Source organism: Maylandia zebra, linkage group LG3 (assembly GCF_041146795.1).
Source record: "Maylandia zebra isolate NMK-2024a linkage group LG3, Mzebra_GT3a, whole genome shotgun sequence".
Classification (NCBI taxonomy): domain Eukaryota; kingdom Metazoa; phylum Chordata; class Actinopteri; order Cichliformes; family Cichlidae; genus Maylandia; species Maylandia zebra.
Genome location: NC_135169.1, coordinates 26946894 through 27091072, shown reverse-complemented (window position 1 = coordinate 27091072; position 144179 = coordinate 26946894). Strand labels below are relative to the sequence as shown.

General features: G+C 40.4%; 3 protein-coding genes across 4 annotated transcripts; 2 read left to right on the top strand and 1 right to left on the bottom strand.

Moving 5' to 3' along the window:
- Positions 1-3829: 3829 nt before the first annotated feature.
- ccnb3 (cyclin B3) lies at positions 3830-13333 on the bottom strand. 2 transcript variants are annotated; one of them, XM_004573752.5, is made up of 12 exons: positions 12990-13333; positions 12609-12754; positions 12324-12407; positions 9431-9543; positions 9137-9314; positions 8948-9046; positions 8728-8820; positions 8504-8641; positions 6963-7118; positions 6698-6847; positions 4673-4803; positions 3830-4585 (listed from the first exon to the last, which is right to left on the bottom strand). In XM_004573752.5, exons 2-12 carry the CDS (start codon positions 12690-12692, stop codon positions 4516-4518), a joined length of 1296 nt encoding a protein of 431 aa, XP_004573809.1. In that variant the 5' UTR covers positions 12693-12754; positions 12990-13333; the 3' UTR covers positions 3830-4515. The 2 variants fall into 2 exon arrangements, with proteins under 2 accessions (XP_004573809.1, XP_023010769.1); XM_023155001.2 differs by having other exon boundaries at positions 12609-12751.
- Positions 13334-26890: 13557 nt separating this feature from the next.
- si:dkey-171c9.3 (uncharacterized) lies at positions 26891-35289 on the top strand. Its single transcript, XM_004573753.4, has 2 exons — positions 26891-26932; positions 32616-35289. The coding sequence occupies exon 2, from the start codon at positions 32622-32624 to the stop codon at positions 33483-33485; it is 864 nt and encodes a 287-aa protein (XP_004573810.1). The 5' UTR covers positions 26891-26932; positions 32616-32621; the 3' UTR covers positions 33486-35289.
- Positions 35290-50731: 15442 nt separating this feature from the next.
- tnfsf10l (TNF superfamily member 10, like) lies at positions 50732-127229 on the top strand. The gene is made up of 7 exons (XM_004573754.4): positions 50732-51231; positions 80374-80523; positions 114684-114720; positions 114820-114927; positions 118152-118315; positions 118643-118753; positions 118865-127229. The coding sequence occupies exons 1-7, from the start codon at positions 50989-50991 to the stop codon at positions 119048-119050; spliced, it is 999 nt and encodes a 332-aa protein (XP_004573811.1). The 5' UTR covers positions 50732-50988; the 3' UTR covers positions 119051-127229.
- The last annotated feature ends 16950 nt before the right edge of the window (positions 127230-144179 follow it).

Sequence of the window (144179 nt, the reverse complement as noted above, 5' to 3'; positions counted from 1 at the left end):
ATGAGGACATGCCCAGGTGGTTGAAAGTGGAGAGCTGTAGCTCGAGAGCCAACCTGCAACATGTGAGCTGCTGTAAATAGAATGAAGGCATGTAGCATGTTTGCTCTCAGGAGAACAGAAAAATGAAAAAGTACACTTTGCTACGGTCAAAAGTGGCACTCAGTCTGTCCCAGCTCCATCTGAAGACACAAAATCAATTTCCACACCTCTGCCCCCTGTTGCAGGCTGTCACTCGGCCACTGAAGGTGTCTGTAGGACGAAACCGAGCAGGAGGATTTTTCTTTTTTAGAAGCAGAGCACTGAACTTATTGATCTGGACAAATCTCCAGAGCTCAACTGCTACACTGATGACCGCCATCTGAGGATTTTAGGGGAGAAAAGCCGCAAGAGGCTTCTGGGAGTAGAAGTCAGGGACGCAAACTTCAAATTAAGGTTAAGATGCTGCATTCTTCACCAGTGGCTCGCATCTCAGTCATATGCAATTAACCCCTTAAACCCCAGGAGGCTGTTTGACTTTTCAAACTGTGCAAAAAGGTTTCGCTCTGTGGAGGAAGAGAATTTTGAAACACACTAAGTCTTCTTATCTCGACCTTCAAGACAGAGAGAGAATCGACAAATTCCTCCAAGTAGTGACAACCAACTTTCTCTTAATGAAAACTGTAACAGTGAGGCGATGACACTGATGTTATTGAACCAGTGCTAAAAAGCTGTCAAGAAATGACACGTTTGATGCAATAATCGAGGCACTAACTCCACACTATGTTATTTACAACTTCCAATAATGTTCCCTAAAGCAAGCTTGTGGTACAAAAGGCGCACCTGGATAAACAGGAAAACAAAAGCCTAAGGAGAACCTGGCTGTGTGTTTGATTATGTGGCATGGAGTGACCCTTGTTTCCAGAAATGGGAAATTTGACACGGAAGCCAGAGGCTAATTTCAATCCATCCATCCATGTGTGCTCTATGGCAGAGTTTCCCAACCTTTTGGAGCCACATATTTCACATTAGAAAAATCACAGGGCACACTACCAAACAAAAATGTCACAAAAAGCATATTGATCATTTTACCCGTGCACCAGGCATAACAGAATTGGTTCAGTTTGTCCTGGTATACCTTTTTTGCTTTCTTCTGACCAATACTCATGTTAGGGCCTTCATCTGGGTCGTAATTTTCTCCAGGACCATATTTATCTATTGCTATTACACGCTGCGTTTTCTCGCAGCATGACTATTATGTAATTTCTTTTTCATCTTCTTCTGTTTTACTGGCAGTTGGCAACCCATTTAATTAGAGTAGGTAGTTATGTCTCTGGTAGAAGACAATGCAATTATTCTGTCCGTTACTCACACCGATCGCTTACTCACTACTCTTTTTTTGGGTGGGGGGGGGGGGGGGGGGGGGGGGATTGCATAGGTAATGACTGAAGTGTGCTTTGCTCAGGTCACAAAGGATGTGTCTCCTCAGGGACAGGAGTGCCTTACCACAGTGGAAGAAGTCTGTAATAAGAGTAATAAAGGCGGGGTCTAGTGATTTCAGCCACAGATCCTTAGGTTTTGGAAGTAATCTCAAACTCTGACCTCGGACAATGTGGACTGAACAACTGATGGACACTGTTGATTGTGAGAAGATGTTGGAGAGGCTTAATTATAAAAATGAGATGGTTAAAGAGCAGTGGGACAGATTCTGTGAGTTCTTATCTAAAGACGAAGCAAAAGCTTAATTTGACGTAAGTCCGATAGCGTCGAATGGATGTTTAGTCAAAATGTTTTTCTTGTCTTTTCTTTTATTGTGTAGTGTTTTGATGGTTTAGCAATTAATTCAATAAAAATCCTTTAATAAAAAAGGCAGATGCAATAACACTTAAGGTAAAAAATGCAGAGGTTTGCTGTGACATGATGATCCACAGTGGTGACTCCTAAAGGCAGCAGCTGGAAAAAGAAGATGATGATATTTTACTGTCATATGCTTTGTTGTTTTTTGATGTTCTTATTTCAGTTTTTTGTAGCTCTTGCACATTTAAAGTTGTGCTTGATTTCTGAAAAGAACCTAAGCAAAATAACTAGAAGTTATTAAAGTATAAAACCCATAATATTTATGCAGAGATTTACTGGTTGCAGTTTTAACTGCTTCAAAGCTTTGCTCATCCCGAGGCTGCCGGCTTGCAGTTGTCTCCGAACTTTGGATAGCTTTAGCTTTAGCCACAGTCCTTTTTGTTTCGACTCTTCTCAATATTACATGCAATAGATACTTCACATAACTATAAAGAAGCATAAAAATGACAGCCATCAGCGTTAAACACACTCTGAATCATACTCTGACTAGACAGAATGCAAACACTAAATATAATTAGTCCATAAATATTGGCTCAGACTATGACACCACCACCATCTCCTCCCTAAATTCTCATTCGGTACTCCAATCTTTGAGAACGACCGATCTAAATCTTCACTTTTTTCTTTTCTAAATGCTACCAAAGCGCCCTGTGGTCAGCCTGGACGCATCCTGTCTAGACTTTAAACATCTGCTGCTCTCCGTTTCTGAACATTAATCCTTAACTCAAGGTCTGCTGAATTAAATCACACTAGAGATTAGAGGAGTGGATGAATTATTAATTATATTTGTTTATATTACAACCACAGCATCAATCAAAAGTCACTGTTTGGCCCACGGGCAAAACAGGGTCGCAGTGGACTAAAAGAAACATTTGCAATAAATCAAATGTTTGTTTCATGAAGACAAACCCAGCAACTCTTATTTTAATTTATAAACAGTCTGAAGCATCATCCCTGAAGGAAGAGTGGGGCCCCTCATGGCGCACTACTGGCCTCTAGTGGTAGTAACACAAAATCCCATCCTGCACGTCACAGCAAGGATTTCAAACTCCGTTTGATCTCAAGTAGGCTGGAGCAATAACATGTAATATCAACCTAATTTTCTTTTAAAAATAAGCCCAATTTCAACAGCGTGTCTCATTTCGTGAGCATTACAGATCAGAGCAGATCTACACTCAACTCAGTCTCCACATGAACTTGTATGAGCCGGATAATTTCTCGAGACTTAAAAATACTTTTCCCAGATAGATGCACTCATGTGGAGTATGGCTGCGATGATCTACTTTAAATGATCCATAAAGACTTTCAGTGTTTGTAGGCTTTTAATAATTATCCTTTTATTTTTAAACAAATAACTGAAATAATTGTATAACAGACCTTCCTAAGAGGGTGTATGTGATAATGTGGGTTGCTCTTGGTCTTGCATCACCATAATTAATGTCAAGCCCAGGTTCAATATTGCACGTGACCAATCAAATTATTGTGATGTCATAGTTTTTTTGATGTAAAAAAAAAAAAAAAAAAATTTCAACGTCCATTCAGGGAAAAAAAAAAAAAATTCGAAAACAGGGGCGGTTAGGGTTGGGACTTTCTGTTAGGTGTATGTGATGGTGCTTTCACATCACAAAACTTGACATCAGAATGAGATTAGTCACTTGAGGTGCTGAACCTGGACCAACACTACCTTTCATGATCCAGGAACACCAACACGGGGATATTAGATTGTGTCTTCAAGGCGTCAGCAGTTCGCTCATTGTGCATTGCGACAGTTAATCACTATCACACATTTCAGTCTCTCTTTTTTAACACTCTCATTAGTAATCACTTTCCTGGCTATCCTCAAAGTTGACTGGTTGATTGACTTCCTATTGCTTTTCCAGTAGTGCCTCAAGCATTTGTGTCCTGGACGAGCATCAGTAAAAAGAGGTTTCTTCCTGTCAAAATGGAGTTTTTCTTTCCCACAGTCGCACTTCGTTTAAGGAAGAAACAAGCTGCATATAGTAAAGAGCGTTTTTATTAAACATAAAAGCAAAACAGAAACACTTCTTTATTTTAAGAGTACGCATGACAGCCACTTAAAAGTAGTACGGCATCGTCTGATCGTCTTTTATACAAATAATTTGCATAGCAATAGTAACATGATGAACACTGTACAATGCATGAACACGCAAACACACGCATACTTTAACTTGAAGAACATGGTAACATACAGAACTTGTGGGCCTGTGCATAATACGTCTTGGAAAGTAAGATTTACAAACACATTTTAAATCCAGTAAAACACACACACACACACACACACACACACACACACACACACACACACACACACACACACACACACACACACACACACACACACACACACACACACACACGTTGACAAGTTAATAATCAGTATGTTTTTTTTCCCCCTAATCTTTAAAAATGTATAAAATACATGCTATAGTTTTCTCAAAGGTAATTAACGTCTTGCAAACAAACGCCCACATTAAAAACGCCTTTACATCAAATGGGAATTATTGTCTTATTATAATATTATGGTATAAAGGACAGACTACACAACACATAAATATTAAACATATTCACATTTTATATACATGTTTCCTCTTGAGGGAAATTTGAAAAATACTTTCACTCATCTTAAGCTTCATTTTCCCAACTTCTGAACCAGACACGTCACTAAGAGCTCAAGGCTTTCTCCAAAATGTCGATACTGAGCAATGGCAGAGACGCAACTTCAAAAAACACCCTGAAAACATATTAAAAGAACCGATCGTTAGCCAAAAACAACATTTTGAAATTATTCTAGCGCCTGTAATCTTTCATGAAGACTTACTTATGTGAGTATTTGTTCTTGATGGCTCTCAGTTTATCATCAGGAGGTGCTGAGAGCATCGAGTAGATTCTCCTGACAACGGGCGCCAAATCTGACGCCTGATAGCCCGAGTGAAACTGCAGGATGGGAGACTGCAAGGAAAAAAGAGCAGCACTCATTTAAAAAAAGAAAAAGAAAAGCCAGCCATGTTGAACCCCTTTAAAGTTATTAAAATCCAATACAACATTACACAAAGATAATATTACTTCTAAATTGCCAAAAGCTTACAGGAGATGATTCTGGAAGCCGGCGCAGGCAAGAAATGAAATTACCCACCACCCCTAACAGCAAAATGGAAGCAATAAGGGCTCAATTTTACATACAAAAAACAATTTATATTTAAATTGGGAGGACTGTTCAGGAGACAGAGCTGCAAATGAGAGGCTGGTAATGTCGCACGAACTGACACCGCATCAGATTTAACAAAGTCTACATTTAATGGAAAGGATGGAAATAACACGAGGAAGAGAAGCTTCTTCAGTGCTGCAAACATTACACATGTTAGAACAGATCAAGTAACGTCATTAGATGGTGTTTACTGTAGAAAAGAGTGCTTTGTATAAATCATTCTGAGAAAAAAGGTTAAAAGTTGCCAGCAACCAAACCCTTCTCCTGCTTCATAGTCAGCTATAATAATGCAAGTTGTTTGTATTGCTCAAAACTTTGACAAACAAAAAGCAGTCCAGGTGTCTTTATTTCAAATGCCTTATGTTACCTTTACCAGGGTGACCAAGAACATGTAGACAAAACACATGTTCACATGTCAGATTTCATCCACATTTTCCAGTCATGTGACCGACTCACTACCCTGAATGGGCAAAACTTTCCTCCATAATAACGGGCAATAGTGGACAGTCTGTAGTACTGCAGGACAAAAGCATTAAGCTTATTTTTCCACCTGACTGGAGCCAAGACTACTTGGATCATCCATCCGTGGAGGAAAACAAATATATGAAGTGAAACTATGGGTTTTTGGGGACTTGGGATCCATTTTTATATTTAAATCCCTGAAAGTGGTTGAGTGACATCTACATGCATCTTCTACAGATTCCCTCACCTTACCTTGCTGCTAGGATGAAAGCATGTACTTTTGATCTGGATGGGTTAATAATGCCGGCACGTGACAGGTGAAGAGCAAGAAATTGTTCATTGTTACAGCAAAAGCAAACGCTACATAGCTAGCTTAAAAAAAAAAAAAATTCAATTCCATATTAATAATCTAGTACCAAATCACAACAAATGTTTCCTCAAACTGCTTGACATTATAGGAAAAAGACCCTACAGTAATACAGAGAAAACACCCCCAAAATGACCCCTTATGAACAATCAAAAGGTGATAGAAGAAAAAGTCCCTTTTAACAGGAAGCAACCTTTGGTAAAACCAAAGCTCAGGGACGGGCAGCCATCTGTGAGTGGGGGTGAGGGGAAGAAGAAAGCACAAGAGACAAGTGCAAGTATGGGACTATTAATTTGTCACATTAATGTGGTGTCATAACAGTAAAGCTGACAGAATTTTTCCAATGTTGGGTAAATAGTGTTTACGGTGTAAATGCCACTGACAGCCTTGGTCGCTGTTGACAGCAGGGATTGGTGCAATTTGGCTTGAAAGGGAGGAATAGGACAGGTGTGTTCAGATGTTGGTGCTGTACTCATTTCTGTAAAGAAATCTGATAGTCCAGCAAGCTTTGGCCAAGTTAGACTCAAAGACTTCCAAGGACTGGGCTGGAGGGCGCCGTGTGGGTATATCCCAGTAGCTCTGACATCGTGTGAAAACTGTGGATTGTGGTCTTCTATTTATAACTTGAGTATCTGGGTATTGAGAAATGGCCTTAGTAAAAACTCAAAAAGAAAGAAAACCTAACTTGCCAAAAATCAACTTAGGAGAGCGAAAACACTAAAGATCAGTGTCAGACTTTAGGGAAGTATTTTAGACTGGTCCGTTAGTCTAATGCAAGCAAGACAAGGAACAATATGGAGGTAACCTACCCATCCTCCCAGGTCTTTGGTGACCAGCGCCATCAGCAGGCAGGCCGAGGCCACCAACGAGCCTCTCGCTGGAACAAGGTCCATCTCCATGAGACTCATCTCGCAGTAGTAGCGAGCCAGAGTCAGCGTGTCCATGCTGGCGCTCACGCACTGCAGACACAGCCACAACAAACATTCTCGTGAGATGTGAACGCAGGTCGAGTCACACAAAAACAAACAGAGAGCTGCAGTCAGTGGTGGAGTAACCTCTCCTGGTCATGCACACCTTGGCATAGCGTCTGAGGAATCGATACGGGATGGGGATGTTGATGTCAAAAGACAGCGTCTGCAGGATGCTCTCCTCCATGGAGATGAGCTCCTCCCTTTTGTATGCGTCGTCACAAATGTACAAGAAGTCGTCGACGCAAGGCGGGCTGTGCTCCTGCGGGATGGTTAAAAAACACGAATAAGCATTAGGTTGAAACCTGATTGCAATTCGACCGTCCCCTTTAATGCATTTTCGAGTCCTGCAGTCATTTCACTGCGTATGCACAAGGTCAGGTCTCACAGTCCGTTTGATCTCATTTCTGTTTCATGTTTTGAGCCTCTGGATAGTTGCTCCCCTTCAGTTTTCACTACGTGCACTTCAAAATAAAAGCCCTAGGCTGTAACAACTTTTACATGCTTGATCTAAAGCTGGAAAAGCTCATGCCAACTGTGCCCGACATCAGAGGAGGCTGAACTTCTACTCTGGCCGCGGTTACGACAGAATAAATAACACTTTTCACCCATTTCTAAAGACGTACAGAGCTTGAAAGCACCGAATGTCAAAAGTTTATGTTTTTTCTGAAATTCAGTACGTCCTCTGACAACCTTTCTTCTCTGGCTGGTCTTCTATATGTACACTCTGGCCACTTCATTAGATAGGGCTTTCGCTCCTTACTTAGACCCCCAAAATGGCGGATCGGGCCAAAATCCTTTCCACGCCCACCCCCGTGACATCACGCTCCAAAGCCCTATACACCTGTTCAACTGTTTGTTAATGCAAATATCTAAAGTGTGGGCTTGGGGGGCCCCTGGTGGGCCGCAAAGATACTGCAGAGGGGCCGCAGTTTAAAATTAATTAAAAACTGTGTACAGCTACATAGTTTACAGATGTATTTTCTTATGTAAAAAGGGAACTTAAACTGGTAATAGTAGGTGGTTAGTTTGAGAGATAACTCATTATGACCTAAACTCACTGCCCTTGTATTTAAGTTTGCATTTTTTGTAATAACATTTTCAAGGAAATCCATCACTGTCTCATGTTTTTTGATTAGATGGTATTTTATGTTTTTTTTAAAGCACTCAGCTTTGTAAATGGCTGATGGCATGTAAATAATGGTCAAGACGATATGCTGAGAGTCAAAACCGAGGATCGGAGTGGAATTAGAAAACCTGCAGCCACGCTGTAAAGAAGTGTGCACTGAGTGTGTGTCTCTGTTACATCGAGGAGCCCTGATAGGTGCAGTTAATCAACCTGGGATTGAGACTCCGTGACTTGCCTCCCAGGAGCACTTAAGAGCTGAATATCTCCGTTCACGTGTGCTTTTTATCCTCACAGCCTTGTTTTTTTTACTTTTCACCATTTAAAAACAAAAAACAAAACAAAAAAAAAAAAAAACTTTTTTTAGAAACACATTCACCTTACAAGCAAATGATTGCGCTCTGTTCCCATTAATAGACTTGTATACTAGTTTAATACCTTTCTTTACCATTACTTACCATAGCTTGTGAGACATCCTATGAGAAATTTCAGACTCCCATGTGCCACAGTTGGGTTCTCACCTCAAATTTGGAGGCTACGAGCATGGCGGTAGAGCCAACGAGCTGCAGCATCTCCCTGTGGACCGGGGTTTTAGCCAAGTAGTGGTCCGTCATCTTTACCGCCAGGTAGAGGGTCTCATGGTACAGCTCGAAATTCTCCTAAATAAAGGGAGAAACAAAGTGTCACTCAGAGCAAGCAAGTGTTTCTAACACAGCAGGAATGCGACGTTTAACTAACACCTCACCTGTACTTCGACCAGCCAGTCAATCAGGATGGCCCTCATCTCTGAGTTGAGGCTGGGCTGCGTGGGCATGTAGTTACAGAGGACAAACTTCTCCTGCGGACGATAAAATTAAAGAGAAAGGAAATGTAAACAAAACCTGTGTATATTTAAATTTATTTAACTCACAAAAAAAGAAAAGAAAAAAAGTCCAGTGCGATAAAGGCTTTACAATTTGTCTCACCTCTCTGTTTTTAAGGTAGTCAAAAATATCCTTTGCATACTCTGGACACATGTAGCAGTCCTCAGAGTTCTCAGAGTCAATGTCAAACTCCTTTGGGATCTGCATGGATGGGTGAAAAGAAAAGGAAACAACTCAGGAAAAGCTTTTCACAGCGTCTCTAGCTTTCTATAAATCTATAATTTCCCTTACTTCTTGTCTCCGAAGGTGTGCCGGCACTTCACGGGCAGCAGGAGACGTAGCAGCAGCAGCCTGCTCTTCTACAGGAGCTGCCACATCGACCAACGTGTCCCCTTCCTTCTCCTCCTCCTCCGTATCGGTCCTCTCTCGCTCGGATATCGTTCCCTCTGAGCTCACAGACGACGACGACCTGCACGGAGGGAGAGAAGAGGGGAATTAAAGAAGTCTGCCACCGACTGGCGCAAGGCATGAAAGGGGAACAAGAAATTTAACCTGAGGGTTATTAGAACAGTTAAATGGACCTACTTTTTCAGGTTAGCTAGGTTGCTTGCAGACGCTGAGGTGGAGCTGGTTTTCTTTGCAGTCTTCTTCCCTGGTTCCTTCTTCTTCCCAGGAAAGCTGATCTGTACCTTATGAGCCTGGGAACATGACGAGAATTAGTTTTAAACATGGATCCAGTTTGTGATACATTTTACTTCAGACTCTTACAATTTGTCCTTTTATGCATGAAACAATTTCAAAATGTGACTCGAGTCCAGACAAATATTCCACACAATCGTTCTCTGACACACCGCTGGTTTGACAGCAAGCGTTCAGGTGATTGTGAGGTGAAAAAAAACAAGCAAAATGTTTGTTTCACACCCCCGCCAGGCAGCCGAGGACACATTCACACCACAGTGCAGATCCATCACACACTGACGCACTAAAATGTAGGATTAGAGTGTCGCACAGGCTTCAGACACCACCCTGACGGAGGTGGGATCGGTGAAAATGTTTAAAGTGGATTTTGTTTGAAACTTCAAATTGCCCAGCTTTATTAAAACATGTTTTGTTAAGTGACACACTTTCTCATTTAAGAGTTTGCCATTTCTTTTTATAAGAATTTTTCTTTATTAAGAAACCACGCATGTTTCAGTTTAAGCGTCGTTTTCAATAAATTGCATGCTCAAAAAAAAAGTTTTCTCACTCCTATTTCTTCATCATGTTGAAGCTCTACTTTGAACCTTATTAAGATCCAACCATGCAAAATGTGATTTTTTTTTGCCATTTTTCAAGTGATCGTAAACATTAAATGGAACTGTATCAATACGCCCTGTGATATCTGGGATAGGCTACAGTCCCCCAAAGACCTGAATTAAATAAGTGGAGAAAAATAAATTCAAAAAGTCCTCGTACATGAGAACAGAGCTAGTAGCTGTCTGTAGAATACACCAAGCAAAGACTGAACACTCGAGCCAGGCTGGACTAGGCTGGAAATGGAGTATTTGAATTAGTGACACCACGTCTCCTACTGCTACTGTGTGCTAACTGTGCTCAGACCACTTTGATGGAATCCGTATCTGACGACTGTACCTTGTGCAAACCGTATGTGCAGCTGTAAGTTTTGATGGCAGCAGTAATGTCAGCCTTACATCAAAAGCAGAATAAAGTCCGATTTAAATGTTAAGAAGTCGACGTCGTAGCTGGCATTTATGCTCGCGATGGTGCATTACATGTTTGTTACCATATGGTTGTCATGGTGTTTTATATGCAGTGCCAGCCAACGGCGGGAAATGGTTTTATCCGATACCGGTGCCAAATCGGTACTTTTGAAACGGTGCCGGTGCTTAAACGGTGCTCGAACCGGTGCTTAAAGAATGGAGAACACAAACTTTGTCCAAAAACCTCTCATGTTCAGCTGTTTTTTTGTAAAAAGGTAACAATGTTAGCCTTTTCTGCAGCTATAGGGCATATATGGTATGGTATGGCTGGAAGCAGCGCTTAAACAATGGAAAAAACACAAACTTTGTCCTAAACCTCTCATGTTTAACTGTTTTCCACTTTTTCTTTGGTCATTTTAGCCTTTTTGGCCAGGGTAAAGGGAGTATCTGCCATCAAACAAGAAGACAGCCGCATGTAACTACGACGGTGTTTGCTAGTTCACCTTACATGCATTAATTTAATAACGTGGATAGCCTACTCAACGTAAATTACACACGAACAACATTAAGCTACTCGCCCAGAGAAGAACGGCTGCTGCTGCCATCATCATCCTCATCATTTCTGCTACACTGGCAGGGCTAGGGGCCAGGACTCTCCTCTTCGGGTTCTTGGGGAATGTTGCTAACTCCGGGACCGATAACAGGCACCACGCCCGTAGTAGGTACGGTGCATTTCTCGGCTTTAAAAAAACGCTACGTTGCCGGGTGTTTCATCAGATTCGAGGTGTTACCTCCTTTGCACAGTATCACCTTAAAGTACTTGTTGCAGGCTGCTGAGTTTGCATCTTTGGCTGTGAAGTACAGCCAGACTTTTGACAGCTTAGCCTCCTTTGGGCATTTTTAATCTGTAGCTAAAAGAACGTACGTACCTGGGCCCACCTACTATGCTTGCAAAGGTAAAATGATTGGCTAGAATCTGAAGTGTATGACATCTGAGGAAATAAAGCACCAAAATGTGCGCTGCGTTTTGGTCTGGTTACTACCGTTTACGTCAGAACCGGTGCTATAATGGCACCGGATACCGGTACCCATCCCTAGCCAGGAGTTTCATCCCTCTTCTGAGTCCTCGCTCATTGTGATCTGATGTTTTGGGTTGTAATATATTTGTCCCTCAAGTTTTTTCCCCTCCATCTTCTTGTACAAACGCTCACATCACTCTCAATAAATTTTCTCAGTCTCTCTCCCTCTCCGTGAGTTTGACATTTGTGAGTCTTTACATGGATGCTGTGATTATTATTCATTGTACTGAGAAACTGTTTTTCTCTCACTGATAAATTCAAAAACTGTGGCAGAATGAAACAGGAGGAATCAATGCTGAACAAGCTGATCACAATGGTTGGGCCATACCACACATTTGTGTCGAGAGGAAAAGAAGTCAAGGATCATTTTATATTTGACGTTAGCGTGAAAACTGAACTAGGCAAAACAAACAAACAGTCCCACTGAAGCAGGACTTATAACTTTCTTATATGTCAACACAATCAAATGGTTAAATGTTGACAACTTTAACCTTTCACATACAAAAAAGCACACAAACTAGGAGCCCATGAAATCCTACGAAAGGTGACATCAACTGTCAGGAAGTTCAATCCCGACTCTTGATGAACCATCTTTGCGATAAATATGTCTCTTTGTGTGCTTATTGAAGCTCTGATCCTGCTGTTAAAGCCCAAGTCACAACCTTTAAAAAAAAAAAAAAGAAAGAAAAAAGTACTTACATTGGTGATATCGATGAAAGCAGTCCTCTTCTTGGGAGCTCCACGAGGAGGGGAGGAGGACCTCTTAACCTGTGTCGCGTCCTCCTGTATGCACAAACAGAAAACACACCACATATATAAAGTTTTGCACAGTGAATGGGCAAAAGAAGCCTCGTTGCGTTGCATTGCAAAGCAGGCATCATCATCATCTCCATCCTTCCCATGCAGCCTTCAGGTGCAGCACTACCTGCTGTGTTTACATCAGAGCGAGCCACCAGAAGACACATGAATGCACGTGCATTTTACCTGGTTCTCGAACGCTGTTGCATTCAGTTTGGGTATTTTGCTGCCAGCGGCCGCTGTGGGTTTCCTTCCCCTTGGAAAAGGCATGGCTCACTCCCTGACGGTTTCTTCCTAAAAACAAAGCTCTGCAGCCGCTGCTCCGTGTTCTGCTACAGCAAAGAAAAGCACGCAAAAATAGCGGGATGATTAAAAGGAAACAGTAAAAGAAAAACAAACAGATTTAAAATTGTTTTGAGATAACGTATATGGCTAAACATCACATGCAGAAACCCTGGTATTAAAGCTTTACGCTAAGAGGGCGGAGTTTCTCAGGTGAATCGGTTGTGTACTAAAATTTTAAAAAATAGAACGCCAAAATGGCGCAGATAAATTTGTTTATCCTACCTTATGGTATAAAACTTTCTTCTTTAGTCCGGTGACTTGTTTTAGAGAAGCAAAAATGCATATAGTTTGGGTTACTAATCCGATTCAACTGTGTTGTTACTAAGACGAGAGCTCAAACAAAAGTGGTTCAGCCGAGGATCAAATCTGCTGCGCTTCGCTCTCATTGGATAGAATTTGAGTCTGGCGGACCAATCAGGACGTCGCTAAGGATGCAGGTTGCCAAGGAGCGCTGGTTTTATGTTAACAGCTACGCCCGGTGCGTCGACGGATACAATTTCAAAATAAAAGAGTTAAAAAGATCATTGATTGTTTAAAAAGAAAAGGCTCTATTTTATAATTTAACTAAGGTTTATTTTTAAAATTGGTATTTTCCTATTTAATTAAGGAAGCAAAACTTACGGTTAGCAGTTTAAACAACTACAGCTTCTGTGCCGCCCAAATCTTTTTGACAATATCAAGCAAACTCCAAAGGAGGAGCTTTCGCTATTTTCAAACCACCAAGCAACCAATAGGAGTTTTAAGCATCGAGGCTTGTATTTTATTGACATTCATATGGTTGAAACACGCTTTTGATCTTGAATTTGTACGCTAGTGCATATACTCAACACACATATATACACACATACCATTTAATATTCAATATTTGTTTTAATTCAAAACATCTTTCTACTATAATACTGCTGGGGTAGCTGTGAATCAGGAAGTATACTGAACACCATGTTGCTCTTTGATCCCTTCATTGGAATATGAATGTGTATAACTATTAGAGAGAAAGCACTTAAGCAGAAGAATAATTTGTATGAATGGGTGTAAATGAGTAAATGAGGCATGTTGAATAAAGTGCTTTGAAAGTATGATAACCTGTATCCGGTTGTTCAGTGATGACGCGACGAATCCTACTTCCGGGTCTAAAGTAGTCTGCGTTTAATATGGCTTTTGTGTTGTTAACATGTTTAATGTTATGTATTTTCTTCTATTTGATCTCAAAAAGCTCCTAAAACAGTCAGCGATCACTGTTGACCTCCCTCGGCTTTTATTACCGCTAATCATTTATTTAAGCTCAGTTTTTAAAACCTTAGAATGTAACTACAGCCCAGCCCATGCAGCAGTATATGAATGACTAACCTCGTATTGTGGATGGATTATCTCAGTTGTTCTCCTGGCTGAAGTTTGGTCCTTTTACAGCATCCTGCCATGCGATTACATTTGTTCCTGACCACCCAGAACACTCACGTTAGCTTTTATCGAGTGGAAAAAAAGTGAGCTTGTTTATATTATGCTAACATAGCTGTGTCGCTAGCGGTCACGTAGCACATCATTATATACCAGCTAGCCCAAGTTCAGTAACCCTACAAACGTCACTGCTGTTTAGTTTTCTGTCTTCATTTATGTTGGAAGTGATAAGAAAGCTGTACGTTTTAATTTGTTTCCAAAACCCCGCAGTCAGGGACATGCTATATTGTATTTAGATAGAAGCTAGCGAGCTAACATCCTGCTAACTTCTAACTCCGTTAAATGTCATAAATTCCGTTTTCATGGATGCCTGGATGTTAAACTCAGTTGTTACACCTGGTAGAGCAGAACGCTGATCATTTTATTAAAGATGAAAGACTTTAGACAGTTTTTCAACTCTCAGTAATGCCATAGTGATCGTTTGATATATGGACCCGCAGCGGAGTTTAGACCCAGACACTGCTAGTGACGTCAGACTGAACAACCGGATAAGAACCAGTCCATTTACCATAACAGATTAAGGCCAGTGTTATGCATTTATGTCATGTAGCTGAGCAAAGGATGCTGAGCACATTTATATTTCAACTTTAAGTGCTCAAATTTTGATGTGTTGGAAGGCAAACATGAAATCTAAACTTACAAATAAACTAAGCCATGAAAGAAAAGTAGAAAGAAAAGTAGAAGTGTTATTAAATAAGTAGAAACCTATAAATCTTTATTGCCTATGAATGATGTGTGGGTGGGCAAGCTGGAGGTAGTAGTGCTAAATATGTTAAGATTTAAACTGGGAGTTACCAGAATGGACAAGATTTGAAATAACTATGTCAGAGTGACAGCTCAGGATGGAGACTAGAGGCTAGGCTGAAATGGTTTGGACATGTGCAGAGGGGGGCAGTGGATATACTGGCCAAAGGATGTTGAAAATGGAGCTGCCAGGCACGAGAAAAAGAGGAAGACCACAGAGGAGATTAATGGATGGAGAGAAGGAGGAAATGCAGAGGACTGGTGTGACAGAGGAGCATGCTATTGATAGGGTGAGATGAATACAGATGATCTGTTGTGGTGACCCCTAAAGAAAGCTGCTGGAAAAAAAAGAAGAAGAAGATTGGTTTAGTTTTAGTACAAAAATAGTTTTAGTTTAAAACTCGACAGCTGTCTGAATTTGCATCGTGTGAGAGATAAGCTTTGAACTGACTGCATTATAGAGTCACTGACATTGTGTTCCACATAGTCTGGCCCGGTGCTCTTCAGGAATCTGTTTCTGTGTGTGGCACACCCAAAATGCATGGCCACTTTTGTGTTAATCATTTAATTTAATTTATTTAATTTGTTTATCAGTTATTTTCTGTGGCTATTAATATCCAAAATGACTTTGACAACATGACCAACCTAACCAGTGCATTATTTTGTCACATAAACTGTATAGAAGGTACAAAGAAATGGAGCAACACCCCAGGTTGAACTATTATTCCAAGACAGGTGCAACCCGGTTTCTTTAGGGGGATGGACTTCCGCCCACGAGTCAGATGCAATCTGAGAGGCAAACCGAGTGCACTGTCTTCATTGCTCCTGAACTTTACCTGTGTTTGCAGGTTGGTACCTGGTAAAGAAATACTACTACTGTTTGTACATAACAATGTTTTATCTCCATGTTAACTTGTGAAGAAGTAGAACAGTACCTGTAACACTTATGGGTACTGCCGCGCGGTCGACTCGCATCAGTGTGAGACAGCGGTGTCAGGCTGCGCAGGCCGCTAGCAGAAACGGCGCGGTAATGTTTTGTATTGTGGGTCGTGGGCGCCCAGAGCATTGTCTTGTAGGAAGGTCATTCATATCGATTTATTTTCTTTTCATTATGAAGGTTGGTACTCCCGCACACTTTACTATTTTATATAAAGCTTATGATACAAAGATGTTTTATTGTTAAGTGTCATTGAGGTTTGAAAAGTATATAGCTGTTTAATATGTGAGTGTTAATGACATGTGAAGTAGAAAGAAGTTGTCCATGTTATGCAAAAGTGAATTTCATCCTCAGTGTGCTGTAAATGTGTGTCTAATTCTGCTCAATTTCAGTATTCAGAATCTGTACAGTCGTATATTGCTGTAAATTCATTGTAGATTACAGTGGCTTCCAACTACTTAAGTAAGAGCAGGTGTGTACTTTTGTTTTGCTTAGACTGAGCGATCGCATGAAGTACATGTAAAATAGTGGAACGTGTAGAGTGTGAATTCATTTATTTTTCTACTTGTGACTTTGGGGAAATGGACAGATATGGACACTGGGACTGAAAAAGTCATGCACACGTGGATATTGTTAATGCTGTTCATGTTTGTTGAAACTTGAATAAGAGATGCAATCTGAGAGGCAAACCGAGTGCACTGTCTTCATTGCTCCTGAACTTTACCTGTGTTTGCAGGGATTTCTTCTTTGTTATTGTGGCACCATTCCTGGGGCCCGTAACAAATTGTGGGGGCTCGTCCGGGATCCACTTCCTGTTGAGTCTTCTAAGGAAGAGGGTCCAGAGATACTAGAACCAGAAAGTCAACGTGAGATGGCATCGCTGTAGCCGAGACGACAGCTGGTGGGTGTCCACAAAGAGAAGTCAAGATCTGTACGAGGGTCTTCACTCCACCAACGGAACTGCACCTCTGTGTCTCATTAGTCGAAGCTCATCATGGCAGCAGCGCGCAAGGAGCTGGTTTGGAGCATCAAAAAGAACTTGTATAAGCTTTCAGGTGCAGAAGCCTATCAGCTCGCAAGGGACCTGGTCACAGACAGCCAGAGTAGTGAATTAGAGTCCACTGATGAAGAAGGTTGTGTGGATTGCATTATCAACTATATGCAGTCAGATGCTTTGTTAAATTCTGAGGATGAGGGAATGAGTCAGTTGCTGGTGCTAAATGATCTTGTATGTTCCTTAAAGGACCTCTCTTACCTCCAACGGAGGGAATTTAAGGTACATGGTGGCCAGATTGGGGACCACAATGCTGACATAACTTATAGCAGCATGTGTAAACAGATAGATGAAGGCATTAGAGAGGGTTTCACAGAGACTGAGGTTATCCGGGGTGTATTGAGAATTGTAAAGCCAGGTGTCTTCAAGGATATGCTCATCAACAAAGATGAAATCACTGTGAATGAACTCAAGGGCTTTCTCAGATCACACCTGGGTGAAAAGGCCAGCACTGAATTGTTCCAAGAGCTTATGTGTGCAAGACAGAGTGAACAAGAAACCCCACAACAGTTCTTGTACCGCATGATTGGACTCAAACAGAAGATCCTGTTCCAATCAAAACAGGTCAGTACAGACATTCGTTATGAACCCAAAACTATTCAGGAAGTCTTTCTTCACAGTATCCACCAAGGCCTGGGCACAAAACATACTGACATCAGACAGCAACTAAGGCCACTCCTTTCAAACAGCAACGTCACTGATGAGGAGATTCTCAGACAGGTTATGAAGATGATTAGCGATGAAAATGAACACCAGCGTAGGTTAGGTCATTCCCCCCTGTCAAAAAACAACACATACACATAGTGTCCAGGTGGAAGGAGGGGATGTGAGTGCAAACAGTGGGGATAATGATGCGATCCAACAGCTTAGTGCACAAGTAGAGGCTTTGACTAACATGGTTGCGACTTTAATGGGCCAACAAGCGGCAGCTATTCATACAACCCAATCAAAGACTGCACCTTTCCAAACGCCAGGCCAGGACCAATTCCATGGCACCCAACCTCTTGTTAACCAGGCACTCACTCCTCCACCAAGTCAACCTTCAGCTGCAAGGAGAGGTAAAATACCCAGCTGCACCAAATGTATGCAGCAAGGCTCAGAAAACTGTAATCACTGCTTTGTGTGTGGGGATGCCGGGCATAGGGCAATTGGCTGTTTAAAACGAACCAACCAGCCGGGAAACTGGAGCCGGTCTCTGTTGAGGGACAGACAGAGACCATCCCAAATCCCCAGTCCCACTCAGTAATGCCCACTAGCAAACTGAGACGTCTGAAGGGAAAGGGAAAAAAACGCTGCAAAGAAGAAAGCCAGCCCTCCCCACTGAAAAGCCAAGCAGTTACTGACAGTACAGCCCGAACAGTGCCATTGATTGGTAAAAAGAGCCTACTAAATTGTTTTGTCAACGGCTATGCTGTGACAGTACTATTTGATACTGGCTCACAAGTGAGCATCATTGATAGATCCTGGAAGGAGACGTTCATTCCCCAATATGCAGTGAGGCCCTTACAAGAACTTCTTGATCCTGGGGAAAGCCTTGACCTGTGTGCAGCAAATGGACAGCCAATCCCATATGATGGGTGGGTGGAGCTAACAGTTAATCTCCCGGGGAACACCGATCCCAACCTTACAATGGAAGTACCCTTCCTAATCAGCCAGCTCCCCCTCCCCCAGCCACTACTGGGAGCCAATGTCCTCCAAGGGATGATTAATAGTCATAAGTGTGATGCAGATGCACACACTATGATCCTCAGCCTTCTCCGCAAAGCCCTAGGAGTGGAGGAAGAACAGGCAAGAGCCATGGTCAACTTTATCAATCTGCAGAAAGAGTCAAACCACAGTATAACCACCATTAGGGTAGGGAAGGAAAATGTTTATGTTCCACCTGGTAAAACGGTAAATGTGCGATGTAAAGTACCATCTACCTTTGACATTTCCAACCCTGTTGTCCTGTATGAGCCACTAGAGGATAGCGCCACGCTAGAGCAGCTGAGTGTGGGGGAAGGATTGTTGGAAATCAGTAACACCAAACAACCATTTGTTAGTGCCAATTTCCAACCACACAAACCAAGTAATCACTCTGCCAAAGAGGTCCCAACTTGGCTCCATCCAACATGTTGCCAAAGTTCTGGAGCCAGGCGAACAGGACGTTGGAGATGGGGGTCCAACACAAGCTTGTGTATTGAAGGCTGAAGTTAATGTGGCCTCTCCTGGCACTCCCCCTGCTGACCTGTGGCGACCACCGGTTGACCTCAGTCACCTTAGTTCAGAACAGCAGAGAATAGTCGAGAAAATGTTGAATGAGGAATCAGCTGCTTTTGCACGGGACGGCAGTGACATTGGATATATACCCTCTCTCCAAATGTCAGTTAGACTCAAAGATGACACCCCAGTCCAAAAGGCTTATGCGTCAGTCCCAAAGCCATTGTACAGGGAGGTTAAAGAATATATACAGGAGCTGCTTTTGAAGGGGTGGATTGTAAAATCACACTCGCCATATGCTGCCCCTATTGTTTGTGTGAGAAAGAAAGCCGGATCATTGCGCCTGTGCATTGATTACCGGCTTCTCAACAAAAAGACTGTGCCAGATCGGCACCCCCTCCCCCGCATACAGGACCTGATTGACTCACTCGGAGGCTACAGGTGGTTTTCCATCCTAGATCAGGGCAAGGCTTACCACCAAGGCTTTATCGCGGAGGGGTCCAGGCACCTGACTGCATTCACCACCCCATGGGGCTTATATGAGTGGGTCAGGATCCCGTTTGGCCTTTCTAATGCACCAGCAGCCTTCCAAAGAAGCATGGAGGAAATGTTGGACACACTCAGGGATGAGTGTTGCATCCCTTATCTGGATGATGTGCTATGTTTCTCCAGGTCCTTTGAGGAACATGTTGAGGTCTTGCGGCGTGTACTTCAAGCTCTGCAACGCCATGGAGTTAAGCTCCGCCCTGAGAAATGTGAGCTACTTCGCAAAGAGGTCAGGTATGTAGGCCGCCTGGTGTCGGCAGATGGAGTGAGGATAGACCCAAAGGACCTAGAGGCAGTACAGGCGCTAAAGCAAAAAGCCCCTCAAACAGTCGGTGATGTCAGGCGGCTACTGGGTTTTCTGAGCTACTACCGGGCTTATGTGCAGGACTTCTCCCGCATAGCCAGGCCGCTTTATGAATTGCTCAAGACAAACCCCAGCCCACCTCTAACTAACCTTGTAAGAGAAAAGGGGAAGGGGCCGCAGTTATCTTCACGGACTCCAGTAGAGTGGGGCAGCCAACACCAACAGATTCTTGAGCGTCTCATAGACATTCTAACAAGCCCACCAGTGCTAGCCTACCCAGACTTTGATCACCCTTTCATACTGCACACAGACGCGTCCCAACAGGGCCTGGGGGCGGTCCTGTACCAGAAACAAGATGATAAGATGAGGGTGATAGGTTATGGGTCACGCACACTGACCCCAGCAGAACAGAATTACCACCTCCATAGTGGGAAACTGGAGTTTCTGGCCTTGAAATGGGCAGTATGTGAAAAATTTGTCTACTACCTGTACTATGCGCCCCATTTCACGGTCTTCACGGACAACAACCCCCTGACCTACATTATGAGCACAGCCAAGCTCAATGCTGTGGGTCATCGCTGGGTGGGGCAGCTTGCCGATTTCCATTTTGAAATCAGGTATCGGCCAGGCAAACAGAACATTGATGCAGACACGCTTTCGCGCTGTCCACTTGATATCAGTGTTTTTATGGATCAGTGCTCAGAAAGACTACCAGAAGAGGCAGTGTGTGCCACCTGGGAGGGAACTAGGACTGCAGAAAAAGGGGATGTAGCATGGGTGGCAGCCCTCAACATAACATCACAACACCAGACACATGCAGACACTGGAACATTTCCAGTCATCAGCTGCAAAGAGCTCTCAGATGAGCAGCGGAAAGATCCTGTTATCAGCAAAATGTTAGAGTTAAAGGAGAATAACAGAGATCTAACTGATGAGGTTCGTAGAACATTGGACAAGTCCACAAGGAAATTGTCACGAGAATGGAGTAGGCTGCAGGTGGAAAATGGCTTACTCTATAGGAAGACTCCCAGCCGAAAGCAGTTAGTCCTGCCTGCCATCTACAAACAAACTGTCCTCTCACACCTCCATGACAACATGGGACATGTTGGTGTGGAAAGAGTCCTTAGCCTAGTAAGAGATCGCTTTTATTGGCCCTTTATGAAGAGAGAGGTTGAGGAATATATCACCAGACGATGTCGTTGCATTAAGCAAAAAAAGCCAGCCTTACCTGACAGGGCACCTATGGGGAGCCTTACATCGAGCTCGCCCCTAGAGCTCGTATGCATTGACTTTCTGCACCTTGAGACCAGCCGGGGTGGGTACGAATACATACTGGTTGTAGTCGACCACTTCACCAGATTCGCACAAGCATACCCCACTAAAAACAAGGCTGGAAAGACAGCTGCAGAGCGAATCTTCGGTGACTTCATCCTACGGTTTGGCTATCCAGCTAAGCTTCACCATGATCAGGGCCGGGAGTTTGAGAATGAGTTGTTTAGGGCTCTCAGACAACTGGCCGGTGTAAACCATTCTAGGACTTCCCCATACCATCCACAGGGCAACCCTGCAGAGAGGTTCAATCGGACTCTGCTACAAATGCTCAGGACGTTGGGCGAGAAAGAGAGAGAGAACTGGAAAGATCACCTGTCTCACGTTGTGCACGCATACAACTGCACCAAACATGAGTCCACTGGGTTTTCTCCATATTACCTCCTTTATGGTCGCCATCCACGTCTCCCCGTCGATCTCCTCTTTGGGTTGGTAGCTGAGGACGAGGCAGACACTCCAAGTGGATATGCAAAACGATGGAAAGAGAAAATGATCGAAGCGTACAAGATAGCCAGCACGAACAGCCAACATTCGAGTGCCAAAGGCAAGCACTATTATGACAAACGGAACAGGGGTGTAACCCTACAACCAGGTGACAGGGTTCTTGTTCGCAACGTTGCAGAAAGGGGAGGTCCATGCAAACTGAAACCCTATTGGGAGAAAACTATCTACATTGTCAGAGAGCAGGTTGGTGACAACCCAGTTTATAAGGTCAGCCCTGAAAACAGAGGTCACCATACTCGCACCCTCCACAGAAATTTGTTGCTTCAAGTTAATGATCTACCAGCAGACATTACAGATGATCGCATGCCTGATAGACCACCAAGGGCAAAAGGAAAGTCAAATCAGCCACGGGAAACGGTCGACCAAATAGAGGCTGGTGATGTAAGTGGATCTGAAACGGATGAGGAGGCACCTTGTTACTGGCTGCGGGTACCCAGAGAATCATTAAGGACCAATCGGGACATTCCTAATCAGGTCCCAGTGAGCGGGTCATTGGTTAGTCCTGAGACACCTGGTGACATGCAGGGTGGCGATGTTCCTATGGGATCAGAGTTTGACCGAGTGAGTGTAGGAGAGATGGAGCAGGAGAGAGAGAATGACATTTCGCCCCCTGTGGAGGAACCAGAGTTTGGCGAAGAGCAGCTGGCGCCCCAGACCAATGACTCCAGTGAAAACACTCAAGGGTCTCAACCTGGACCTCAGCCCGTACTAAGGAGATCTACAAGGCAGAGGAGACCTGGCCAGATACTGACCTATTCTTCCCTTGGCCAGCCAACGTATCAGCCACGTCTTGCTGTTAGTTCTGTGGGTGTAGAGCCAGTGTTCTATATGCACCAGTGTCCACAATCGTACTGGCATTCAGTCCAACCCATCCATATTATGCCTGGTGTACACTCCGCTGTCACTTACCCGATCTGCTGCTGAGTTTAAGACGAGCATAGGACCTTGGGTACATATAGTGTTGGGTATTCAGAAAATGTAGAAAATCATTGCACACCCATATGTATTTGTAATTTGTGAGTATATTGAGTGAAGAGTTAAAGTTTGATTCAGAGTTAATGGAAGTTTACACTGTTAATTGCAAGTGTCGGGAGCCACTTTTGGTTTGTAGGGGAGTGTGTGGCACACCCAAAATGCATGGCCACTTTTGTGTTAATCATTTAATTTAATTTATTTAATTTGTTTATCAGTTATTTTCTGTGGCTATTAATATCCAAAATGACTTTGACAACATGACCAACCTAACCAGTGCATTATTTTGTCACATAAACTGTATAGAAGGTACAAAGAAATGGAGCAACACCCCAGGTTGAACTATTATTCCAAGACAGGTGCAACCCGGTTTCTTTAGGGGGATGGACTTCCGCCCACGAGTCAGATGCAATCTGAGAGGCAAACCGAGTGCACTGTCTTCATTGCTCCTGAACTTTACCTGTGTTTGCAGGTTGGTACCTGGTAAAGAAATACTACTACTGTTTGTACATAACAATGTTTTATCTCCATGTTAACTTGTGAAGAAGTAGAACAGTACCTGTAACACTTATGGGTACTGCCGCGCGGTCGACTCGCATCAGTGTGAGACAGCGGTGTCAGGCTGCGCAGGCCGCTAGCAGAAACGGCGCGGTAATGTTTTGTATTGTGGGTCGTTAGCGCCCAGAGCATTGTCTTGTAGGAAGGTCATTCATATCGATTTCTTTTCATTATGAAGGTTGGTACTCCCGCACACTTTACTATTTTATATAAAGCTTATGATACAAAGATGTTTTATTGTTAAGTGTCATTGAGGTTTGAAAAGTATATAGCTGTTTAATATGTGAGTGTTAATGACATGTGAAGTAGAAAGAAGTTGTCCATGTTATGCAAAAGTGAATTTCATCCTCAGTGTGCTGTAAATGTGTGTCTAATTCTGCTCAATTTCAGTATTCAGAATCTGTACAGTCGTATATTGCTGTAAATTCATTGTAGATTACAGTGGCTTCCAACTACTTAAGTAAGAGCAGGTGTGTACTTTTGTTTTGCTTAGACTGAGCGATCGCATGAAGTACATGTAAAATAGTGGAACGTGTAGAGTGTGAATTCATTTATTTTTCTACTTGTGACTTTGGGGAAATGGACAGATATGGACACTGGGACTGAAAAAGTCATGCACACGTGGATATTGTTAATGCTGTTCATGTTTGTTGAAACTTGAATAAGAGATGCAATCTGAGAGGCAAACCGAGTGCACTGTCTTCATTGCTCCTGAACTTTACCTGTGTTTGCAGGGATTTCTTCTTTGTTATTGTGGCACCATTCCTGGGGCCCGTAACATGTGGTTTAAAAGATGCTCACAGACAAACATGAACTTGTTCAGAAACATTGTGCAAAATTGTGACATTTCTGTATCTAACTAAAACTGGTTGTGTAACACTAACAGGTTTTGGCAGCTCATAGCTACACAGCAGTCCTATAAATGTTCTTTTCCCGGCTTATATTTTTCAGGTTTTCAGATTTTTTGTGTGTCAGACACCTCTGGCATTTGTATGATTTTTAAAATGGGCAGCCACACAAGATCGAAACGACCCTTTAAATTTATTTAAATCATCGTGTTGAGCAATGACCTCACTGACGCAGAGAAAAGTATTTCCTGGATTGGAGGGGAAAGAGCACAGAGGGCCTTCTCGGGCTCACAACACAGCGTTACTGCAGTAACAGCATGGGTAATAGAGTCACAGGACTGTGGATTAAATGGGTTCAGGATGGACAGTGGGAGTAGCTGGCAGCTAACATCCACCCACACGCCAGGAGTTGGGAGGGTGTCATCTATGATTCTTTTCTGAATAATGGGAATTGAGGCCATAAAGTGTATCTAAGAGAACAAAATAAACTCATTTCTAACCAGGGGACCTCAGCCTCAGCCACGTCATCCTCAAATCCACCCTCTGATCACATCATTACATATCTCCGGACACCCTCATCACCACCAAACTGAACAAACATTCCTCGGTTTTCATTTCAACGCCAAAGCCAAGCACACAAGAGAGCAGATTCAACAAAATTTTTAAAAAGGCCAAACAAGTCCCTCGGCTTCACCCGTTTAAACATTTCCCCCCATGCTTTCAGTTTATTTGAACAGGACACACTAAAGCAGCTACAAGACCTGCAGTTCAAACATGGAATTTGGTGTCTAATGAAGTCAACAGAGATATCATCTCACGACACAGTTTTTATTTCATCTCCTCTCCATGCTGTCCTCCTTCCAAGACGAAAAGTCTTCCAGATTGCTTCCATCGGAGCTTGGAGGAGTAGTTTGTATGATTCTGAGGATTTGGTTAGAGCTGCAAAGAAAAGAGTGGAGTTTCAATGTTAAATTCAGGGTCATGGAGGTAGTATATCACGTAATATTATTCAAAAGTGATCAGACTGTGGGCTCAGTTCCAGTGGTTGGATGTACAAATTCAGGCACTTGGACCCTCTTTTTATGATTTGTCATGTTCTTTCTATGCAATGGAAAATATTGCAGTGCTTATTGCTCATTAAAAAATGGATGGTTTCCTCACGTCTCCAACTAATATTTATCATATACACAACACATTTATTAGACTACCCCCCAATGTAATGTTCATACATTAAAAATTAACAGCATTTATATGTTTCTCTAATAGGTAATTCACCAGTATGTGCAAGCTATTTAATCAAAGTGATATTTTTAAGGCTAAAGTGTCTGGATTTTTACTTGTTACAGATTAGCTTCACATAAAGGCTCTGAATTTTTCCATCACCAGTAAAATCATCTGTGTCTTTTATCTGCTGTTTGCCCAGACCAGGGGTGCCCAATCCCGGTCCTCGAGAGCTACCGTCCTGCAGCTTTTAGATGCATCCTTGTTCCCACACACCAGAATCAAATGAATGGCTTGTTATCAGGCCTTTGCCAAACATGATGGCATGCTGAAGAGGTAATCAAACCATTTGATTCAGCTGTGTTGGAGTAGGGATGCATCTAAAAGCTGCAGGATAGTAGCTCTTGAGGACTGGGATTGGGCAGCCCTGGCCCAGACTTTTCCTTATCTTCTTTTTTCAAGGTAGATGTAAGTCAGGCGGTCGAGAAGCTAGCTTATCAATCAGAAGGTTGGTGGATCAATTTCTGACTCCTTTAGTGCACATGCTAAAGCATCCTTGGGCAAGATGCTGAACCCTAAGTTGCCCTGATGCATCCACCACAGTGTGTCCATGTTAGAAAGCACTCAGACATAGATTGTATAGTATTGTGTGATTGGGTGAATAACACTTGTAGTAAAAACTGCTTTGAGTGTTTTAGAACTAGTCCACTTACGTCTATAAGACCAAAAGTGCTGTTGTAACCACAGCCATTGCTCCCTTTGAGGCCATTGAAAAGAATGCAGGCACTTTTGTTTTGGCTACACGTTTCAGACCCATCTATAATTATTAATAAAGGTTTTTATTTATTTTTTTAAACAAAGGTTTAAGCAAAGTCATCAACATTTGTAAGCATTGTAAACAAAAGATTAAAAAAAAGGTATTGCAGCAATGTAATGTGTTTTCTGAACATGCGACTGTGTAAACCTTCTAGACAAAGCACAAAATAAATACAAGCCTGCAAATGAGCACAACATGGTGAGTTTTCCTTTCATACATAAAATTGTTTGACCGTTGCGGTGCACCAAACTGTAAATAAGAGTACTGTATTTTTAAAAGAGTAAATGGTGAGCATCTGGAATGCTTTACCTCCTTCATAACCTCTCCTCCTCTGCCCTTCATCTGATCCTCTTCTGTTTTAACTCATGGACAAAGGAAGACGATTAAGCTGACAGAACCGTTTTATATCAGACCCAAATAGGTTCATCTAATGCCCATGAATGTGTCATTTTTTGTTGTGTCAGTGAGTTATATTTATGCACAATGGCTGATCATCTCTCTCTCTCACTCTCTCTCTCTCTCACACACACACACACACACACACACACACACACACACACACACACACACACACAGGAAGTGAGTAAAACTTCTGAACTTCTTTGTCAAACCACTTCCTTGTACACTCATTTGCACTGGCTGCATTAAAGCGTCAACTGTCACTCTTCTCCCAGCTGGTAAGTTTCTCTAAATGTAGGCAGTTTAAGTTGCCTGATATTTACTGCATCTTGTTTATTTTTATTTTTATACAGTTCTGTAGTACGTAACTTTTGAGGCATGTAACTTTTACTTTTAATCGTATCCAAATGGCCTTCAAGATTCCTCCTGAGTCTTGCCATATACCTTTAAAAATCAGAAGCTGGCCATTTTGAGCTGCCGTACTTCATACATTGTACACTGTGAGTTGATTCTGGTTCTGTTTGGGCAGAAGTCTAGTTGCATGAGTAAATTTGTAAATCCTTATTTGTACGGATGTTCTTGAGCTTTCAAAGACTCAACCTAATTCAAGATAGGTTGAGACAAGATACAAAGCAAAAGAAAAAACTTTGGATTGTAACACTGAAACTGGAAGAGGAAGAAATAAAGGTTAAACAGAAGGTCATTGTAGGCATCGGCTCTTTTTTTTAACCAGTAATTTGCATCTCTGACCTGCCTTTGTGCTGTTAGCGTGGGCGCTAGAGAGAGTAGGCGAGGTGTGTTAGTGTAATCAAATTAGGGACTCACAGGATTGTGTAACACAGCAATCACAGGCCCAAATGTTCCTGTCTCCATGTGGAGGTCCAAGTCATATTGCCAAGAGAAAAACATTTTTTGTTTTAGCTGCAATTTACTCCACATCTGCACTTCATTCCCAGTCTCAACCTCATCTTTGGGCTCTGTCCATTTTGAACAGAGGATGGTGGTCAAATTAATGGGTAATGACAGGATAATGGTGTGACACACCATATTAAATGTGCAATATGTATGCCAGTAAAGTAAAAATCATTTTACATTGTGGCTACATGAGGAAAACAATGGGAAGGAGAAAATTATTGTTTTTAATTTATATTTACATTCAAGAGGTAAACGATCCTCTAAAAGCTGCAACTGAACCAGCCAGCCTAGAAGGCCAATAATGCCAATTCTGACATTCACAGCCAGATTCAGAGACCGTAAGCTAATAATAACACAATAACTGTGATGAAACTAAAGTTAAGGAAGTCGTTCACGGTACTAATTTTAGTTCCACATTTCTGACTCATTATTACAATTCAACTAGAACCGAGGATTGGTTCAAAATTCTTATTTTTATTAGTTTAGAAAATACAGTTTTATGCCATTAATGCATTTCTGTACTAGCAAAGTAAAGCTGTGTTGAGAGGAGTAACTATATCGTTAGCCCCCTCTCTTTATTTTTGTCTTCCATCTTGCCTAATCTGTTTTGTAGTTCCTCATTCAGAAAGCAAACTAAAACAACAACAAAGTCTCTGCCAAAAAACACCAGAATTGGTACTTCGTGAGGAATGGTTGCAAGGTATTATTTTCAGTAGTTTAGATGAGAACATTTGATTGCAATTATGTTAGCAAGTGCTAACAAATTCAGTAACACACTGTGGGCTTTGCGAGAGAGAAGACATACTTAAAATACAGGTCTATAGATCTGTTGGTTACCATCTGAAAACAACCATTTGAAAAAAAGAAATAAGTATTCAACAGGTCTGTAAACACTTGCAAACTATTCCCAAAGCTGTAGTTAAACAGTAAAAAGTAAGACATGAACCAGAAACTTTTCATATTTTGAAATGTGATTGTTACACTGGTAAGGCACAAATGTTATTTTCAAGGTGAATGTTCATCATGTCTGGTTTCCATTGCGCTTTTTCAAGTTTCAGTACAGCTCACAGAGCTAGTTTCCAAGTCTGTCTTGTGTTTGCAGAAAAGTCATCTTACGTGTAAACTGCAGAAACTTTCGAGCTACCAAAGCAAACAAAAGCAGGTGTCAAGTGCAGCACCCTCTTTACAGTCGATGTCATCCAGAGACTCCCATTAACAATTTGCCAACTGAGATTACACATTTTCCCATAGCAACCATAGGTTGCCACAGACTTACGAACCAGTCTCCAGGGGCCCGTTCTTCGTACCTCGCTAAGTAGGTTAGCCGGATGAGATTGTTGACGATTTCGCGTGATCCTGGATCAGTCGGTTCCCCGAAGCTCATCCGGGACTTGCTGTCATAGCAACAGAGCCGTAAGCGTAAACCTGCTCGGGAGCAGGTTTACTTTATGTAAACAGGATTAGATCGCGGCCACGCAGGTATGTCCGCTTCATTCATACGAAAGCAACAGCGATATTTTTCCACTGTTTCACCATAAATAAATATTATCAATGTAACTAAAGATAATGCAGCACTTGATCCTTTTATTGATTTCACACAGATACATACAGGTCATTCCCTATAAAAGGGAAATGTACTATTAACATTCTATTACATGTATGTGATTATTACAGATGTAATTCATATTTCAGAGTAGTAATTGTAAATTACTTCGTGTAATCAAGATGGGAGACCACAGCTATAAAAGCGAAGGTGGATTTGGGAAGCCTGTCGCAGCCATGTCCTGTCCGTATACGCGACCAACCCATTGCGGAAGGTGCAAGATTGATAAGGAGAGTCCTCAGAATTCAGCGTATATTGCGGGACAGACAGGATCCTTTAGCTCAGCGCGACAGTGTGCTCATAGAGAGATATCGATTTTCCCGTGAGGGTATTATTTACTTAACCAACTTGTTGATGAGGGGGTGCAGGACCACCACCTGTCTTTTTTTCCTCTGCCCTTTTCTTGGTTGCTGTTATGAACAAACTAACAGAGTATTACAGGCCAGTATTACCTTGCCAAGAGACGCAAAGCAATCTAAGAGATAAATATTACCATTCTGTAGAATACTCCTGTATTCCACTTTTACTTGTTCCCATGTTCTTGTGGGTCCTGTTGTGGCTCTAATGTGAAAGGGGATATAATATAACATATTATAATATAATATAATGCCATATGATATTGGACAATATAGTGTCATATGATAGATCTACCCTACCGCCTACTGGTGTTGGCCAGAGGGGCCGATGGCGCGATATGGCAGCCTGGCTACAACCGTAGCTGCCTCCACCAGTGTGTGAATGTGGGAGTGAATGAATAGTGGTATCGTAAAGCGCTTTGGGTGCCTTGGAAAGCGCTATATAAACCCAATCCATTATTATTATTATTATTAAATTACCTACGAGTTTGATTTGTCAGCAACTTTCTGCCAGCCCTCTCTCCTTGCTTTTGCAGCCTTTGCAGTGTTCTCTTGCGTTTTAATTAAACTCTGAAACTCCTGAAATCCCTCACTCAAGAGTTCTTGCTCTGCTGCCGGAAAATACCGAGCACGCCCCTTGGACATTTTCGCCGACCAATCAGCGGGTTGCCGATCAATGTTTCTACTATCGATGCGTAGCCCCTTTTACGACACCCAGTGATGTCACATTACTTCATCCAGCTGTACTAATCGTCAACAGCAGGTGTGTTCGGGGAACCGGATTAGCGAGCTCACGGTTAGCGCGATGATTTGATCTTGGATGTGTCATTTGATCTTGGATGTAGTAAGCGACGTACGAAGAACGGGCCCCAGGCCTACAACTGAGACCTTAAATAAGCTAATCTCATCTGCTTTCTAATCCCAATAAACAACCAAATTAACACAGAGCAAGGACTGATAGAAGATATTATTTTCAGCGGCTATAACTGCTGTTTGAAGGTATTAATGTCTTTGTAATCTAGTTAGATCAAGCTATACCGAAAGCAGTTTAATCTGCTTTGTAATTTCTGAGTCAAAAGGAATACTTAGCAACTATCCATCCATCCATCCATCCATTTGCTTCCGCTTATCCTTTTCAGGGTCGCGCGGGATGCTGGAGCCTATCCCAGCTGTCATAGGGCGAGAGGCGGGGTACACCCTGGACAGGTCGCCAGTCTGTCGCAGGGCAACTAGGAAGTATTAAAATAAGATGCATTTTAAATAAGTGTCTTTTTATCTTTCTATGCCAGCCTAAACATACCTTGAAACACAACCTAACTAGTACTCAGTGATAAGTAGTTAAAAGGTGTTATCCCCCCAGTATTTTAGATGAAATAATTTGATGGAAGTAATTAATTAGTCAGCCAAAGTTACACTAATACTAATAAAGCACAGGGAGCAATTCGCACATCTCACATCCCTTTGAAGCTCACAGGTTGTTGTTAGTGGTCATTTCAAGCTTCACTTCAGTTCAGTGTATTTACTGTCCAATCATAGGCCAGTCACCAGTGTCCTATGCTCCTGTTGGTAATTGCTTCAATCGCTCGTCTTGAAGTTAAAAAAGTGTATCTCCACCTACTTCACATTGTCAGCAGTTTTTTTCACCCATAAGTACTGAAATTCATTGACTTTCTCTGGTGTCTGGTCACAACGTTGCTGTGGTTGCTCCCTATATGGATGCAGCTTAACGCCTATTAAGTTAACCAGAATTTCACACCATGTGGTCATAGGCCTACTACACTAAGTGACACACTGTGGTGACACACATCTCACAATGTGTCACATTGTTTTTGTAGTTTCTGAGTCAAGAAGCATACTAATAGTAAGGTATGTTTAAAATAAGATGTAACTTTAACAATAAGGGCAAATCCCATTACACAAGCCTGTTTGTGCTCTCAAATGTCATGAGTAATGTTTATGTAAAAGGCCACATTTTGCCAAGAATTACATCAGAAGATCAATAGCTCATCTGCTCGCAGCCAGACAAATAAGAAAGAAAAACATTCCCCTATAACCCCCATAAAAAATAAAACATGCTGTTCTTAATTGTCATATTTTGAGAGATTTAAACAAATAACACATAAAGTTAATGATAAGCTTTAGAGATGGTGCCAGGCAGACTTTTATTACCACCACAGTGTTTGGATGTTGTTGGATGTTGTTGGTAATTATCTTCTTTGAACTCTCAAAAAGAGGAAATAAAGAAAGGCTTAGTGTCTTTTACAATATTAAACTATTAATTTAACATAAGAGGAATTAGTAAAACAAAACAGGCTGCCTGAAATTTATTCAATCTGACTCTTTAGAACAGTGGCAGCTGCAGGACATTTTATGCTATTTAATCTCAATAATGCACACTCGGAGCCTCGAAATGAAGCTGGACTTGAAAAACAAAGACCTTCTAGAAAATTATTACGCCTGTCAAAAGCTATCATCATTTGCTCTCCGGGTAACAAACCTTTCTCCATTTCTGTACAAATTGTGCATCAGCTGTCGGGCGAGTTGGTGCTACTTGAGACCAACAGAGTGTTTCGTGCTAATCTAATAGCAAACCGAACTTCCTGGTTGTCACATCCTGGCTGGCTGACAGCTCATATGGTGACAGGCTGTGGTTGAGGCCTTAATCTTACTTTCCATCTCATTCTGCAAGGGGACTTCCTCTATTATTTCTGTCTCGTTATTCTTTCTCTATGCTCTCCTTGCTAGACTTTCTTGTTTGATTTTTCTTGTACTTGTAGCATTCTTGTAATCTCATTTTATTTCTTGTCTAATCTGAAACAGCTGAGGGATAAGAAAAATGTTTCTTTGGGGGATGAAAGGAGAAAGCATACACCAAGGGAAATATTGACATCGTACTTAGCTTACACTGAGCACGCTGGCAAGTAATATTCAAATAAAAGTGCAAAAATAAACTAATTTTCCAAACAAGCAGTCCAAACCAGAGGTTATTTTTCTTTGCTTTCCATTACCTTCTGTAGCTGAAAAGAAGCTGCAGGAAAATCAATATCCCCTGCACTTTCACGGAGATTATTGTTTTTATCCACACAGGATCCAATGAAGACAGAAAGTGCAGATTCGAGGATGCCAGAGCCCCCTCCACAAGACCCTGGTATTCCCGAAGGCCTCAAAACAAGCCCCCTAAACACAGAGGCTCTCGGGGAGTTTGCCCAAAACATGTCAGAGCACATACTTCGATCAGTTTTTAGCCAAAAGGAAACAGTAGAACCTGAGGAGTCCATTTATAACCAAGAGCACGAAATGCTAGCTGAGGCGCTAGCATCCGCAGTGATTGAGATCGCTCTGAGTGAAGTGTGTAGAGGAAGAAACTTAAAGGACCACATGGAGGGTGCTGAAATAGAGATGGAGAACAACAAGGGTGAACACCAGTGTTTTGAGGATAAATCTAGAAGAGACCAAGAACACCAGACTTCTACCCAGCCTTGCCATCCACCTCTATCCCAGTCAGGGCTTCCCGCTGTGGGATCCCTCGACTACCCCGACGCCCCACCGACCACGCCTCTTCTCCCAGAGCTGGAGAGGAGCAGAAGCAGCTTTGCCCGTAAGCTAAAAGGAGGCCTGGCAAAGGTTTTCCTACCCTCGCCTCCTCCACCAACGCCAAAGGACAAGGAGGACAACGGAGACGCTTTGATCAGCGACCCTCATGTGGAACTGATGGAGCATCTCATGCAGTCGCTGTCTACAGATGATTTGGGGAGAGGCAATTTCGAAGTAGCACCTCTGCATGAACCAACTATAGAGACTTTTGCACAGGCTCTGTCATGTGATATTACTAAGTGGGTTCTGGCTGCCAAAAAAAGAGAACAGATGTCACATGACAGTGATCTCAACCTACTGGCCCAACAGCTGGCTGAAACCATTATCACGTCCTCCATTGATGAAGCTAAAGTGCTTATCTAGGATTTAAAGTGATTCATGGAGTCAGGTATGATGAATAGCCTATATATATGCACACACAAGCTCAGTCCATGGACTATATATACATAAAAGGTGGACATAGCCACCATAACACAATCAGTTTAATTGTCTTTTGTAGCTATCTTAGTGTTTTTAAGTCAGACACGAAAAGTGAACCACTTATTGGTTAACAGCTTATGAGTAACAAGTCATTAACCAATTAGCATTTCCTGGTTTATCCACCTTTCTGACTCAAATAATGATGACAGATTTACAAAGGAATTTCATACTCTGTACACTATGATGTAAAACTAGCAACTGAGCCTCAAAAAGTTACCAGGTATTCAGTGACATCAGAGAGTATGGAAGTACATCTATAATAGCAGAAGGCTTTTTAGAAACCTGAGTAATCGCCCCCTGTTGGGCATCAGAAAGAATGCAGGTAAAAGCAAGATAGATAGACTATCTCTAGCATATACTTCTGTCCTACTCCACATACTCCTTCGCTACACGATGACATGACAAAACATTCTGTTCTGCAGCACAGGGAGAGAAGATGCCTGCCACTTTGAGTTCTCTAAGCCACTAAAACACTGTGGATTGTGGACTATCTTTAGAGTTGGTCTATATATACCCTTTCTGTGCAGCTTTTGACTACAATCCTCAGCAAGTCCATAGTCCTACCCATTACCAAGCCAGTACTTCTCTGTTGGTCACTCTGTAGACTTAGAAGCTAAATCTATCATTTATATATAGTCTGTGGGGTCTGTTACTGTTATTTCCTCTAAAGTAGGCAATACACATTATCTTACTCCAAGATTTGGGAATTTCATTTGTTACAGGAGTTAATATGATTCATTTGCATTTGATTGTAATATTATATTAATGCTATTTATTAATGATAACATATTATTATGAGTTCAACTGTGTATTCGTTTGTGTTTCTTGTTCAGAAATGAACTTGTCATTGAGGTTAAGTGGCATTTCTGCATCCTGAAAACTGCTGGATGATAAGTAACTGTTACATTTCATGATGGATTAAAGTACACTGGATCTGACTTTTATTTCTTTCTTACAAAACAATACTTGGCTCCAAAAGCAATAACCACATTTGTCCTTCGGATGGCAGCACAGTAAAGAAATTTCAGCATTTTTCAGCATGAGCTCAGCAGTGCTGACCTACTTGGGACATGACAACAACTGGAATTAATTTTGTTTTCCATTTAGGAAATCATTTACTTTTAAATGGTGGTCACCTGTCAGTAAAATTGTTTTGTTTTGTTTGATTTTGCTTCTATGGTCAGGTCCTGCCAAAAGGGAAAGCCCTGCTAAATATAATGCAGAGTACAACGACTTGCAGACTGCTATATCTGTAACAGAAGATGAAACTGGACAGCAGATGTTCTGTAGATGAACTTGTATCACACTGGATTATAATCAGACATAACATTGGCAAATTGTTTGGTTAGTTTTCTTTGTAATCACCCTCAAAATCTTTATGTATCCAGCATGACTCATTCAGCCCGTACACTGAGCAACGATACTGGCATTTTGGACAAATTTGTGTTCTGGCTCAAAGAAAGCTCGTTTTCATACTCACTTCGTCCTTGATGTCAGACCTTGGAAGAACAAAAAGAAAAAAGAAAAAAAAACAGGGCGCCACAGGTCTTAACCAAACACTGATGCAATCCTGGAATCGAATAAAAACTCTGTTTTCTTTTTAAATCAGTAACTACTTAAACACAGTTGGAGATTGACAAATTTACTGCAAGAAAATCTTTGCTGAACTTTTAAAGTGCTGTTTTGAATAAAGAGTCTCATTGTTCCTCTTAGTCACCGCTGTTTGAGTTCACACACTTTTTTGGTTCAAGAAACTAGGTAAGTGGGACACACAAACAGACTCAGACCCCCTTCCGCCCTCCCTTTTATTTTGCACAAACACAAAACACACACACAAAAGCCCCACCATACAATAAACAACCCAAACATGTGCAGATGATATGAAGCATATTTCTCTCTTTCCACTAAAAAAACCCCAATTAGGTCTGTATGTTAATACTTACAGACTTGTCTGGATGAGGTATAAACATATTAACAAAGAGTTCGAGCACAAATTACTAACATACAGCAGACATAAGACTTAGTGCTTTTATCATTTTCAGTCAACACTAGTAAGAAGGCAGTCAGTCGCTTCTGTGACGATGGAAATATTTGAAAACCAGTACGTCTTCATTCCTGGCAAGTCATAGTCTGCTCTTATTTTCAAATACAATGCCCTCTCTCAGACATGCACGAGGTGTCCTTTTTCCATCAGTGCCATGTTGTCTCAACAGTGAGAGAGGTCTCCCTCCCAACTTATACATTATTCTACAGATGTCATGATCCTTGTGTTTTGTTGGGTTCTTTTGTTGATTTTCTGGTAATAATGGAGTTTTAGTTATGGAGTTACTTAAGAGAATGGAACACATTGTCATTGTACATGTACAATGAACTTGTGAGTGCTCCACACCAACTATGCTAGAATAAAATATAAATAGTAGACAGCAGGAATAAATAGCAAGCAGAATAAATATATATGATGAAGAGGGATAGATACAAAACAAGAGAAATATATACAAAGAAAAAAAAGCCTTGGTCTGAGTGGAGTCTGTGTGTGAGTGATGAGGGTTACTCAGACTATGCCTCAGATGAGTGAGGTGGGTGGGCAGTTGTAGGGTGTGGGGGTTAGTGTTTGTTAATAGTCTTAATGGCGTACGGGAAGAAGCTGTTTGTGACTCTGGAGGTGTCCTTTCACTCTAGTATTCAGAGTCTACTTAGAAGAATTACTATGTTTTGACATTATTTATTGTTATATTTATTAATTTATCCTCTTCTTTTAAGTCATCATCTCTGTGTTGTTTCCTTGTTATGTTACTTGCTGTTTTATTTTGATAATCCTTTGTCTCACAGATCTTTATTTTAGTTATATTTCCCTTGTCTCATCACTTTATTTAATGAAGCCGCGTCTAGTTTCCCAGGTGTCTCCACTCTCAGCCTCAGTTTTGTCAGGTTGGGTGTTTTCACGCAAAGAAAAGTCAAAGTGAACTCCAAGCAAACTAAAATGCAGCTCTACAAACCACGTGAGAATGTTCAGCCTGCTAATTGGCCAGATGTGTCTGGGGCAGGAGCAACAAAAGTAAATAGAGGAAGAAGGTGCTGTGTTCTGGGCTATTGGAAAACACAGAGAACTTACCTTTATTTCATGGCTAGCTGCTAGCCTTTACAGATTATTACACATCTGTAATAGCGTCCAACAGTGAGAATACAAAGCATTCTAGGCTTGTAACATACAGTAATTAGTTTGGATTGGGGTCGGATCACATTCACACCACAAAAGTGATATTTTGGCAAGTGTGAAAGCACACTTTGGTATGCTTTGTGTGCTATATGTGTTTGTAAAGACTTTTGGAAACAGGAATTTATTTCCTGTTTTGGAATGTGACTTTCTTGGTCCCCTGTACTGAACTTTCTTAAAGTCCTTTTTTTTGGTGTCATTCTTCAAGTCTGTTTTGTGAGTCCTACATTTGGGGCCTTTTGTCCAGAAATCATAAGAGTAGAAAACATTTTTTCCTGTGAAGGGGTATTTTTTAACCAGCGATGGGCACCTAAAGTCTCAAAAGTTTAAAGCTTTACTTCTGTTTTTGGCAAAAAAGATCCAAAGTTTTGAGGCAAAGAACAACATCTGGTGGCAAAATGAAGGCAAAGCAACCTCCAGAGCACAACTGAACCACAAGCATACCTTATTGTTTCAATCTCAGATCATGAATAAAAGCTCTGAAAAGACTAATGAATGCATCACTATTATGCATTAAAAAAATAATTATCTGTTGTAACTTTCATTTCTGGTAAAATGTCAGTCTGTAAATGTACATTGTCGTGCATCTGGAGGAATCCGAGACCAACCACCGTAGGGTCTGACAATGGGTCCAAAAATTTGTCTTTAAACATGTCAGTCATCAAGGTACAAAAAAATCAAATCAAAAAATCAAAGTTGATTCTTTACTGTCCCAGAATCAACTATATGGGTCATCCAGATAACTGATGGCAGTCAAGGTGCAGTTGCCTAGAACTGTAGAATCTCATCTGTGAAATGCACAGGGTGCCAGTGTTGGACCTGCCAATTTTAGTATTCAATAGCAAATGTCAAATGGGCTCCGTGGTACCAAGCAGTGAGCAGCAGAGGATGACAGGCCCTCAGACAACCTCGTGTTCCTGTTTTGGTCAGAGACATTCTCACCATTGGCCTACTGGAGGTCATTTTGTAGGGCTCTGGCAGTGCTCATCCTGTTCCTCCTTGCACAAAGGAGTAGATACTTGTCCTGCTAATGGGTTAAGGGGCTTCTACAGGCCTGTCCAACACTCATAGAGTAAATGCCTGTCTCCTGGAATCTCCTCTCAGATATGATGCTATACTCTGATTTGAACTTTTTTGAGCAGTGTATTTTTATCTTCCAAAGAAAATGTTTTTGGTATGAGTTACAAATTTTTGTCAGGGCAAGCAAAACAGCAGTGCTTACTAGAGCAGGGCGATATGACCAAAAATATTTATCACGATACACATTTGAAAATTTGCAATAACGATATAACTGACGATATAAATGACACTAGACAAAATACTCCTCAACTTTATTAGTGCAAAAAAAACAAAACAAACAACCATCAATGTATTTTCACTTAAACAAGCAGCTTTTTTATGTGCGTTAAAGTTATATAAAAACGTAACAGTGCAAATTCCTTGCTGACAGTTTAACCAAAAGGCATTTCCAGTGGAAATTGGCTGACATATCCTCAGCATAACCATGTATAATATCTACAAAACTTAAAAAGAGGTAATACACACACAATACGGTAATATTATGTTGAAGCACAGTACGTATCACTCCGCGAGGCGCCTGCCTACGATAGCCGTAATGCTCCGACAATCCATCAAGCGGTGCGGCTTCGTAGCTTAGCAAAGTTGTACTAAAACATTTGACAGATTTTTGAGCACCATGTACCACATAAAATCATTTCGAGGTCAGTAAACACAACCAGAATTCATACATAAGGCACACGGGATTATAAGGGGCACTGTCGATTTTCAGAAAAATAAAAGGATTGATTTTAAGTGTGCCGTATTTTCCAAACAACACGGTAATAACGACGGCCCGCTAGCATGCTCTACCAAAAATAGTGCTCTGTTGTGTATCTGACGGACGAAAGCTAGACCAGTTCCACACCAGTGAAGTTGCAGCATTTTTACAAACCAATTCTGGTTCATCTGTTTCATTCAACGATCCGCTTTCGCTCTTCTCATTCTGCGTCGCCGCCATGTGCGTATGTAAACAAAGGCACTGCGCATGCGCGTTTTACCCATATTCTATCGCGATATTTCCTTTTCTTATCGTTGCCCAACATTACACCAGTATTACCGTGAACGGTATGATACAGCCCAGCCCTAGTGCTTACCCGTTTAAAAATAGACATCGATTAAAACCTACCAAAGCTCTTTCCCTGCATGTCAAACAGCACTCTCTTATAAACCTGTTTGTATGCATTTAAACTCAGAGGTGTGGACTCGAGTCACATGACTTGGACTCGAGTCAGACTCGAGTCATTCATTTTATGACTTTAAACTTGACTTGAAAAAATGTTCTAAGACTTGTGACTTGATTTGGACTTTTACACTAATGACCTGGGACTTGAATTGGACTTGAACCGGTTTACTTGAAAAGACTTGATATTTCACCCCAAATATAAAATTTAACATGCATATTGTATAGAAAGTGTGCATCATGTATTCAAACCACACGCCGTACGTATGTGTGTGTGAACTGTAGCACAGCCAATCAAATTAACCAGATTTTTTTTTAAAAGAAAAAAAAAACGCTTAAAAATTTTATTTTTTTCAGGTACATAAACTATGAAGTAGTCAACAAAAAACCGAAATGCAATATGCAAAACATGCAAGAAGAGAATCACAGACAGATATGGAACAACTTCCAACTTTCTCCGACAGTTGAAGTTACATAAAGAACAGGAGGTGGTGCTTCTCTTTTGCTACGATGAGATAGCTGACTTCATCTAACTAGCAAATGTTGTCCAGGCTACGTTGGTGATACAGTTTTTTTTAATGTGTATGATATTTTTGTCATGCTATTTTAAAGCCGGTCCTACAAGCGCATCCAAGAATAACATGCAGCTTATCTCAGAACTGTCGGTGAAAATTATTCTTGGAGCTAGGTTTAATTGAGCTGCATTTTATAGAGGTGCAACTTCACAATTTGTGTATATTTTCTAAGTTCACTATTTTGTCATGTGTTGAGAAAAACACAGATTTTAAAATTACATGGTCTAATATTTACATTTAGCATAACTGCAACATTCTTTTTTCATTTTTTTTAAAGACTCGAAAGGACTTGAAATTCAAAGTTTCAGACTTGTGACTTTACTTGGACTTTTACACCAGTGACTTGAGACTCGACTCTGACTTGCCTGACATTACTTGAGATTTGACTTGTGACTTGAGGATAAAGACTTGAGACTTGAGGATAAAGACTTGAGACTTGAGGATAAAGACTTGAGACTTACTTGAGACTTGAGGATAAAGACTTGAGACTTACCTGAGACTTGAGGATAAAGACTTGAGACTTACCTGAGACTTGTGGATAAAGACTTGAGACTTACCTGAGACTTGAAGATAAAGACTTGAGACTTACTTGAGACTTGAGGATAAAGACTTGAGACTTACTTGAGACTTGAGGATAAAGACTTGAGACTTACTTGAGACTTGCAAAACAATGACTTGGTCCCACCTCTGTTTAAACTACTGCAAGGCCACAAGGCCACAGCTGGCTACAGTTTCTGGAAGCAGGTTTTTCCTCTGCTTAATTACAAGCTTTTGAAATCTGTAGCATCCATCAGTGTCATGGGTATGTCCGTGTTTTGTTATGAAGGTTGGAACTGGGCAAGCTGAGGCAACCTTTCCTGGTTTGCAATGTGAGGGTTCTGTCTGCCCAGGCCAATGAAAATTGTGAAGAATTTTATTGCTGTGTCCCCACTCCACAGAGATCTAAAGTCCTCCTGAGATGACTAAGGTAGATTAAACCTTTTAGCATATTTTGTTGCCTTAATGTCAATTTTAAATGCCTGACACAGCTACTACTAAAGTCTCTTGGCCTTGTTGCCTTGGTGATATAGCATTCAAGCACATCAACAATAAACTCCTCTCACCTCTACACAGCTGGCTAATCTTTCTGTGATGTTGAACAGTTACAGAAATGGACATTATCGGGCTCCTTTAATCAGACACTAGGGATGTATTCGGTCATCGAAACAAAAAATTTGGCCTTTAAAAAACGGAAACTGAAGATTTTGGACCTAAAAGGTGCAAAGCATACTTGCTGACTTAAGGTAGAAACACATTCAAAGAGACCACAATACACACACGCTGGCTTGGCTGCAGCAGTATGTGATAGTCCCTCAGCTCTGATACATAATATGTCATGGAATGCTTACGCTGAACTTTTAACTCCCACTGCTGATCACCATTGTGTTTTCCTACCACGGGACGCTAACTGACTGACACACTCACAAATATACACACTGACACACAGGCGCATAGATAAGCTGCAGGGCTGGGTGGACAGCTGTGGTGTCAGAGGAAACACACACATCTGGAGAAATGCTTGTTGTGTTGTCAGGTGGTTGGCTGCCAGAAAGACAAAGGGGGTGGAGAGGGGAGAGATGGAAAAGGGAAGAAGTGTAATGATACACATAGGAGGCATAGCAGGGGGGTTCTGTATACCCTAGTAGTAAATAAATTGCTGCAGCTGTCTCAGTCTATGGAAGGTAAAGCCATTGCTCATATGAACCCTGAATTAAATTTAAAAAAAAAAATAAAGAGAGCACCAAGATAAGCATTTTAGGGAAAACTAGGAAAAACTTGGGGTTTTACACTGTTATCACATTTCTTATGAAAGAAAATCACCAATGAGTTCGTAAGATTTAACACCAAATACTCAATGTATTCATAAATCAAGATAGATTTCTCAAAATCAAGCCACACAACAGAGAAGTTTCAAATAATGAGGTCTGTATATGTGCAAGTAATAATTCAGCTGCTTGTTTCAGATAGTTTGTGATCATTAAGGCCAAGTATAATTAGATAACATTTATTTGCAACTGTCACGAATTAAATTTAAAGCAATAAATGAGCATTTGATGCCTTCAGTACACACACATTGCTTTCTATGTGATAAATGTGATTTAATAAGCAGAACACCTTAAAATTCTTGGTCTCAGAGGTTTCTCAGTATTGCACGTAGAAAAGGAAAACTGCTGATCTGTGTGCTGATCTGACCATCCTCCATAAAGCTTTGTGGTCCAGAGCATTACAAGTGCCGTACCAGGTCGTGATATAACCAGACAGAAATCTCTTGATGGTGCATCAATAGAAGTTGGTGAGTATTCTAGAGTCCATGCCAAACCTCTTCAGCCATCGCAGGAAGCAGAGCTGTTTCGCTGCTTTTGTGATCAAATCCATGTAATGTGACCAGCTCAGGTCCTCACTGATGTTGACGCCAGAAACCTGAAGCATCTGATTCTCTCCAACCCTGTCCTGTCGATGTGAATGAGGGTGTGCTCTCCACCCCGCAGTTTGCTGTAATCTGCAATGAGCTCTTTGGCCTCGCTGATGTTGAGCAGCAGGTTGTTGTCCCAACACCATGATGTCAGGGCTCTCATCTCTGCTCTGTAACCAGACTTGTCTCCATCTGAAATGCAACCAATAATCGTGGTGTCATCTGCAAATTCGATGCAGTTTGGACTCTAGTGTCGAAAGGGCGTAGCCATGTTTTTTTCTCCAATTTTAAAATTAAGAAAAGGAAAACAAAATTGCAATAATTAAAATCTTTTATATCTTTAATAATCAGATTTTTAGATTTATGGAGTACTTGAGTGTATATTTCAATGGCAGACACTTTCATGAAAATCTCTTAGAGGATTTTAAGTGTTTCTTGCATCACCAAAGTGTTGCCAGCTGCGTTTCTCCCTTTGCTCCTTAAAGTACCTGACTACTCAAAGACCTTTTTCACCAGTCCTCCACTTGATCTTCTTTGATTTCATTTCAGCCCAATGCCAGGACCGCACAGCGTTGCCATGTGGATGGTACTTTTTGTTTTAAATAAGAACACCATGTCTTCTGATTTAATCCTGATCAAAAACACTGTATGAAAATCGTAACATTTGTTTTCAGTATCTTTCCAGTTAGTTATTCTATCATTTCACATAATGTCAGTTTAGATTAAATGGATTTGTTTTTTTAAAAAAAAGACCCTTAAAGCTCTTTGTCGAGACCTACATTGATCTGATTGTGCAGCAGCAGGAGAACTTTATACACTGACTTGCTGTACTACTGGTTTCACTGCTTTGACTCACTGAGAAAGTGGTGTCTTTTATTCAACTTCAATTAAGTTGTTTGTTAAAGTCTTAAACCACCAAATTGTGTGCTGAATTGAATTTCTTAAAACAGCCAATAAAACTGAAAAACTAAAATCTCAAAATACAATTGAAGCAGGTATGAAGACAATTTTTCTTCACTGCCAAAATAGCCTGCAAAAACCTGCGCAGTGTACAGATTGTTCTATTTTACGAGGGTAAAACTGGCTCAGCATTCATAAATCAGAGTGAAGTGTAAGTTGGACACATGCTGTGCAACAATACTCGTATCGATATTGAACCGTTCGATACAGTGCTTTCGGTTTGGTGCGCATATGTATCGAGCAATACAACGTTTTTAATTTAGTTTATCAACTTTCCTTCTGACGATGCTGTCTGTGTTGAGCGCTCAGTGGATCTGCGCTCGACAGTGCAGCCTAGGCGGAGTAGTCAAACGCAGATTCACTGAGCGCAGGGCAAGCTAGCCAGACAGAAGTTAAGCTCTCCTTGCAACATGGCAAATTGAACCTCCCCCACCCTCATTCAGATCTGGCGTTTGGAACTATTTTGGTTTTCATGTGACGTATGACCCTGAAGGTAAGCGCGTCATGGACTAAAGTAAAACAGTATGTTGGATGTGCCACGCAATGCTCAATTACATTAGTGGGAACTAGTGTGTTAGCGCAGTTAGCTCGTTAACGTGTTGGCCGTCCAGCCCCACGCACGGGGCGATCCGCGGTAGCTCGTTAACGGAGATTTGCCGTGTTGTGGCGTTAACGTCATTTCAACGAGATTAACCTGAAAGCACTAGTGGGAACACAACGAATATGACTGCACATTTACGCCGACATCATCCTAGTGCAAAGACAAGTGGAAGCAGACAAAAACAACAAGCAAGCATGCTACAAACGTTACCCGAGTCATTTAGACAGCCGTTAGCACATGATTCTCCTTATGGGGACCTGATATGTTTAATATGCTGCTGAGAATATAGCCCAGAAGAAGCGTATAGTATAGCTTTTATTTTGGAACGAGCCATTTCTCTGTAATAAACTGTCTTTTCCAAAGATGAGTGATTTCTCGATCAGATAGATTTGTTTTTTTTATTACTTTGTTGTTTCAGCAACATTAAATTTAAAAACTGTAATTTTGAGTTAATATATATATTTATAATTTTAATAAATGACAAATTAAAAAGGCATGAACATTTTTTTTTGTATCGAAAAAATATCAAACCGTGACACCAAAGTATCGAACCGAACCGAACCAAACCGTGATTTTTGTGTATCGTTGTACCCCTGCTGAATAGGGCTGATAAGTTAAACAGCTTTTCATCAGAAAAATGTACTGCCATATTTGAAAAAACAACAGACAATTTAGCATGGTATCCACTGATGCTTAAATACTTTTCTTTTTCCTTTCCTCTGACCATCTGGTTGTGAAAATACTCCAACTGTTTGGAAAGTTGGCACTTTGTTCCTCTTTTTTCCAAATTGAATAAACATATATCAATTTTCTTGCTGACTTGTCCAACAGCGGGCTGGAGTCCATCCCAGCTTCCATAGGGCAAGAGGTCCTGAACAGGTCATGAGTCAGTCATGTGGCTACTACAGACAATCAGACATTTGCATCTATTTTGAATCACTGGTTAATCTAACATGCGAGTGTTTGAACTGCATAAACCCATGAAGGCACAGGGATAGCATGCAAACTTCACACATAAAGCGCCCAACTTACTTGTTGCGCAATGACAGTAGTAATCAATTTAATTCAACCCAATTTTATTTTATTAATATAGTGCCAAAACACAACAACAGTTGCCTCAAGGCATTTGATATTGTAAGGTAAAGACCCTACAATAATACAAAGAAAAACAGAAAACCCCAATAATCATATGAGGAAGCACTTTGGCGACAGTGTGAAGTCAAAACTCCCTTTTAACAGGACAAAACCTCCAGCAGGCTCAGGGAGGTGCAGCAGTCTGGACTCACCTTGATTCCTCACAAACTGTTTGTATGAGGTTACTGCTGAGTGTAATCTAACCTGCTTACATGAATGACAATTGTGAACAAATCAGAGCTAAGGAGTTTTCTAAATATGTAACATTAAATAATGGTCAAATTTAAAATTTCACCTGAAGGAGCAGACATTGTCAAAGTTTGGATCAAGCTGTAGACTTTTGTGATCACTTAGAAAGAATAACCTGAAACTAAAGAGAAATGCTGTCTTGTTCTCTGAATATACATCATAGAATCACATGAACTGTGGAAGAATACATACAGCAGCCCATTCTTTCCTTGTCATGCTTGCAGGCTGCATTAAATGCTCCCAAGGGTCACTATTAAAAAATAAATGCAAAAGTGAGTTGAGACAAGGAGGTCCAGATCGCCTTTCTCTGGAAACAGTTAAGTCCACCTTAATGCATCATGACGTTATGTCAGAGTTGTTACCAAATTAAGTGAAGATATTTTTAGAAGGTAAAAAGATTAGATATTGTTTTGTAACTGTGACAAAGTCCCAGTATTAGTTTTTTTAATGGTAGTATTGCATAAGTTTAAACATTAAGCAGATATTAGAGAACAATAAGGGACATTACCACTTTTTTGCCCTAACTGACAGTTATGGACAGTTTTTCTTGGCTTTTCTGGCAAAGTTTAACTTGGATTTTAAGTGATTTGAAAATATCCATTCTACACTGATTGTACTGCATGCCAGCCACATTGTTTCCAGGCTGAATCACTTGCACATCTCAACACTTACAACTTGTCCGAGACTTGCATGTGTATCAGTGCAGGTGCTGTGTATTACATGTGGGGTCAAACCCATGACCTTGCAGTGCTGAAACATCATCCAGTCAAAGACACCTCCCACAGTGGTGGCAGAATCAGCCCACCAGGGGTTAACTTTTAAACCCAAAACAGTGTCCCCTCCATCATAACAACCATTTTTGTGGACATGGAAAGAATCTGGCTCTTCTTTCACCATCTGTGTTTTTATTTCTTTCATTCCAAATTTGATTAGGTCTCACCTGCAGAGTACATCACAGTCTTCTTGGACACTGAGATTTTAAAGTCCCAGCAAGATGTCCCAGTTGGAATGAATAGCTTTTACATCTGGTTCTAATACCTCTGGCACTTCTGTATCACACCACAACAACTTCCAATCTTCAAAAGGCTTTTCCCAGAAAAAGTGGCATTGAGAGCAGTAAACGCTCTCAGATTGTACTGCTACAGAGTTTCACGCATAAAAGTATCACCTATTCTTCAATGCAACAAAACTGAAAGAAAAACGAAACACACGGGGAAGTGCCTCCGACTCTGGTTTCTCTGGTTTAAACATCCTCGGAGGCCAGTCCTGAAAATGTTTCAGTTTTTCTTCAGACTAAAGTTTTAAAAACAGAAGTGTTGCTCTCCAACTGGCAGCAACCCAAGGTTGCCTCCTTTGTCAACTCATTGCCTCCCATCATTGATAAACAGCTCTGATGCTGAACAGACACACGCAGCTGTTTGTGGCAGTGTGCAAAGGGCGTTGTTTAGAGCTGAACTGCAAACACTGTTTCTGACTGTCCACTAAAGCTTTAGATATGCACTAAATCATGATTTTATTTCCAAAGACAATAAGACAACCAAGACATTGGTGATTTAAAGCAGGATGGAGTCTTTATGCAACATTTTGACTGCAGACCCTAATAAAATCATCCCCAAAGGTCACATCTCTGAAAAGACCCAAACGCTGCTTTGTGATGTTTTTGGAAACTGATGTTAAAATATATAATTGTGGCTGCACAGATAAACTGGGGGGCGTTGGGTAAATATTTGCTCTCAGACAGGGTAAAGATTTAGAACAGACTACAGACATGCACACAAATGTGGCTCAGACAGCCGCTCAGAGAATACAAAGATTACAAGACAGAAAAGGAAAAACATTATTTCATCAATCTGTTTCAGCATATTTATTAGTGAAGACTAAGTAATGGGCAAAAATTCAGGTTTGAGAAGTTGGAACCACAAGATTCAGTTGTGTGTGTGTGATTATTGAAAGGTTTTTGTAAACAGCAATCTGATTGGTCTTTCCAGATCTCAACAAGCAGAGAACCTTCATGAGATCATTAGAAAGACTGCGTATTTAAGGCAACAAGATCCTGTGTTGAATGTCACTGCATTTTTGTGCTACTCTGCATTTAAATACTAGTATATATTAATGTCTGGCTCTCTTCCACAGCATCTTTGTCAAGTCTTCCTCACACACAACCAGTTGAGACGGATGGATGCCCCTCCCAATCCTAGTTCTTCTGGAGGTTTCTTCCTGTTAAAAGGGAGCTTTTCCTTCCCACTGTTGCCAATACCTTGCTCATAGTGTCACGGACTGCGATGGCAGACCGTGGGGATGTGGGGAAGTAGGACCCAAACAGACTTTGTGTGATGAAAGCTGTGAGTTTATTTACAGTGAAGTAAATTATATACAACAACAATAAATCCCCGTGCTTCCCCGACTCTCGTGCCGTGTCTTCTCCCTAGTGACCGTTCACCCCGTGCTCGCTACCCTCTCATTTTCGCAGTCCTCCTGAGATAAATCACAGAAGCAGACGTACGAACACTCTCACAGCGACAAGCTTACACTCAGACTGACTTGCCGGGAAACTGACGGGAACTCTCACGCAACGATCCAGCGTCCAGGGGAGCTGAGCCACACTGCTAAGTAGCTCCCCCCGATGAGGCTGACCAGCTGAAAGTGTGTGTCATCATCCTTGGGTGTGGCCAGCCACCTGGAAGGGTACACTCGCCGGGCCTGATGGTGCTTGTAAACCGGCCTACCGGATACACCAGCACGCACACCTGCAGCAGGGACACGGGGACATCAGCACAATACGCACACACCTGCCATCAAAAATATAAACAAGTCCAAAAAACACATGAGCTCTGGGTTCCCAGACTCAGGCCCATGACACATAGTGTTTTGATTGTTGGGGTTTTCTTTGTATTGTTTTGTATATTGTAAGGTAAAAACCCTACAATATAAGGTGCTTAAGGTGACTATTGTTGTGATTTTGTACTAAATAAATAAAACTGATTTGAACTGAATTAAATGTCTTGCACGAATGAAAGTGTGACAGTTTTTAATGACAGATGGATGCTGACACAGCAGGCTACAGCTGGTAGTTCTCTGCTAGGTTGTGACTCAGGATGTACAGCAGGTTATCTATTTATTGGAAGGTTAATAGTTTGATTTCCAGCTCATCTAGTCTGCATGCTGATTTTTCTGTTTTGTGCCCTGCTTTTAAGCTATGGAGTCTTGTTTATGTTCCTTATAGTTCAAGTTGTTTTTGAAATTTCAAGTTATTTCTCATATGTTTGAGTTAATAAATCAAAATGGATTGGTAAATATGTGGAGTACACATGCTTGTTTCCACAACAGCAAGAACATAAAATATATATAGATATAATCTTTATTTTTTATTTTTGCAGTTATGGAAACAAGCTTCCACAGTAATCTTAACAAGTCTTTTGTTGTGATTTTTTTAATAGACTATGGCACTCAGACTCCTTTCACTGCCTTTTTATAGAATCTGGCTCACTCTATACTCACTCTATAGAAGTAATCCTACTTACTTTCAGAAGAGATGTTTGTTGCCTAAGTACCTCTTAAGCTTTTGACACGGTGTTGGCATTAACACAAAACAATCCAGCTGAAGCCAAAAGGCAGGTAGACTTTTGCAGGAGCTCCTATTGACAGCCTTCTTTTTAAAAAAATCTTTCGGAGATGAGTCACCAGTCCACCAGTGGTTTTTGTGGTTTGCTGCACACGGCAAAATAATGTGTTCTGATCATCAATCTCCCCGTTGCTGTCAAAATGTTTTTTTTAATCACAGGATCTTCATAACAAAAGACCAGGGCACACCTTTCCTCACAGCACACCATTTGTGATCCACTTTTGATGAGTTGAAATGTGTTGTTTTAGTTGTACTTTACACACAGTCAAAGCACACACAGGTAAAAATGCACAGGCCAAAAAGTGTGTTTTATGTTACTTTGAAATTATATTAAAAATACAATTTTTGATATAATTTTAAGCTATTTAAAGACATGAATCGCATCACACCAAAAGTCAATTAAAAACAGCATTACTCAAACTCACTCTTCCACCAGTAGACAGGATATTTAAAATGCATAGTGGAGGAACAATAACCAAACCCAGTGCAACACACTTCAATCTGTGACAGGTGGTTTAAATCAACTTTGCAAATTCACATCTGAACTTTAAGCAGCTTCGCCTACCGCCTCCTCCTCATCAAACCAGGAACAACCAAACCAGCAGGCAGCTAACACAGAGAAATAATAAGAAACGCAACTTAAACTACATAACAAGATAATGTCAACTAACATTTACAATACAGTGGAATATAATAAAATAAAGAATTATTATTAATGTCTGATTTATTTATTGATTGTAGGATGACAATGCTAATAATAATAATTATTGTTGTTGTTATTATTACCTCATGTGTTATTATGTTGTCATGTTGCTTCAGTTGTGTGGATGTGGATTCAGCTGTAGCCAACACCATTAAACAGCTGTCTGTGTCGGTGTGCAGTGCACGCCATACCGTTTGTTGATATGTCCAAAAACTTTTTATTTATTTATTTATGGCCTTCAGCATTGTATTGGCAGGTGTCCTGGTCCTCTAGATCAGCGGTCTCCAACCTTTTTTGCGCCATGGACCGGTTTATGCCCGACAATATTTTCACGGACCGACCTTTAAGGTGTCGCGGATAAATACAACAAAATGAAACTAGTACCGGTACCGAAAAAGAAGATTTATTCATAACACACGTGAAAAGACCCAGGAAAACCGAGTTAACGATAAAAACGATAACAAAATAACACTGAAAACCCTGAAAACCATACATTTCACACCTGAGCCTCAACTCTCGCGGCCCAGTACCAAACGACTCACGGACCGGTACCGGTCCGAGGCCCGGGGGTTGGGGACCGCTGCTCTAGGTGAAACAGGAAGCTACTTACATGTACCAGCCACAGGTTGGGTTATCTATCATCTGTCACCTTGTATAGCATACTGAAGGACATCAGTGTAAACATCTTGTATTCTTCTGTTACATCATTAGACACAGTATTCAATTCACATTTTATTTATACAGCCCCAAAATCACAACAACATAAAGGCCCTACAATAATGTAAAGAAAACAGAGAAAACCCCTACGATCATTTGAGCAAAGCTTTGGCAATGGTGGATTGGAAAAACTCACTTTTAACAGGAAGAAACCTCCAGCAGTACCACACTCAGGAAGGAGCGTCCATCTACCACGACTGGTTAGGATTAAGGGAGGAAGACAAAAACATGCTGTGGAAGAGAGCCAGAGATTAATAATAACTAATGATTAAATGCAGAGGTGTATAAACACATAGTGAGTGAAAAAAGGTGACTGAAGAAGAATGCATCATGGGAGTCCCCCAGGAGCCTAGACCTGCACACATAGGGACACCACAGATCATTAAAAATGATGTGGGCGTGTGTGAATGTTAAAAGGTAGATTTTTTTAAAAATCAGTAAGAAACAGTAAATTTAAGGAAATAATGAACCCTTGAAGTTGAAGTTAGTCTCTCTGTTTTAGTTTGTGTTTTTGAAACATTTGGCAGCAGAGTCCGCGCTGAAACTGAAAGAACAGTGCATGGGAGAGAGAGCGAGAGAGAGAGCGAATTCCTCCACAGCTCCAGGGTGATGAAGAGGTTAAACCAGCCCCTCTCCGCTGTGCTCTCTGCCTCCTTTTGCGGCTCCAGTCCCGCTTTAAACGGCAGCTGAGCGCTGAGCGGACATGGACACATCCGAACTTTAACTTTCAGGTCTTTCTCCTCTCTTGCCCGCGCTCCTCTCCTCTCTTGTCCTCCCTTTCCGTCTCCCGCTGGGCTGAGCTCCGAGTGAGAAGCTGCGCTGGCAGCTGCCGTCTCATGGAAATCTAATTTTGCTCTAATTTTCGGTCAGTCGCTCAGGTCTGTGGAGGCTATTGTCGTTTCGCTGCTCCCTTGGTTTTAATGGTTCACTCATGCGTCGGGAATGCCATGGCCACTCCGAGCGCACAGCAACAGGATTATTTCAGATCGGTGAGCAGCGAATCAACCACCTACATGATGGTCCCGGCAGGCGGGCCGACCGCGGCAGCGCGCCGGGAAACGCCGTCCAAGATGTGGGTGGCTATGGTGGTGATAGTGGTGGTAGTGTTGCAGATTGCTTCGACCACGGGACTCTTTGTCTACCTGAATATGTCGATATCACAGGTGAGAGCTGGTTTCCACTCACTTTAACCTTTTCCCCCTCTTTTGTTTGTTTGTATTTGGAGCCACATGTGGTTCCTGTGTTGGCCCGATTTACCAGAAAGCCTCTCGTGAGAGGTCCTCGCTGGGCTCGGAACTTCCAAGAAACAGATCCAATGTGCGTTCAAATTCACAGCTCAGCGTCACATGCACACTCTGAATATTGTTGCAAGGCTGAAAGAAAACATACACAAACACACACACACCAAAATCTGTGCACAGTATTTGGAGTATTGCAAAATAAATAAGTAAATAATAATAACAGTCACAAAAAGTCGAGGGAAACAAGGCATTTGACAGCAGAGCTGCTGCAGGTGATTAAGAAATGTTATAGGAGCATTGCTGCTGGTTTATTTATTTATTTATGTATTTGTTTATTATAGAGTTAAGCGGGTTTACACATTTTTTTCTTCATTTATTTCTGGAATGAGGTTTATGAGTAAAGTTCGCCCCGGGAGTTTGACTTGCCGGGCGCTCGGAAGGCAGATTTGCCTGATCGGACTTGTTAAACAACGGAACGCGGAATTTACAAGCAGTCAAGGTAGACGGAAATACACGAGCTTACCCGCGTGTGTAAAAAAAACCCAACAAAAACAAAACACACACACACATTGGAGGCATTTGGTTAGGGCGGCAAGTGGAGAGAAGCTGTAGGGCAAGAATGTGTGCAGAAATATGGACGTCGCTGGTGCATGTGTGGATGTGGGCTCCTCTTCCACTGGGTTCGGTTTTATTTACGCGTCTAGTAATCAATAAAACGCTACTGCAGCGACTTGTTCTGTTTCACATGTGCTCCTTAGAGGAACACAAGTGGCGTCAGTGAGCTGCTGCTCATTTAGTCCCAGCAGGGGAAAGTACACGATGACAATCAGAGTCATTGCTGATGGTGCTTGAGTGTAGGAGGGGGCATAAAATACGGGAGAGATAGGCTTATCAGTCAGAACTGCTAGTTACACAGCAGAAGTTTATTTTTGGCATTAAGGAAATGTGTTGAGAAGCGTTGCCTGTGATTTCTGATACACTGCAGTGGGAGGTGCACATATATTGGTCTGCAGGGATGAAGGAAACTGATGTATGATCCTGATGGTGCATGAAATCTGCTACAGTGGTGCGCTGTGTCTATCTCTATATGAGATCAACAGCTGTAAGCGTGTGACGCATAGAAGACGAAAAATGACATTTTGCATTGGATACGCTTCATGGCCACTTTTTTCAATCATGATATTGCAGGTTTGCATTCAAAGTGACAAAGAGAGTCAGAGAAGTTTGGCAGGACTGAAATGGTCCTATCTGTGGTTCAAAGATGACATCATGTGAAAACATAAAACCATTATAAAACCATGTATTTTATTGTTTGTCCCCATCAAGTCAGAGAGTCCAGCTTTTATTTCATTTTAGTGAAAAGTTTAATACCAGTCGCGAATAAAAGTGGATGTAGAGACGTTAAAAAGACAAGGATACCCCGTAGTGATGGGGCAAGGTACTCACTTGAAACACATGACATTGTCTTAAGATTAGCAACGGGACCTATACACTATTAGATAGGTGGTTTTAATGCTGTGACCTGATCTGTGCTTATCCAACTTAGACTCACTTGGCATAAAAGTAACAATCCTGTATCAGAAATTGAGCAATTTACCATAATCAGGATTTATTGACTTTTAATGTCAATATAGAGATTCTTGTTATGGGTTTAAAAGGTTATTTTATAAGCAGTTCACTTGATTTTAGTCTTTCTGGAGTTTTTTCTTTTAAACTTTTTTTGTTTGACATGTCAGAGGTAGCAGGAAATCGCACAAGGAATAGTTTAGAGATGATACTGGACAGAGACTAAATGAATTGCATGTGGGGAATCCCCCGGTTCTCATGCGAAGGCCAGCTATTCTGGAAACAGGCCCTTCTTTGAATTGCAACAGAGTTACACCCCATGCCTGTGCTGGTTGTTTTAAGACAAAAGATGTTTGCAACAATAACCATCGTACAAAGAGGAATTCTCCGGCACTGCCTCACATCTGTGGCATTCACATACAAGCAAACAGACACATGTAAACACCGAAGCTTCTGAACTCATGGGTGTGTCGCGCGCCCGCGCTTCGTTTTGTGTCCTTTGCTGCTGGATCAAGCACGCTTAGCAAAACAGTGAATCGCATCAGGCATAAATATACATGTTCTCTGAATGTTGGAAGTGTTACTTTGAAATAAGCAGCATTTCTTAGAAGGAGAAACTCTTTTAGCAGAGTCACATCCTAAAGAGTTAACATGTAAAGACATAAACACTAAATTAAAGCCTGTTCAGTGATTGGTTAGAATGCCACAGTACTCGTCTGGGCCGATACATCATTCAAACCTCAATATTGGCCAGTATCGGTCTCGATGAGTAATATCAGTCAATCACCATTTACCAGTGACAGTGGACAATGACAGTGGCTTGCTAAATGTCCAGAGGTGGTGTGATAAAGAGCTTAAAGAACTTAAAACATTTTAGATATTTAGTTCTAATGAACATTTCTTTGATTACCAAATGCTGGGATTAAATAAATAAGACCAAATGTCTTTTATCAGAATTTTCTCAGTTTATGCGACTTTGGTTTTTAACAACCTATTAGTGTGTTAATCAAGAAAAAATTTGCATATTATTTGAGAAACTGGCTTTTAAGCCATTGTTTGTATTTGTCGGTGTTGTGGTTGGTTAGGTCCTGGTAAGGTAAGTAAGGCAGCACGGTGGTTAGCACTGTCGCCGCACAGCAAGAAGGTCCTGAGTTCAATTCCAAAAGCCGTAAGAGTCCAGCAGACATAGCTGTATCTGCATTTATAACTGTTAATAAATGAATATTTAAAACGGTAATAAAGAAATAGAAGAGGCATCCCTTCAACCATAGTATGTCCACCAGAGGGCCCTTTGTAACTTCATTGTTTACAATATGTTTGAAATGTATGTATGAAATTTATGTAAATCTGTTTGTTTCATGTATCGGAAAGAAAAAAAAATTGCTAATATATCTGATTTTTAACTCACCAAATATCAGTATCACTTTTAGAATTCCTATATCGGTCAGGCTCTAGTCCGAGGGTTGACTCCACCAGCCCGCTGGGCCCTTCCTGTGTGGAATTGGACCTGTGTCTGGAGTCCAAAGGACATGCTTGTTAGAGAGCCTGATAATGTGGAATTGCCCATAGGTGTGAATGTTTACCAGTTTCTCCATGATAGCCTTATGATAGACTGGCAGCCTGTCCACGGTGTACCACACCTCTCACCCTATGACAGCTGGGATAAACGACAGCTCCTTATGACTGTGAGTGGGATAAATAGGAGAAAATAGATGGATTGATGGGTGGCTAACTGAGCTTCACCTGCTCTACAAATTACATTAACCTCCTAAGACCCGAACTCTTCCACAGCATGCATTTTTAATTTCTCTTTGATATTTGGGCATATTGGGGCCCGATGAATGTAAAAACAAAGAATTACCAGATTTTTTTTTACCCTATTTTTGTTTTTAGGAAAAATAAGAGCCACGTATTAGGATATTCATTTAAAATTTTGAAAGAACAGTAGCAGTATAATGTCCTCATAAGTGGATATCAGGCCCACTTATGAGCAAAATTTAGTATTTTGGTCTAAATAACCCAAAATGTGATGTCCACATATGTGGACGCCAGGTCCTAGGAGGTTACATACATTTTTTAACAGCAAAATCATCTGTGTTTCATCCAGTCAAGAGATAAAAGTTAGCGATCATGATGACGTATTGAAGACTTGGTTCTAAAGAATTTCACAAAAACTACTAGTGGGTTCTTCTTAAAATGAGGAAATTACTTTTTTGTACAACAAGTAATTTGTCATATATATTGGATATCTTTTAATGACTTTCTGAAGTTAAAATCTTCACTTCTGAGAAAGAGGTAGAGATTAGATTAAGCTGTGCTTGCTACGATGCAGTGAATTACAAGTCTCATATTTTTGTAAGGAAACTTCTTTTATCACACACAAGCCTCCAGATCCGTATCCTGTAAGACTGTGGGTTCTCATGCCATTTCTGTAAATTTGTGTGAAATTTGGGGCTTTTTGGCGTTATCTGTGCTTTTGTGTTTGACTGACTGGCATTCCATTCCTTAAACTTCACTGGTCCACTTTATTATTGTTTGGGTTCACTGATAGGGTCTGACTCACCCTTACATGCAACAATAGAGCCGGTGTGTGTGTGTCTGTGAGTGTGTGTGTGTGTGTGGCCAGATTTACACAGATGTCGTTTTTACTTATTGTGGACGGTTGTTAGGGTGTGTGTGTGTGTGGCCTGTTCACCCCCAAAGATCAGCACTTTTTGTAATCTGTATTTGTGCGATTTAAGCGTGTCTTTTTATGTATGTGTTCTCATGATTTTATCTGTGTTATGAACAGATGGGTTCCAAGCTCAGGAAGAAAGAATCTTCAAAATACTGAAAAATCCACGGCCTACAGCGTACCCTTCACAGTTTTGGTTTCAGGTGTAGAATTACTTTACATTTTTGATTAGAGATTAGTGTTAGGTTACTTTATAGGTTAAAGGTCAAAGCAGAAGCCAAGCCAAGAAGCTGGCTTCTGAGCTGAGCTGTTTGACATCTTGAAGTCACAATGCAAACAAACACCCGCTCAGATGTTTTTGAGGGAACGGCTAAATTTAAAAGCAATCTCTTCATTTTTGTTCTTAGATCGACTTGTTTGAGATATTCAGCATGGGAAAACGTAATAAAACTGCAGGTGGTGGACATATTTACAGGAAGTTAATCAGAAACCGTAGTGCTCCACACATTTATTAGACCACCACCCAGTGTAAGAGTGGTGCCCTAAATGAACACTGTTGCTAATTACTAAAGGTCTTTTTTTTTTAATTCACCAGTATTCACAAACTTTGGAATCAAAATTCACATTTTTAATGCAAAAATATAAGTATTTTTGTTTTCCGCAAATGTTCAAATTTACTGTTTTAAAAAAACGCAAGAGAAAAAATAGTAGTAAGTTTCTATATTACTACTAAAATTATATATATATATATATATATATATATGAATAAATAATTTTAGCGGTTGAATCTTACACTTAATTGATTTCTGTGTGTCGGCTCAAAATTAGGTATAAAAAATAAAAATGTGAATTAAGTTTCTTATTTGTCTAATAAATCATTTTTAGTTTCAAACAGTGATTTGGGATTTCTGGTTTTTATTTCTGTTTATTTTTATAACATGAAAATTGAATGTTGGTGATGTGTTTGTTGGTATTTTACAAAGTAGTGACAGTGATACAAACCTATCTTAGTTTTTGATGCTATTTTTAAAATGCCTTAAACCTGCTTTCTTTTAGATAGCCAGTAGGGGGCAACTCCATAGAAATCAAATTCTGTAGAAATCCATGGAAAATGACCCACTTTTCACTTGATTTATCACCTGAGTAAACATTTTTCTAGCAAATTTATGATCTCAGCCATTAGGTCCATTAGGTTTATTAATGTTCATTTTGTAAGCCACTGCTGCGTTTGGAAAAAAAAATTGATCCCACAATTAAGACTTCAAAAGAGAACAAACCAATCAGTAATATCAAAGTAGCTGTTCCCATCTTTTAAATTGATTAAAAAATATACGTTTCTCCCAGCCTGTCTCAGAGAAAAAATTCTCAATTTAACAGCCGTAAAATTTTCTTTATAACACGGGGAAAGTAGAAGGAGCAGACTGGACAAATCAACCAGTTTAACATTCACTCGCACCAAAATTAAACCGGGAATTTGGTAGCAAGAACTTAATGTCCCTTCAATTTTAGAGTTGATTTAATATGGGCTCCGCTGTGTTTGATTGCTGTCTACAGCTCACACTGTTGGACTGCTGGATATCTGACTTCTTGCAGATCTCTGCACAGGGGAAGGCCATTTAATTCACAAATAACATCCCATCAAAGATGCCTGTGGCTCTTCAAGTGCAACCGATCCACGGGGTTTGTTTGGCAACTTGTTTCAAAAAGCACTTCACTAGACAAGCAAAAGTCTCGTTACCTCCCTGTGTGGCCTCGGACGTTCTTGCCAAGGACTTTCTGACGCAAACTCGGATCACAGGATTGAATAAGATGAGCCAGTTGTTTCACTGGTACATAAATCAGCCGTATATTTACCCCAGCCTTTCACACTGGATTAGGTTTTATTGGTGAAGGCCAAGGTTAAAGTTACCATTAAAGAACCAGTGGTTGCCCTAACGAGAATGGAAATACATGCATGTGCAGAGGGGGTGCAGCACGTGTGCATAACAGGGGGTTAGGTGTCAATGTGTGGGCAATAGTGTGTGTGTGTGTGTGTGAGAGACTGACATTCAAGCTTTAACTTCTCTTTTGCACACACTCGCATGTTCATGATTGGCAAACAGTTTTGAGAAAAATCAAATCTGTCACTGCAAATATTTAGATTTAATTCAAAGCTACTAGTAACTAACCACCCTACACCAGGCTCCACTGCCAGAATACACAAATCTCCCTCTCTCTCTTTAACCTCCTGCCCCCTCCGTGTGCTATGCTTCAGGTCCACATCGGGGAATCGAGTTACAGTCAGTTTCAGGACTCAAGGGTGGGATGGATTTTTCAAGAGTGACACAAGCAGAGGTTTTCTTTTTGCCTTTTATGAGAATTGCAAGTTAAGTGATTCTTTGGCAGCTGGTGTGTGTGTGTGTGTGCGTGTGCGTGCATCTAAACAGGGCCTGGGCACAACTCCAAAGTTACGTAAGGTGTTTACAGTGGTGTAAAACATAAAACGAGAGAGAGAGAATGAGGAAAGAAGAGGCTTGCATGCACATGATTACTTCAAGAAGGTGGAAGACGAATATAGTTGGTGTTGCTTTTAACCTCATGTCTACGTGACTTAAATTAAAATGACAAGGTCCCAGTGACGTCTGTTAAATAACCTCTTGACAAATATGAATCAGACGTGTTGGCTGGAGCAAATAAACAGTTCTGGCTTTTTTCTGTCAAGAGTTGGTTGGGCTTAATAAGATACCATGATCATAAAATATTTTTGTCTTTTTTGATCCCATAAGAGAGAAGCTTTAAGAGAAAAAGGTGATGCCTCTGCTTTCTATATCACACACACACACACACATACACACACACACACATTGGGAGACTTGTGGAGACATGTCCATGGAACACAGTGTGGCGTCAGTGCCTGGATGTGCACTCAATGTTTTCATGGCCAGGTCAGTTGGAGCAGGATGAAAAAGAAAGCAAGGATTGCAGGAAGATAGAGGGAGGCAAGAAGAGAAATTGGACCTGAGAGTTGACAGAGGAGGATTTGATTTGAATATTTAAAACCGTTAACCTGCCGTGAAGCAGTATATACACAGAAACAAGAACAATAGGCACACTTCCTTGACATCCACATTGTAAACACAAGTTAAGCTATGAATTTTACCAAAAAAACTCCAGGGTTATTTTTGCTGTTGCCCAGTGAGAATATTGCCATTTAAGGCATCTCATTTTTAATATTAAAGGTAGAGTGTTTGTCCAAGGAGACAGAAAGTATGAATGTGATACTGTCAAACTCTGGGTTTAAGCTTTGAAGATAAACACGGGGGCCAAAGTTTAGCATAGCATAATGTACATAATTCTTTTTTCCCTTTTTTTGGAATTTGAAATTCTTCAAATAGCAAGTTAGATTTTTAAATTCCTGTTATTGTGCCAAAAAGCATGTTTTTTTTTTCAACTTTGTGAGTGAGTTAAGCATCAGTCATGGGCCTAGAGGCCAGCTGGTGAGCCCCCTGGGAACCTCCAGCCAGTGGGGAAAAATCTGTGTTCCAACAGACTGCCATAGTCACACAGGTTGAGATGGAAGATGCCGACATGCCTACAAACACAGTATTAAAACCTGATACAGAACCGTAGAACGTTCACCTCCAAAGTCAAAGCTGCACCTTATGAAATGTGTTGGTTTCAACAGCGAGGCACAACTCTTACTTACTCTGCGTGGCACAGTTTTGCGTGGAGTAGTTGGTGAGTGTTTACAGAAAAGTCTGCAATGCCATGCAAACTACTGGCAACCTGCTAGTGACCAAAACAGTCATATTTAAGGTCTACCATTTTGTGCCAAATTTCACACTAGAAACTATCCAGCAATAATACATACAGAGAAAAACCCAACAATCGTATGATCCCTATGAGCAAGCACTTTGGCGAAAAACTCCCTTTTAACAGGAAGAAACTTCCAGCAGAACCAGGCTCATGGAGGGGCGGCCATCTGCGAGACCGGTTGGGGTGAGAGAAGGAAGGCAGGATAAAGACATGCTGTGGAAGAGAGACAGAGGTTAATAACAGATATGATTCGATGAAGAGAGGTCTGTTAATACATAGTGAGAAACGTGAAAAAGAAATACTCAATGCATCATGGGAATCCCCCGGCAGCCTACACCTATTGCAGCATAACTATGGGAGGATTCAGGGTCACCTGGTCCAGCCCTAACTATATGCTTTAGCAAAAAGGAAAGTTTGAAGCCTAATCTTAAAAGTAGAGATAGTGTCTGTCTCCCGAATCCAAACTGGATTTGGATTCGGAAGAAGTTTCTTCAGTTCTAAAGGGTCAAATGGTGGAGAGATGACTGAGAACCTTCACTGGCATAATTTCGAAATATTTTATCGTTCAACTGTGAAATTTTTAAGTAGAACCAGCACAATTTTCAATATCATTAAAGACAAATCAAGCAATCAGGGGGGAAAACACTGCTCTTTTTCTTCTTTCTTTATGACAAATGCTTTAATGTGTCAACCTGCTAATTATTGCCATGAGGCAGCACAAAATTGTGTTTTTGGGTTCGTTTAACAAGTTTGTGGTTTTCATTTATACTTCCAGTCTTTCCCGCTTCTCACTGATGAGTCTGGTTTCACTACATGTGGCCATGCTGTGATCTTAAATTGTAAAACTTCTAAAGCACAGGGGGATGCCTGGTTTCTTCACCAAAACATGTGGTAAAAAAGGTGTCTCTAAATTAAAATAACTAAAACGAGGAAGGAGTTGTGCTAAAAGAGGCAAATGATTAATAGAGTGATGTGCCGCATAGATTATTAGTAAGTTCAAAGGGAGCAGGACAGGAGTCTGCTGCTATACATTATGCTATCTGATTGAGTACAGATACAGAGACCCACCACACTCAGACACACACGACCTTGGGTTGACAGCTTGACACTTAAAAAGAGGATATTTGTGTTCCCACACTGGAATGCTCATTAGGCTGTGGCTACAGCTGTGTGTGTGTGTGTGTGTGTGTGTGTGTGTGTGTGTGTGTGTGTGTGTGTGTGTGTGTGTGTGTGCGCGCGCGCATGTGCCAACAGCTGGTGCAGCACTGTGTGTTATCACATTGTTTGCTCGGTCAACATGGCTATAAAGTTCTGATAAATGTTGCTCATGAGATTTGGGGGCATTGATGCTCCTAACAGAGCTATCTCATAACTGTCATCCTTGCTGCTCATGTTTATAAACCTGTTTCAGTTTTTAAGAATCTCAGCTTAACTGCAGCGTTAGCTTTCGGTTTACTAAATTAATATGTTCACATGAGTTTTTGTATTAATTGTTGATGCCTGATAACAAGCAGTACGTATATCAAACCCCCAAAACAACAACAGCAACAACAAACCCCTACAATTGTTCTATTAGAAGTCTTCTAAGAGAAACCATGTTTTTGGCTTTAGATTAAAGACCATTTTCTTTTAGTAGAAGCTTATTAAATTATACAAATGTTGTTCATTAACAGAGACCCCCCTCAAGCTAATAAGCTATAATAACCACCAAAACAGTGCCTGTGCAAAATTAGCCAGGTGATACACAGATACCTCTGCAGAGTTTTTTTACGAGTCTTGGAGTTGCCAAGAAACATGTGAATTTTATTGTGATGTAAACAAATTGCATTTGCCTTCTACAAAAAGTGGCTCTCCTCTCATTTCTAGTCTTCACTGTAAAGATCCACATGGCTTCCATCACATGGTAACTAAAGCCTTTTCATTATTTTCTATACATGTGTCATCAAAAGAGACCAAACCACAGCATATGGTATTGGAGTGGTTGTATAGGATGAGTAATTTTGGTAATGGTAAAAGGGTTTCTGAAGGATGAAAGTAATGGCAATGTAAAAACGAAGTCACTGTCAAATGTGAGTGTATTGTATATACAAAAAAAAATAAAGATAAACTCAAACGGAACGGTAAAAAAGAAGCAGATCGACTTAACTGGACAATAATGAAAGCTGGAAAAGAACAAAGAATGGAAGTAAAAGCACATGAAACCAGTCTTCAAAGGGGCAAAACAGAAATACAGACAGAGGGAAACCTTATATCACTACTTCTTTTTAAATAAGAAAAAGTAATAGGAACAATACATGGAGAATAAAAAGACTACAACAGAACAATACACCTTTGTTTTTGAAAACCCTGCAAATTTTTATTGTACAAGTTGTGCTATAAAATGTGTCATATCAGAAACTCCATGGTTTCAGTTCTGTGGGGAAAAATCATTAAGTGACTGATCAGGAAATTAAAAAAAAAAAAATCAAGCAAAAACAACAAACTTTTCCAAGAATGAGGCGCTCACCTAAAAAGGCCTTTCTGCTCGTCTCTCCCTTGAGTGATGATAAATTGAAAAAGACAAAGCAACAACTGAAGTCACTTGAAGTGAAATCAGGTTTCATATTGACATGTGTTGTTCCTTTGCATGTTGTGTTCAAAAGGGTTAGATTTTAAGTACCGGGAGCTTTCTGGTTTTCATTTACTGTAAGTTTGAGCAGGCTTTATGGAGGAAAGCAGTCTTTTTTTATACACTTTTTTTCATTTTCATCATGGAGCAGGAAGTCTTGGACTGGATAACCGCTAGCCTAACTATTACCCTTGAAATATTGGACATCATCCCCAGAGGCTAGGCCATGTAATGATAGTCGATGGGTTCCCAGACTGTGTGTTAGCTGATTAGCCCTTGGTTCATTAGATGGGAAGTTCTTAGCTGCTTTTACATTATCTGTCCTTGGGAATCGACAGATATATCTCTCCTGGCATAAAGAGGAGACCCTTTTTAGTCATTGCATAAAGGTTTTCTAAATCCAGTCTTTTCCTTCCTCTCTCTGTCAAACACACACATACACACACTTATTCTCCCTCTCATATCAACATTTTGTTTCTGAGCTGAGTAATAAGGCCAGCCTGATCTTCTGTCAGCTCTCATTCCTTTACCAATTAAACAACCACTGAACTCCTTTCTGCGCTTTGTCTTCTAATCATTTCCAAATTTCTCCAGCTGCTCAGGTCCCACTTCTAAAAACAGTTACCTCCCTAAACCACAGTGTTGTCTATCCTTTTGTTTTCCCCCAGTCTGTCACTGACTGTAAGGAATACTGTGGTTTTGGCTTGTGATCAGAGCCCATCGTAACCTATCATCATTGCTTTTTCAGATCAACAAACCACAAAAATATTATCGCCGCTGTCCCACTTCCTTAGCGCCTCACTGAGCTATAAACCAAAACATATTTTTTTCCAGCTTCGTGTTTCACAAAATAACACTACTTCATTAGAAACCTCTAAAATTCTTGGACAGGCCATCCATGAATCAATGAATCAACCTCTGAGCGCTGATTTGGCTTTGTCTGCAGCTGCTGGACGAAAAACCCTCAATATATAAAGCTCTGGGAAAAGAAGTGAAATCATGAACCTGTCAGGCAGCCGCTTTCCCTTCGGGCCTTGACTTGTAACTAATGTTGTCAGTGCGGGTAGATATTTTTGTCTGTTAAAAGCTGGAAGGAAGGAAATTTTGGAAAACAGATCTTGGTTTGATTGCTAAATTAGAGCACCTTTAACACTGACCTTTTAGCTCTCAATGTAATGGGACTTTGGATGAACAAATCAGATCTAGATCAAGATGTGAAGCCGGGTCATCAGAATACAAGAACTAAAACATTCCTCTGGCATGTATGTAAAAAGATTGCGATTCAGTGCTTTCATTTAAGGTTTCATTGACCTTATTTTCAGTGCCTTAATCAAATTTCCCAGACTTTCCAGAGGCGGAAAGAAACATTAACATGCTGCAGTTGTTTGGACAAAAAAAGACTTGTTTCCAAAAATAGCTACATGGATGTCTTGGCTTCTTGTAGGGGAGATCTTGCCTGAATATTATGAAAACAAGACCAATGTAGAACTGGGTCTTCCAAAATATTGTGAACAGGAGGGGACGCCAAGAATTTTATACTGAAGACCCTTGTAGCCAACACAGAGGGGCTGTTTTTGCTTCTCCAAGAAGTCAAGATTTGTAGTTTCACCCAGTTTTTCTTAAAGGTTATCAGGATGAAAGCAGTAGTTGACATAACAGACTTACTCAAATTTTGAGCTGGTAGAGCTGCATAGTCAACAGTAAGAGTGTCCGTAAGTGTTACTATTCAACTTAAGGGGAAATTAAGGATGATACCAAAGTGCATTGTACTACATCCTGTTTCTGTTCAAGCGTTTGACTTAATTTCACCTCAGGGTGGTGATAGCAGAGGGAGTTTATCAAAGGTATTAGGGTTCACTGTGTGGCAATCTTGGACACCCATTGGCCTCAAGGAACCTTTTGGTACTTCCAGTTTCACCAGAAAATATCTGGACTAAAACTTCCTGTTTTGTGTTGTTGTCACTGTTTATGAAAGTTGATGCATTTCTCCATAGGGACTGTTACTTGCATGCAACCAATGCGTAACTGGTCACTACTAACAGATATGTACTGGGACCACAGACAGAATGCAAATAAAACCAGAAATCTACCATTGACATAGAGATTAATCATAAGAAGATTACCTATATCTTTAACAGTCTAGTCCTCACTGATAAGCTTAACTCCCAACCCTCATCTTCTCACGTAAAGGAAGGTTTTTAGTTGTCAGCAAGAGCTGGAGTAACTTCACCATCTTGCTTTGGATTCCAGGAAGCAGCATAATAGTAGCAAAGAATCACATCAGTTCACATGTCGAACAGGTTTTGGGAGTTGGCAAATTCTCGAGTTGGCAGCTTTAATCTTCTCATGGGGTGTTCAAGGTGTTTCTCAACAGACTGCACAAATACACAATGATTGGCTTTAACTGAATGGAGGAATTGGAGCGCATTGACAAATAGCAGCCGCGGAATAGGTTTTAAGTAGTGCCACGCTGGTGAAGCTTTGTATTGCAAGTCATACAAAAGATCTCAAGTGGTCTGGTTTTATTTAATAATGCCAGGCTGATTCAGTTCACGGCTAAAATGAACAACACGTTGAAAAGAAATTCTGAAGAGAACGTGTCGGAGCTGTGCTCTTGTAAGCAAAGTGCAAATGTACTGCACTTGTAGTGAAATCATGAAAGCTCTCAAGTAAGAAATCTGAGTATATTTCAAGGATCTGAAGCCTAAGGTCAGTCATGGTTTTAGCGACAGCTCCTGATAGCCTTTGACCTAGCAAGCAGGGAAATAAAGCAGACAGGATTTACTCAGTTATCCAGTGCTATAATGTTACATCTAGCAAATGTTTAAACTGTTCTCTGCAGGGGAGAATTTACTTTGGGAATTCTTCTGTCAAGATTTAAATAACTGCAATGTGTGCCAATTTGCTTTCTGTCCCCAAAAGTGTCCACAGTGTGGTATCGGAAACACGTTTATGTCTCCACAACATAGGTACTATAAGGACACACAAACAAACTGCACCATCCAAGTAGTAGAGTTTTGTATACGACAGTGTAGCCAGAGCGGTCTGTGAGGTCAACTGTGTGTTTATTGTGGCGGCTGGTAACACTAACAGCTACTCATGTCTGAACAGTAGCTTCGTAGGCAGGCAGTCATCTATGCATGAAAACAAAAACACAGAAATGGTGGCAATGCATTTTTACCACCAGGAATTCAGTTGAGATGTTTTCAAAGTCATTCAAAGAAGGGACACAAAAACTAACTTACTGATGAGGAAGTATTCATTAAGTACTAAGTAACTAAAGAACAACTGCTAACACAAATACAAACTAAAAACATAGCAAGAAGGGCTTCTTGGGGTTATTGTATATTACAAGAATAGTTACCCCTTTAGTGAAACTAAAGGTTTAGATTAGGACCAATCAGCAACACCTAAGTAAGAAAGTGTAAATGAATTTACTAAAGTTTGTAATACAATTTGCTCTGAAAGAGAGGTCACATTACTTCTGTGTTAGTAGCCCTACTTTCTCTCCGTGGACAACATTTAAAGCCTTAAATGATTTTACTCCTGCTTATTTGGTACATATGTTGGATATGTACACTTCCTTAATGACTAATTAATGATTCATTAATATTAGAATTTCAATTGTTTTTCTGTAAATAGTAACTACCGAAAGACTTGCTGTTGCTAATGTGTTCCTCATTTGTTCTTCAAGGGCTAATAATGTTTTTCCGAGGGTTGGTAAAAGTTGTCTAATCCTAAATAATTTTAATTAAAATAGTCATGGAAACAAATTTAGTGCCACTTTTTCTCTCTACTATTATTTAATTCATTTTGAGAATTAGGGCTATAGCGTGTTCACATCACTCCCATCTTATATTCTTTACATTGGCTCCCAATAGAGTTTAGAATTCGCTTTAAAATTCTTGTTTTAACATACAGAGCACTAAATGGCCAGGCTCCAGATTACTTATCCAAGCTTCTTATAAAATACACTGCTGCTCGTCATCTCCGCTCACAGACTCAGAGTCTCTTAGTTGTTCCCCGTACACGATTGAAGACAAAAGGGGACAGAGCCTTTCAGTCTGTTGCACCAAGGCTGTGGAACAGTTTACCACTACATTTATGTTTGCTTGACTCTGTGGATTCTTTTAAAAAACAGTTAAAAACTCTTCTGTTCAAACAAGCCTTTTGTTGATCTACATATTTTATATTTTTTACATCATTTACATTTGATCTTTTACATTGTTTATAATGTCTATTGATTTTATTGTTTATTTTAATATTTTAATATTTGTGTACAGCGCTTTGTGATTGTCTGTCTGTGAAAAGCGCTTAATAAATAAAGTTTACTTACTTACTAAGTTTACTATATGAAAGGAAAATGCACTTCTAACACAAAACCCTAAGATAACTCAGACTTTCCATGCTTTTTCCTTCTTGTGGAGCCGCCTGGACATCAGTAGAGAAAACACATCAGCTACAATTTGTACCATTATAGTAACACTTGCATAGACTCCTCTTGAATCTTACTTGCTCAGCACCTCTACACAAAAACACATTTAACTTAACACCCTTGCCCACACATGGTGGACTTGCCCACCCAGAAGCATCTACAGGACCCCACAGCAGCATTCTGACCCACTCTGGTTCCCATAGTGACATTTTCCCCACACTTGCTGTGTATTATTTGGTCTAACAGCTGCTTTTAACTGGTCGTATTGCGCACAGTTTTAGCATTCTGTTCACTTTGATTTTTCCCAAGTATGATTCATGATGGGACGGTACAGTAGTATAACATCTAATCTATAATTTGGGTTTTACTGCATACAACAGAAATGTTAAGTGGTTCTTTGGAAGAACTACAGCTAAACAGTTTAGGGTTACTTCAGGTAAAAGTATACATGTGGGCTGCTAATGATATCCAGCTGTTTGTCTGATTGAAACTGGTTGTCCCCACAACCAGTACACACATGTCAGCTGGTGCTTTCCCACATCGGGGCTTGTGTGTTCAAATATCTACACAGACTGTGTCATGAGTCTAAACAGATCAATATAAATGAATCTTTTAAAAAAGTAGAATGAAAATCATCTTTGTAGTAGTTCTTCTAACACAAAGCTCATTACGTTCAAAGACAACAAAAACCAACCAACAAACAAAAATATCTTCAAACATTCGAACCAACAGTTAAGCAGAAACTGAGATTTTTAATGTTGCTTTTGAAACACTAGATTATAGTCAGCAGGAAAGTTGTTCCACAGGAAAAATAAAATAATCCACTCGATGACCTGGATTTTAAATAGTGAGTTAGATGGACATATGCCAAGGGGCCGGAGCATTAAGTGCTTTATGCGCTATTAAATGGATTTTAAAAGTATTTTTATTTCTGTAATTTACTGACAGGACTTAAATTGTGAAGTATCCGGTTTAAATTAGGTTTAAATAGCACAGGTGCTAACTTGTCTTGTATACACCATTTTCTAGCGTGTGCTGAAATGCACCAAATCCTTTGCGAGAATCTCCATGCTGATCAGAATAAACATTTTTTTGCTTTCGCTGAGACTCGACTCGACTTTCATATCAGGCATAATTAACACATTTACTGTAAGTGTTTCTGTTGTCATTTGTGCACAGGTGCCTGAACCAGAAAGTCCTGATCTCTTCTCTTCCTCGGCTTCGCTTTTGTCACAATGTCTTTTTCCCTTTCTTTCTTCTCGGAAAGATGATGAAGAAACAGAAACTTAACCCTTGTAACCAAATCAAGCAGCAAAACCAACTTAGATAACGCAGCTCGCATAACCATAGCCTTGCATTACAATAGGCCCTGTGTCCTTATCACAACTAATCTTAACAGCTCTTTCTTTCTTTTTTTAGTTAAACAGCAATATTCTCAATTGTTTTACTAACAAGGAAGTTAAAAAAGAAAAAGGGGACACAGCCAGAAGAACAGCATGCAGGTCCGCCCTGCTTTTGTATGTCTTTAAACTTTATTTAAACTGGAGGTACTCCAAAACAGCAAAGCTGACAAAGAAAGGTCATAGTTCCACACGCTAAAGCTGGGAGTGGCGTTCTGCGTTCTCGATGGGGGTTGCGTACACTGTCACGCATATTGGCAGGGAAAGGCGTGCATGAATGCATACGCCCGAATGCACAGAGATGCATGCATACATTTGTATTGTAGCCGGCAGGTAAACTAATGATCAATAAATATGTCAAAGGCCTCAAAAAACATACTTGCTAGATAAACAGAACAGATAAGTCATCCAAACGCACATACGGGAAACCAATAAGAGCAGAAGGAAGTAACTGCCTGCGCCTGATGTCATTAATGCCTGCAAGCAGAAGCAGCCCGTCTTCTGGATAGAATTAAGAAAGAAGCAGCTATAGCCTTATTGACATCTTCCAAGCATGTATAAAATCCAGACTCTTTGTGATTTAAAGCTCAAAGAGAAACCTTTGACTTAACAGTGGGAGACGAGCTTGTTCAATTGTGTATTTATGGGCTTTTATTGGTGCAATTCATCTCTTGAATATTTATCGAATCAGATTAGGTGAAGTTTCTCTGAACATGTGTGCTGTCTTTTGTTAAAATCATGTTCGCACATGGTTACCTTCAATTTGTCTTGATTTGGAGGAAATGATCTAGTTCCTGAGTGGATCTGGCTGCGGCTGAGTATCTTTTCTCACCAGGAAACTCTGCAATAAAACACTCATTGTTTGAATGTAGCGATATATCCATCCGCGCTATACCTGCTTTTATTCTGGAGAAACTGTGGGCAGCTGGAGTCTGTCCTGGGCGCCAGCGGGGTACATATAGACAGAGAGAAAACCACATGCTTCTCATGGTCAAATTCAAAGGGAACCTGGAGAAACTGCACGGCTACAGGGTGCACTGGCAAAACACAGCCACCCGTGAACCCAGAATAGTCTTGCTGTGAGGCAATGACTGTGCTGTGCATTGCAAAGCACTGCACCACCTGTAGTAACATCTTCTGAAGCAATTATACACATGCAATGTAGCCCTGAAATGTTCTTGACATTACTTGATGTATGTGAGAACCAGTTTAACTGGACATAACACAGTCTTTAACCAACCAGCTTCCTAGTACAAAATCTGTGTGAAGTCCCACGTAAGAAAAGAAAAGGTCACTGTGTGAATTCAGTGACAGAGCAGACAAACAAGTGTTTCCAGTAGTGAGAACACATCTGGAGCAGATTTCGGACACTGATGTAACCTGAGTGACATTGTCCGAAGTTCCTTTCTGAATAAGTAGCACTGTGCCTGAATATTTGACGATTCGACAATTTGTTTTTTGGCATTTTTACCCAATACCCAACAGCAATCATGATATTTCAGTTCACATAGTAACTCTGCCACAAGATTCAATAACTTTTCATAGCTTTTTGTGACATTTTTTTTTAGACAAAACCATCCAGGACTCTGTTATACTCATGTCACATGGATCTGTGTACTCTTAACTTGTCTTTGAAGGCTCACTATTATTCTCACAGAGCCTGACTTGTTCTTTGATTGTGATTAAAAATCAAGATTTTTCAGGACCTCCCTGATTAATTTATAAAATTGCCCTTTTGGCTGCAATCAGTGGAGCTTTTTGTGTAGGAGCTAGCGGCTAAATACACACTCATTAAAGGCAAATAAGCAGAAATCGAACTTCAGAAAGATCAGAGTCAGAGAGACGTCACGGTGAAGCAAAGGTTGTTCTAAATTGGGGAAGATTATGGCAACAGCGTGATTGAAATTTAATGCAGAAGAAATTTAGGCAAAGCCGTGTGATCCGTTAAACCGATAATGGCTTTTACATAGTATTTGCGGCTCATAATGAAAGCGCTTTCAGTGCTGCACTAGGGCGACGGGGTCAGCTAAATGGCACCGAAAACGCGGTGTGAAATGGCAATATTTCCTTATCACAGGGCATGAGTGGCGATCTTGTTATTTGAACTCTTCTTCTGTTTATTCATGTCATCAAAAAAATTGTTTTGAAAAATATGGTCTCGACCTTGACAGAGTCCGCTCATCTTTACATTTTAAGGCACCTGCTGCTGCTGTCTGGGGGAAATTTGCAAAGACCAAACACTGACTCCCAAATAATGACTGGCATGTCACTGCAAAACAAGCGAGTCACCGAGATGGGGAAGAGGATGTAGAGTTTACAAGTCGAGGATTGGTTTTCGTGGTTTTTAATCACTTCCATGCCAGAACTGGCACTTCCTCATGTTTTCTGATAAACAGTGAATCAAGTTCTTTTGGTCACAGTGGGACCTGAAGGACGAAAGAAGATAGCTGCCTTCCCTGAAGTTAGTTCAGCCTGAGGTTTTTCTTTTTCCTGTTTACTCCATTGATCGTTGCCAAACCGTTACTCATAGTGGATTGCTGTGTCGTTGGGTTTCTTTCTATAATGTTTTAGAGTGTTTAAGATGTTGTTGTAATTTGGATTGGTTGGAAATAAATCTTATGCCACCAATAGTCAGAATTTTAAATGATGATTGCAAATGTAGTTGCATGTTGATGCACACTTTTTTCAGTTTATCTTCTTTAAAAATGTCGGCATTTCTCCAAGACTTTCCCGGGTTGGTTACTCTCCTGAAGCAAACTGATGTTGGCATGTGAGACCCGGCTGGGACTCATGTGGTTGCATGAACCCATGTTAAAAATGGTGGTTTCTGCTCCCCGGTGCTCTAATGATTGTGTCTTTGGCTCGAGTTTTCAAAATACTCCCCTGGAAGCTGTTTTGTATTTTGTGCTGCAATCTGGCAGGCCTCATGTGGGGGAGTGTCGGCCTTTTCTCTCCAGACAAAAACTTGGCCCGCACATTGGAGTGAGGTAGAAACTCGCAGTTTACTTCACTATTTACAATGAAAGCAGCCTATATTTTTATTTTCCCTCGTAAATACCATTTGTGCCTTATTGGCAATCAAGAGCTCCTTAGCAAAAAGATCCTGGTGTTTAACGTGATGGATTGCTGAAAAAATGGCCGGCCATTAAACGTGTAACGGACAACGCTGTCGAATAAATCAGTGTCAGCACCACCCTGGCTGCCTGCCAGATACAGCAGATAGTGAAGCTTGCACACAGTGTGCTAATAAACCTGCAGACACGCATGCCTTTAGACTGAAAACCGTCTCAAACCTATCTGTTAAATATAAAACTGCTCTTTCCCACCCATGCACAAATAACCAGAAGCTTGTACACCGATGCAAACACATGACTACATTCACTGCAGCTTTTAACGATTGCTCTGGGCCTTTTACTTAACAAAGGAAAGTGAGTAGTGGATGAAGAGTCAGACTCTCTTGCCAAAGGCTCATCTTTACAGTGAGCTGGGTGTTGCTTAAGTGCCGAAGTAATAAATCACCACAACGCCTACAATACTCCAGTGTTTATGACTGTATAGACTTTCTCTAAATTAGTTAAACGTGTACTTTTCTGAAGGTGTCACAACCTCCAGAAACATACGTGCTAATCATAGGTCTGAAGTATGTAAAAGCTATTAAAGCTAAAACATGTTGCCTGTTTTTTGCAGCATTTACAGATATCCCTTAGTTTCTCATGTTATTGATTTTCGTGTGCGTGACTGACCTGCTGTTTCATTGAACTTTATTGTTTCAGTGTGGTATGGTGTTCTTGTTTAGCTGTTTGTATTCAAGGAGGCGGCTTATTTCATTTTCCTTTGCATAAACCAAACAGTGGAAAGTGACATAGCCATTACTTCCAGTTTACCAAACAGCTGTGGTTGCAGTTGCTAGAAACAGTTTGGATGAGGTAGAAACAGATTTCACAGCTGTGATAAGCTCTTTCTTTCTTGAGGTTCATCCTAGCTGTGGAAACGGCTTTTTGTATAGTTAGCTATTCAGCAAGACGAAATCATAGTGTATCTTAATACTGCCAAAACAGGATACAGGCTACACTGTGAAGTGACATAAAAGAGATTTTTAAAGTTGATAAATTTACTGTTCAAACATTTTGAACGTGCGTCAGTTAAATAATAACCGAATGCACAGTTTCACTCAAAACTTTCCCTCTGGCATCTTATATGATTAAAAAAAAGAATATTTTCTTTTATCTAATGTGAAATGATTGTTTAGGCATTTTTGTGAGTGGCAAGAAAATGATTGATGGAAGCATTGTCAATTAGAGCCCACCGATATATCAGCTGAAACTAGCTATTCACCAATATATCAGTCTTGGCATTTATAATGGCCATGACTTGTAAGACTAAACCAAGTTTATTTTTTAAAAGCATGGTCGTGTTACATGTTGTAACACGTGTTGCCAACAGTGGACAAACTGTGTAACATCAGCACCCATAAAATGGCTAAAGGGCATTTTCCATATTTTCTTTACTTTTTAATGTTTTTATGTATCTATATCGATACATCAGCAGATTGCTAATACTGGATGAGCAGGACGGGCTCTGCCTCTATACCTCACCTGTTGAGGCAAGCAACCATACCCCGAAGGTTACTGTAGGAGCCTTGGTTCACTTCTGCTTCAGAGCATTTCCTTCAGAGGCATTCACGAATGGTCTTCAAATTTGACATACAGTTTAATGAACCAGTGAAAGGCTTTTTTTTCTCCAAGTTACTACTTTCTTGTGTACTGTTGCTACTGATTCTCCTTCTGCCTAAAGACACGGATCGATTTGATGGTAATTTGTAGTGATACCATGTAGATTGCTCCCTAAAAACTAGACTCTTCCCTCCCACAGCCACGGGCTGGGGTGTAACTAAACATGATGAAGCTCGTTCCACCGTGTTGCACACTCAGTATGTTTTATTTGACTCCCGCACTCGTGTGTCTCCCTGCCGCTGTTTTTGGATGAAGTGATTTATGTGCAGTGCCACTGTGAGTGAGGCCTCAGCGGTTATTTCACCCTGCTCTCTGTCTTCCTCTACGTTCATCTTGCAATGCACACACACAGACACACACACTCTTGGATCGAGACCTCTGGCCTGCTGGATTTGAGTTACGTGGTTGCCTTCTCCTCTTCCTAATCCCCTAAAATGAGAGTTGTGGACTGCCAAAGAACTCCCAGACACACACATACACAGTGAAACACAAAATTGTAGCTTGGTTTCCAAGTGGCCCTCTGAGATATTCTTTTCAGGCTTTGGTGTCCCACCGAGGGCCAAGCATACACACAAACGGTCATGCACATAGACACACATTCACTCAACTGCACATATGCACACACACACAGATGTACATGCACACACACAAAAACTCTCACACAGGGGAGGAAACAGTGAAGCATTGTTTGCTACTTCCTGAGAGAGCCGGCATCAGGATCACAGGAGCTCTGTCAGCCTCTCTCTGAAGCCCAGGCATCTAATTGAGTATGGACAGCCATGAGAGACCACATGTCTTTTGGCTAAGCACGCTTAAAAAGCGCATAGATCACTCATAAATGCATGTGTTTGTGTGTGTGATTTTCCACTCGTTGCAGCGAGGATCAGTTCCAAAGGCAGACCAATGGGGAGTGTATCCCAGTTTAGCTCTTGTGTCTGGAGAACAGTAGTTCGCCATCAATTATTCAAGTTCAGGTTCAGCAGTAAAATAACTTTTTGACAGGCTGAGAAATGTTTTCTTTTTTCCTGTCTTTGTTTTTAAGCAGTCTGCTGCTGTACCACAAAACTGGCAAGAAAAAAATATGATTTGGATGTTGGTGTGCAGAGATATTAGTCAAGCTACAGAGTCGTTACATAACTTGTGCTTTATTACATTTTAAAGGGAAAAGTGTAGTTGCACCATGTCAATACAGTTGTCAGTACAGTATACATTTCTACTGAGTTACCAGTCTTAGATATGAGATGCGAGCAATGATTACTATGCCATCTAATTTTAATTTTGGATTGTGCACTCATCCCAGGGCATCTACTGAGGTTTAAAATATACTCCAATATATTCTCTATACTACAACCACAGGCCTGAGGGACAGAATGGAGGGTTTTAAAGGGTCCTGAAGTGGTGTCTATGTACGACAAGTCGTGCATTTCAAAAATTTGTCAACAGGACCAGAACGAGCATTATCTGGTGGTGCAATATTTAGCAGAGCAAAAAGTCTGTGTTTCTGTGTCTTTGTGTTTGACTCACAAGGACAATTAATCTTCGCTTGACTCATAATTCTAAACTGATCATACATACATAGAACTGTCCCAAAGTCTTGAGCCACCCCTCACTTCTTTATATTTTGGTTGGAAAATGGGAAATACATGCAGTGATTTATTACTTGGTAATACAGTATATAGGACACAAACAGAGCTTGTATAATTCCAACAACCTTCAAAGTCAGTATTTGGCATGACTACCTTTATTATTTAACACAGCCTGAACTCTCTTAGTCAACATATCTTGTAATTTCTTTAAGTAGTCTTCAGGAATAGTTCTCCAGGCTTTCTAAAAGACATTCAGAGTTGTTCTTTGGATGTTGTCTGCCTTTAGATGATCCCACACTGGTTTAATAATGTTGAGGTCTGGGCTCTGGGGAGGCTAATTCATGACTGATAGTGTTTCATTGTGTGTTTTTCTATCCACGTCGGTTTGTGTAGGAGTGTGTTTGGGATCGCTGTCGTGCTGAAAAATTAGGCTGCTGCCAATCCAAAGCTTCCAGATGGTATTGCAAGTTGGATTAAAATCTGATGGTACTTTTTGGCATTCACAGTTCCATAAATTTAGACAAGGTCTCTAACACCACATGTAGCCTCAAACCATGACACGGCCACCACCATGTTTTACAGATGGCTGTATACACTCATGGTTGTACCTAAATTAAAATGACTGAAAATGGAGCTGGAGAATTATTGCTCTCTTTAAAACTGTGGAAGCGACATATGAAGAAATGATGGGTGGCTCAGAAGTTTTGCAGAGTACTGAAAATTCCAGTATATTCAACTTAATTGATGGTAGATTATTTTTTGCCCAATGTCCTCGACTAAACTACCTAACAATTCAAAAAAATCACCAGCCTTGCCATTTTATCACAAAAACAAGCAGCAGTTACAACACACACACACACTCAGAAAAAAAGACTCCATCTGACCATTTGCGCACAGGAAAATGATTTTTTAATTGCTCCATTAAAATCTTCAAAGTCAGTTTTGATATGGTTTTGATGTACTAAGTGTGTGACACTGGAAACCACAGTTCATGTTGTGTCTGATAACAACAGTTAAAGCTGGTTTGTTTTAGTCGTCAGAGTAATTGTTTTCTAACTTTAGCTGCCAAACTGTAATCACAATAGAAGCACAGGGTCCAACGCACTGCAAGTACGTTTTGGAAAGACAATGATAATGAACCCATTTTTCTGTTTTTCTACAAACTTCTGCCAAAGAGTTTAGCCAGATGTTTCATCTCTTAGTCCTCTTAGCAAGGCTGCCTGAGGGTGCATTACATCACCATGTAACCTGGATTAACAAAATATATTTTTTATGATCCAAATATATTAAAATTAATCTTCATCGCAGTTTTCAAATGTTTTGCGGAGAAAAAAAATGGATATGTCGCGATGCAACAACTGTCAGGGGTCTTTCCAAGGAAAACAACATCTACAGACTCTCATATCTATTTTTCTTTTCTTTTGACAAGCTAGCCAACATTATACAGTTATATTTGAGCAAGTTTAACAACACAGTTGAGAGTTACAAAAGATTTTTGCATGTTGCAAATGCTTTTAGCTTTTGTTGGTTTGGATTGGGCTGCGGAGGGGGCCCGATGGACTCATTGCTTAGGAGCCAAGGGAAGGATAAATGATTGATGTCAATACACTGAGAAAATACTTTGCTCAGGGGATAAGTGCAGCAAGACCAGAATTTAAGACTGTTTGTGTAAAATATATCATATGGCTTCAGAGAAAATTAAAGTGTGCGTTCATAAAATAATAACAGCAAAACTGCAAAGCAGATTACATGCTATCAATAAGATTAGAAACCCTCTTTAGACCATTGTTTAAGAATTAAAAGTAATTAAGTCTTTGTCAGAAGACATTTCTGCAAATTGTAAAGAAGTAATTCTGTCCTCTCACCAGCTTATTGATTTGTTCTTGTCGAATCACAGGGGTGTAACTTATTCCTGAAATGATAGCTAATAAAGGCAGTTTTGCAATTTAGGGGTTTTGGCAAAGAGGATTCAGGAACTGGCTGACAAACTGCTGTCAGTGGAGAAGTCAGGATGGATGAGGGGAGGGACCTCTTCATAATGCTCATGCTTAAAAACCTGTGGAGCCGTTCCAGATGGATGTTCTCAGGGCATGGTAATGATGTAGGGGCTGATTCCTCCATCTCTAGAGGCCTGCATGTCCACACTGGCCTACAGGAAAAAAAACACACTCACATTTTCTTTGCTTTTCCAACAGCTTTACTAAATCAAAAGGATTTTGAGTTCTGGAAATGACCGATGCAATCGCTTAAATGAAGAGTTCGTTTTAATATTATGGTTTCAAAATGAGTAAATGAAAGACAAACTGCCAACCAACAGATCGGAAGAATATGGTTTACACGGACAGATCAGACAATTAGATTAAGTATTTATGGAAAGATCATCCAGGGGAACCAAACATGGAAAGCAAGAAAGGCTGTGCTTGGCTCTGTGGTGGTGCTGGCTCCCAGCTGAAGCCAGACACCAGCCAGCTTTTGCATTGTAATCATGAGAGCTACAGCACGAAGACTCTAAATAAATGTGACAAAATTTGTTCCTCCAACCCATCTCTCAGTTGGGACTGGAAGTCATTGGGTTGTTTGTTCAAACAATGATCTTTTAGTCATATTGCACAGCATTGGGCAAAAATCAGCAATGTTGGTTTGCTAGCTGGTCAATCCACTATTGGTCAGGTTGGTCTTCACTAATGTGTCTGAACAATTTTGTAGAGACAGCCAACATTAGCCAATGTTTCAAAGGTTTTATTCCACACATCTGCATCACCTACTGAACGTGTAGGTATCAGTCAGGTCGGACAGGTTGTTTTTTCCTGTACACTGGGGAAATTAAAGTACCCTAAACAAAGTATCATAGCTTGCATTTCCAAGACTTCTGTAAGGTCCCTTAGATCTAAGTGGCTAAAATTTTGTTAACAATTTTCTTTTTTTTCTGACTGCAGAGATTTGTCTGTGGAGAGGTATTTATTATTTATACATAACAGAATTCCAGCTGAGGTAGTCAAACCTTCAGTGGATGGTTCATATTGTCCTGCAATTTCATTGTATGTGTACAACCGAAAACCATCCATCAATCCATCTTTTTCCAGTTTCCCAATTCTGGGTCAATTACCCAATGCCAATTGACACAGAATCAGAAGAAAATGATCACAAATTAAGAAAAGCATATGCAATCATAATTGGAGGTACATACAGTGGTAAATTGATGGTAAGTTGTAAGTGCAATTTAAATACCTTTAGGTTATTTCACATTCAGTTAGTTTACTGCAAATTACAATTTGTTTCTTTTTAAATATTCAAAGGTTTAGTCCTAATTAGTGATGATGTCATCATTTCTCCACTGAGAGGACGTAGGATGTTTTTTTCACACTTAACTTACTATTAGTTTAAATTCAGAAACAAATAAGTGCATTAACTTTGTGATAATGTTTCTGTGGAAGCTCAGTTTGGCCTCTGGCCTCGTTTCCATCCACTAATGGAGCAGAAAGATTACTTCTAATCCTGTTTTTAGCTCTATGCAGTGATGTGCATGGGCTTTATCTCTTCACTAACATGGACAAGACTGTTTCCCATAATAGATCAAACACTCCCTACCGGCCCTGTCAAAACTTAATGGACACACATGCTTGCGTGCAAACACACTTGCAAAGCATGGTCTGTAAAATCTTTTATTTTTATATACAAAGGAACTCCTTAATAGCAATTAAATCCTTCAACCAGATCCACCAAAGCAGGGAGTGTGTTTTGGCAAAGGCGCCAGAAAGAAACGCAACTCACTTTCATTCTGTTTCGTGTGCTGAGTGAGCTCAGATCCACTCATGCATGTGTGAAACTCCCTATCACTTCTGCTGTCATCACTCCTCGCAATGCACGGGGTGTCTCTGCCCATACTCCACTGTCAGCAGTTTTTGTTGGGATGTATCCTGCTTGTATTCGGATGATCTAAAATGACCTGCTGTGCTTCCTTTTCTCTCATCGCAATGGTGAAAAACAATAGAGAGTAGATAGATGAGTGAGTTTAAGTCACTTCTCAAAGAAAGACGTTTTTGAGCCAAGTCTTCAAGAGTGACGCCAACAGTCACAAATGACCCTTAAAGTTTCACAAAACGCTTAAAATGAGCGTGTACTCTAATTAACTCAGCGGTATGTAATTTTGTGTGCGATTAAGTTTAACCTCATCACATGCAGAGAATACCATTAAATGCCATTAAGTTAAAGGATTTGCACATTTTTACCCTCTGCAGGTTTAAACAAGGAATACGTGGGACTTTTTTGGTAGCTATTTTAAGAAGACCTTTTATGCATTTCCTTATTTTCTGCCTCATATATATACTAGTACAGCTCTCAAATAACAGGGCCAGCATATAAAATTAATTCCTGCGAGCCACAAGCACCTACTTGAGGCTGCTCAGTTTCATATAGTATAATATATAAATAAAAAGCTGTACAGATAATCTTAAAATGCTGAATTAGACAAAATGTGGCTACTTTGAAAGAGTTTGTTCTGTAGAGCTACAACTTAAATAAAAACCTTGTAGATCTATGTGATAACTTCAGATGTCGACTTGTTTTTTACAGGAGAAACAGTCAAGTTGCAAATGCTCTCCCTAACAGTAATGTATCCAGTGAAGACTCAACTTTCCATTAGATATTTTGTCTTCTTGTCCTTCTCCCAAAAAGCTGTCGGGTTCATGCTTGTGTTGCTACTGACACCGTCTTATATGAAACACAGGTTTTTGGGTCATGCAAAGGTCAGATAGGTCAAGAAAACCTTTTTGTCAGCTTTGCACATTTTGTAAATTTGACTGTAATGGATAATAAGAGCCTCTCAAAGTTGACCTCAAACTAGACATAGACTTGTAACTGGAATGTGTACCAACTGGAACCGCTGACATGTGTGTCTAATTAGACTCATTGGGATTTGTCCTTGAATAGAAGTGAAGTCATTAGAGACGTGAGTCATCTTTTGTCAGGGCTGGGCAGCAATGTTGAGATGTGGCCCCGGTGGTCTTTCCCGTAAGGGTTCTGTCCTTCTCACTTGGTTTGAATTAAATTGCCCACACAGTCGCAGGAAAGGGAGACAGACGTTTGCATCAGCATGAGCTGGTGTGGGAAAAGAAAAGGCAGGGGATGGAAAAGAACACAGAGGAAGAAAAGGGGTTTCATTAGAAAATGGAGGTCAAGCAGAAAGAAATTAATAAAAATACAGAGGAGGGTTGAAGGAGGGCAGGACTGTAATCTCTCTCCTCATCAGTGCTTGTTACAGAGTCATTAACAGGGCTTTCAGATCGTGATGCCGACAACCTCCCTGAAAGATATCCACACACGGATACACACACTTACACATCTGTGTGCATAACTCCAAAGCTAGAGCACCGTAGACAATCTGGTTCCCAAAGATGTTTTATTTGACCCATGCTGCCTAAAATTACATGAAAACATTTCTTATTTGGGATGGAAGTCGCTGCCAAACAGGAGGCGTAGCAAAACAAACAATTTCCCCTCTGCCCACTGAGGAATTGTTGATTCAATTGTCTCTTATTAGACTCCATATGTGTGTATGTCTGCACACATGGCAAGAAATGTTCACACTAGGAAAAACCCTTTACTAAGTGTTGTTGCATAAGTACCTGCATTTCAGTGGTGCACCTGTGCCAAAATATTCTCGTTACGTTTGGTCTCAGCCTACAAATCAACCCGAGACGAATGCCATTTCCCCCCCAAACACTTAAAAAAATGCACAAATTCTAAAATAATCCTCAAATTATTATTTTATCCTAGTTGTTATTGCTTCTGATTGACTTTTATTTACTTAAACCTGCTTATATCAGTTATTTCCATCCTTGAAAACCTGCAGAAAGGTTTGGTGCCTCAAGATAATGTTGCAGAAAAAAATAGCAGAAATTAGAAACACGTGCTCAAGGAAACTGACAGCACATGAGCTGATGCTCTGAAAATGCTGACAGAGTGATGATACACAAGAGTATGACTAACTGACGTGCATAAATATCAAGAGTAAAGGGAAAGAATAAATCAATTTAAGGATGTTTATGGACCCATGTAAGCGATCAGAAATGATTAATAAGACTTGATTTTGGGATAGTTATTGTGGAAACAGTTGTGATAACGATTGTCTTCTAGCTACTGACAAATATTATATGATACGCTGGATCTTTGGGTTCCGCATCTCACGAGGATCAATTTGCATCAAGAATTACTGTCATTTAACAGTCGTTTAACTTTCTCTGTTTTTGTCTCATGTTTGTCCTATAGGTGCGTAGCCAGGGAGTGACAGAGGAGTTAAAATGCCTGAGTTTACTAAATGCTCTGGATAAGGACCAGGACATCCCAGATCAGCTAGCCCAGCTCTTTGGCGAACCCTGCATCAAACTGGCCGAAGGCATCAAAGCTTACATCTCCAAGGTAAGAGATGGAAGGAAAGGAACATTACATTTACCATGCATCAACCAAATGAATAACAATATTATTAAGCAAAACATGTTTAATAAATTGATTTAAAAGATTTAATTGCCTCTCGTATTAGGGCATTGTTTTTAGTTTTAATACAGCCTTCAACATTGTAGGTCTATTAGTTTTCCAGTGCCGATATTATCTTGAAATAATAGCTTCACACACACTGACGTAAAACTGCCTCAGTTTGCATTCTTCCATTAATACAAATCCAAAAAGTGCACTGTGTGCAATACTTAGCTATGTAGCATGTATTTTGGCAGAGTAGTGTTGTCTTAAATCAAAAAAGATTGAATGATAAGTGCAATGTTTGACAGTGACTCAACCTAACTACTGCGTGTATCTCACAATTGCAATTTGTCAAACACCTGAACAAACACAACACTAGTTCTTTTACATTAACCCTCTGCAACCCAATAAACTTCTAATAGAAAATTCCAGATTCACAAGAATTCTGAAAGAAACTGGAAATCTGATTGTCACTTCAAACACCTAAATATATATATAACAAAAACTACTGGAAGCTATCACAAATAGCTTTTTCAAACCATATCTGACCACGTAAGATTTGTGCCTTTGTATGTACATCATCTGAGTTTTTCTTTAATAAAGAGTTTGATTAAATTCTAATATCAAATGAGAGTTAATTGGCTAATTGCCCAAGTCTGACAGTGTTAGATCCACTTCAAATAAAGTTCCAGTCACTGGTGTTAGCAAACACTAGCTAAGACCAGAAGCAATAAACAAACTGTTGCAGAAACCTTTCTGTTGTCAACAGCTGTTATTGTGGTACAGAGTACAGACGGTAAAGACTGCAATGAAAACTGCATGAACCCAAGTAATGCCACAATATGTTAAAAGTTCATATTTAAAAAATATATATACTCTTGAATGCTAGCCAGTTAGCATTAACTTAGCTAACTAGCAAACATCATTGTGATGGCCCTTTTATTCTGAAATTGATTAATACGTCCCTTACTACAGGCTGCGTCCCACTATGCTTCAAACAAGCTGTAGTTCAGCCTCTTCTTAAAAAACAAAACCTGGACCCAACTGTTCTGTCTAATTACAGGCCCATCTCAAAGCTTCCTTTTCTATCTAAAGTTTTGGAGAAAGTGGTCTATCTACAGTTGCAGGCACACCTCGATTCTAATATGATCTCAGAAAAATTTCAATCTGGTTTTAAATCATTACATAGCACTGAGACAGCACTTTTAAGGATTTTTAACGATATTCTCTTAACTATGGATTCTGGCAGCCCTGCTGCCCTTTTACTGTTGGACTTGTCAGCAGCTTTTGACACGGTTGACCACGACATCCTGTTATCACGGCTAGAATCACATGCTGGCCTAAAAGGATCTGCCCTTCAGTGGTTTCGCTCCTACTTGACAGAAAGGTTCTTTTATGTCAATATGGGCCCCCACAACTCCAAATTAGCTCCTCTTAAATACGGCGTTCCTCAAGGCTCTATTTTGGGTCCCGCCCTCTTCGCACTCTATTTGCTGCCATTGGGCTCCATCTTCTCGCGGTACAGCATTTCATTTCATTGCTTTGCGGATGATCTACAGATTTATCTACCTTTAAAATCAGGATCAGATCAACCGCAGCTCTTATTACGCTGCCTTGACGACGTTAAACAGTGGTTATCATTAAATTTTTTACAGCTAAACGAAAACAAAACTGAGGTTGTCATTTTTGGCAATTTCAATCATATCGACAGCACGTTGGGTACCCTCTCCTCGTATTGTAAAACACATGTAAAAAACCTCGGAGTTTACATTGATGGTTCTTTTAAATTGAATAAGCAGGTGAGTGCAGTAGTTCAGTCCTGTTTTTTTCAGCTAAGACAGCTAGCCAGGATAAAGCCATACCTTCCGGCTGACGTCTTCGAGCGTATCATCCACCTTTTTCTTACTTGCAGATTGGACTACTGCAATTCATTGTATTATGGCCTAGATCATGCCACCATCCTTCGCCTTCAGATGGTTCAAAATGCTGCTGCTCGCCTGCTAACCGGTACCAAACGGAGAGAGCATATAACCCCAATTTTAGCCTCTTTACACTGGCTCCCTGTCCCCTACAGGATCCAATTTAAACTCTTACTTTTTGTTTTTAAGTCACTCAACGCCCGAGCCCCCCCCTACTTGTCAGAGCTCCTCTCTGCCTATGCTCCAGGAAAACCCACGAGATCTAGTTCAAAACTATTGTTGTCCATTCCACGGACTAACCTCAAATCTCGTGGTGATAGATCCTTCTCTGTGGCAGGTCCCAGACTTTGGAATAGTCTCCCCTTTAATATTAGATCTGCTCAAACTCTTGAGCAATTTAAATCTTTACTAAAGACACACTTTTACGCTCTGGCTTTTAACACATTATGACCCAAGCATTTTGGATTTATCTGAATTAGTTAGTATTGTTTCAATTCTTCTATTTTATTGTTTCTATTGTTATTATTGTATTACACTGTAGTTTTTAATTTTATTGTTATTGTTAAGCACTTTGTGCAGCATCGGCTGTTGGAAATGTGCTATATAAATAAATCTGACCTTGACCTTGACCTTGACATCACCAACATGACGTGCACACTCTTAATGTGCTTAATATAAGACTAGATATCTTTTTGAATATGCACTCATGTGCTTAAGAAGGGCAAGTACAGAAGTAGAAGGTTTGAGATACACTTAACATGTTATAAAATTGATTTCAAGAATGCTAATTTAGTCAATGGCTATTGTGTATGTCTGGTACTTTGTATAAAAAAACCCAACAACGAACAAAAGTTAGAATGTAGTATTGCTCATTCAAGAAAAAATATTGCAAATATACTTTTTGTAGACTGGATGGTACATTAAATGCATCTTTACCAGCTAATACTCATCCAGTACTTTTCTGAATGATTATCTTTATATCCCATTAAGTTAACTGATGAAATCCAGATTTGAATTTTTAAAGCCCTCAACTAAAAGTTTTTAATGTTGCCACTAATGATGTGAGCCCAGACAACTCCGCTGACCCTGGGTTAAAGACCAGATGGAGCCTGGTTTCAGCATGAAGGAATCTGCACAGTTACAGTGAATTTAGAAACATCTGCAGTGACTGATGCAGAACTGGAACTCTGGCTGGAAGTAATTGGGTGTATTTGTCATTATAATAGAAAAAAAACTTCAGCTCCAAGGGAGAATCACTCAATCATCAGATAACTATATATGTGTATAGGACATGTGAGTTGAATTAAGAGGAATGGACAGTTTGTAAAGATACCATCCAAGGTTTTTGTCTGAAATATACACAATGTCCCACAGCATCTGACAGCAGTCCACTAATATACAGTATGTGTAGTAAATGGCTAAATGGCTTTTACTGAGTGACAAGTTTCAATGGCCTAATAGCTGTATCCAGAACAGATTATTTAAATAAACCAATCGTATGTGTGGCTCTTGTGAAAGCTTTCCGACTCTAAACTTTTTTCATGGTTTAATTGGAACTCATTGGTTGTTCATTGTACTCTCTATTACTGAAAATGGCAGGATGTTTTGCCATTCTTTCAATTTTACTTCATGGTCTTGGCTTTGTGGTCAAGTGTACCCTTTCAACAAAAAAATAAAGAAAGAATACCATATCAGTCATATAAATGTCTTGGAAACCCAGATGTTTATGATGGATTAAGTGAAAGGGAATCATTATTAGTACTAGAAATGAGAGCGCTGTAAGTAAAACACCTAATTTTTCTAAGTTTGTGCTCAACAGTCAGAATCCCTGCATGTTTTTTTTTATAGTTTGGCTTATTTTCTTTGATTCTGTGGCAAATTTATTGATAGTATTAGTAGAGATGAACCTTTGACCCAACAGACTGTCAGGTGTTTATAGAGTCATGCAGTCATCACAACACCAGTCAATAATTGACTGCATCAGGTGTGCCACTGGAGCCTTAATCCATTTATAATCTAACACCGCTGTTTTGCTAGACGTTACCATATGTAACCTCTATCTTACGCAATTCTGTACTTGTCAACACAAGCTTGATTTGAAAAGCTTGATTTGCAAATGTGTTTTTTTTTTTGCATGTGTTTGCCTGCCAAATGTTTGGTTTAAACCTGTTTGGCCTTTATCATTGTAATCTGTAAAACTGCTCTCTTAAAGCACTTGGGCCAGTCAAACAAATGTGGGCAGTGACTTGCAGGCAAGATTCTTCATGCAGGGTTGTTACAAATTCTTGTGTTACTGAAAAAATTGTGGATTTTGTGCAATGCCTGATGGATTTTGTGCAAAGCTTGCATTCTCTGGTCATCATTTCGAAGTTGTAAAATGATGTTCTTTTGTTTGCAGATTGAAGAAAGGTGTGTTGTTTTTTTTCTTTTCCTGGACCCACAGCTCAGGCACTAGAGGGTTTGTTTATAGAACTGATAAAACTTTGTGGGAAGTCTTCATCTCTTTCAACCATATTCAGATTTTAAAATGTGGTCTTCCTTGACATTGACTTATTAGAAGTGATTATACAATTGTAGTTTTATATTTTAACGATGAAAAAAACTCTCAGTTTGTTTGCCTGCAAGCTTCTCCTACATGATCAAGAGTTGAGCAACCAAAGCTGGCACACAAGTTCATTTTAGGCCCCTAAGGGTTCTGTGGAGCAGGGAAATTATTTTACTGCTATTGTTAAATAATAAATATAATCTGCAGCATGGATATTGCATTCAGGGGTTGAACAGTGTGTGTCTTTCAGAAAGGCTAAAAGTCACAGGCTGACAGGAAACAGGCTTGCAGAGAGTTTGCAGAAGCAGGAAGTTATTTTGAGCAGCAGGCTAAGACGAGGCTTTAACAATGTAACAGATAGCTTTAAGAAGGCCTTAAGATGTTTATGATGATGTTAATTTTGTATTTCAGATGCAGTTATAACTATTTTATACACAATGCATATCTGTGCTTATTAAAGAGTTGGAGCTCGGTCAATTAATTGGGGGTTGGAAGCTTTGTTCGGCGCGATGTCCGGACAATCTATTGTGCAAGTGACTTGGAGCCATAGAAGGAATTGCAGTACATGCTTACAAAACACTTATATATCAGGTCATTTTATATTAAGGTTTTAGTAGAGGTTCTTGGTTAAAACATTTATTTAGTAGAAGACATACATATAGTCTCAGTGAGCCACTGGTCTGGTGAAAGGTCAGAAGTGCAACAGGTGAATTGAGAAAGAGCATTTGAGGACGAGACACAGACAGTTAGTAGGTGAAGAGGTGACACAAAGAGCATGTGAGGTCAACATACACACACACATGAGTTAGATTTATTTAGAGGAGAGATTAGTCATGTCTCGGTAAGAAAGAGGAACAATTCACTTTAAGACAAGAACGGAAAGTACCAGCCATGAAAATAGAAGATGATCTTCTGGGTTAAAAGTCATTGTGGTGTTGATCTGATCTATGTATAAAATGTATCTGTGACGCATGAAGGGGCGTCAGTAAATCAAACCCTGATGCTATAAAATATCTGTTCATGCTTTGATTAAGTCGGAGATCACTTGCTGTCGGCGTACAGAGTGTTCTTCCCACACGTGTGTAGTCATTAAAATCATTGTTTGACCAAGACCTTCTGGACCAAGGGTGGTTTGTACTCTCCTTCCTCAATTTTGAACCTTAACAGTTCTTATCTTTATCAGATATTAAGACAGCATCATGTTTCCTAGCAACCAACAGGCTAAAGTTAACAATTTCTTTGCTTATGCACCTAAAAGACCATGGAAAAGCTTAGTATCATTTCGTTTCATGGCAGTAACTTGTCATTTATATTCACAACATATGAATTCTATTTACAAAATATTGAATTATGCTTAATATGATATGACGTCATTGTTTTGCCTAACAACGACCTAACGACAGACTAACGTGACATGCCAGAAAATACTGCTGCATTCACATGTGCTAGTTTGTGAAAAACCTCACACGTGTCATGAATCATGCTTTTTTTTCTACACTAAAGCATTAAAACTACTGAAGGGTGAAATGAAAAACATTGACCAGATGGGAAACCTTGCATACTGACAGCTATGTAGATGTTACTTTGACATACACCACCCACCTAAATATTGGTGGAGACCTAGTACACTGTGACATTTCAAGTGAACTCCCCGATGGCACTGGTCTCAAGCCACAGTACAATGCATCCTGCTGCGATCTGATGCACTGACCCTGCTACAAACTACCCAGACCCCATCCTGAGTTGTGCCAAAACAAGCCAAAGATCGAAACCCTCAAACCACAGGGCCCAAAGTAGCTGCTGCTAACCTTCTGGCATTGGATGCCCCAGGACACACCGGAATGTCATATGTTTATACCCCAATGAATATGATCTGTTTTTTTGACACAAGAGGGGGGGGGGGGGGGGGGGCTGCACAGTATTTGTCCAGTAGTTTTCCCACATGCCAGTCGACCACATCGACTGGCATGTGGTTTCCTTGGGGCTCAGAGGTCCAAACTTGGCCACCGCATAAGCAATGTAGACCACCAATGTAAGCCCGCAATACAATTACCCACACAACATCCCTGCTGTAGGTAAACAAATTGCAGCTGACACACATTAACGTCACACTCGTCTCAGTGCATATGTTGAATCAGCTTCAACATACCAGTGACTCCAGAGAGCCCTTCGAGAATCCCACCACTGCTCTCACACACACACACACACACACACACACACACACACACACACACACACACACACACACACACACACACACAGTCATTCATAAACCCACTAACCCACTCCACTGATATAAGTCCTCCTCTTGCAGACATTGCCAACAGGACTTTTCCCCTCAGTCTGAATGTCTGGACGCTCACAGCAGTATATCTTCAGCCCCCTTAGTTCCTGTTGCCCCCACTCAAAATCTCTTTTTGTGTCTGGCTTACATTCTACCTTTTTTTTTTTAACCTCTTCACCCCCTCCTCTCTCTCTGCTCTACTTGTATGAAACAATCAGAGAGTGCTGCTCCATGCCCCTGTGGTCCTCAGTGGACGGGAACAGGAATGTCTAGTTTTTCTCCAATGCATAAGTGGATAACAGAGAAAATGCAGGCGGGCAATCGCTGGTGACAAACACTTAAACATGTTTACATCTCATTACTTCCCTACAAATGCTCACACATGCAGACACACGTACTATCGTGCTAATTGAAACCCCCCCGGAATTTTCCTTCGGTTCATTTGTAAGCCATTGGAAGCCTGTCCACTTTTACTGATTCCTTCGAGCTGGTTTTGAAACTCAACACGTTCTGTTCTTCTTCAGCTCGCGTCACTAGATTGACTTTTTAAAGAGTGGAACTGGTACGCGAAAAAGCCAAGATGGTGGTTAAATCAAGCTGGCAGACCAAGGAGGCGCCATCCCTTTTCTTATAAAATGTTCCAGTGAAGTGACCGGAGAACCAGAGATGAAACTCCAAAGTTTTGTTGCCATTTTTTTAACAGATGAATGGAGAAGCTGGAAAGCAGTTATACATTCTCAATTATGACAGCTTTACAACAGCGAGAATGTCATATAACAATCAGACTGTGTCCTTGAGACAAACTAAAGCTAATCAGTAGCTTTCACAGGAATCACAACACAGTTGACTCAGAAAAACAAGCGTCCACCCCATCATGCCAGACAGTTTAAGATGACAGCAGGGTTAAGCCAAGAGCTCTGATGGGAACGTCGTGATCTGTGTAGCACAGGGCAAAATATACCCACTTATCACCTGACTGTCAGTACATTAAGAGGCTGAGAGCTCTTCCGTTAGTCTCAGAGTCAGTTTCCCATGCTAAACTAGTGATTTGCTAAGCCTTTGCGATTCACACAGTCTGCTTCACTGAACTGACTAACATTGAGACGTTTATTCCTCCTTCTCCTCCTTCAACTGATGACCACAGCAGGTCTTTGTGTAAGTGGAATAAAGCAAAAAGTCACTGCCAAACAACAAGCACAATTCTATATGACAAAAATAGGTCACGTCTGACCACAGCCACTTATAAGGCATGTTGTTGGTGTCTGTAAGGCACACCAGCTGTTTGCAGCTAACAGGTGCTGGAAGCGAGGAGCTTATCGCGGATCCTCACTGCAGCCACTTAAAACCATTTGGTGCTGCACTCTTTTGCGACATGTTGACATTTTGTTGACTTTTATTACTGTGCTTGCGTGAAAATGCGTTAGTGGGTGATGTCCATTTAAGTGCATAATTTAACAAACAAACGCACATGGCAAGAGGACATGGTTAATCTTGGATAAAGATTATTAAAGAGATATTTGACAAGTCCAAGGTAAAAAAAAAAAAAAAGATCTCTAGTTATCCACATGAAAGCAAAAAAGCTATCTAACCTTTCACTAATAATTTTGAGAATTCACTTCTTTCTTCACAAACTCTCTCTCAAGCACACGCAATGGCTCTGTGCCTCTTAGATTTGGCACGAAACCGACAATCCAACAAGTCCAAAACAGATGCTTGGATGGGATTCACTGATGAACTATGTGTGTTGGATAGGCTTGGGCTTGGCCGTGACGTTTTGGTTAGAAAAGAAAAAACAGACTGATGAGTAGAGAGTGTGAGAAGGACAAAGTATTAAGAATGAGCTTGAGAGGAAAGAATGTAAAACTAATAAAGAGGCGACGATAAAAAAAAAAAAGTAGCATTAAAGCAGATCTGGCTCGTCGTTTATCTTATAAAATGCGTTGGCTCCACATGGAGATTCCTCATCCATGGAGCGCATGGACCAAATGCACATTCCTACAAACTGTGCATGAGTGATGCGGTGATGATGTAACAAATAGAAACCGGTAAGAAAAACGAGAAGCCATCAACAAACCCAACCAGGCAGAAACAAATGGAGAAGGGGAAAAATATAGATGAGAGGCTGAAGAAGAACGGAAAACAGGCAGGAGAGAAAAGAAATAAAAAGCACACCATGAGATCAGACATTTTTCGCTTCTGACTGCCATTAAATCTCATGACCATTTAGACCTCTTCTCTTGGTTCATTTCAACTTGCAGACACTTAAAACCTGCCTGCGGTGTTCCTAATCCATCTTAGTCAACACTCTTCTTGGCACTTTCAAATTGGAATGGAAGTGGAAGCGATGAACATGGAATAAATGGAAACTAAAAAGCAAACTAATTTCAGACAACACCATAAAAAATGTAACTCTACCAACGAAACATAAGAGAAACATAAGTAAATTTGAGCACGGCTCATCATATGCACTAAATGTGAAGGATATTTACTTTACTGGTTGCTGTAATCACTTGTCTACCACAACTCTTCAAAAAGACATTTCATTGATTACAATCTCATGGGTCCATTGCGGTTGCCGCACTGGTTGTGTTGCTTGCAAACAGTGACACCGCCATAGCTTTGTATAATGTATATCAACACTTAGACCGTGAGTACACGTTGCAGTATTATATACTTTATGAAGGACAGGTGTAGCCATAGAGAACAATCTTCCAATCTACTAATTGGAAGGTCGGTGGTTAAATCTTTGGCTATGCTAGTCTGCATACCCCAAGTTGTTAAAAAAGCGCGTAAGTGTAGATGAAGTGCTTGGGCGAATGTGTCATGTTGTAGAAAGTACTTTGAGTGCTCAGGTAGCGTAGAAAGGTTCTATATAAGTACCAGTCTGTATACCGTTTACTTTTTGGCAGTAGCGTATATCACAATTATTTTAAAAAATCACACTGATTACTTCTTATCGTTATGGAGAAGAGTTATTGTACATGAAGCTAATTTTAAAACTGTCTATCTATCTCCAACTGCAGATAAACATGTGTTGTGTATTCATCCATGAGTGTAGATTGTAAAAAATAAAATTATTTCGTAATTACGTTGAAACAGCGAAAACTGAAGCAGTTGGATTCCATGAAAACAAATAGTGATAACTGCTAAATGAGACATCTTCATGTGTAGCAACAAACATGTTTCTTTCTGTTATTAATACCACATTTAAATGTGTCAGGTCTGCTTGATTTTATTTTTTCAATGTACCGTAGGAGGAAAAAAAACATTTGCACAAAAATACTTTTGAAGATGGATTTTCCTATTTCATACAGTTGAAGCCTCATGTGTACTTCAGCTGCAGTAAAAAGTAAAGAGAGAAGAGAGGGAGAAGAGATGTAGATGCAAACAGGAAACACGTAGGGGCTCTGCAGATGAAAGAGGAGAGAGAGAAGCTGACCCAGAATCAATAAAACGTCTCACAGCGCGGTTTTAATAACATACACATTGTGTGGAGGCGAGGAAAGGGGACCAAGTTAAACTTCACTCTAGATAAAATTATTTAGTTGACTCTAGTATATCTGTCTAACACTTTTATTGCACTGTGCTTACCGGTGTATGCATCTAAATAAGAGACCAGATGGTTCATGGCATAAAACAACCTTGCCGATATCCGCGCATCAGTTCACAGCTCAGAGTTTGCAGTGATTGATGACGCTCAGGGACTGGGTTGGTTTGAACTCAAAACACAGCAGGAAACTATATTAGACCTCTGCATGGTCTCAGCGCTACTCTATCTTTATCTTCATTGACTTGCAGACTGGCTTCTTGTCTTATTTTGCTAACTTCTGAAAACTGAGTGAATGAAACTGGAAAGATGAATACAGGGATTGAGGAGAAGTTCATTTTGTTTGAGGGGGAATTTTTGTTGCTCGCTCTGCTATAGGTCAAAGGGTCAAAACCAACTCGTCTTGACTGTTCAGAGCAAAGGAAAAGGATTTACCTTTCAATTTAGGGCGAGTGAGTCAATCCACACCCAGCTGTAGAGCTGCAGATTTACTAAGACTTTTCTGACCTGTAGCGAAACATTATCATAGCTATCCTCATATGACCTCAGCTTCTATTTAACATGAGCTTTCATGTGGTGTTATCAGGAGACAGGGCTGCTTATTGTCATGGAAAGGAAGACGTTTTTACATTTCCTTTCTGTCATCTCAAAGTCCACATAAAGGAGCATTAACCTTATTATCTAAACCTGCTGCTTTATCTTTGGCCAACATGGAGGGAGTCTCAGAAAAAGTGAAAATCTGAAACCCCTAACTTTACAACTGGGATGATGGAAAGCGCCCATAGAGACATTTAATGACCTTCAGATTCTTCTGTTATTAGCTTTGCATCTTGGCCATTGTATGCAAGCAATGTGTGAAAAGTTAACAAAAAGAGGAGACTACATTAGAAATCCCATTTACTTATGTTCCTCAGATCCACCTTTGTGACCGTTGAACAGCTTCGCTTTAATGAAATGTTACCAAATATCTGATGGTTACCAAAGTTCACAAAATATAACTAGGCTTGAGTATCAAGAAACATAGATTTTCTCCAGACCAAAATGACAGATGCTGAAGCCTTCCCTGGAGCACAGTTTGGGACAAATAGCCAAACGGTCGTCTGACATGAAAAAAAGTTGTCTTGGTCTGGATAAATTCTAACCAAGGTTTAGTTTAATGTTCCAGCATTTTCTTCATGTTTAAGACATTGAGACCTACAGTAATCCAGGAAAATGGGAACCGATCAGTTAGTATGCTGATTACATGTCTGAGGTCAACAGCTAATATATCAGGGATTCCAGTGTGGTGAGGGGATCCCAGTTTAAGACTTCCTCTGCTGGACGTTATTTAAGGTTTTGCACATAAATTTTAAAAAGCCAATAAAGAACTGAATCCTGATTGGACAATGGCCAGTGTTCTTGCACTTAAAAAAAAAAGTTTCATATTTTTGCTTTCCACACGGAGTATATGAACACACAACCATAAGCCAAGCACTGGCCAGTACTCCTCTAACTAAAAATCTTATCTTTTGCCAGCATGTTCACCTGCAGATATCAGCGCTTACACAAAGTTTAGCCAGGTTTTAGAGGTTATAGCATATAAATGGGTGCCAGGAACACCCAGTTAAAGGAGCAGGCAGAGCCTAATGTGAAAAACGGTTCAATGTGTTAGAAAATAGACAAGAATTTCTCAAAGGATGAGGGAGAGAATGGAATGGTTATGCCACATAAAGCATCAACAGCATGTGAGGCGTTAAGAAAAGGATGTTGTTCATTCACTTTATTTGATTCACCCAATTGGCAATAGTAGGCTACCTGCTGAGCTTACAGCATGCTGAGGTCAGATGAACGCCCATCTGGGAACCCATCACTGTCAAGTAGGTGGAAGCATATGGATACTGGATACGTGGTGAAAACAAGAAAAAGAGGAAGTTGTGGTGAGAATTTTCCACACACGCCTCATGGACATGAATGTTGAGATAATTTGAGGGTTTTAATGATTTCTTTGAACTGTTCTTTTTGGGTGGGTGTAAGTAAACTACTACCACTACACCAACCTTAGATATTTCAAATAAGGTTTAGTGTGCACACATGACATCAAAGTGAAACCACACCTAACCATATGAAATGTGTACAGTTTAAGACGAACATTGAACCTGTTTTGGTATAAAAGAAATTAAAAAAAACTAAGTAAGTAAAATTTAAAAAAGTTTAAAAAAAAGTAATTTCTCGCCTCTTTAATTCTTTTTTTACTCAATAGTTATATAATAATAATAATAATAATACTAATAATAATTTCAGAACTGTTTCAGATGACAAATATGAAAGTTTGTGCCTGTAGACACGTTACGCTCCAGTGTATTATTTGCAATCGTAGCTCAGTTTCCTTAGGAAACAAAGCTCCGTTGGTCTCTCTTTGTGAAAGCATTGTTATGTTATATCTCTAAATCTGCCCCCGTCTCAAAGCGGTGATGTCACAGCAAATATTTAGCTTTTGGCTGCTGATGCAGAACAGCTGCTTTGACATCAGTGTTTAGGGTGTGGATAGACGAGCTGCAGGCTTCAAAGGTTTAACCTTCATGCACCATGCAATGTAGTATTAAATTACTCTTTGAAGCTTAATTATTCACTGTGACTTCTGCTATTAAGACAAGAATGTGGTCTTGTTCAACAGCTTTATTATGCCACACCAAAACGTCTTTAATTATATTAACCAATAACAGAAAAAAGTGTGTCTTTGATTCTCTGCCGCTCTCGTCTTCTTTCGACACTTGAAGTCTGAGCGAACCCCGTGTCTGAAAGATGTTTGTGGTTTATAAATGCACGGTTTAAAATCTTTGCTGAAATAACTCTTTTATTGCACTCAAATAATACTCTACACATAAAGGAAAGTAAGTGGAGTCAAACTTAACAACAAACAGTATGTTATGAATTCACAAAGCCCTGATAGACGTCAAAGAGTTGGACCCATGACTCACAATTTATTAAGCATGAACATTTCATCACCATTGTGAGTTCTCAAGGCAAGGCTTTGATGATGAAAAGGTCCTTAAAATAAGTTTTGCCAATATTAAAGTCAATGGTCCCAGTTCACTTTAGGACTCTGATGAAGACAGTGTAGTGTTAAAACGTTGGTGTTTACCGTTAAAGGACGTATTTGCTAGTGTCCTCCGGTCCCTTTGTTGTCCTCAAGCTGAAGCACCTGATTTGGCTGCATTTTGCTGGAGGAGAACCCTGACTTTTATTTTATCTTCTAAGAATTAGCATCAGTCAGAAAACTCTTATAAAATAATGTAATGGAAGTTGGTCAACAGGATTCGAAATGGGCAATTTGCCTGCTAGCATTTGGTTGCTAGCCACATGCTAGCTGAGAATAAATACCTTATCGTGGTTCTGACAAATTCAGCATGAATAAACACCAAATAACGTTAAATACATATAATGTCACACAAAAAAATCCTGCTAGCTTGATAACATTACTTTACTAAGACTAACTAGCTAATGCTAACTCACAGCATCAACAATGTGTCCTCGTTCTTCTGGCTGAAAACTGGTTGGTGGGCCTTCACCTTCGATTTTATATGTAAAATGATGGCTGATAATGGTTAGTGTTCCAACTTTTTGACTGTCACAAGTACACAGGTGCTTGTAATGCATTTCGTAGCCTTTTTTACTAGCACACTAGCAGGAAAGAATAGCAAGTGTGTGCACCAATGATACTTTGTGTAATTGTAATAGGTATTTCCTTTTAAGTTCCTGAGGAAAAAAGAGGCAGAAATCACACTTTATATTTTATCAAGAGCTTCATTGTTATAACAGTGGGCATAAAAAACACCAAGTACCACTGTTGACAAAAAACAGTAGTGTCTTGTTTCTCATGAAAAGTGTCACAATACACAACTGGTCTATATTCCACATGACAGACCTCGCAAAAACACATTTGCTCTTACAGTACCTTAACTGTTTCTTTGGCTGTCAAATGAAATAGATCAACTGTCACGTTATTCCATGGAGACAAACATGTGGTGTCCTTTAGGGACATCGTTGTCTTTAATAAATAACTCCCAGTAATGATTTGTGGATTTTTATTTGCTTTTTTCAACCAGGGAAAACCCCACAAATGGACCTATTTTAATTCTTCCTTCAGTTTACTCTAAAATCTTGCTTTGAGTTTCTCCTCCTTGTAGATGTGTATGAAGTCAATGTGTGTGAATATACTCAATGTGGTCAACTCAGGACAGCGCAGCCTGGGCTGATGAATAATGCAAGAACGGTTATATTTCAGTAAAAAATATGAACTTGAAACTAACATAGTAAGTTGTTTCAACTTTGTCAAGCTAGAAACAGTAATACTTTCTAATAAGTTAGTGAAAAGGTTATTGCATCCAAAGAAATAAAGTTTTCTGTATTCAAAAGAACACTAATTTGCATCTGGTAGCATGGTCCTGCTCTGGGACTCCTCGGTCCTTCCACTGGAAAATATGGAAAGCTGTGCAGTTGTTCATGAAAACAGATTCGATTTTGATGCTGGGTTACAAAGTGGCTTGCAAAATACTCACAGTGTTCAGTATCTTGCAAGAACATCTCGCTCACTGCTGTTGCTAAATAATTTTTGAATGAGCGTTAGTCTCCATGAAATAAGATGAGGTCATTGTTGGGTTTGATCTTTGGACTTTTTGACTGTGAGAAACATGGAGAACATAATTTCATTAATTCATATTTCACTGAAATGTAAATATATATTTTTTTAAAAACAAAAATTAGAAGGCACTTGTTTGACCTTCATCTGTGATGAAGAGATTGAAGGCAGCATGATGTAACTGGAGTGACAGACTCTTGGATTTGTCTGAGGATTTGTTTCATGCCAAGGGAACAAGTTGGCTTTTGAGCAAAACTCCCTTATCTTATTCTGCTCTACAGTTGGCTATTGAAAAGCAAATGTCAGTCACTGACATACTGTTTATGCACTAGCACACACACAGGGTGGAGTGGTGGGCTGCTGTGTTGTTAGTGATTTCCAGCTGATAGACAAACACAAAAGACCTCTGTGTCTGGCGTCGACCACCCTCCCTCTCTCTCTCCATTCATTCCTTGGGACGTGTTCCTGTCCAGCAAACCCCTGAAAATCCCCCTTACCTCCATCTTCACATCCTAAATACCTCACTGTAGCTTTCACATTTGCTGAGTTTCTTAAGCATCAGAAAAGCTTTCATATTGTCACGAAATATCCATTAAATGCTCAATTCCAGACTCACGTTATTTTTTTCCCCAAAGCAGAAGTTTTTCCTCACATGACCAATGCATCCATCATTTATGTATAGCACATCCCTAAAGTATTTCAACTTCATGTAATAGATTTCATACAAATTTTACATTAACTTTCAATGCCTTAACTTAAAAAACAACCAAAAAAATAGCCTACAGTGACCTTGTACACTTGGTGCTAACAAAAAGCAAAGCTTACAAGATGTACAGGTGCTCCAATCAATTTTTCACTCTTTCCAATAACCCATAACAGATGTATTACTTTCTCTCGGGCTCTTGTATTGGCTTACACTGTATGCTCTCTGGCCAGCATTATGAAAATGCAAAATATTTTGTGGATCTCTGCAGGGTTTTCACCAGAAACCAACAGACGTGGGCTTGTTGGTGAGACCATGGCACAGCTGTGAGTCAGTTTAGGCTCAGTGAATCCTGTTTATATACCCAGTCTGAATATCCTTTAAAGTTGTTGTGTTAGTCTTTTTCAAAGGTTTTCTAGAAAAACAACGAGAGAGAGAGAATCTGATTTAGTGCAGAATATCGATAACTGCTGCGGGGATCTCTAACCCCTTCTAGTTAATAACATGTTTCAAAATGTCTGAGTTTATCGGTTCCTGGCATCATTTTCTGACAGCTGCACCTTGAAAAAACAATGATGTCAAACTCATAACAGCAGAGTTTTTGTATATGCAAACTTTTCCACTGTTTCTCCATTGTGAGAGATACTGAAACAATTGGATGGCTGCAGAAAACCAGTGCAGGCATATTTTTTTCTACAAGAACCAATAAGTAGAATCAGTAATTAGCAAATAGAAGTCAGAAGGGTTAAAAATGAAACTTGGAACGAGTAAAACAAACGTCACCCGATTGCAACACACTCAGCTCACACCTGGGGATCAAAAACACACATAAATCTTGGTATTACACTTCATATCCAATGAAGGTTGATTGGAAGAGCTTTATTGGAAAATCACTGCAATGAGTGGATTCACTGGCATACTGCCAAAAAAACAAACTGTCAACAATGACTTTCAAGGGAACTAAATGTCAGACTTCAGTAAATGGAAAAATTCAGACTAAACAGAAAGAGGCTGCAAGAGCAATTCCGACCAACTCGAGTGAGCTATTATGCTCCGAGCTTGCTAGCTTTAGTTAGAGGTTTTCTAGTGTGGTAGCAGGTGAAGATTCCTGTAGTTTCAGAAAGCCTGGTGAAAGTCAATGAGAAAACTCTTCTGCTGATTTTATTTACAAACTCATTGGGCGCCCTTTTCGCTGAGTGCGTTGAGCGGGCAACCACCACATACGGCCGAGAGCGGCCGGACCGGGTTTTAGTCCGTCCCTTTGCCGCATCTCTTCCCCCCCTCTCTCTGTCTGATCTACCATTTCATTAGTTTAAATGTTAACGAAAATCGTCTTTTTTACAACACTTTTTTTTACAAATGTTTAGGTTCTAGTGCCTTTTGTGGTCTTATTATCTTGCTTTTTTTCACAGAATCTGATTTAAACATATCTTTGAGGGTAAAACAGGCAAGTTGCTCTAATAAACCCGTATAAGGATCTAAAGCCTCTGGGAAACAGCCCCTCCACACACACACACACACACACACACACACACACACACACACACACACACACACACACACACACACATATTTGTTGATGGAGCGTTCACAGACGAAACATTGTTAGAAGATCAAAACTGGTTGGTTTCCTCTCTTTGGCTTCTAGCCTTGGTTAAAAATTTTACAGTTTGTCTTTTGGGATAAACAGTATCTGTTTTAAAACATACTGTCTGCTTTGTTGCATCCTTAAAAATGTGACATTTGAGTCGGGTCTGATGAAGTCATGGTTTCATACTCACAATCAAGGATGCTCTTGTTGAGGGTTTATTGTTTATTGAGTTTCCTTCAGGGGAAACAACAGTCACAGGAAGAGCTTCTCTGTGGCTTCTCTGCTGTGTACTATGGTTTTATCATATATTATCTGCAGCCCTTACTTTTATCTTTTTTTTTTAATTTACAGCATTTCTTTAGATGTTTTTTGACCTCTTGGAGCACACTCTGCCTTTTCTGCTATCGGCATAAAAATTAAAAATGGAAAAACTGGCGTAAATGCAAATTGGAGATGAAATAGTAACATATTACCCCAATGAAGTCACAGCATGGTAAGAAAGTCTAAAGCCACTTTTGATAAATGTGTCCTTTTTGGCAGGATAAACAGAATGAGTTAGAGTTTCACCACCTTCCAAGTCTGGAAAGACCCAACAGATTTGTTTTTTTCATATGAGATATTTTGCTTAAGGGCTTGGGTTTTTTTTCACGGTATTAAAAGAAAAAAGCTGTCATGTTAACCTGAGAGCTTTGTTTTAACCTGCCAGATGTAGCAAATGGGTGGGGTCACTGGACAACACACAGAGGTGAGCCAAGTTAGAGAGAGATATTCATCTGATGAGTCAGTGTGTTTATGGTGTGCTCTTATTTTGGATATTTGCCATAGTCAAGGTGCAACAAAGAAGACACACAATCGTTCTAATTCATACTAATCACTGAAGCAGCAGCTGAGGAAGGAAATCAATAACAATCTGGTCGAGACTTTTCAACTTTGGAAAAAATGTCAAATGTTTTTATCCAAATGTCACATCTCAGTCCAGTCCATTACTGACTTCCCTTCAGTAGTTTGGGGCGATCGTGGCTCAAGAGTTGGGCGTTCGTCTTGTAATCGGAAGGTTGCTGGTTTGAGCCCCGGCTCCGACAGTCTCGGTCGTTGTGTCCTTGGCCAAGACACTTCACCCGTTGCCTACTGGTGGTGGTCAGAGGGCTCGGTGGCACCAGTGTCCGGCAGCCTCGCCTCTGTCAGTGCGCCCCAGGGCGGCTGTGGCTACAATGTAGCATGCCATCACCAGTGTGTGAATGGGTGGATGATTGTGTATAGTGTAAAGTGCTTTGGGGTACTTAGGACCAAGTAAAGCGCTATACAAATACAGACCATTTATTACAAGTGCTACCCAATAGTTACCCTGTAGTTTTTACCTAAACTACTATGGAAAGTAGGGCAGGTGATAAGCACAGATTCTGGTGCATGCCCATGTAACAGTATTGTTTGGTCTGTTTGTGCTGTTGGCAAACTGATGTAATTAATCACATTGAGAAAAAGGAAAAATTAAGGGTGATAGATGCTTCATAGAAAATAAAAAAAGTGAAATATGGGACTGAGTGCTAGGCAATTTTTGCCTGTAATGCCCCTGCTCTACTGTAGTGTATATATAAACTTTCAGAGGTTAAGATGTACCTAGCCAACTGGCTGCTTAACTCTTGATTGTGTAGGAAGACTCAAGGAAGGACAAACAGAGAGACGGGCAGGAGATTTAGTGAATTATAGTAAGACTACTATATGCTACAGTGTTGCTTGATCTGGGATTTTAGTGGCGATTGAGAGGTAACAAATGACATCATACTATATCATACCCGAAGTACATTTTTATACACATGTATCATAACTTTATAATATCACTTTAATTTCACAACAATAACATCTAATTTATACAAAAAAAACTTTAAATGTAAAATGGTACGCAGATAAAGATGTACCCGAGCCCTAAGTTTGGTTGCTCAACTTCTGGTTATGTAGAGGAGTTTGCAGACAAACAGGGAAAAAAATTATTTTGAGTCTTTCTGCTGAATTTTCTCTCTAAAATCTAATCAGGACATTGCAGTAGAACTGCACATTGTATTACCATGGGCAATGAATTCTTGGTGTGCAACACTGTGAATATCAACAAAAGAAAAGGCCAAGCACAGTCCTGTTTACGCTCCTTACTTGGCGCATTGGCTCCTTGGTCGTTAGAAACTGTGGACTCTTCACCCAAAAACTGCCAGTGACTGCTGGGTGGTACATCAGTTACAGTTTCTGCACAGAGGGTTGGTTTGATGTAAAAGTTGATGTCTCCACAAGTTCAGAACAGCAATTTAAAAATAGCAGCCACATTAAAACAGTCCAGAGTTGCAAATAAGATAGAATCAGAAGGAAAATAAGCTAAACATTTAACGGTGAATTCACAAATGTTGATATGGTGCCTAAAGCTGTATATTCAACCTGTGATGCAAATTCAGGCATCCATACTCGGTCACCTGCAGCAACTTTGTTTTTAGTTTTGTTGGCCTGTAAAATGTTTTTTTAAAATGTTTTTATCTCCTTTCTCTCATCCCCGTGATGACCAACTGTCCTTATGGGTTGGTGCCAACTGAGGAGCCCAAAGTGCTTCCTGAAACAAGAAAAGTGGTTGCAATGGGAGATATGAGGATATCGTGCAGGTCAATTATCATGCACAAGTCACTGCTGAGCCAGTGGTATTTGTTTTAGTGCTTTATCATGTCATAGTCAGAAATGCTTTTTATAATTCTTGCTGGGAAATGACACAAAGCAGCACTGATGACTCCAGCTGTGTACGTGCTGCAGTTCTGCTGAGATTTTTTTATTGTTTTATTCCCTCAATTTGATGTTATGGGATGTTTATTGGGAACACAAAAAGAAAATGCTTTTTTCAGAAACACGTGTCGCATGCAAATTCTTTTTGTCCTTTATTAAAGAACAGAGATCTCCCAGACACTGCTGTCTTCATTATGACATACCTTATAATTACTATTTGCAATGAAATGAAACCTACAATACTGAGTCAGAGAAACAGAAGACCGAGGCTGTAAGGCAACTCTGCCTCTGGCCTGTGTTAATGTTGTTTGCTTCTTTAGGGGCGATAACCAAGTTTTAAAAGAGATTACGGGGTGACTGACAGAAAGATAAAGAGATGCAGGGAGGGAGGAAAGAGAGTAAACTGCTTCCTTGAATGCAGCCCTACAGTTGATTAGCTCTTTTGCAGCAAAGCCAGAGAGAACAATACAGAAAGAAAAACACACAAACACTTATAGGAAGGTAAATACACATAAGAAAGAAGCGATAATGCACTATTTCTAGCGTATAAACAGTTTTATCCTGTTTGCGTTCTTGGTTGTGAAACTATATTGTGAAAGTTATTGAGAACAGCAGGGCTAATAACTCAGAGTCCTCTTGATGTGACTGAAACTAAACTCCAAAAGCAATAAAGGGTGATACCAATCTCCCGTTTTTTTTGTTTTTGTTTGTTTTTTCTTCTTAAGCGTGTACAGTCAATGGCTTCCTCAACTGTACACAGCATTTTATCTGGCAGGAACCTACCATGCAAAAGAGGTCAGTAATCAGTTCCTGGCATCGAGCTGGTCGCTGGTGTGTTACCTGTCATGAAACCTTTCCTTGCTGCTTTTCAGAGATAAACCTAATGAACGACTCCTGTTTAGTTGCACTGGGAGTAAATCACAGACGGACAACTGTATGCAGAGACCTTAGACTACCGCTCCAAGTTAAATAGAAATATAAAAAGGATATATACTGTAGATTTTAGGTATTTATAGCATACTCTTGTTTTAATGTCAGTGAGGCAAACAAAGGGGATTTTAAATGCTTGAATAACAACACAAATTTAAGACAGCGTTCAGCCTCATCTCACGGCGTTAATCAAATGAATTGTTGCTATCACGTGGCTGGAAGGTTTTGGAAAAATTCCCAGTAAGAGTTCCTTGCGCCAAGAAAATCTTGTCAATCATCCAATTCTAAAGCCAATAAAGAACATTAATTAGGAAGGAATGCATTAAAGAAGACCTCTTATGGTTTCTCTGCTGTTGTGTATGTACTGTTACATTGGTGGTTGCTCTTATTAAATGTGACCAAACTTAAAATAATGAGGCCAACTTATGTGCAGGTAGGGCTGTGAGCCAAAAGCTCAGGCTTCAGACTGATGTAAACACTCTGTTTCCAACTGGATTTTATGAGGTCAATAAGACCAGTTTCCATATGTAATGATCTCAGGCACATGGCTCTGGCTGTGAGAAGAGGCAGCCAGTCAGAAGAAAGCTAGCTTAAAGGGAGCAGAGCTAAGACCTCAGTCACATGGGGTTAGAGACCAGTTGGAGATTGCCTTGCAACCACCGATCACTAGGGAAAAATATATATTCCCTGACCAGATGTGGGTGGTTGCTGGCAGTCAACGTGAAATCGATTGCCAATGCCCCAGCCACACAAGCCTGGAAACCAGTCAGTGACCTCCCTGGTAACCACCATTCACCAGGAAAAATGTGTATTCCTTGACTTGCTGTTGCTAAGTTCACAAGAACGTATACGCTGCTTCACTGAAAACATCTGTGTGCTTTGTTTGGATGTTAGCACAGCACAGCACAGCTACCCACCAAGCAGCCGCAAAACTACAAGAAAAAAAACACAAACTGGACACAGAGACAGTTTCCCATATCACTTCAGAGTAAAAGTTGCACCTCTTGAAACAGGTTTCAGCAGTTACGCCCAACATTTACTTTGAAGTCAGACAGCGTCAGTTTCTGGTTTGCATCATATGCTCGGTAGTTTGTCAAGAAGTGTTTACAGATATGTGAATGTTTTTCATATGGTGGCAATCTGCTAGTGCAGTCACAAGGTTTTTGGTGCAGCTCTCTCTTTACCCAGAAACTAGCAGCAGCCTCAAGCAATCACTTGCCAACCAGTCAGGGATTACCGGGATTTACAGGGAGTAGAGGTTGCTGACTAGAGGCCTAAAGCAGATTTTTTTTAAGATTGCGAATAATGCAGAGCTACTCTAGTATTCGCTGGAGATAGTTTAAGCACAGAGAGGAAAGTTTTGTGGAATACGACACATGGAAACCTTCCTGCCTCCTCTACTCTCATCTGATTATGCAAAGGAACCACTAAAATGTTGGGTCTGCAAGTTCAGGCTCCACTGACTTCTCTACAACAAAAGCAGTGAATGATCTTTCTTTTTTTTTTCTTTTTCCCTACACTTGGACTCAACTGGCTGGAAACGTTCCTGTGGCGATGCTGGAAGTACCCGTCCTGACACCACTCCAGACCAAACAGTCCATACATTAAATAAACCATAAATGGAGCTCATGTGGATTAGAATAACACTGTTCTGAGCCTTGATTCATTTCTAATGTTATGGCCCATTATTCCTTTATTGTACCATGTTTGACTCCACTGTCGAAAGGAAGAAGTGTGTGGGGATGTTTAAGCTGCTTTCAAGTTGTAACTCTGTATCAACATTGCTGATTTGGAAACACCTGTACGACTGTAGCGCTAAAGCCACATCTCTATTGATAAATTCATTTTTAAATGATTTTTTAATTTTTAAGCAAAAAAACCAAAAGCAAATAAAAAAAATATTTACCAGTTTTTCAGCAGATATAGAACATCAAAAGGTCAGGCAATGAATCCAAAGGCCAAAACTCAAGTAAACTGGCAGTTACTCTATTTACTGATGAAAAACCAAAAGTATAAATCCTGCCATCAAATGTGAAAAATATCTTCATCTGTTCAAATTTGTGCATGGCCCGTAATGTGGTCGGATTTCTTTCCATGGAGATTTCCCTGTCAAGCATAAATTTGTGGTTTGGCTCGAGGGAGATTTAAGAAAGGAAAGACTGTCAAAGAAAAACAAAACATTGTTGATGCATACCGACTCCTGACACTGAGGTGTTTGGTTTACATTAAGGCAAATGTGAAAAAGAAACACCTTCAAAGCATTCAACCATAAAATGTTCATTTGTGCTCTTATCGCTCTGGAACTGGTGCTAGTCTTGAACAGTATGGCTTTACCAAGAAGACCAAAGTCACAGAGTCACCTTCGACCTGGCCTTAAATGACATTTGAGTTACAGATTAATCTTTTACCCACTTTTAAGGAGGCAGCCCTTGGGTACATAAACGTGGTAGTTCACCTCTGTCTTTGGTTAATGTCATTTTTTTATTGCACTCAGACAGTGTGGTATGACTTGCTTCCTAGACCAGATTAGGGCTGATAAGAGTTTGTAGCTTCCAGAAATACACAGTGAACCACACACGCACACACATACTGCCAGTCCAGGCCTGTCGGGGTCGAGCAGCATATTAAAGTATTGGGTTGCAGCTACTGCTAATCTGCAGAAGAAACGCTCCTTCATGTGCATACTTGTCCCTCTTTCACTCTCCTCTTTTCCCCCTCAATCCCCCCTTTCAGTTCCCCTTCTGTTCTTTTTTGTCCATACTTGTCCACTGTGACTCTCCTCTGTGTTTTCCCAACTTCTCCTTCTTTTTTTTTTACCATCATTCCTCTTCTTCTCTCATTTCCCATAATTGTCGATCCGTTTCCCTCTTTTCCCACCAGTTTCTGATTTTTGGCACTGGTGTTTCGCCCTAACAGCATCTGATTTTTGTCGTATTTCATCCTATTTGTTGTTCGTTTTGAAAGATACAGTCTTGTCTTTTTCAGACTGGATGTGGCCATATTTGTACACCAGGATGGATCTGGGGAAGGGCCAGTACTTGCTAGCTAACTTGATCGGCAGGTGCATCCCGTGTGGACCTGCTAAGTGGTGTGTGTTGTTGCATAAGAAAATTTTTGGTTAATGAAGACAATTCCACTACTCATTCACTCTCTGGTGGAGGAAAGCTACAGTTGCAGCCACAGGTGCCCTGTGGCCAATGCCAGTAGGTGAAGTGTTTTGCCCAAGGACACAATGACCAGGACAGACAGAGCTGGGGATTGAACCGGCAACCTTTTGGTTACAAGATGAGCTTCCCAACCCCCTGAACCACGATCGCCCCCTTTAAGCCTTAATATATGTAAGTTGTGGTAATATTCCTCTTTACAGATTTCCAAAATGAGGAAATTTAGTCATAAAGACCCAAATTGTGGTTACCATTGGTAGGGGGGGGGGGGAGGGGGGGGTCACAGCAAGAGTGTCCTGGGTTTAAATCCACAGGCTTGCTGGGGCCTTTCGGTGGGAATAAGGGGAAGAAAAACTGGTTAAAAAACCTGTTTATTTATGGTATAACGGAGGGAGTCTAACATTGGGATTGACTCACTAATGGAGCAAGCCTCAAGTGGCCATTAGAGTTACTCCAGTTTTTGGTCTCCTCCCCATTAGATTCAGTTTTTATCCCAGAAAGAACAGCAAGGGTGCTTTTCAGTTAAAGTGGCATTTTCAGTGATTCCAGCTGTGTGCCTCTGGTGTTAGTAAGCCAGCTTCTGGTTTCACTGCTGCCATGTCCAGGCTGCGTGTTTCCTCTGTATCACTCTTAATACATGCAGCTACTTCTGTACTTTAACTCCCATTATTGAATGGAGACTTTAATGTAAGCTCATCGATTGAACCAGTAAAATTGCCAGTTTATTAAGAAATATTAGGACATATTAAGTAGATTTTTTAATCCATAGGCATAAGATAATATGCATTCTGACAAATTAATCCAGCAGATTATTTAAAAGTTAGAACACCCTTCTGGACTCCCTCTTGACCAGTGTTCCCCCCATATCGGCAGTGCTGACAGAAAGCAGAGCTTCCAAGAAGACATTTTTAAGGATTTACTCGCTATCTTGTCTCTTTCTCTGTCTCTCTCCTTGTACCGTAACCTTAAATTTTTTCCCTCGATTTCTCCATTTCTTTCTTTTTTAAGCTTTTGGCCAGACATAGCATGACGTGAAGAAATCCAGTTATTTTTATCTCTGTCTGTTGTTCCAAACAGGGTGAAAGAGGAAAGTTCAGGGCTTATTTGTTGTTGTTATTGCAGCTGGACGGGGTTCTTTTGGACTTGAGCTGTTTCAGGCTTCCCTAAAGCTCATGCATATTTGCACAAATGCGTACACGTTCGCAGACGCACCACAGCAAATGCCCTCAGGTCGGTGTAATCAACATGCACTCGCATAAGGTCACGTTGGCAGTGAACTTGAACTTTGAGGCTTGTCACATCAGAGCCTCCATAGTGATTTACTGGAAACAAAAGCAGTTTCCTTAACGAGGGCAGGAGTGCAGTCTTTCACCATAAACCACCAGCACACAGTGGCTGATAAAATCCTCATTAAAGGTAAAGCCACAAACACATAAAACTTACTTCCTTGTTGCAGAAAATAAGCCCAAAAGCATTCACTTCATGGTGAGAAAGAGGTTTTATTGAGCCCTTTGGTAAGGTTAGATGAATTATTGTTAGAGTTATGGCAATTATTTAGTGTTTCATCTGGGTTTCATGCATTGATAGGTACATTCTTTAATTTTCACTGACATAAAGACTGTAATTTGCAATGAGCAAACAACATTTGACTGCAAATGATCCTTCTGAAGAGCAGCGATTGTGCTTATTATCAGCTCCAGCTCCATATGTAGCTTATACTGGGTCTTGATGCGGCCCCTCGGTTTCTCTTCTATCTGAAAGAAACAGTTTTAATCCTCCTCTGACAGTTTTTATTCCTCAGCACAGTCTGAACTGTCTGAAGCAGCTTTCTTGTAACTTCTTTAAGTATTTTTCAGGAATAGTTGTTTAATGTTTAATGGCCCTGCACTGCTTCAAAAATGTTGAGGTCCGGCCTCTGGGGAGGTCAATCCATGACTGATGGTGTTCCACTGCGTATGTTCTTCCATCCAGGTATGCTTTTACTGCATTGGGAGTGTGTTTGGGATCATTGTCAAGCTAAAAAATGAATCCATCAGCAATCAGGCAAATTGCATAGTGGATCAATGGTGGACCATCATGTTTCAAAGGTGGCTGTAGACACTCATGGTTTTATCTCTCTCCTGACATCTTCCATACATAATGACAACAACGTGGACCAAACATTTCAAATTAGGATCTATCACTCTGCTGCCACTGCTTTTCAGTCTGGTTCTTTGGTAATTTGCCATGCTTCAGCCCTTTCTCCATTTCCGTTCTTTAGGAATGGCTTCTTAACACCCATCCTTCCACTGAGACCATTTCTGGTGAGGCTTCAGTGAACGAATGAAGGGTTAGATAGAGGTTTTCGCTGGAGGTTTTTCTGTTTCTTAAGCACATGACTTTCAGGTGCTAGTTTCTTAGGCCTGACACTTACTCTTTTGTCCTCCATTTGTCCAGTTTCCACCAATTTCTTGAGGACACCATGGTGAGTTATGTTGTACTTTTGTCAAACTGTGTTGTTGGTGGTATTTTTCATTAGCTTCAACTATAGAAATGGGAAGAAATGATGTGCTTTTGTGAAAAGCTGCTGCTAAAGCTGCTGTGCCTAAAGATACAATTTAAAATTGGTTCTTCGCGAAGTTGTCTGTTGTGATACTACATTGATTCATCCTTTCATAGGTCAATGTTAAGTGGCTTGAAGAAAACAAAATCTCTAGAGATGGTCAGGTACAATAAGGGAAAATGAGTGACAGACCTTTAGAAAGCCTAGAGAACTATTGGTCAGAACAATTTTATATAACTGCTACTAAGTATCTCTGGCTGATTGTTCCTTTCTTTCCTGTCATTCTTCTTCCTGAATGGCACAAAAAAGTTCAGTAGGGTGAAAAGGTAAAGAATTCCTTTCTCAGCATTGGCGCCTTATCTTTGAGCCTTTCTTGATGTTCTCATTTTTAATCTTGACATATGAAGCTGTAAAACAAAACATTAGTGTGAGTGTGGAGGATAGTGTGTGCATGTGTGTGAAGGAGGCACTTAGAAGGATTGTGTGTGATTGATTTCCAAGGACATGAATGAACAGTTTAGAAAAGACAGCTTAAAAAAAAGCCTTTTCCGTCTTATTAGACGAGCAGGCAGCTGACATGAGAAGAAAAAATCATTTAGAAGAAGTGAAGAGTCCTAAATTTAAAAAACTGTCAGGATACACCATAAATGAATCAATGCAAACAGTTCTCAAAAAAACATAAAAATACCAAGTGAAACATCAAAAGTAAAGAAGATAAAACCCCTGAAAATAAACAACCTCACCTGAAATGCAGCAGCTCCAATGCGTTGTCAACGCAGCCTTTAGTCATTTGCGGGGAGCCATTTAAGTGGCGAATGACTCAAATAACTGTCTCGACCTCCGACACGCAGTAACTCTTTCCAGGCTTCAGATTTTAGATGGGCTCCATGGAATGCAAAGTCCAGTGGGGTTCAGTGGCTGGAGTGTAACTCACAGGAAACTGATGTGCATCAGTGAAGACTTTTATATTTTACTTCCAGGCAAGAAGTCCAATGTGTTATCCTCATTTACGGTACTGACTTTATGACTCTCTGCTCTCCAACAATACTGTGTCAGACATACATGAAGCAAAAATAAATAACAGATAGATGCAGAGCTGATGATTTGGTGTAACTGACATTTTTAATGAATGACCACCACTTAAAATTGTGATCCCATGGATGAATAACTATTTATACCTTTCTGGTTGCAGTTTGTAGTCCCAGTAATATCACTCATGTTTGACCAGGCTTTGGTTGCATGCAGATACAAAACATGAGAAGGAACCTATTTGCTGAAATGTAAATTAGACTAGAAGCTGTCTGATTTTCTATGACCATCATTTTGCTGTTTAGTTGCTTTTGTAAATTTATTTACATTTGTAAACAGCGATCAGTGGATGGAACAGGAAGTCTTGGTCTCGCAGGTCCAAAATATTGGCTGAAGCAATCCTCAGATAAATGGCTAAGATAAGGTGGATTCTTAGATTGCTCAGAAGATAAACAGGCAATCGACTTAGTGCTTCTCTAGTGCCGCAAACAGGTTGACATTTTTGTTTTTTAATGAAATGTCCATAAAAATATTTTACCTCAACCTTTAAAGCACCAGCATTGTCATGCCTGGTATGTTTGTACCCACTCACAACAGTCTCCATGCAAAACTGATGAGTATTCATGCATATTCATTTTTCTTTGTTTGTGGACATGGGCATGAAAACACACTTTAAAGGCCATTTGTGAATTGTTATTGGCAAAAACTGGCTGAGCAACAAAGTCTACAAGATGGCAGCAGGCCATGAATGAGCTGGCTGGAGACCTCCAGTGTGGTGTGTGGCATCAGTATCTTCTTTCAGCTACTTTGCACGATTACAAGAGGTTCTAACTTTGAAAACATATCACAATCTTGATACGTCTTCTTCTATACTGATGGGTCCAAGTCTCTTTTTATTTCTCGTTCCAACAGTGAAGCCTGAAATGGAAAAGTCCCCTCACTGGAGGTCTGCTGCCAAATTAGGAAAACAGATCAAATTCAAATAGTTTCCATAGTTTCATACCAGGAATGACTTCCATGTCAGTGTCACACTTAGCATGTTAGCATGCTGGAAATATTTCACAATGTCAGTCATTACAGCATCAGTTCAAACTAACTGTGATCAAGCATGTGCCCTTTAGCAACAATCAAACCTATTTGAGAATGTAAGGAATTATTTTTATTTACTTGTATTTAAGGCCATAACAGCCCTTAACTCAGCTAAAGAACAGGTGTTCATGCTGAAGTTTTCATATCCCGTGGATTCAAGACCAGGATGGCTTTCTGTGCAAAACTTTTCCATGTTTTTTATTCAATTAAAGTATGTCCCAGAGTAATCCAAATGCAGCTTCCAGCTTTTAATTTAATCGAGTTATTTGTTTTTAAAAGTGTAATTAAATAATTGAAATTGTTTTACTCCTACAACAAACCCCTATTACCTAGAATTATCTCTTGATCCTAGCCATAATTAACCTTTCATTAAAAGGGCAGAGTAATGACTTCAAGCTGCAACCAGAGGGGAAAGTTGGAAAATCAAAAAAAAAAGAAAGGAAGAAAGAAAGAAAGAAAGAAAAAAGTTCCCTTTATTACCAATTCATCATACTGAAAACAAGCCATGCAAGTTTCCACTGAGGTATAATTCATGCGATCGGCTCACCTGAAGGAAATATTGTGTTTACTTATGCAGAACAACACTTAGATGTGTTTTTACGTTATATGTTTAAGATGTCAGAACTCATTTTCCTTCCCTCACACTCCATTTTTCAGCAAGTGTTTCTTAACTCTCATAGCAATGGACTTGGACAGTGCAAGAAAAATCATCCTCGCTCAGAACATGATTTACTTTCACTGCGGCCAGTTGTGTGTTTTATGTCTTTATGGAAAATCCCGCAGTAATCATTTTTATCTAAAATGTGCTTTATCTTTTCACATCGGGGCCTGCCATTTATTTCAAGCAAGTTTGACGCCTTGTACACAAAACACACAACACCCACTCAAGTACACATTCTAAAATAAGACTAAAAGTGAGAATGTGCTTTATATGTATATGTGCAATATAGTCCAATATATTGTCCAATATGATTAAGTCTGTGTGAACTGTAGCCTCAGTTTCCTGTTCTTAGCTGACAGCAATGGCACCCAGTGTGGTCTTCTGCTGCTGTAGCCCATCTGCTTCAAGGATTGAGCTGCAGTCTGTTTAGAGACACTCTTCTGAATACCTTGGTTGTAATAAGCGATTATTATTACTTCCTTCCTCAGCTTTATTTCCTATTTGGTATTTGAAGGTCGTATTGACCATGCCTATATACCTAAATGCATGCAGTTGCCACCATGTGATTGGCTGATTGCATTAGTGAGCGGTTGACACCTTGTACCTAATGAAGTGGCCAGCGAGCATATGTTACTGCATACAGAAGGTTGTAAATAAAAACCAGATGGCAAATGGCAGTAAAGGAAACAAAGCACTATAACTCCAAGTGACACTGGTTTCACATTTAAAAGTGCTGCTGGTCCAGAATCTTTCAGGATGCCACTGAAACCTTCCAATCCTGTGTGCAGCATTATGCATGTAGCTGATGTCACGCTGTAGCCATCCCATAGTTTCCCAAGCGAGAGCTTAAGCATCAGAGACAGCAGACATAATGAAAACATGTTGCTCCAGAGTTGCCCTGAAAGAGCTTGAAAGCTTCTGAAACACTGTGTTTTTCTGGGTTGTTTTTTTTCCCCTTTCTTTCTTCAACTGCAGCCACATGCAGGGCAGAAAGTCTGTTGGCAATTTTCTCTCTTTAAGTGTGTGTGGGGGTAATTTTCTGGTTTCAGGACCCAAGGAACGTTAGGCAGAGACAGGCACGCTACGCCGAGCGAGACCAGCCGACACTCTGTGTTGCACTTTTCTATATTGTGTTCCCCCCTTAGAGTACATAGGATATACACAAGCCGTGGTGTCACGCTGACACACACACACACACACACACACATACTGAACCCCAGAGCAATCATGCTCAATTTGCAGGTTGAGCTGAGTGTTCAGTGCAGGAGAAACAATCCCACTGCCAAGAATAACATCACATGGGCAGCTGGGTGACCATTAAAAATGGAATTAATCATATTCAGGATATTGTGGTATTTCTGCAAATTAATCACAGAGATTTATTTCAATAGGAGCTCAGTGCCCAGCTTCGGGGCACTTCAGATTGACCACATGAGCCCAACAGGTGGGCAGAGTGGGCAGACATGTAGTAGAAAGGGGGGAAAGGGAGAGAGAACAGGCAAAAGGGGGGAGAGAAGTAAAAGGAATTATAAATTAAAAGCTCGCTAAGTAAGTTAAAGCTGAGGGAAATCTATTTTATGCACAAAAGGCAACTGAAGCTTGATTTACAAAGTGGGAGAGACAAAAAAAGGAACACGTGTCAGTAGAGAAAGCAGTGTGTAGGAGAAGAAGATTTACTGAGTGTGTGTGAGAGACAAAACGCATCTGTGTGTGTGTGTGTGCACGCGTGACAAATTAAAGGAAGAACTTTGACCCTTGACCCTTGCCGTTATGGGGTCTGGTGGCTCTGTTAGGGGTTGGCTTTCTTGATTCCTTAGAGGAAAAGATCAGTTTAAAACACTTGTATTCTCATGGCAGACTCCAGGATGACAATGCCACCGAGTGGTTTGATGAGAATCATATGCTTTCGCTTTAAGTCACCAGCTTTCAGTTCGGTTTAACACCTGTGGGAGATCTTTGGGCCCATGCTTTGGACAGCACTCTCCACCACATCATCAAAACACTAAATAAAGGAATATCATTTGTTAGATTGATGTTCCAGAGACTTGAGGAATCAATGCCAAGGCACACCGAAGCTGTTCTGGCAGCACGAGCTGCCCAAACACTTTACTAGAACATACTTTGTGATGTTGAGGGTCGGCTTGTTTTTTTGGCTGTTTGTTCTTTATTCTTTGAATTTGTCAGTTGTTTGTATTTTGGTCCTGGCTGTGTCTACACCTGGGATGAAACAAAAGCCACTCCCTGGGAACATAAATGATAGAGAGGAGCAGGAGAAATAAACCAGAGACTGGATGACGGGGAAGTGTGTGCTGTTGAGGGAAGAAAAGGAAAGTTTATATTTAAGAGTTGAGATGATGAAAGAAGGCAAAAAAGACAGGAGAGTGTAAAATGAAAGAAAAAAAGAGCATGTAGTGTATTGTCCAATTTTAAAACTAAGCTAAGTCTGAAACTTCTCCACACATTCTCTGCTGATGAAAATGTCCTGAATGTTCTTTCTCCTGTAGTCATTATTCATCAGGATCAGGTCCCTCTCCCTCATTCTCACTGAGAGAAGTGTACCAAAGTTAGTTGAGCTACGCTAAAATAATTCAGATTAATTATACCAGTTCACAGCAACACTCATCTCAAGGCACTTTGTTGTGACGTGAAGACCTGCAAGGTCTTAGAGGAAGAGCTCCACTAGCACTTTACGATGGCGGGGAGGAAGAAACAGAGCCAGGCTCAGGGAGGGGCAGCCATCTGCTGCAACTGGTTTGGGAGTGAGGGGGTAATAGACCATAGGCAATAAACAGGACAAAAGGCAGTCTGGGACAAAAGTTAATGACATGCAATAGTGGTGTACAAAGGAAGAAAGAAGGGATTGGAGGAGTAATGGCATCATGGGAAATCCTCCAGCAATCTCAGTCTTTAGGAGCGTAACTAAGGGATGGTTCAGGGTCACCTGGTCCAGCATAACTATACGGAAAACTTCATCTTGAAAGAGTCTGTCTAACAAACCTTAATTGGAGCTGTTTCCACAGATGAGGGGCCTGAAAGCTGAAGGCTCTTTAAGATAAGATGGGGCCTGATTATTAAAGACTTTATATTTTAAACTTGATTCTGGATTAAACAGGGAGCCAAAACTAAGCCAAAATGGGAGAAATATGCTCTCTCTTTCTAGTCCCAGTTAGTGCTCTCAGTGCAGCATTTTGGGTCAACTGAAGATTTTTCTGTGAAAAAAGAAAATATCTTTTACCTTTAGCAGCTAAACTTAAAAAACCAAATATTACATCTTTATCTGATATATTCACAATGATTCGTGTTGTAATTTCAATACTTCTGCTTTTGTCTTGTCCCTAGAACATGTTTGTTGCCTTAAGGTTTCCTCTCTTAGCAAACTTTCTTTTCCCTATGTGAATCAAAGCTGGGACGGTGTCGCAAACATCACGAAGCTCAACCATGACACATTGCTACTTTAGGGCTGTACAAATATTACTTAACTATAGAATCAATAAATTCATTACAGAACAGTCGACACAAACAAAACAACTGTGTCCACTGCAGCCACTTCACACCCATAAAACTGGCTCTGGCTGTCTGAGGAGCCCAAAGAAACAACTGCAGGTTAATGATTCACTTTACAGTCAGAGTTAAATAACACCTTCGACTCTCACTCTAGCTGGACAAGCTCATCTTTATTAACAGTTACAAAGCTGTAAAAATGGACTGACAGACAACACTTACAGTACAACACAGTGCCTTTATCTTTAAATTGACTTTCATACACTTAGTGTTTTGTACTTTATCCAATTACAGACAACATTTGTGGGGGAGTGATTTATGGGACCAATAATTCACAAGTTCAAAACCTTATTGTGGTGCTGTTTAATTGCTTTAATGATTAATTAAAGACTGATTCCGTGCATAGTTTAAGGATGTTGTGCTCCTGTGGCTATGCAATGTGACTGTGACTGGAGATCTTCTGATTTCCTGAAATAATTCAATCAAGCTATTTACAATTTTCTCAGTTATTTAATATGTACTGTATGTACTGTAGTTAACTTAAAGAGCAGTTTCCCCTCTCTCTGGAACATTATGGAAAGTTCATGTAACTTTGATTTATGCTCGTGTATTTACAACAGTCATCAGACCTAAGTTGACCTCCTGTCAGGCATTAGAGAATTAAGTTAACCATTATATTTTATTTGCTTATTGCTAATGTTTTATTATGCTTCAAAAAGCATTGGAAAAAATAGAAATGTAATAATTTAAATAAATAAATGTATTTAAAACATGTAAATAGTATATAGAGATTTAATTTTAGACAAAAAACAAAAAGTATACAAAATATACAAAAATAAATTAAATAAACTTTAAAAATTACTTTATTTTTGCTGATTTAGTTTACTTATCAACAAAAGTTTGAATGTTAGATTTTTACACAAATATTACAATTTTATATCGTTTTACATGTCCGGTAATTGTGGTGGATGGCATTAGATGAATCAGCTGTATCCTATCCAGCCCTGTGTGAATAATCCTTTGTTATTTGCGTTACTCAGATGAAACAAGCTAGTCTAGCTCACCATGTTACATTAACCTCCTTTTTATCCAGCAGTGAGTTTGCACATTCTTTTTTTTTAGGTCACGCTAAGATGTTAAATTTAACAGCATAAAGTGAACAATTCCTTTTTTTTCTTATTCTCACATTTTTGTTGACTTGTATGTTTTTCTATATTTTCTTTTAGGTGGCAGATAGCATCATCTCAAAGCGCATCTTCACTGGTGAGCATCCCTTTGTCTACAGACACACACACAAACACAGACAGACACACACCTTCTCACTAACTTTTTTAATGTTCTTTGATCCCCTTTCTCCCTTAGAGGCGAGAACCATGCCTCACAATTTCAACAACTCAGGGTCAAAGTTTATGAGCCCCGTGACCCAGAGGCCATCTGCCCACTTGACCCTCAGAGACGCCAGTTCTCAAGGTGAGGCATCTGTGTTTAAGCGGTCATCATTAATCTAGGCGAAAGATTTCGGGAAGTCGGAGAAGAAAATGAAAGTTTTGCCGCTGAGCCGTATGTTTTGCATGTGCCGAGCATGCACAAAACTGTGGGTTGATTGGTTAAAATCAACGATAAGCACATAAACAGTTTTGGTTCCTACATGGTTCAGACATCTGGACTGAATTAGACTAAGGAACACTGACGAGCATTGGGAGCAGCTGCTCATGAAGTTTAAAAAATATCTAAAGAAAAAAATCTGAAGAAGCTTCTCGGATGAAAGATAAAAAATCTTCAAGAAACTTAAAGAAGTCTAGAGCTTTTCTTTCCAAGCTCCTTAGATCACAGAAATGTAGCGCTACAGTCCGTGAGTGTCACGCACACCCAGTGGCTATTTTCAGATTTACACACACTACAGTCCTGTTTAGGAAGCTTTGTTTATTAAAATTATTCACAAAGAAATAAAATGTATTATTATCGAGTTCTTTGGTGCACACTGGGGCCTCTGGTTTCCCAGAAACCAAAAACATGTATGTTTGATTATTTATTTAATCAAAATTAGTGAACTGTGATGGAAGTCAACCTGTCCAGCCTGTACCCCACTTTTTGCCCAATGATAGCAGAGATTGGCTCCAGCCCTTCCACTGGTCCTATCTGTATAACCAATTAAAAAAGATGAATGGGTGGATTATTAAGTTATTCCATCTGTTAAAGTTCCAAATCACATTTTCTTCCCCATTTTCCTGTGTAGCATGTTTAGAAGCACATTAAAGTCTACTCTGCTGCTCTTTTTCGTACCACTTCCTGTGTGCCCGAGGCATTTACTAAGAAACACTGAAGTTTTAAGCTGAGTCTGTGAGGTCTACCAGTATGCTGTATGTGGCAGTAAAGTAGATATTTATATAGTTCACAGATCAGAATCACACACGTTATAAAACATGGAATTTAAAGTTGGAATGTGTTTTTCATGACTTTGGTATTGTTTCATCTGAATCGGTCGTGCAAGCTGAAGGGTGTTGACAATCTGGCAAAGCCTTCCTTATGTTATTTCCACTGAGTTGACAAAGGGTAAGAAATGTGCTGTGTGTGTGTGTGTGCAAGAGCTAGAAAGACTGTGTGTCTGTAAGAGGGTGAGGTTCACACATTAAGCCTGGATTTCTCATAAGGAAGTACTGGAGGAACTTTGATCCGCGATGGGTGTTTCTTAGAAAGAGAAGTTATCCTACACATGAAGAAAACTGTTTCACGCTGGCACACACAAGCTATGACCCGACTAATTACAACTGAGAGTGTAAAGAATTTAAGTCGTCACCATGACTTTGCCATCTGGGTTTCGACTGTCCGTTTTGAAGCTTCAGAGTTTGCCTTTTGGCTGTTGCCACGTTGGTTTGTTTGGAGCCCTAAGGTACCTTATGTGGACAGCAAAAGCACAGCAAAAGCACAGCATGCTTACGTATTAGTTAATGAAGATAAGCTTGCACACATTTTGCAGACATTAAGAGTTATGCCATGAATTATCGCCATGTTGGACATCACCATTTGCTAGTTGCAACTGCGTCTTTCCTGACTGGTTGTTAGGGTTTCTGATAGTTCCTGGCTGGAAATTGGTTGCACAGAAGTTGCTGCACCAAAAACCTCCAAGCAATCGATTTGTTTGGTAACAAACTGCCTCAGTTTCCTGTTTTTCATGTTTGTCTGCGAATGCTTGCTAACTATTAGCTGAGCAGCAGTGCAACTTGAAAAACTGTACAATAAATTTACTTTTACATTCAAAGTAAAAGTTGCACTGCAGAGGTGCAGCCAACAAGTTTCAAAAAATGCAACTTGTACTTAAAGGCACACCATCTCCGTTTACCGTTTTCCAGTTTCAGTGCATCTTGAAGACCAAGTTGTCACGACTGTCACACAGACAACAGGTCAGTAACACACGTCTTGGATGGTTTGTTCCATACAGTAAGTCATATTATTTTTTGGATAGTACCTGCTAAAACAGCACGTACACAATGGTGCAGTCCACTTCATTGACTAGCAGAGGTGAAGCTCTTTTGGGAAAACTTTTCATTTAAAGTGAATGTACCCCCCCATCCCTTCAGTATCCAGGTGGATGTGTTCTAAAATAAAAAATCACCCAGCATGGAGTTCTTATGAAGAGAAAAGCTAATGCAGTTTTTGGTATCAGGCTGTAAACATGTTTTTTAATGCAAGCCTTTGGAAAGTGACTTGTTTTTGGAGCCTCAAGTGGCCACTAAAGGAACTGCAGTTTCTCGCACTTCTGGATTGAAAATCATTTTTCAGCGTTGGATCAGATGGAAGAGTTTATTCAGTTAAGGTCTCTGTGATGGTTATGTGCTAATAAATCACAGCATTTACATTGTAGTGTTATAGACTTACGCTTCTATTGTTGATGGCAGTGTTTCAGATTTGCACACTAGTCACACAAGTACACGTGGCAGAGGAAATAAAGCCAGCATGCACGAGAAATCACTTGTGTTAAATGTTTAATTTCTGCCATGAGGAAAACTGCTACACATGGTTCTAGTCAGCAGTATTCAGTATTTCCTGCATCTTACAGGACTTTGGCTTCAAGTTGGTGCCTCTTACCGGTGAAACAGGCTTAACCAAAGATTAAATCACCACTTCTGCTTTAAGTGGCCATTGTACAAGTTTGAATGTGCACTTCAGAGTGCCCTGTTACAGAGTACTCAGAAGGAAAATCCACATCGCCTACATTGTCCAATAGACATGGTGGCTCAACTGTGTAATGTAAACATCGTTCACCAAAATTTTAAATAATACTGTAATTAAAAGTGCTTTTTTTTTAATCACAGGATTTTATCTTTTTTAACTCAGTATTTCAGATGTTTCTCAATATTTTAAGGGCTTTAGGGGAAAAGGCAAACTATTGCTCAACTTTGGCGGCTGTAAGACAGAAGCGCACTACTCTGGAGTCACAAACTGTATTTATTCAAGGTTCATTTTGCCAGCTGCTGCCGCTTATGAGCTTTGGGCAAACACTCACTGATATGTGTCTTTGCTTAGTTTTTAAACCTGGTATTGATTTTTTTTTTATTACATCCAATCTATGATTTCTAGGCTTTAGCTGGTTTGTTTTTCCCCACTCCTTTTATTTTCCATCCCCATGTGACAGTTTTTCTTCCCTCTTCTGTTTAGAATTTGTCTCTTGACACTTTTTTAATCTTTGCCAACAGGGTTTTCTTCCTCCCTGAGCATCATGCCTGGTCTTCATCAGTCCTGCCGCCATTTGGTCCGCTCATGGGCCAATCAGAGCCTAGGAGCTCACCTGCACAACATGACCCTGTCTAATGGGAAGCTCCGAGTGCCCCAAGATGGGAGGTACTATCTGTACTCACAGGTGAGAAAGCTATGCAGATGGAGGAGATGCTCCAGGCACTTTGCCATATTTTTGTGTGTTTTAACATGACAAGTTTGTCATTAATTAACCTTGTAGTGATAGCTGCTGAATAAAGGTGTCTGTGACTGTTGTATATTCAATTTTATTAACCATTAATTGTTGTTTACAACATGATTGGATTCATTATCGTAGGGTCTACCTTACAAGTAGGGTCTACCTGTAAGGTAGACTGCAGGAAACCTGCTTTTCTGTCAAAAACAAGGGCACGTCAAAGAGGAAAAAACATAAAACAAGTCACTGCATTAACTTATTTCCACCTTTGTCCAGGTGTATTTCCGTTATCCATCCCCATCTGCAAATGAGGGGGACCAGCGCAGCGTCAGCCACCAACTGGTGCAGTGCGTCTACAAGAAAACGTCCTACCCAAGCCCCATACAGGTACAGCATCTCTGTTTTCCTAAAACAATCAAAGATCACCCTGAAGTATTTGTACCTTTCAGCACTGTCATTAGCACTGGGATGATTTTCTACTTTGTAATTTTTTTCCAGCTCCTGAAAGGTGTGGGAACCAAGTGCTGGGCTCCAGACGCTGAGTACGCCCTACACTCCGTTTACCAGGGAGGACTTTTTGAACTGAGGGCCGGTGACGAGATCTTCGTCTCTGTCTCTTCCCCCACCATGGTAAATGCAGAAGAATCTGCTAGCTACTTTGGCGCCTTCCGTCTGGACCTCTGAGAGGAAAGGATTGGAGAAAAAAAAAAAGAAGCGATGGGACAATGGATGGATAAACAGATGGGCTGGAGAGCTTGGGGCCTTTTGAATATCCACTGATTGGGGGGAAAAAATGGTCCTATAGACAGAAGAGGAAATGGAGGTCTGGATCGTCAGTGTTTGCTTGGGCAGATGCACTGAAGGATGGAAGAACTGGGGTTTGAAAGATCTACATGGGTGAAGAATACTGCAAGAGGATAGTGGATTTGCCTTTCCTGCTCTCTCGATTAAGAGAAAGCAAGACTTCAAGATAAAAGACATGTGCAATTGTGAAAAAGAAATAAATGTGAGGACTTTGATTTACAGTTGATTCTTAAGGGGGAATTTGCCACAGGAAAAAAATAAAATCACAACCTTCTAGGTGAAGTTCAGAAATTAGTCCACCATGCTATCTAGATCTCAATATAACATGACCCTACATGTGTGAATATGTCAGTGACCTTTTTATGGGAAAAAATTAAACCCTTGGTTTGGATTTGAAGAATTTACACAAAATAAAAACTTTACTCTCCACATCAACGGCTGCAGAAGAAAATGAAACAATCAAACCAAAGCAAAAACTTCTTTTTTAAGTGTGCGATGGGAGTTCTGTACATATGTATGGCTGAGAATGAGATTTACACAATGGACTGTGGTGATTTTAAAAGTAATTCATTTTTATTTTACCTTTGACTGGACTTAAAACCACTTGGGGAATCTAAAGACTTCCTACTTGCGAAACACTAAAACTGTGGATTTTATGTAAAGACCTTTAGTGGAGGAAGGGGATTGCCTCTGTGACAAACTGTAGAAAGAGCCAAGAGCTTTTTGAAGAGGAGTCTGCAAGCCAAGAAGAAGTGAAAACAAGGAGGGAGAAATCTTGATAACGCCAATAAGAATTAGCCCGGCACTGAAAGATTAAAGGACAGAGAGCGATGCTGTGGGTAGTATGCAGCCTGACCACTCTGCGTGGTTGATGTCTTTTCTTTCTCTTTCCCTTGATTCCTTCTCTTATCTTTTCATGTTAACTATTTTATCTATCTTGTCGAACCTGTGAAGCTGCATTATATTTGAGTTCATGGAGCAGTTATGCAACCAACCACAAAGCAACAATGTGAGAAGAAGATGACAGAAACACATGCAAATAGTCTAGTTTCACAATCACAGAGAGCATGGATTAAAGTGACATTTAGGTTGGGTTACATGGAGTTGTTGTTTTCACTGCAATGATCACTGGTTCCATAACATAAAAATCTCATTTTGGATACATGGAGTTAACATTGGTGTTATTGGTGTATTGCATTATCTTTCCAGGGTAGTAGCTCAACTTGAACATGGCAAAATGTGCACTTACCTAAAACAACTGCAGCATTTAGTAAAAGGACTGGTTCTTATATAGTGGACTCAAAGCAGTTCATACAGCTTGCCTCATTCACCCATTCACATGAGCACTTTTTTCTATGCTTTCTTTCACTGTAATTGTTGGTCTAGCTTCTGCATTTGGGGAAAGTTTAAAACCTGTCAAGCCTCTAGCAATGTCAATGCTTCAGTTAAAAAAAAAAGAAAAATCCTCTAGTATAGTAGCTAACACAGAGAAGGTGGAGATCCCTGGGAGGGTTGCATCAGGAAGGGCATCCAGCCTAAAAATCTGTGCCAAATCAAATATGTGGATGCATCCGCTGTGGCGACTCGTTTTAAATAAGGGAACAGCCAATAAAAGCTTTCTCTGTGCTAGCTAGAGTGGAACATATTGTCCTTCTATTTGCTGAAAAATGATTGGTGCTAAACATTTTAACCACCATCTGGACACTCAGAATGCAAAAAATCCACACCTTAAGCAAGAACATGGGTTTAGCAGAAAAACTCAAAGGAACATTTTGATAGTTTGAATACACAGTCACCCACTGGTTTGTGGACATTCTCGAGCTTTGAGTTTAGCATTGTGGTGGTCGGTATCTTCAGCTTGCGTCTGCAAACATTTACTCATCAGGAGATTGTTTACTGAGGTCAGACTTCGACATGATCGGACCTGTTTCTGCAACAAGAGATTTGCCCCCTGCTGGTTATGAGAACGACTACAAATGTAAAGCACTTGACTTGGCAAAAAGGCTGGTTTTTAAGCAGCCTGTGCCCAGGTTAAGGGAAGATAAACAATACTTTCATTATGTAACCTCAGCTATGTTATTATTGTAGACGTCAGTGACAGTGAAAGAAATAGGGTATGGAAACTAATTTAATGCATCGGTGCTGAAATTGTTTGTTCAGAAACACAAACAGCTGACTAAAATTGGCTGACAGTCACTTAGTAACACTGGTGCATACACATAACAATTGCAAACATTATGAGCAGTTCAGAAACTGTATTCTCAAACACACTCGGATGCTACAAATCTGAAACACAGGATCCCACACCAAGTCAAGCAAACACAGCCCAAGATTTGGAACGAGTGAGAGAGGATATTTGCAGACATAAACCATCCACCGCCTAGCACAGACACAACCCCTACATGCTTTTTTTTCTGTGTGCACATAAAAAAGTACACACATCACCTCACACTACATCCAGGCTAGCCTGTTCTATGTAGACACACACATCATCCAATGTCACATCCAGCGAGAAACATATGCCCTGATTAATCTGGGCTGTCTAGCCTCCCTGTGCCATCTGGTAATTGTCAGTGATCTGGCATACAGCGAGGGTGCGCACACAAGAATATATGTTTGTTCAAAGGGCTTGGTTCACATAGATGATTCAGAAAATGCGGTAAAAAAATGTTTTTTTGCAAATGTGAGCTCCAGTTTGCTTTGTACACTTTGTACACTTAAGCACACATTTGATAGGGTAACTTCCAGACTAAGCCCCTCCTTCCCATACAGCACAGGATATCTTTGTATGCATACCGTGAAGAAGGTTATTTTATGGTGTAGTTTTGTCAGGCATGCTATGAAAACACAGCAACAGAGCTGGTTTATTTTCTACTCAAATCACAAAATGAAAGGCAAATCTCATATTGCATTAAATTACTGTTTTAAGCTCAATTTTTGCTGGGTGGCACGCACCTGCACATGTTTCTGTTGCTCTAACGCTCCCTGTGTGAAGTCAAGTTATATTCCAGTTAAAATAATATATGGTAACTTCAACAATTATGCAGCATGTTAAATAATATTATAACTGTAAATCTCTATACCACGCATACAAAGTTTTCCTACCTTTTGCAGTTTAAATGGTTATTCTTTTGAGTGAAAAAACAAACAAACAGACAAACACCTTTACCACAAATACCTTTTGTGGAAAGGTATTTGTGGTAAATCTAAAATTGTACTTTCTGCCAACTAAACTGTTAGCCAGACACAAAAAAGTGTGATTGCTTTGGTTGCTAGCAAATTACTGAAGTTGCCGATAATTTGCAGGAAAGTTGTAGAATTATCTGCAAAGATGTTCCATTTACTGGCCAAGCCTTAGTAAAACTTAAAAATATACAATTCAAACCAGAAATCTAGAAAGTTAACTAAGTAAATGTTGTGCTTTGCTGCTATAACCAATGCGTTTCAAAAGATGCACCTTTTACTTTAATGGAGAACTGTCTTCATGTTGTACTTTCCTTAATTTCATTGCCTTTTGGTGACTAATTGGTGAGGGTTTGCAGACAAGTCAGTGTTTCTCATGCAACAGCAGCAATCTGCTAACAAGGTTTTTGGTGCAACATCCTCTTGGTAGCCAGTTTCACATAGTGACTACCAGTAACCTCCATTAATCACTCAATAACATACTGGAGACTTCACACTTTTACTTGTTGCTGCCACAGCGGTCATTCTCTAGGCCTGTATGACTGGGGTGTAGCTGGCAATAGCTAATAGATAATTAGCTTAGATTAGCATAGGTATCAGAAACAGTAGAATTGATAAGAAGTTGCATTGAAACTTTTCAAATGTTTACTAGTAGCAGCTTTATTAAATTCACAGTATAGAAGACAGGCTATTTGTGAGCAATTAGTGAGCATTGGGAAAAGTCGTGGTAATGGCTTCCATGTTTATTTTTTTGTGCTATGCTAGGCTAACTTTGTTTTTGCCTGCAAATTGTAAAACCTATGTTACAAATTTGCTCCAGATTTAACAGAAAGGATTAGAAAATAACATATTTCAGCATTTAGCTGTGTTGGGGTCTCTGTGCATAGTGATTTAGTGATTTAAAATGTTTCACAATGTGTCACAGAGTCACAAGATAATAACTGAGAAGTTTATGTCACGTAAAGTCACTTTTCCATCCATAAATGATTGTCCTCTGAGATGTATTCATTACGCTGAAGCCAAAGATTTTCAGAGATCCATATGTTGCAAGTAATTGGACAGTTGTTCTGTTATGATTTGATTTACAGATCATTTCATTACATTTCTGTGTACACACTCGTTACTCCTGCTGGTTGGTTAATTAAATTTCTGAAGCTAAAATGTTTTTCATGTGGAGTACCCTGCAGAGTGAGTGTGTTCATCTCTCAGCATTTCACTTTCTGTTAGATAATGTATAAATAAGGACACACGCTGCTTTAGTTTATCATTTAAAAACATAAAACATGAGCTTGTCAGCACACTGTGGGGTAATGTCACAACAAATCATCCAAGTAACTCAAAACATCTACATCAGATGGTGTTTGGTGGGGGTGAAATAAATCCAAGTCATTGGATTTTACTAGGCTGATGAGCAACAATAGTCGGTCCTAAACTCAGAGTACATTACTGGGTCAATAAAAAAAGCTTTCCCCAAACTACTCAAGGTTATCACAGAAATATTAACTAACACGATAGTAATGTAAAACAGTGACAAAAATGTTGCAACTTGAAATGAATCAAAGATTAGGTATTGCCACTGTCTAGTCTTGTGGTTGTGGGTGTTCTTTTATGTGTTGGACATAAGATGGACATAACATTCATGTGCCTTAAACCTACAGTCTTACTAATACCCAGCAGGGGGCGACTCTTGTGGTCGCAAAAAGAAGTCAGATTTTATGGAGGCCAATGAGCAAAAAGTCTAACTTTTTAACTTATCTGCAGCCACTCTAAACACATTGCTGATGTGTTTATGGTCTCAATTCCTACTTTTAAGCCTTACTAAATACAAAATCGTTGCTATTATATTGGCAAGATTGAAAGTATAGTGCATGAGAAAGCGAGAGCATAAAGTTAAATTGATGAGGCGACTTAAAGTAAAACCAAAGTTTATCATATGTAAATGCTGCTCATCCAGCAGATGATAATTAGAAGGGTCGTATTGTGAGATAGGAAGAGTACAAATATATGTGTGGTCTGCTGTGAACCCAACACGTGTTTGGTTAAATCTGTTGGATTGTGAATGATAAAACATCACCACCTAGCGATGTTTACCTTTGTAGTTCAGTTCTTATTATTGAGCAAGGCCTGTTTTTGATGTGTGTTTTGGTAAAATATTGCTTTTAGTTTGAAATCAGATCTTGTCTGTTTTCCTGTGCGTGTATCTGTGTGTGTGTGTGTGTGTGTGTGTGTGTGTGTGTGTGTGTGTGTGTGTGTGTGTGTGTGTGTGTGTGTGTGTGGTTATGCACAAAAGTGGTTTTGGACAACAGTTGAAAGCATTGCGCTTGAAACTGCCAGACCGCGAGTCAGACATGTCCATCTCTTGCTCTCTACGAGACCTGGAAAGAGAAACTAAGCCATCACCGTGGGGCACTCTAAAATCTAGACCTCATGTAAGTCAGCGTTGAGATCTTTTCCAGTTATGCTCTTTTTTGAGCTCCCATCCAAGATTCATGCTGTGTTTATATTTTGCAAGCAGCGTGGCTTGTGGAACATAGATATATATTTTGAAGGGGAGGGCTTCACAAGTCCAGTTTCACTTTGACAAACTGGGTGTCCAAACACAATAGCTTCTCCAGTCTTGGCTTTACACGGGGTGGGAAAAACACCACCTTCAAGCTCCTGTTTTGATCCCGGTGAGGATGTAGCTGTATTTAAGAGTCTGAGGTCGTGATTCCCCGACACAATAAACCATTTGGACACTAATAAACAAGCTGAATACATCTTTTCTCATAAAACACACACTGAGAGCCAAATTTTGGAAGAACTTGAAGCATACATTTTAAATTCATAGCAACCATCTACCTTACATATCTTAACATGTTGCCATAATGATTTTGCACAGAACCACAAGTGAGACCATTATATGTTATAATTTGACCACAGTTCCTGCCAGTTAGCTAATTTTCTATGATTCAAGTTGTTCCCCAGGTGCAACCCAGCCATTATATTTGGTTTCAACACCAGCTCTAAGAAACATCTGTTGCTTATTAAATAGCTGCATGTTGCAGGACACTTAAAGAAATAATCGAATTTAAGTCTATTTAACAGCTCGAGTGACTGGCAGATTTTGAAATACACCCCCAAATGTTGGCGGAGTACCACATACACAGCAAATATGCCGCAGTGCTCTGTTGGCACCGACATGAAACAACTAACTCTATCAACTCATCAGGACCAGATTAGTTTTCCTTTTGCCAGTTTTTGCAGGGAACTGACACAATGATAAATACTGTTTTGTATTATTTGGCAAATTTATTGAACACGGCAACTGAAGAGGACAAACACAACCAGATCCCCCAAATGTCTTTATATCTCCACAGGCGTACTTGTCAGAAGTCAAACATTTATATTCTATTGCAAGCACCGAAACAGCCATCGAGGAGCTGAGGACAGGCAAATTTCCCCCACTGCAGAGGATTGGAACTGTGTACATATTTGAATATCTTACAAATAAAAGACAATCACTGTTACGCAATAAGTCGAACATATGCCAAACAAGCATCTGAAAACAGCAGAGTGCTTTTTTTAAATTGCTGCTTCTATTTCTGACTTTGATGTGCACCACTATGCAGATTTGTATCAGTTGTCACTAAGCAGCACCGCTTGCATAATTAAACATTAAATGTTTTGCACAAAAGCAGAACAAGTGCTGTTTATGCTTTGCCTGCATGCCTGTGTTTTCCAAGGATGTGAAACAAGCAATCTCATAATCAGCTGGCTGTCTAAGCTTTGGTCCAAAACCTCACATATAATTCTGTTCTTTCCAAAAATGAACACGTCCTTTCCAATGCTAGCTTGACTAAGAGTACAAGAGTGAATGTGCTTTGAATTCCGGTGACCCACTCTACCACCAAATTACACATTTAGAATTTCTCCCAAGAAAGTAATCGCTCCATGGCCTAAAATGATGTAAACATCACTTTTACTAGTCATGGCTCAATAGATATGTAAATTAGCCCCAACCTCACCCTTTGGCTCATGGAAGCTACACTCATTTACTCACTCACAAGATTTCTTTGAACACAAACAAGAACAGCATTAGACCCCACTGTGTGAAGAAAATGCAGGGCTGAATTTGTGAATCAGACAGACCCATAACAGAGATAGTATTCTGTTCCTGCCAGTCAGAGTAGAGAAAAAACTCCCTGAGCGCATGAAAATGTTTACAGTTCCTGTAGCAAACTATCATCACAAGCAAAGAATTTAGGTGGATTAGCACTAGTTGGAAACTTTTTATTACAGTCACAGTAGTGTATTGTATTTTCCTGAAGTCGGCTGCTGTGGTTTTCACTTCTCTTCTCCACTCTGCGTCACAAACACAGTCTAGCAGAGGACACACTCGGTGAAACAGAGAGCAACTAAACAGCAGCAGACTTACACTGAGCTGAAATGAATCACGTGCACACAGACAACATAAATCTTAGACTTCATTATGAAACAGCTTCTAGTGTGTTGTTAGTGTTAGATAAAGCTTGTTTCCAATTCCCCACTCTGACAAATCAGCTACATTGATGACTACACTACAGTCACGAGGCGGAGATTTTCGTTCATGATTGTTTCTGCTCATATATGTCTTCTAGTTTATAAAAAATGACATGTTAATACACTACAAACTGATTCTCATCACAGGGATCACTGAAACAAACAGTTCTCCATTAAAGCGGTTTATGAATGTAGATACTGTTCAACACATATCCTTTTGCTTTTCTTAAAATCACATTTGATACCAACTGAAGAATGTACATGTAAAGTTCTGCTGATTGCCTTGTGCCTTTTAAAAATAATGCTCTTCTGTGTCGTTTTGTGCTCAAATAAAGTGCCTACTGTCAAACAGGAATATTAGTGCCAAGTTGTTTGCTTTAAATAGAGATGTAAGTGACTGTGTAAGTGAATGTGGCATGGTTGTTGCTGTCACATGGGCTGATCTGCTGAGATGTTTCCACATAACCATCTCTAGGATTTACAGAGAATGGTCTGTAAAATGCCTTCTTGATTTCAGAGGTGAGGAGAATCAACACGCTCTCACTCCCAAAGCGTAACATTTTACGCTAGGTGACAAACCGTCGATATATTACGATATATTCTACATTACGAGATCAGAAAAAATGAAAACGTGAGAACGGTTTGGAATGAATCTACACATGTACGCTCAGGAGTGAGAACGTGCTGGGACAATGGCCAAACTCGACAGGAAGGTAACAAAAAGCATTCGTTATGGCCAAGTTATGCAGACGAACATCTTTGAATGCACAAAAAACTTGAAGCAGCCATGCTACAGCAGCAGAAAGCCACAGCAGGTGCCACTCCTGCCTGATAAGATAATAGCAGCAAACTGATGCTTCAATTCACACAGGCTCACCAAAATTTGGACAACAGAAAACGTTGCCTTGTCTCATGGGGGTCGATTTCTGCTGCCACATTTAGATGGTAGGGTAAGAATTTGGTGTAAGAAAATACAAAAGCATGAATCATCCTGTCTTGTATGGATGGTATAGGTTGCTGGTGTTATAATGGGAACACCAGCAACCTATACCAATTGTTCATTTAGGATCTAAAACTCTTACAGTTGATTGTTCGGTTTGTCTTGAAACAACAGACCCAGTTTCTCAAAGCTATCTTGCCTGCCACTATGATCGGCTGCAGACGTAAACTCTTTGGCACTGTAATTACAAGATTTTAGTGTAATTACAACACATGTTTACTGTGTTCAGCTTATGTTTGCACCTTTTCCTACAACTGCTCCCTCTGTCCAACTGGTTAAAAGGTTAATCCAGAACCAAGGCTCACCTTTGTTCTACGTCTCAACACAGGAATTTTATTGAGGATATCCAGTAATTTGTAATAATTGCTGACTCTATCAGTAATTTTAACCCTCTGTGAATTCAAAATGTCTCCAGTTTGTCAAGTACAAATTCCAACACAAATTGCCCACCATAATTTCCTTACGATGGTCTCTTGATAATACTGATCCTGTGCAAACTGAGCACTTTGTAATTGCAGCTGTAATTTGGATTTTGGCAGGATACTTCCATTTTCATCAAGTGGAATACAGCCACAGAGGTGAAATTAATGACCAAAGGAAATTTTGGTTTTACTTTACAAAGAAATCTTCAACTAAAACTTCTGTATCTGAACATGGCATCTTACAGTATTGTGCAAACGTCTTGGGCGACCCCCTATTTCTTATATTTTACTAGGAAAATGTGTGTGAAAGTTGATATTTGGTATGACCACCTTTATTCTTTAGCTCAGCCTGAACTCTTAGGCAATCACTGTTGTAATTTCTTGAAGCAGTCTTCATGAATAGTACTCCAGGCTTCTTCAAGGACATTCAAAACTCTTTGGATGTTGGCTGCCTTTTGTTCTGTTCTTCGTCAAGATGATCCCACAGCCCTTAAGTAATGTCGAAGTCCGAGCTCTTGGGAGGCCAAACCAGGACTGATAGCATTCCATTGTGTATTTTTCTATTCAGGTATGCTTTTACTCCATTAACAGTGTTTTTGAGATCATTGTCATGCTACAAAAATGAAGATGTTGCCAATCAGATGTTTTCCAGATGGTATTGCACCGATTTTCATTCCAGTTCTTGTGTAATTCGTCATACCTCAGCCTTTTCTCCCTGTTTCCCTTTTTACAGCCACCCTTCCAGTGAGACCATTTCTGATGAGAGTTCAGCAAACAGCAGATGGGTCTACTGGAGGGCCAGATGCTTCTCAGCTCAAGAAATGGTTTTCTGTTATGTGTAAATGATTAATAGTTCAGTGTTAACCAAAAGAAAAATCTGAAAAAACATTCCTCCAGACTGAAAATGACCCTATTTTTTGGACAAAAAGCTGCACTTAAAATACTTCAATTTTCTCAAAAATCGACCGTGCGCCTCATGTATGAATTCTGATTGTGCTTACTGACCTTGAACTGATTTTACATGGTACACCAAGATCAGAAATTTGTCAAAAAATGTTTTAGTACGACTTTGGTAAGCTACGAAGCTGCACCACTTGATGGACTGTTGGAGTATTACGGATACTGTAGTCAGGAGCCTCCCAGGTGTAACAATCAAGTTTAACATCCAGGCATCCATGAAAACAGAATTTATGAAATTTAACAGAGTTAGAAGTTAGAAGAAAGTCTGGCTGCTTGGAAGTAAGATATAAAGAATTAGGGACAAGAGATGGCTCAAGACTTTTGTACAATGTTGTACAATGAAATACACTGGTGGGGAAATTATGCCCAAAAGCTCCATACAAATATTTAATATAACTGCTTTTTTATTGTTTTTATTTATCTGTTTCTTACCTTCTTTTTTATGTACCTGTTAGGCATGTTAGATATCACATACTATGTGACTGATACCAAAATGTATTTGGCATGTTTGTTTGTTTTATGAGAAAAGAGACTTTTAAAATTGTAACCTTAGAATCTAACCTTATATAACATAAGCCACTTCAATACCCAAGTTTTGTGCTGTGCTGGTTTGAATTGAATCTTATGTAATGCATTTTTCTTTGACATTATGGAGTAATTTTCGTTGCCGTTTTCTAAACCAACCATCACTGAGCCAGTGAAGCGGCTTGAAAAAGAAGAACAGCAGGAAGCAGCAGAGATGTGGAGCAGGCCAGAATTGCACGGATATCTTCCTGTCAAACTCGATAGGACTTTCTTTGGGTTCATTTCTGTGTTATGTCAGAGAGAGATAATAACCAGCAGCATTGTTTCTCTGAACCAATGAACCAAACACACATCCACCAATCCAAATAAGATCAGTGTGTGTGTGTATTTGTGTGTGCTGCTTTAGGACTGTATGGGCCACAAGTACCATGTCAGCACATCACAGAAGGCGGCTCGTTCTTAAGCAGAATATTTATTTATTTATTAAAATTACTTAGTTGATGAGAAGTTATGCTGTGCATGCCCATCTTATCCTCTGGGGATGGCTTTAGGGTATCTAATTTCTGACTGCCCCACCTTTAAGGAAAAAAAGACAACACCAACATTCCTTCCTCTTTCATCTTAGATGCAGGAAATGCCGATGATGCCCTGTGATGTGAATCAACAGAGCAGTGGAGCTTAACTAAGGAAGGTCTCCGTTCAAAATTGCCGCGTAAATTTAAAGTTACCAAAGATGTGGTTCTTGCTTGGACCACAAGCCAGTTTCAGTTAACGAAGTAACCAGTGAGTTCTTTTGAACATGAGAAGCAGAAAGAGCTGTTCTCTTTTCTTAGTGGCATTTTTCATCTGAAGCACAAACACATGAACACTTTTGTGATGCTCAAAGCTCTTTGGAGGCTCTTAAAGTTGGTAACATCTGCTGCCTATACATGGGTTCAAACGGCTGATGGACATTTTAGGCAAACTGCTGACAGGCGGATAATGAAGCTGTTCCCTGTTGATGCCCCTCATCTTCTCTGCATGCCACATGAGTAAGGTAACCAGGATGGTTCTGTACAGACCACCAGGGTGAAGCAAGGACAGCCACGGTGACACAAAACACTTGAGGGAAACCGCATTAACATCTGAGCTTCATGTTCAGTTTACATTGTCTCTGGCTTTGCTTAACGTCCTGCTGATGTTTGAAAGACTATTAGCATAAACCAGAACCATTCAACTCAAGCCGACTTTAGACATTTTTCTTTTCCTGAATCTGAGGAAACCGACATGAAATCAGTCACTCCTAACTCAAGAGGTTTGCTTTATGTGTGTTTTAGTGGGCACAGTAGAAAACTTACCAGACAAAAGAAACCGGTTAAATAACAAAGACGGCTGGTTCATAAAGACGCATAACGAGTAGTGTAAATTCCCCCTGAGACTGTGTGGACAAAGGGACAGTGTGTGCATCCTGGTAAATGAAAGGAAAGCTCAGTTTCATTACCCTGCAGAAGGGCTAAGAATGTGTGTAATTTCAGCATGCTTGGACAGCATGTAGATCCATCAGTGATAACTGGCTCCAAGACTAATAAAGACCTAATCTGAAACTAAGGAAAGCACGTGTTTGACCAGAAGAATGCATTTCAAAGTCAAACATAGACATAAATTATTGCATTGTTGGTGTAGAGTTTCAAGATTGAGCATGAGATTTCACCTGGTGAGGCTACAACCGAACTGAAGCAGGTGGAGGTGGTTTTCATTTTATAATAATAATTGGGACTTAATGATCCTTGATTACCAAGCAGTTCCTGGCTACCTGTCTGACGAGTATTATACTTTCTGTATCCATGAGTCCACTAGAGTCTGCATAGAGCCATGCCATGTAAATTTCATTATCAGATGGTGAACAGAGGATCCGTGCAGCTTTAGGCCTACCTGCTTAACCCTGACCCTGCCCTTTTTTTTAAACAGACTCATCTGTGGAGAATTTACATTAGAAGCAGACTTCAAAGAAGTATAACAGAAGCAACTACATGTCTGTCGGGTCTCCACCTGTCTGTGTCCAAAACTGAGTATAATTGAACCAATAGTAATACCTAAGTTGTACCAGGAATGTAGAAATTGTAGAAACACTTTCTTTTTGTGCCAATTTTAACCAACAAACTGCTTTTGCCAGTACAGTAACAGGCATACAAGCAGCTCCACAGACCAGACAGACGTTTTGATTAATGGAGACATTGGTCATATTAAACACTTAAATGACTTTTTCTCTGACCTGCTGTGTTTGCATAGGAGTGTTAACAAAAGACCTATTGGTTTTTCTAACCTGCCCCCATCCATAGAGTACCACCCTTCCTGACACACACACAAGCACTGTGCAGTCACCTACTTACTGTTATCTTCATATCAGCATTCTCCTCATACTGGACCCGCTTTCCCTCCATCTTCTCTCTCTCACTCACACACACACACACACACACACACACACACACACACACACACACACACACACACACCCATCATAACACTGCAGCATATCAGCAGCGCTGCCGTTCTCTCCATGTCGCCTGTATTATTGCCCAACATACACTCTGTTTTCCTAAGAGCCAGCCAGGAAATGAGTTTTATAAAGCTGGAAAGCAGACATGCACAAACTTATACATGCACACAGACACACACAGAAAATCCCAAACATCCTGAAGAGACTAAGTGGGGCCAGACAAGCGTTCAACCTGACACACACACACACTTTTTTTGGAAGAACAATACTACTGCTTCAACCCCGCTGCCCTGACTACCGGCCATTGGAAATGGGAATTTCAGAATCAGTGGGAGTGGTGCTATCAGAATACCTTACAGGGCACCTAAACAATGCAGTTATTCCTGCAGCGGAGCAACAAACATTATTAGGCCTTTGATAAGGCCTTTAAAGCAGCCCTCCTTGGCACACAAAGGGTTTGTCACAGGAAGCTGCAGGAAACTACCCACAGAGAATGAGAAAATAAAAAGGTGTGTGCATCAGAGAAAGTGCTTTTTCACACAGAGATTATGTGTTTGATATTTTTATAACTATGAGAACAAACTATATAATCTCACAGGACACTTCATTAGTTACACCTTATTGGTATCAGGTTGGACCGCCTTTTGCCTTCAGAGGTGCTTTCATTAGTCGTGGCTTATTTCAGGAAACATTCCTCTGAGATTTTTTTCCATGTTGGTATGACAGCATCACAGTTGCTGCAGATTTGTCGGCTCCACATCCACGAGGTGAATCCCCTGTTTCTCCACATCCCAAAGTTGCTCTATTGGACGGAGATCTGGTGACTGCGGAGGCCATCTGATTACAGTTTAAGAAAGCAGTTTGAGATGATTTGATCTTTGTGACATGGTGTGTTATCCTGCTGGAAGCAGCCACCATAAGATGTCACGCTGTGGTCATAAAGGGATGGACATGGTCATCTACATTACTCAGCTAAGCTTAAATGATGTTCAGTTCATACTAACAGGCCCAAAGTGTGCCAAGATAATATCGCCCACACAGTATCATCTTGAAACTTTAATCCAAGGCAGGATGGATCCAAATGTTCATGTTGTTTACACCAAATTCCGACCCTACCATCCAAACGTTGCAGCAGGAACAGACAAGGCAACATTTTTCCAATTTTCCATTTTCCAAATTTTGATGAGCCTTTGTGTCACGCCCAACCAGCTGCGGCACACGGCCACCCCTCCCTCAGCCTGGTCCTACTGGAGGTTTCTTCCTGTTAAAATGAATTTTTCCTTCCCACTGTTGCCAAATGCTTGCTCATAGGGGTTGTTTGATTGTTGGGTTTTTCTCTGTATTATTGCAGGGTCTCTACCTTAGAATATAAAGTGCCCTGGGGGCTCAAAGTAGTCTCGCTAGTCTCATCTGACCTCTAAAATCAACAATCAACATTTTCACCCAGAGAACTTCCACTCACTGGATATTTTCTCTGTTTTAGATCATTCTCTGTAAACGTTTGAGATGGCTGAGTGGGAAAATCCCAGCAGATCGCCAGTTTGTGAAATATTCAGACCAACAGGTTTGGCACGAACAACCATGCTATCTTGGCTGTGCAAACTTTGCATTGATGAGAGTGTTAAGGGCAACTGAAACAAGAAAGCTTGAGCTCAACCAAAAACAACCAGCTTAGTGTCTTGATGTGTGCTCAATCATCCGGGTAAGGAAATCCTAAAAAGTTGATGAGACTGTAGAAGTCACCTGAATGAGTGATGAAACATTTCTCCCACTGAGAACATCCAAATGAACAGATTTCCGCTTCTTGGGAACCAACTTAGAGACATTAAAATGCTCTGTAACATTTACTTCCTGATAAGGAAGTTGTCAATAGGTAGGTGTCAAACTATTTATGCTCCATGAAGCTGATTTTTTTAAAGAAGCTTTTGAGGAGGACAGGGAGCACCTCAGAATTATGAGCCTGTATGATAATATTTTCAACACAAAAGCATGCCTTACACCTTTAACCCCGGGTTGTGCTGGCAGCTTGTGCAAGTGCTACCATAAAAGTGTGTTATTTTACTGATATTTATGTGCTGAATTAGTCTCTTGCAGCAATGCATGGATCAGATATTTTGTAGCCTCTAGGCTTCTGCTCATAGTTTATCTAATGGAACAGCTGGGTTGAGGTGGCACGAGCCGGCACCTCTTTGTTTTAAGAGCTCGCGGGGAGCAGACTTCTGATCAAAAACACAGGTTAAAGAGGTGAAAAAAAGCTTGATTGAATCCAGAGAAGTGGGAAATGGAAAAGAAATCCTATACGGCCAACACGTACTCTGGAAGTGATCTAAATGTACTGGTGGAACGAGTTTCTGTTCTCTCAGGTAGTTTTACTGAACCCTACACACATAACGTACAGGAATCCTGATCACTGAGGGGCTTGGGTCACGCCATCGTGTGATGACCTCCGTGACAAAGCCAGAACATAGACCTGTGGTTGCAATCATGTTGGTTTTTATCCAGCATGTTGTTCCAGTGTTAAACAGTGTGTCGTAATTTTCCTCTCTGGACACTGGAAGCTAAATTGAGGTCACTGAAAGCAACAGAGCCAATTTTTGTCCCCAGGCTAAAATATTTTCCATTTTGTGCAAAAATCTAGCCCTTTGTGTAACTTCATGAAACTCACGCCAGACTTTTAACATACTCAACTACAGCTATTCTTCTTCTGTATTTTATTCTGAATCCCAGAGTGTCAGTATTACTTTTTGTTCTACCAACTTAAAGACTGATGTTACCATTATCAAAGCATGAAAACTCATGTCATGTCAACTTCGAGTGCATTCTTTGAAGATGTAGCAAACTCTTTCAGTCTCATTTATTTATAATTCAATATTTCCATCCATCTATTTATTCTCTTCTGCTTATCCTTATCAGGGTTGTGGGGGGCTGGAGAGGCGGGGTACACCCTGGACAGGTCGCCAGTCTGTCGCAGGACTAACATTTACACCAGGGGTGGGCAACTCCAGGCCTCGAGGGCCATTCTGGCATAATTTTGCCTGGATATTTGACTAGTCTTCTTGGCAGAATTGGTAGAGTTCATTTAAATTACTTGTTGTTCTGTTCAGCTTTTTAAGCTTTTAAGAACAAGCGTTACTGAAACTTTAACAATGGCTCCATGTTATCTAAATGTTTGTCGTTACAGTGAGCCAGCATACATACCAGTGCTGTGACATGGAAGAGTTTAAATGGAAAACATCTGTTGTCGAAATCTGTGCTTTTCAAAAAAATTGAAAAACAAAACCAACAGGGAAATGGCTAAAATTCCTCACTTGAGGCTGGCACCAAAGCAATTTAGCCCCCATAGACTGTCATGTTTAAATGCCCAAGTTTACAGCATCAAAAAACATTTTTACAGCATGGAGGAAGAAAACGTTTAAGCCTCTGTGGTTAGTCTCACCCTGCATAACTTCTGTGCAGCGGGCAAAATATTTAAGATCCATCCGTGTGCGCATTGGAAGGGCTTACAGTTAGAAGCATGGCTGATTTTACTGACAGGTATCTTGACAGAGTCTGCCAAGCCTCACCTTTGCTAATGTGAGTCATTCACCAGTCCTGCAGACCTTCCAAGAAGTTTCTTGTTGAAGTTCAGCTAAAGTGAGAAAAAAATCTATTATTTCATTATGTTGCTGTGCACAAATTATTAGAGTCTTCACTCTAGTTCAAATATAACATCTGGCTCCAACAAAACAACATGGCAACAACCATAACGGTGAAACTTGGGCTTCACAATGTGAATTTATGGTGGCTATGTCCACGGGTTAAAGCCCGTTTCTGTGATGCGTTCATGGTGCAGATGCTAAGTTACTTTCGCAGTAACTTTAAGTATCTAGCTAGCTAAATGAATTTGAAAGATTGTTTTCAAAAGAACTATGCAAGTGACAGGTGCCAGACTAGAAATTGAAATATAACTATCATCATTCAGTTTGTTAAATCAGATACTGAAGCTTTACATGATGGTGAAGTTTATAGAGATCCATATGTTGGACTGATAACAACTGGTGGCGATGTTACATCAAGGATAGCAGACATTAATGTAGACATGCATTTAAGTCAGAAATGTTGGATTTACTCAAATATGCTTGCTAGTATAGCGTCCAGGGACTAGAGAATCAGCCTTACAACTTGTGAAACATCTGCCTATGGGCTTATATATTGTCAAATTCAGTAGAGTAAATCCCCAAAGAGCTGGAGCACAGGTCAGCTGATCATAGACTCACACATTTCTATTATTTCAGAGTAATTAGTTTCCTCCTCCCTCACCACTACATCCAGTGTTAGGGTTCCACCACTTGCCAAATCCCACTTCAACCACTGGTTACATTTTCTTGCTCTGTTCATTCAAACAGGCCTAGCAGACATTAAAATAACCTGAAACATGTCAATCATCTACTGTGACAGAATTCTCATCAGGAAAAACTTTATTTTGAAGATGATTAGAAAGGGAATTTCAGAATTACTACATCTGTGCAAAGCACAATGTAATACCTTACGTTTTAGGAAGACAGCACATGCACTGCTTGCTTTATTACTGTAAAATGAGCAGACTGATGACTTTAGCTCGACACAAATGGACTAAATGAGGTTTAAATCAATCTGCCAAATGCTGATGAGTGACCAGTCCTGCCAAGAGTTCCTCATGTCTAAAAATGTGCTTTCGGTGCTTGTTTTTATAAACAGTTACAAGACAGAAATATGGCACAGCTTAATTCTTTTGCATCCTATAAATCTGCAGGTTTAGCTGAATGTTTGGCCGGGGATCAGGATGACATGTTGGCTGTAACATTTTAAATACTGTGACCAGAAAAATACAAGCATCTGCACACTGTAACGCAATCCAGGCCAACACCGTAATAAATATTATACCGTTAGAGAGACGTTGATTTAGCTTTATGGCGATGGTTGTATTAAATTATAGTGCAGCCTGTGCTTTCCATGCCTTCACATTGATTTTGCCTGGTTGAAACAAGCAGCACCGTGTATCAACATGAAAACTGGATGGAAATCGTGTTTAAAATACATCTGTTTGCACTTTTTCTCTACGGAGGGTGTGCCTGCTAAACTCTTAGTAGGCCTCATATGTGAGAAGTGCTGTATTTTACTAAAACAGGTCTCACTGGTGCAGTATTTGTTTCTTACTTTATTTTTTTGATGTGAAGCGGAAATGTTGCAGAATAGATTTGATCAAGATTATGAGCCCATTGAGGTTTTCCACCATAAGCATCTTCAGTTTATTTAGTGCAGGAAATATTGTAATTTATTAAATATATTTGTCATCTCATTGCTCCTCTCTGCTTATTACTCACTGCTGTAGCATCTGTTCGAAAATTATTTCAGACTGTTCTGAAGTTTTCCCAGATTTCAGTTCCACAAACAACCAATGAGCTTTATTTGTGCCACAATCCATCACGCCTGCCACTCAGTTAATGAACAATGCCACTGTGACCAATCCACTCGACCGTGGCACCGCGCTGCCCTTAGCTATTTCTCTTTACAAACATTTTTCATGCTGTAATAATCATACTTTTTGCAATGTGGCTTAAAATCTATGCAATACTTTTTTCTTTGTTTTGCATTGGATATTTTTTCTTGATGTTTTTTCCAGTCTTTTCAATAATGTGAGCCAGATTTACATTGCAGTAACCCCAAGTCAAGTTTATTTTCATACCATACACCATTGTACAGAAACTCTACATGCTCCCCACACACTTCGCCTGCTCCCGGTCTGGATGTTATTTAGCCTTTCCAAAACACTCTGCAGATGTGTTTTAGTAACCTGAAGTCTCGTGATATTTGATGGATGAGTAGTGGCTACGTGGCTTTTTAACAGCAGTCCCATGTAGTCATATCTATAAAAAAAAATTTTGTTTGTTTTGACTTAGATCATAGAGTAAGACCAAGACCTTATAATATTGACCTTATAATATTATAAAGAGAAACCTCTTAAACAAGCATCTGGCTGTGGAGGACCAAAGCTGCCGAAATTATAATTATATATATAAAACACCCAGCACGCCCCTGCGGGCGGTTTATCCTTCAAGCTCGGGTCCTCTACCAGAGGCCTGGGAGCTTGAGGGTCCTGCGCAGTATCTTAGCTGTTCCCAGGACTGCGCTCTTCTGGACAGAGATCTCCGATGTTGTTCCCGGGATCTGCTGGAGCCACTCGCCTAGCTTGGGAGTCACCGCACCTAGTGCTCCGATTACCACGGGGACCACCGTTACCTTCACCCTCCACATCCTCTCGAGCTCTTCTCTGAGCCCTTGGTATTTCTCCAGCTTCTCGTGTTCCTTCTTCCTGATATTGCTGTCATTCGGAACCGCTACATCGATCACTACGGCCGTCTTCTTCTGTTTGTCTACCACCACTATGTCCGGTTGGTTAGCCACCACCATTTTGTCCGTCTGTATCTGGAAGTCCCACAGGATCTTAGCTCGGTCATTCTCCACCACCCTTGGGGGCATCTCCCATTTTGACCTCGGGACTTCCAGGTTATACTCGGCACAGATGTTCCTGTACACTATGCCGGCCACTTGGTTATGGCGTTCCATGTATGCCTTGCCTGCTAGCATCTTGCACCCTGCTGTTATGTGCTGGATTGTCTCTGGGGCATCTTTACACAGCCTGCACCTGGGGTCTTGCCTGGTGTGATAGACCCCAGCCTCTATGGATCTTGTACTCAGAGCTTGTTCTTGTGCTGCCATGATTAGTGCCTCTGTGCTGTCTTTCAGTCCAGCTTTGTCCAGCCACTGGTAGGATTTCTGGATATCAGCCACCTCCTCTATCTGCCGGTGGTACATACCGTGCAGGGGCCTGTCCTTCCATGATGGTTCCTCGTTTCCCTCCTCTTTCTTGGGTTTCTGCTGCCTGAGGTATTCACTGAGCACTTGGTCAGTTGGGGCCATCTTCCCAATGTATTTTTGGATGTTCGTTGTCTCATCCTGGACTGTGGTGCTGACACTCACCAGTCCCCGGCCCCCTTCCTTCCGCTTAGCGTACAGCCTCAGGGTGCTGGACTTGGGGTGAAACCCTCCATGCATGGTAAGGAGCTTTCTTGTCTTTATGTCAGTGGCTTCTATCTCCTCCTTTGGCCAGCCTATTACCCCAGCAGGGTACCTGATCACGGGCAGGGCGTACGTGTTGATGGCCCGGATCTTGTTCTTACCATTCAGCTGACTCCTCAGGACTTGCCTGACCCTCTGCAGGTACTTGGTGGTTGCAGCCTTTCTAGCGGCCTCTTCATGGTTCCCATTTGCCTGCGGGATCCCCAGGTACTTGTAACTGTCCTCTATGTCTGCAATGTTGCCTTCTGGTATATATATATATATATATATATATATATGTAGTATATACATTGGGTGAATGTGCAGTAGTAGCAGCAAGCAGGTGAATTCTGTACATTAATATGAATAGATATAGACACTGATCACTGCTGCCGTATTGTAGATCAGCTTGTTAGTGTCGGTAATCGTGGTTGTAGGTATTGCCCGTAGTGCTGCATTAACATCATCTAGCAGACCTTCTGAGGGTACTTCACGTAATCTTGGTAACCGGCTACGGGGGATCGAGGTTTCAAGCTTGGCCATGATCCTATTTTTCAGGTCAGTTCCTCTCGCACTCAACGATCCTTCTCCTATCGCACTTGGGGCTATGTACCCAATCTCGGGTGGGGGTGATGATATCACCCCCCTGACCTGGCGTCCTGACTCCTCCTTGCCGTAGCATTTGTGTTGTACCTCGTCAATCTCTAGCTGTGAGAGCAGTCCCTTCTTTCGAATGTTGGAACACTGAGCTACTAGTTGTTTCGCCGTCATTGTGGATGTTGGGTATCGAAGAATCCATAGGTCCCTCATCCTATTCATGTAGCCCCTTCCGCCGGGGTTACTTGCGTAGTAGCATTCCAACATTCCTGTTTTCGTCTCTTGCCCACCGATGCCTTCTTGTTCCAGTAGCCCACTTTTCGTCAGGGTGCCCTGGTTCCTCAACACCTGACGCGGACCTTGTTGATCCGGGCGACGTCCGAGCCGGCATGCCTTCATATTTATTTGTCTCGCTCATGTCTGCGGTAGGCTCGCTTAGCATAGGGGGTCTAGCCTTAGGACCCTTACTGGATACAGACGCCCCAGGCAGGAATCGAACTTGCGATCCTCTGTTCCAAAGGCGTGTAGTCTAACCACTACGCTATCCAGCTGCTCTATATCTATATATATATATATATCTATATATATATATCTATATATATATATATATGTGTGTATAAATACTATAAGGATACAAAATGGAAACAAAAACCAAAGAAAAAAAAGGAAAACTATAGATAGACATTAATTAGTGTATGAACAAAGATAAAAATATATATATTTTTAAACTATATATAACCTATGTATTAATTTTTCGGTTTAAAAAAAGAAAGTAAATCGAAAATATTGGTAGATTTACATAAGTTAAAATAGATATATTAATTCTGCTATATAGTACTGTGGAAAAGTCTTGAGCCAACCATAATTTCTTTATATTTTGTTTGGAAAATAGGAAATAGGTACATTAATTAATTGAAATATGTGCAAACATACATGGAAATATAGTATATGAGGCAAAAATAGTTTATATTTTCCTTTGTACATTTCTAGCAATAATTGGTATGACCACCTTTATTCCTTAACATAGCCTGAACTCCTTTAAACTTTTAGCCTTCTTGTAATGTTTTTTAAGCAGTCTTTAGGGATAGTTGTCCAGGCTTCTTTAAGGACATTCAACCTGCGTGCCACATTTCGCAGCCATATAGTGGCCTTCATTTTATGTTAACCCGCTGGCTGGCAGTCTAAGCTAGAAGCGTGCAACAACTACCAATATATTTACAATGACTCTCTAAAGCAAAAGTCAAAACATACAGCTCTGCTGTCACTTCTGACAAAAGTGAAGACAGAAAACTAAACAGCAGTGGCGTTTGTAGGGTTACTGAAGTTGGACTAGCTAATGATGTGCTAGCGTGGTGGCTAACTACACAGCTATGGTTAGCATAATATAAACACAGTGACGCTAGAGGATGAACGCTAACTTTTTTCCACTCAATAAAAGTTAATGTGAGGTTCCCTGATCGCATGGCACGATGCTGTAAACGGACCGGAGAACAACTGAGATAATCCATCCACAATGTGAGGTTAGTCATTAATATACTGCTGCATGGGCTGGGCTGTAGTTACACGATAAGGTTTTAACAACTGAGCTTTAAAATGATTAGCGGTAATAAAAACCGAGAGCGGCCGACAGTGATCACTGACTGTTTTTACAGACAGAACAAAATATAAAGCATTAAAACATGTTAAAAACACAACAGTCTTAATAAACGCAGAGTAGTTTGGACCCGGAAGCAGGTTTCATCAAGTCATCACTTAAAGATTGGATATCCTACCTGCTGTGAATGTTTTAATGCACTACAGTTGTTATTATTACACTTGTCACATCCTGTTTATGACTGTTAAAATAAATAACATTCATATAAGAAATAAAATTGTCTCATGTAAACTGTATGTGGTGGTAAATATACTACTGTGAGTGTTAGGGCGGTACTTCAAGAGCCAAATATTTTGTGAGATGGTACTCACTGTGAAAAGTTTGAGAACCGCTCCGCTAAAGAAAGCAAAATCCTCCGGACAGCACCTCTAAACATCTTAACGTTGTATAATTATTACTTTCTTAAAGGTAGGACTCATGTGCTGACTTTTTCAAAGGGTAGGAGAGCAACCTAAGCTAGGCAGGAGGTCACTTTAGCTATGAATTTACAGTACATGCTTCTTGTTCGACCCCCATCCTCAAAGACTACACACAGTGGTATCCATTGCTAAAATATCTTGGCCTTAGCTTGTTTCTCATGAGAGGTCAGTTTGTGAGTTACACATCTTTTAGCAGGCAACTGTGGGAATCTCCACCTGATAACCTCAGGTGTGCCTTGCAGGGCAGCACTGTGGTGCAGATTGGATTGCATACACATAGACACTTAAATCACAAAGGCAGTGATTGATCATAAATATTTGCTCACTTTGTACAGCCCTCAGGAAAACAAACAAGTCATCTTTGCATGCTTCCTTTGTTCCTTCTGCACTGATGAACACAGACCCAGACAGGTAAGGCATAAAAACAGAGAGAGAGAGATCTGACACTTTAGGGTGTAGGATGACAACTCAGTTTGGCCTATTACCACATCAAGATGTTTTTGCTGCTTTGTAATGTGCACAGACACAATGGTGAGCCTGGGAACTGGATGACTGATATGACACAAAGAGCAGTAAATGAGGCAAGGAAGCTTATCTTAGAGGAAAGTAACAGAACACAGGAAAGAAAAAGTCAGAGTTATTACGGAAAAAAAGTAGGAAGGAAAGACAATATAAAAGTATAAAGTATAACCTGTGTGTGCGAATGTGTACGTGAGCGTTTTTCAGGTGTGAGAGTGTAGAAGTCATGAGCAGGCAGGTAACCCGAGCCCCATGTGAAGGCTCAGCCGCAGGAACTGAACTCAAGAATACACTGAGTCATTTCTAGCTGGCTACAATACACTCACATTCCCCAACACACACACACACACACACACACACACACACACACACAGATGCTAAACACTCATGTGCAAAAAGTGAATCCATATGCAGACGCCTACGCACGCATAAACAAATGCTTCCCCTCCATCTTCATGCCTCTGACTTCCTTCTCACAGAGATTATGTGGCCACAAACGAGCTCTGACTCAACTTCGAAGACGCTGAGTCAAGAGTGACCACATGACACCTTTGACACCCGAGGGCCAACGAGGTCATCTAAGCAAGTGGCGCCTAAAGTGGATGGTGACCTCTGGGGGCAGAGGCATCATACATAACAATGTCAGTAAAGTCACGCCTGCAGGTAATTATACCTTTTCGAGTCAAAGGTGGAGTTATTTGCTTAAGTACCCACGACGGCGTTATTTTGTTTAAATACAAACTGTTGCCTAGCAGTTAAAGTGTTTGCTCGCTTAAGCTTTGGCATGCACTTTTCCAGTGTGTAAGGAAAAACATGTAAAAGAACTCTAAATATAAATATTAGACAGAGTAAGAAAGTGACCAAGATTATTAGCTCTCAGTCTTACGACAGTTTAAAACAGGGGTGTCAAACATAAGGCTCAGGAACGAGAAATGGCCTGACAAATCTGTTGAAACGGCAGTTCTTAAAATCTGACATTAAGACTTAATCTCAGGGATTAAATGTGTAGTTAAACAACGTTACGCTAACAGAAAGATGATCTTTACTCATCCAGCCCATTTCATAGCAAAGTTGCCCGAGTATGACCCTCGAAGTAAAATGAGATCAACATCACTCGTATAAAAGATGGATGTAGTCACTGTGACCTCACCCACTGGTGGAAAAACAGTGATCGCAGGCATTTTAATTGTGATTGCCTGGAGACAGGTTGCCTCCCATCCTTAGAACTGAAGAAGCTTCTCGGATGAGAGGTGAAACATCTTCAAGCAACTCAAAGAAGTCCAGACGCTTTTCTTACCAAGCTCCTTAGACTACGATGACCTGGATGACTGAGAACCTTCACAGACATACTCCCACCAGGTGACCTATAAAATTGTCTTGCGATCAAAAGTGGCGGTCCAGAGATTGAGGGCGTCACGAGGCAACTCCTAATTTTTCCTTGTAACAAGGAGGATGGTGTGCATTTCTTACTCTAGTATGACCGAACCATTGGCGAAGTCTCGTAACGAGTCCTCAGGTTGACCATTTTTTAAAAATGGATGTGACGAGGATCTAAGTGAGATGGATGTAATCTCACTGGATAACAACCTGTGGTTGACAGATTTGCTGGATAAGGCCTTTTTTTTTACCTTATCAGCGCTGCTCTCTTGTCACAGA

What these genes read in the sequence shown, in the direction of transcription:
- ccnb3 (XM_004573752.5), bottom strand. Translation starts at nt 12,692, where the DNA reads ATGCCTTTTCCAAGGGGAAGGAAACCCACAGCGGCCGCTGGCAGCAAA. An exon ending in CACACCTTCGGAGACAAGAA is followed by an intron (nt 9,047 to 9,136) that starts GTAAGGGAAATT and finishes CCATCCATGCAG; the next exon opens with ATCCCAAAGGAGTTTGACAT. An exon ending in ACTACCTTAAAAACAGAGAG is followed by an intron (nt 8,821 to 8,947) that starts GTGAGACAAATT and finishes TATCGTCCGCAG; the next exon opens with GAGAAGTTTGTCCTCTGTAA.
- si:dkey-171c9.3 (XM_004573753.4), top strand. Translation starts at nt 32,622, where the DNA reads ATGAAGACAGAAAGTGCAGATTCGAGGATGCCAGAGCCCCCTCCACAA.
- tnfsf10l (XM_004573754.4), top strand. Translation starts at nt 50,989, where the DNA reads ATGGTTCACTCATGCGTCGGGAATGCCATGGCCACTCCGAGCGCACAG. An exon ending in CTCAAAGCGCATCTTCACTG is followed by an intron (nt 114,721 to 114,819) that starts GTGAGCATCCCT and finishes TTTCTCCCTTAG; the next exon opens with AGGCGAGAACCATGCCTCAC. An exon ending in GGTACTATCTGTACTCACAG is followed by an intron (nt 118,316 to 118,642) that starts GTGAGAAAGCTA and finishes ACCTTTGTCCAG; the next exon opens with GTGTATTTCCGTTATCCATC.